A 131,235-nucleotide genomic window follows, 5' to 3' on the forward strand; every position below is an offset into this window, starting at 1 on the left:
TTTTTTAAAATGTGCTATAAGATGAACACATATCACGTAGCTCTGCTTGGAGTCAGTTGTTTCATGTGTGATAATGAAATGATATTTCAAATTATTTCAAATAATTTTTGGCCAGGCTGTCATGCAAAGAAATTATGAACACATGCAAAAACAAGTGGAACACTGAAATATTAAAAAGTTATAGTCAATGTGTGCTTTTTTCTGAGCTTTTTTGTTTTTCTGAAACCTGTAGCTATAGTCCCCCCCCCCCTTTTTTTTTTTTTGCCAAAAATGTTGTCAGATAAATACCTTTGCTTAGTTTAGTGTTTTATTCTTCCCTCATATTTTAAAACATTTAAATAATATAAATATAAACATAAAAATAAAAATATTTGGAAATAGTTGGTGTGGTAAGTTTATCAATAGTACTATTTAAGAGCCAGCTTACTGTAGACTGATGGGTCCAAGTCATCACTGGTGCACTGCTGCATTTTTCCAGTTACCAAAAAATGTCATTACTATTTCATTTCTACAGTCAGAGTGTTGATTTTTAGAGTGGGAGATTACATTTAAAGTTATAAAATGTTTATTCAGAGTCATTAAAATACACTAAACATATTAATTATTGTTTAAGTAATATTTTATTAAATTTATTATGTTTATTTAAAGTTATTACATTTCTTATTAGGTCAGTTACAAAAGAATTGTCAATGAAGTTTATATCGTTTTATCAACTCCATGTCATCAAGTGTGTGTCTCTTCTTCTTTGCTGCCATCTTGTTACTCCTAAATAGGTTATGAGACCTCTCCAGCTCTCCTAAATAATTTAGGAGCTAAGACCTAGTCTTATGACACTTATTCATAAGTCTAGGAATAAGAGTAAAATTATGTCATTCTTAGAATTTTTACACACTTTTTACAAAATTTCACTCTGAGTGCCTTTATACATACGGCCTCTGAAGACAAATGCAAAGTAAAAATTAAATCAAACAAATAAATAATATTAATAATAAAAATAAAGCTACTACTTAAAAATACACTCTTAAAAATAAAGGCTCAGAAAAATAATTTTCAGAGTGATTCCATAGAAGAACAAGTTTGGGTTCCCCAAAGAACCTTTCAGTGATGTTTTCTTAGTGTAAATAAAATTTTTATAATCCAAAGAACCTATTCCACCATAAAGAACCTTTTTGTGGAATGGAAAGTTTCCATGGATGTTAAAGGTACCTCGTGGAATCATCAATACAAATGCAAATATATATATTTTTAAGAGTGTAGTTATTATTGTCAGAGATCCTTTAATGCATACATATTTACTTTTGCCACCTTTGATAAATTTACAAAAAAATGGGCTCATTAAACAGAATTTTATAGCTTAGATTATATATACAATTTTAGAATGTGTGCTTCAAGGTTACACTTCAACATGTGCTCCTATCAATTACTGAGCACCTCCAAAATATGGCTACAATAAAAACTGGACCAGAAACAAATTACCCCACTGTCCTTTTCTTTCCATTATCTTTTCAAGATTTGACAGACCCCACTCAGGAAATAAAGTGTCACAAATATTCTACCATTTTGCCATCTCAAAAAGATAGAAAATTAAACATTGTAAAAAGCACTTTATGTTCAAATTAGTGAAGTTATTATTACTGTGCCAACAGCTAAAAATGTTTTTCACATTTCCGCTTGATTTCACAATTAGCCAGACAGTTTTTTCCTCCTCCACTTCACATTTCATAAAACATACGTTAAGAAGATGAGAGATAATTATAGTTATGACATGAAATTACAAAAGCAACAGTGTTCCCTGAGGGAGAAAATAATGTAATGAGGCTTTGTGCTTTTGACAGTGAATCTTGTGTGGTCTTCTCCATCATACATAGACTAACACTCCATCATACATACACAAAGTTTGGGGACGGTATGATTTTTTAAAAACTTTTTTTTTAAGGGCTCCATTGTATTTGATCCAAAATACAGAAATATTTTGAAATATTATTCCAATTTAAAATAACTCTTTTCTATATTAATATATTTAACTAAGTCATTTATTCCTGTGATGGCAAAGCTATATTTTAAGCAGTCATTACTCCAGTCTTCAGTGTCACATGATCCTTCAGAAATTATTCTAATATGATTAGGTGCTCAGGAAACATTTCTTCTTATTATTAATGTTAAAAACAGATGTGCTGTTTTTTTCTGGAAATCATGATATATTTTTTTCAGGATATTTTTGATGAATAGAAAGTATAAAAGTATTAATTTCTTTAAAAAAAATTTACTGTCCCCACACTTTTGAACTGTACTGTACAGCCCTTTGAAATGTAAACACTTAAAACATTTAATAATAAAAAAAACAATAATAATAAAAACATTCATTCATATTTTGTTGGATTAATAGATCTTTCCAACACTTCATTTGCTCTAATAATTTGATGAATGACAGGTTGGGGGTGAATTTAAACAGTATGTTTTTCTTATGGCTAGACATTCTCTTGTAAGTGTCTGTGCCTTGACAGAACTGGAAGCATGAATAATTATTTTAAATAAATAGGCCATTTATTGATCCTACAATGTCAGTATTGAGGGCTACTGCATCAGTAGATACACCAGATCATGCCACTTTGGTCTTGAACATGTTGGCTTGACTGAGCAGAACATCTTCTATGGAGCATAAAATTACTTTCCAAGATCAATGAAATCCAAGACATCGAACAATATGTTGTTAAGCTTGTTATCTGCCTCCCTCAGACCATCAGTCCATCTACATTGGTGTACCAGTCCCCCGCGGTTACCGTCGCAAACGCAGGAGGAGACGGTCGTCTGCGTCGAGTCGTGATGCAGATGTAGATCGAAGACTTCGGCACGACCATCACAGACACGAACACTATGATTGTGATGACAGAGACCGGTACGATCTTGAGGCGGGAGGCCTGGATCAACCAGAACTCAACCTGCCACCAGACATCAACAGAACCAGTGAGTCCTCAATCAGTTCTAAAACTGAGCTTGAAGTCCTTCACATTAGCGATTTGTAAAATATGTCCAGTATTACATATGATGATACTTGTGTCTTGTGACTGAGCAGGGTAAAAACTATTTTTAAATCTTTCAGATCTTTCTACTTTTTTATTGCCAATATGTTGACCCCCAATAAGACTGATGATCCCCAAAAACAGGTAGTAGAATGTAGAATCACAATGCACAAATGCAAAAGATGGGAAGTGGTTAAATTCAAATGCAGTGTGAGGCAGAAGTGAGAGTGCAAATTCAAGAGGTCTATAGGGAGCAATACTGCTGTACGTTTCTGTGCTTGTGTGTGTTTGTGTGTGTGAAATAGAGTTGTGCTCAGTTTATCGGATATACCCCGCACCCTCACTCTCAATATCATGCTGTGCCGAGGGCAGGATAGAGTCGTCACTGCAGAAGACCACGAAAAACAATTATGGTGATGCATCTCTAAACGCTTGAGAATAAACAACTAATGGGGCATCAAAGTTTGCAGCCAGCACAGAACAATAAAAAGGAGCAAACATTTAGAGAAAATGCACCAGTGGCAAGGCTATGTAAGGGCCAGGGAGGCACTGGCCCACTCAGATTGACAGCTGGTCCACTCAATCAAATGAGACACATTTTTTTTTTCTTTGTGTGTGAAAGGAGAAAATAGCACTCATACATAACAATAAAAATAAATTAAAAAGAGTGAGCAAGGGCGCTTTGTGCTTAGTTTGTGCTTGCCATTTAATACTCATTTGAAACTGGCAGCTCCAGTAGTAATGAAAAGATTTATCTTGAACTCTGTCATGGAAACTAGCATGTATAAACTTTAATTAAACAATTTAATAATCAATTAAAAAGGAATTTATACCTGTGTGATATTATGCTGTACCCACATTGGACCGGCAGTTTGGAAAATGGATGATTCAGCTGCAGGTGCCATCTTCTGGCGAGACACAAGAATTAATTCGGCACGACCCTCACATTGCATTATCGGTATTCTAGCCAATGAGTGCATAGGGTACTTCTAATTTCTTATTTGTGCATCCGAATTTCCTTCCCTCGCATCTTAGCTCCACCCCCTTAAAGGGTTAGTTCACCCAAAAATGAAAATTCTGTCATTTATTAACCCTCATGCCGTTCCACACTCGTAAGACCTTCGTTAATCTTCGGAACACAAATTAAGATATTTTAGTTAAAATCCAATGGCTCCATGAGGCCTTCATAGGGAGCAATGACACTTCCTCTCTCATTAATATTATAAAGCGACGAGAATATTTTTGGAGCGCCAAAAAAAACCCAAAATAACGACTTATTTAGTGATGGCCGATTTCAAAACACTGCTTCATGAAGATTTGGAGCACAAATGAATCAGTGTGTCGAATCTGCTGTTCATGATTCGATACACTGATTCATTTGTGCTCCGAAGCTTCCTGAAGCACTGTTTTGAAATCGGCCATTACTAAATAAGTCGTTATTGGGTTTTTTTTGGCACTCCAAAAATATTCTCGTTGCTTTATAATATTAATATTGAACCACTGTACTCACATAAACCGATTTAAATATGTTTTTAGTACCTTTATGAATCTTGAGAGAGGAAATGTCATTGCTCCCTATGAAGGCCTCACAGAGCCATCGGATTTCAACTGAAATATCTTAATTTGTGTTCCAAAGATGAACAAAGGTCTTATGGGTGTGGAACGGCATGAGGGTAAGTAAAAAATGACAGAATTTTCATTTTTGGTTGAACTAACCCTTTAAAGCGGAACTCAGTAAGATTTGCAAAGCTCCCCCTACAGGTTCCTTCAGTGAATCACACTGTCGTAAATACTCCAAGTGCAGCTCTGGACTACAACGACTACAACGCTTACCAGCGCAGTAGTTTTGCAAATACAGTACAAGAACGAGGAGGTGGGTAATTTGCAAATACAGTACACTCGATGGAGGTGGGTAATTTTCGGAATTGTCTTATAAAGTCATAATATATATATTGTTTTTGAATTACCGTAAAGCATTTTGTCACTCTCACGTGAACGTGAACATGAGGCGAGATTGTGTCGGGTCGATGCAGCTCAACTTGCAAGTGCTGTATTCTGGCGTAGACGTGCCAGAGGGGGTTAGTGCACATCTCAAACACACCACTACAAGTCAATTAACCATCCTAAGGACTTAGAAAACTATTTATGAAGGTAAAAAAAGTTACTTAGTTCTGCTTTAAGATGCGAGGGAAGGATACACCTGTGTATCCTCGCTCATGACTCCTCAGGAAGCTTCCTCACTTCTCGTTCCTCGCCTCCTCGTGGTGAAATTAGAGAATTGAGATGTCTTTCAAAATGGCTGAATTCAATCAGTTAACAGGTCACGGGCTGGAGGACGTAGATGCGAGGAAACGAGGAAGCATCAATTTGAGTACTGAGAAGAACCAATAGATATATGATTGAGTGTACAGTACATCGGTTGAATACTCGTTATTGCGTCACATTATGGGATTGAATGCACTCAATAACATCCACTATGGTTTCGGACTCCACTATGAATGTCTGTCCCCTCAAATAGCAGCCTATTTAAGGATATAGGGGGCGATTTCGGACACAGCCAATGTTATTGATCTTTTCTGGCCTATGAGTAATTACACATCACCTCAGTGCAGCTTCAGACCGCTTCAGCTTAGACATACCACCATTTGCAACAGTAAATATTTAAAGTTGTGTTGAAACCGAAGTATTGACCTTTTCTTGTGTATTGTGACGTACATCTGAGTATAACGGATTATCTAAAATGAGACTTTGAGGTGTGGGCATTGCACTTTATACAGGAAGATCCAGTTATGACATTTTGATTAAACATGAGGTCAGAACATAAAAAAAGATCTATAAAATGCATTTTGAAAATAAATAATATATAAATTTTTTTCATAATGACTTTAAAATGAGATCTTTTATTACTGACATTAATGCTGGATTTATTTAAATCACTTGTTCATGTTTCATTATTGCTGAATTATGATAATTGAAGTGTCCACGACAGCAGCACAATTTGCATTTTTGCCTCTTGCCTTTTTAATAAAACTCACCTTTCTCTGTCAGCTGTGTTCTCAGTGTTTAGTCTAACAAGCTTCTCTTCACATATAATAAACTGGAGAGTTTTAAAGACCCTTATTCTCTCACTTGCACATTTACATTAAAAGAGGCACATTCTAGGCTCTTTATTATGCTGGCAACTCATTCACATCTTGACATCTATGGGCTTCTGTTCTCCTTCTTGATGTCTTTAGTCCTCAGGAAGCCTGTGTGTGGATGAAACAGGCAGCGATGATCAAACCATAGTGAAAAATAAAGATGTACCTAACAGGTGTTAGAGCTGAGAAATGCTGAGCAAAGAAATTAAACCTAAAAAAGGACAGAAAGACCTGGACGTTGCCACATGCTCCCTGGCATCACCTCAAATAAGCCCAGAAAAACATGCACAGTGTGGATTCTCAGCATCAGTAACAACTTTAAACCTCACCCAGAAAATTAATGAACAATGGCTTACACTGTGCTGGTGTTCATCCACGCACAGGCAGCCAACACAGCACTGTATCAAACACACAGTTGGGGTCCTTGTTTTTTCTTCTCAGCTTTTGGGCAAATACTTTCACTGTGTGTGGTGCTGCATGCCACTGAACTTTTTATTTATGAAGACTACCTCATTCTGATCTCTGACTGAGTGAGATCCAAGCAAGAAAGTTTTCAATCACTTCTCTTCTTATTCATCTCACAGTGTCCCCTGCAGCAGAGCGACTGCGCTACATTTTAGGGGATGAGGAGGAGACCATGCCCACACCCACTCTCTTCACTGAGATGGACACGCTGCAACATGAGGGAGACGAGCTGGAGTGGAAAGAATCCGCAAGGTATAAAAACATACCCATCATTATATTCGGAGCCGTTCACATCCTCTGACTGGGAATTATGCGTTTCTATGGCACCACTATCAACGTGTTTATTGCTAGCCCTGCAAAAATGCACATAGCTCAAGTCATTTGCATGCGATGTACTGTATCTGGTTGCCATGACTTCCTCTTACTTGCTGCAGCTCTATGTAATCAGAAAAACCACTTGAATGGTATTGAATTTGTAAGTTTACTATAGAAAAGCTAAAAATTTATCTGTTGTTCATAAATACCAGTAGTGATGCTGTACAATGAGGATGTTTTCATATCACTGGAAATAGAGTCATCAGTGCGCCAATGTGTAGTGAGCCAGGGTCCTTACTGTCCTTACCAGTGCCCAAATTTGTGTACACGATATACTGATTCATAACCTCAGAAGCTAGGGAGCTGATTGAGACAGGTGTTGTGGAGCTGTTTGGAGCTAAACCCTGCAGGACAATGGCACTCCAGGAGCAGAGTTGTGTGCAAGTGTGATTGAAATGAAAGTCTGTATTTTTGTAATATCAAAATACTCCTATCCCATTTGGAAGAGACAACTATTAGTAAGCCATTTGTATGTTGATTCTGTGGCTCTGTGGCGAGAAACTAAAACAATTAAAAACATTTTTGTTAATTGAAACAGAAGAAAATGACTAAAAAAAAAAGAAAAAAAAAGCCATTTTTAAACAAAGACATTGCACGGCAGAAGGAGAGTTTGGGACATCTGTTTAGAAATGGACCTTTTTCACATTTCCGGGGTTTTCCAGAAGCGGAAGTCATCATAGTTGGGTAAACTTCTATAGAGGTGAATGGGAGATGACAACAAATATCTGTAATCCAAAAACCATTGTCAAGAACAAACAGAGAAACATACATGGGGCAAACAAACAAGGAAAGAGAAATGCTCTGTAAAAACAGGATAAACTGGCAATACTTTGCAACATGGTGAACAAACAACATGGCTTTTAATAGATAGGAACAGGAAGTGATGCATGAAGAACAAGCAGTAGTCAGTAGTCTCAGGAGATGGCTCCCTCTGGCAGTTGGAGGAATGGATGGCGGATGCATATGTTACAAAATCCATTTCCCTATGAACACCTCCAGGTGTTCTTCATGGCCATACCCTTGGTCTGGATACAGGTCGATCGGGATTTGCCTGGTGGAAGGATGGGTCTAAGATGTCTTAGGCAGCCACCCAGCCAGATGGGACCAAGGACGCTGAGGAATTGGCAAGGGTTCTAGGAGACCAGCTGGGAGTTCCCGGGGTGTTTTGGATTGAGCACACACACTGCAAGACTTAACATAAATAGTCACATCATAATTAGATTAGGCCACAAAAAAGAGTTAAGCAGCAGTTCAGTTGTCTTTTGAATGCTAGGATGCCCAGAGCTAAGAGATCTGTGAACCCATTGCATGATTTGTTGGCGTAGAGACCTAGGGACATAATGCAGGTCAGGGGGACACTCTAGGGGAGCTGGCTCCGTCTGCCGTCTCCCTTTGCAATTTTTCCATTATATCCCAACGAATAGGTGCTACAGTGAACGAGGGGGTTAGAATTGGTCCTTGGCTGCAAGAGGTTTCATTCGAGTCGTGTCCATGATCATTTCTTTGGTTTCCCCTTGAGTAGTGAGATTAGCAATGCTGCGATGGTACTCAGGCTCTATATCTCCTTTGCTCCATCTGGGTCTCAACCGTGGCCAGCTTCATCTCAGGACATCGCACCCTCTGTCCTCAGTTGGACCTTGTATGGCGCGAAGATGCGCCTTTCCAGTGGAGGGTGTACTGTACTTTGTTTCACTGTGTTCCTGTCTCGACCAAGTTACATTACAGTTGTTAACCTACCTTCACAATAACACAAAGTATAGCATTAGAAATGTGTATTACATTAAAAAATAAATAAAAAAAATTACTAGATAATGTTGATAACAATGGAATCCGTGAAAAGGATCCATAACCATTATAATTTTTTCATTACCATTTGCTGCCTGTATTGCAGAGATCCCCAAACCAGGTGACACTGGCCAAAGTTGGCCTGTGATGACCTTTGATTTGGCCTTTTATGTCATATGTCATATAAGAGATTTGAAAAAACACGCCATTGAAGCATATCTTCATTTCACATCTTTCTATTAAAAAGTTACATTTAGCATTAAAGTGTTAAGAATACAAGTGAATTTGATTTTTTTGAAAACGATAAATTTGAATTTAATATGATTAAATATAATGCAACATTTATTTTCGGCCTATGCCAGAAAATCTAACTCAAATTAAGTTTGATTTATGCCCCTTCATACTAAATGGTTTGGGCACCTCTGCTCTAGTGAGACAGAAATGACACATTTCACCTTAAAACAAACAGCTTCCACATCTGAACAACATCAGTAACATTTTCTTTTTTTCTCTGCTTGACTTCAACTTTGTGTGTGTAACTGTGCGTATCTGCAGGTGGGTGAAGTTTGAGGAAAAGGTTGAGGAGGGTGGGGAGAGATGGAGCAAACCCCACGTTTCCACGCTCTCACTGCACAGCCTGTTTGAACTGCGGACATGCTTACAGACAGGCACAGTGCTGTTGGACCTGGAGGGATACTCACTCCCACAGATAGTCGGTGAGCAATGAGATCTAATCCTTTGTACAACAGATATTGTCTTGCATACTGAAGTGTAATTCAGAAAAGGGTGTCTTTTTTTCTTAAAGGATTAGTTCACTTTCAAATAAAACTTTCCTGATAATTTACTCACCCCCATGTCATCCAAGATGTCCATGTCTTTCTTTCTTCAGTTGAAAAGAAATGAAGGTTTTTGATAAAAAAACATTACAGGATTATTCTCCTTATAATGGACTTCAATGACCTACAAACCGCACTTTTGTATTCTTCAAAAAGCTTACACTGTATTTCCTTCAGCTTCCCTCTTCTACTTACGGAACGAACGCAGTGCCAGTTCCATTTTTTCCGTAAGTAGACCAGGGAAGGAGTAGGACATGTGTAAGCTTTTTGAAGGATACGAAAGTGCAGTTTTGGCGGAAGCACTCGGCATTTGTTTATATAAAGCATATACATTAGGGGTGTGACGAGACAGGTATCTCACGAGACGAGACTCAAGATTGAGTTCACGATACGAGACAAGATTTTTACACACTATTTTTAAGAAATCCTCAATGGCGAAATACATGACTAGAAAAAATATTCTGCAGGTGTATTTGAAATGTTTTAACTAATCATCTTAATGAATGTCATTACAGTTCTTCTTTCTGAGTATGAATGATCATATGCAGTAAAAGACAACAATACTCAAGCACTGTAAAAGGTTTTGCCACAAACTCAACTGACTGACTTCTCTTCTGTATGATTTCAGTCTCTTTAGACCTTACTGTACATGATTTATAAACTTTTGACCTCCTGAACTCCTTTCCACAAACTGATCATAGAAATAAAAACAGTATACATAAAAATGGTAACACTTTACAATAAGGTCTCATTTATTAACATTAATGTATTAACCAACATCTACTAACAATGAACAATATATTTGCTACAGTATTTATTAATCTTTGTTTATGTTAGTTAATAAAAATAGTCATTCATTGTTAGTTCATGATAGTTCACAGTGCATTAACTAATGTTAACAAATGAAATATTGTTTGTGCTTAATAAGATTAAGAGAAAACTCTTATTCATTTTTATGGTAACACTTTACAATAAGTGCAACCATAATCGCACTCTCTCAATATTCAAAGTGCAAATAATACCAAATTATTCTTTGATACAGAAGAGATGGTTACAGCTACACTGCCCAGCCTAAAATAGCTTTCATATTGAGAGATATCTGTATTCATCAGGGAGCCGCTTTCAAATGCGGGGTATTGAAATCGCGTTTGAATGCGCACTCGCGTTTACTTTCACTTTTACGATCGCACGTAACTCTGTAAATATGGAGCAGCGGCAACCATTATCCCAATGAATTAAATTATTTTTATTTAAACACAAAGCAAAACGACAGTGGAGGCGTAATGTAAACGGAGCGGTGGCATATTCTTTCCTAAACATCCTAACACTCTGTCATGGCAACATCACAAGACTACTTTTCGCCTCGATGAGAAATCTCGTCACATATTAGTCTCGCGAGATCTCGTGCCACGAGATCTCGTCACACCCCTAATATACATTTAAATTTTTTTCTAAATTGACTGATCGTTTCGCCAGATAAGACCTTTATTCCTTGTCTGGTATCGTTTAAAGCCCTTTGAAGCTGCACTGAATCTGTAGTTTTGAACTTCAACTGTCTGGAGGCCATTGAAGTCCTCTATAAATAGAATAATCCTAGAATGTTTTCATCAAAAACCTTAATTTCTTTTCGACTGAAGAAAGAAAGACATGAACATCTTGGATGACATGGGGGTGAGTAAATTATCAGGACAATTTTATGTGAAAGTGATCTAATCCTTTAAGTTTTGTTGCATTATAATGTTTTTCTACAGTTTTGATGCATTATGTTTTGCTACCAATATACTTTAAAAGAAAACTACTTTAACTTTTGTCTCATGTAGATGACATCATCGAACGTCAGATAGAGGAAGGGTTGATCAGTCCTGAGCTGAGAGATAAAATCAGCTTTGTTTTGTTGAGAAAGCACAGACACCAGACAAAGAAGCCAATCCATCGCTCCCTTGCAGATCTGGGAAAGTCTGGCTCTGGAGGCGGCAGTGAGTGTTCATTCAATCTTTAAATGTTTTCTCTTTCTATCCCTACACATATTCTGCACAATAGGTTGAAAAATGCAGGAGTAAATGAACAAGAACTAAATTATAGTGCTGCAGTGATTCAGTTGTCAATTTGAAGATGTTTTTTTGTGCATATTCAAGTATAATGCAGCCTAATTGCTTAATTGTCTTAAAATGACAGTTCATCCAAAAATGATCATTAAACCTGTATTGAATCATCAAACTTGTATTGTGTAAACTCTCGCAAAAAAAAAAAAAAAAAAAGAGTTTATCAGCAGAACATTCAGGCCGCTCTCTTCCATATAATGAGAGCCAAGTGGCTGTCAAGCTCTGAAAAGAACAAAAAGCAAAGGTAGCACAAAACACGAAGCTTCAGAAGATTACTTTTATGTTTCTTTTTTTTTTTCTTTTTGAAACTTGACAGCCATTGGACACCATCCACTTACATTGTTTAGAAACATTGTTAAATTCAGCCTGAGCATAAAAAAGATCATATGGGTTTCAAGGGACATGACGGTGAGTATAGACATTTTGGTGAACAATCCCAATCCCATTTTAATTCTTTCATTGCTCTTTTTACATAGATCATTAACATCAGCTTATTAGAAAAACTGTCTGCTTGATAGGTAATTTAAATGGTTGTAATGTTGTTTGTCTTTCATAGCTCGGAGCCCAGCCCGAACTCCTGCCACTGGAGCAAATTTTAATCGCTCTACAGAAGATCTGCGTAGCAAACAAGCAAACTATGGCCGACTACGTGAGTCTGTGTCTTTTTTTCAACCTTTTTTTTTAATATTTCATATTCTGGTAATGTCACAGCTGGTTGAAGACCTGGGAAGAAAATAAAGCTGGATCTAAGTGCATCAGTGCATCAAACTCTCACCACTCAGGATTCTCTGGATCAAAACACGAATGGAATAACTTCATGCAACGAATACCAATCAAAGACAGACAGAAAGCTAGCTAATTAAATACAACATCAAACCAATCAAAGCAACAAGTAACAAGTGTTCAACTAAATCGGTAACCTAGGCAACCAAGGTCCATGGAATAATATTAACAGATATTTGTTGAAATTAGCATTAACTAAGATAACTGTTTTTCATTGTTAGTTTATGTTAACTAATGTTGACGAATAAAACTTTATTGTAAAGTTTTACCCATAGAAAGTGTCAGTGATCTTTAGGTTTGGTTAAAACTGATTAACGAGTTAATTCTGCTTAGGGTAATGTGATTGTGAATGTAATGTGTTTTGTGTTTTTAATTAGCTTTTTTATAGAAATGTTTTTCATTAAAGCTGTCCAAAAAGAGTATTTAGATTTTTAATTAGTTAGTGAGTGATGCTAGATTAGTTGTCAAATAGCTAGTCAGCTTTGTATCTTGTTGGAGTAGAGTAAGACTTATTTATCATTTTGATGAAAAATTTGTAATTACATTTCTGTGCATATTTGTGCCTGTGTGTGCGTAGGCCATGCTCAAAGCAGGAGTATGAATGACATTGCAGACACACCAAGCACAGACCAGGTGAGTCCCCTCCTTTATCTGTTATAGAAAGCCACAATTTGACAAGGCACAACAGCCATTGTATTGTTCACAATAGCGTCTGCACAGATTTTTTGTATTTGCTTTAAAGATATTTTTAGCTGCTTTTTTTCAGCTTTCCAGACTGACAAATTCAGACAGATTCTTTAAATCAATGCCTCTTCTGCTTTCTTTATAATCAAACTATTGGAATATGATTGATAACTTAAATCAACACAATTTATGTTTTTTCTTAATATAAATTAAAAAGATATTTTTTTAGATTTGACCATGTTTTGAGGTCACAGAAAGAAAGTCCTGTAGTCCTTCAGAATCATCACCAAAATGAGAAATTCCGGCCATAATAAACTTTCCATATTTTCAAATTTGTGTGTATGTGGTTCTGAGGATCTGGTGTGCTCTGCATTGCTGTAGTCTGGTGTCTAGGTCATTATTGATCTGCCAATGGTAAAACGTGCCATCTGACTATGTGGTCCTCGTGCTAAGCTCTCACATGCAGAGAGATAACCGGGAGCTGCGGCCCGCTCCCTCCGGAAAATGGTGTCACTGTTTTTTTCCATAAGCACTCAATGTACAAGGCTGTAGCCACCAGTCATACCACGCATTTATTACTGTCCTGCTTTTGTGCTTTGCTATTGTATCAGGAATGTATTTATTATTTTTACCTTTAAAATGTAATTTATATCTTTGCTTGTTAGTCCTGTCTTAACAAAAAGCTCCCATTAGCTGGACTAAAACAAAATAATTTTCACAATAAGACTATATATAAAGACAAGCAGAAAACAATGATCTTCCTTATGGCATATTGAAACTAAACTTTAAATTTATAAACACAGAATCTGTAGTCAAGTATAATAAACATCTTACATATTTCAATACAACACAAATTCTTGATTAATACCTGTACGCTTGTCACTCAAAGGTTTGGGGTCAGTAAGATTTTTAAGAAATAACTATTCTCATTCAGCAAGGATGCACTAAATTGATCAAAAGTGACAGTAAAGACATTATGTTACAAAATATTTCTAATAAATTATATTCTATTGTGTCTCTTGAATAAATTAACAGCACAATTTTTTAATTTTACACAATACGTTAATAATAAGAAACGTTTCTTGAGCACCAAATCGGCATATTGGAATGATTTCTGAAGGATCATGTTTCACTGAAAACTGGAGTAATGGATGCTGACAATTCAGATTGCCATCACAAGAATTACATTTTAAAATACATTAAAATAGAAAACAGTTATTTTAAATATTTAAAAATAATAATTAAAAGTAATATTTAACTATATTTCTGTATTTTTTGATACCTTGGTGAGCATAAGAGACTTTTGATCGGTAGTGTAAATCATTGAAAAAATGATTGAAAATTTTTTCTTGACTTCCTTGTTTAAAATCAAGCTTGTTATAGAAATGGGACAACCTTATTTCACTCTCTCAAAAGGCTGTTGTATAAATTTTGTAAAACTCATTTCAAATTTTTTTATGGAGATATGAAAAATATAAAACATTGTTTGGAGGAACTCTGCTGTTATCCAAAGAAGTTAGATATTTTGGTTTTTGGAAAATATGCCTCAACACATTGAGCTCTGTCTGCCAGATAACCCAATAGCTTTTCTAAACTCCATTAATATGCATCCCTCATGTACAATGTGCTGTTGATTATATAATCCTTCCATGTGAATGGCATAACACCGGGGGATGAATGCTTGGTTTATGATTTGTTAAAAAAAAAAGACAGAAGGAAAGCAGAAAGGCTAATCTAAATCCACCCTCATTTTACTCAAGGGCTACAGAAGGAATTGTGCTGATAATTGTGGTGATAAAGCCTGAAGACGTTTTTGTTGCACTTTATTTTACAGTCTTGTTTTGCCTGTACATACTATATACTTATTGTAGTAATTACAGTAACTGGTTAACTAGGTACTTAAACCTACCCCTATACCTAATCTTAACCCATGTAACCTTATATTATTCAGTTCTTTCTTGGTAAATACACTGAAAGTTCATTTAAAGTGCACATACTGTAAAGTAAAGCGCAACCGATGTTTTTTTTGTTTTCAGCGAGTTTAGAATAGTACAAGTGAGTGTGTGAACAGTAGTGAACAGCAGTAAATCAACTATTGTGTTTAAACTTTTGTGTTTAAACAGATAAACTTGCTTCACAAAGAGCCCAGCGTTAAGTTGAGCTGAGAGTTTTGTTTACGTATTACATTGATGCGCTCTCGATATTTGTTATGAAAATATATAACCATAGAAACTGATAGTCATAGTTGACTTTTCACAGTGAAGTAACTCACCAATACCAGCAGCTAAAAAGGGAGAAGCTATATTTCTCTCCAGATTTTTGAAGACACCCCTCTGGAACATCATCATGCAACTCGTGTTTCATTGTGATTCATCACTCCTTCATCACATTGCTTTTCAAGTAGTGCATTTGCTTAAATTTAGCACATTTCCTGACCAATAATACAATTAAAAGCTTTTGAATAAGACAACATGAGGGTCCTCTGATGGAATAGAAGGGTTAAAGACAACTTAAGGGTCTTGTAACAGAAGGGTTACATGACAACAGTAGGGTCCTGTTATGGAATAGAAAAGTTAAAGGGCTGTAACTTTCTAAGACCTTGATGACATTATGATGGAACAGAAGGGTTAAATGACAACAAGGGTCCTGTGATGGAACAACATATGGGTCCTTTTGTACCCATCAAATCCTTTTATATTACTTTTTCTTTGCTCACTTTGATTTCAGCTGAAGAACAAGTTCATGAAGAAAATCCCCAGAGATGCAGAGGCATCCAATGTTCTGGTGGGAGAAGTGGATTTCTTAGAAAAACCCTTTGTTGCCTTCGTTCGGCTGTCTCAGGCCACCACTCTTGGGGGTCTGACGGAAGTTCCAGTGCCCACCAGGTAACAGTTTTGCACATTAAAAATTCACAGTATTTCTGAAAAAGATCATGGAAAAAGTTCAATGAACTAAAGATTTGAATATGTATCTCTTAATGGACAGATTCTTGTTTGTGCTACTTGGGCCTCCTGGTAAAGCCAAATCTTACAATGAGATTGGACGTGCCATTGCCACTCTTATGGTGGATGATGTAAGTTTGATTCATTTGTTTGTTTGCAATTAGTATTTTTCATACAGTCTACAGTACATTCTTATCATCTTTAATGTTCAGTTCTTCCAGATGAACTTGGATAAACATTGCCATTTAAAGTGATCCAAGATTGATTTCCTCCGCAGCTCTTCAGTGATGTAGCATATAAAGCCAGGGACCGGGAGGATCTGATTGCTGGCATTGATGAGTTCCTGGATGAGGTGATTGTTCTTCCACCTGGAGAATGGGACCCCAAAATTCGCATAGAACCCCCCAAAAAAACTCCCTCAGCAGACAAAAGGTAAAGCTCATTCTTCTTCTGTGGCTTTTTTTATGGCCCATATGCTTCACATCTTTACTTTCCTCTTTGTTTCTCTGAAAAGGAAGTCTGTGTTTTCCCTCAATGAGCTGGGTCAGATGAACGGGACAGCAGGAGGTGGAGGGCCTGTTGGCGAGGATGAGGAGATGCCTGTTCCACATGAACTTGGTGAAGAATTGGCATTTACGGGGAGGTGGGTGTGTGAATACACTGAATGACATGATTAGACATTATCCATCCATCAATCCATTCATCCATCCCATTTTAATTCTGCCTTATTTTTGCCACCTCAATTCAAATTCAGCTTAAATTCAGGAATTTAATTGAAATTTTAAATGATGGCCACACGGAGTGTATGGCCATTTGCCTGTAGATCTTTAGGACCCAATGTTCTTGTACTTTTACCTTGCAGAGTCTCTAAAACGCTTCAGCTGAAAGTTTGAAAAACTCTTGAGTATAACTTTTGGGTATATATATTTGCTTTATCTGACTTTACAAATAATTGGAAGGTACTTTAGAGCTCCAAGGCTTAGTAGAGTTCATATCTTGATCAGTATGTCCAAAAAGGAAAATGTAATGCGCTTTTTGGAACTGCGCTAAAGGGTATGCTAGGACTTAGAGATAGAAAATGGCTGCCAGTACTCTGTGCTAATATTCAAGATAGATCTTGCCTCTGTTTGTCTGTCTAAAACAAGCTAAAGAGGACAGGTCCCTGATGAATAATGGATTAAACATCTATGTTTACGGGGCAGGTTCTGTGGTGGCCTTTTCCTTGACATCAAGAGGAAGCTCCCCTGGTACCCGAGCGACTTTTATGAAGGCTTCCACATTCAGTCCATCTCTGCGGTGCTCTTCATCTACCTGGGCTGCATAACCAACGCAATCACCTTTGGGGGCCTTCTAGGGGATGCCACAGACAATTACCAGGTACACCTCACGGTTTTCTACTTGACACTGAACATGACAGTTTGCTTAAAGTTGCATGTCATCATCTTTTATGGAGCATTTAACAAGCAGGTTTGTGACCTAGCTTCATCTATAGCCCTTCTCTTTTTTGTCCTCCTCTTTCTCACCTTGTTTCCTTGTCAGGGTGTGATGGAGAGTTTTTTGGGCACCGCTCTAGCAGGAACGGTATTCTGCATGTTTGGCGGTCAACCTCTCATTATTCTTAGCTCAACAGGCCCCATCCTCATCTTTGAGAAGCTGCTTTATGAATTCAGCAAGTGAGAGAGCCATCCGCACCAATCCATCATAATTTCACAGTCTGTTATTGAGGACAATAAAGTACAGCCTTGATTGCTCACTTTCATAAACCCAGTAAAAGACCCTCATAAATCATCTCTCTTCACTGATGCAAATAAGCTTTTGCTCTCTTGTGTTCGCTGCTCTAGTATTTATCTCTCTTTATTTTTTCTTTAAACTTTCTTTTCCTCAGAAATAATGGGATTGATTACATGGAGCTTAGGCTGTGGATCGGAATACACGCCTGCTTGCAGTGCTTACTGTTGGTCGCTACGGATGCCAGTTACATCATAAAGTACATGACGCGCTTCACGGAGGAAGGCTTCTCTAGCCTCATCTCCTTCATCTTCATCTCTGATGCCATCAAGAAGATGGTGGGATCCTTTAAATACTATCCCATCAACACCGACTTCAAACCGGACTACGTTACGGCCTACAAGTGCGAGTGTGTGGCTCCAGATCCGAGTAAGTCCATTCTTGGCATAGAGCACATCAGTTCTGAAATGAAGAATTAATTGTGAAATAAATTAGATGTAGAGCAATATTACCTTAATTTAGTGTGTCAGGATTTACACCTGAAGAACAAATGGTGCAATAATGTGCAATTAGTTAACAGTGCAGTACTCTAACATACTTTTGTTCATAGTTAAATCATATTTGTTCAAAATACCTTAATTTGTTAATAAAAGTTATTAGATTAGATTTTTAAAATTTAGGTAAATTATTTATTTTCAATTTATCTTTTTAATTTTTTAGGTTTTGTTAGTTTTAACTGTATCAAAAAAAAACTTTAAAACTGTGATTTAGTTTAGTTTTTATCTTTTTAGTATCTTAGGGCTGCTAAAGTTATTTTAGAGTTGGTTTTTTTTACCTCTGTAATTTTTAATCAAAATATAACTCAATCTGGAAATTCAACTTTGCCATCACATGAATTACAAGAAATTAAATTTTAAAATATACTAAAATAGAAAACAGTTATTTTAAAGTGTATTAATATTTCACAATATTACTGTTTTACTGTATTTTTGATCAAGATCAAATAATGCAGCCTTGGTGAGCATAAATAGACCTCTTTCAGAAACAAAAAAATCTTACTGACCCCAAACTTTTGAACGGTAGTGTATGTTTTTCACTGTAAAAGTATTTTTACGTTTTAGTGCTATACATAAGTCAATATTGTACGTTTCAGCACCTTTCTAAACGTTCAAAAATGTACATTTTGTGTCTTTGAAAGTTACGTATTAATACCTACGTATTAACAATGAGACCAGGCTGGATTAAAGAGAACTGGTTGAGTGCATGTGATTATTGTAACTTATTTGTGTTATGTTTGTTTTTGCTGCAAACCCCAAACGTGGCTGCTGATTGATGTGAGTACATTTCAATATGCATGAGTTTCACCTGGACAAATAGCATGTTTATTTTCTATGAGTTTGTACTTAGTCTAATGGCCTGCAGAAGTGAATGAAAAGTAGCAGTGAGGTCTTTTGAAAGTAGTTTAGGCATGCTGGATTATTTCAAAAACCAAATGAAAATTTTATTTGGGCTACACCTGCAGTCATTTACATTTGCCAAAGCTGGCTTTGATCCTGGATAAATCCTTCTAACAAAGTGTTATTCATATTTCCATTCGTTCTGCTCATTTTCCTCTCTGATTCTCCCTTTCTCTGTTTGTTCAGTGGCACCAATGATCTTCGATGTTGTAGTCCCAGTGCCAGATAATTCCTCTGCTCTCTTTGGTGTAAGTGCCTATTGTCTTCACCTCACTCACATCTGAATTAACATTTGTGTTAGCATGACCTCAATTAGATTACAGCCTTTGAATCCACTGTATTTGCACTATCACTGATTTTATAGCCCACAATGATATTTTGTGTTTTTGTATTATGTCAGATGAGTGGCATCCAATATAATTTAATTAAAATTGACACTTTTTTACTGATCTTGCCTGCTGTATTGCACTGTGTTTTTGGTCCTGTCCTGTTTTATTCTCTATTTTTCTCTCTTTTTTTTGCCATTTATCCACCATGAAACCCTTCTATCCTTTACTTTGTCTACATTCCTCTCTCCTATCCCTGATTTGTACCTTTTGTCTCTGCATTTCTCCCATCTTCTCAGTTAAACGTAACAGCTCTGGACTGGACTCAGTTGAGTAAGAAGGAATGTGTGAAATATGGGGGCTCACTGGTTGGAAAGTCCTGCAAGTATGTTCCAGATCTTGCTCTCATGTCCTTCATTTTGTTCTTCGGCACCTACACTATGACTGTCACTCTGAAGAAGTTCAAATTCAGTCGCTACTTTCCCACAAAGGTAAAAAAAAAAAAAAATTCCGGATTTTTACACTTGCACTTTTCTAACTTTCACTTCATCCTTGTTAGCATCTTAGACATTTCTTTTCCACTTATGTCAAAACCTTGAGTCTGACTATATCTTAAGAAAAGTTGTCAGTCTCTAACTTTTATTCTGCATTCTGCAACTACTGATGGGATTTAGTAAAATCAGTAGGATCTTATATAGTGTTAGAGCAATCAAGAGCTTTATACCTGCAAAATCATGAAAGGTGAGCAAGGTGATGTGAGTTTAATCCTGCATGTGGCACACAAAACTTATATTAAAGTTTATTTAAAGCCTGTATTTATGCTGTGCACTTCTTGACATGTATGATGACACATTTTGAGAAAAATAGGACTTTTTTTAAGAGTATAACAAAGAATAATTTTATATATATTATTAGTATTGTTGTTTATTATTATATACCTTGAGTACAAGAGTCACGTCACTACAACATCCTTTATGCATTCTGTTACAAGACCCTTGACATATTTGGTTGGATTTCCCAAACGTAATTTCTAGTAATTATTATAGTAAAAACAAAATCGGTGTCCATCAAACGCGCACTTCAGTATATCTGCGGAAGTAGCACGTCATCTGGGAACATTCCGCTTACTGTTTTTTGAGTACTATGAATTCGGACATACTACACTTTTGGTGTACTGTTTTTCGCATACTATATAGTAGGGAAGTATTCAATTTTGGATGCAGTGTATGTGTTTGGAAGCATGCATCTGTCTCTGAGTGCAAGCATTAAATAAAAACTCTTCAGTGATCTTGTGTTGACATTCATTTTTGTATTTAAAACTGCACAATTCATAGAAACATAGAGTCAGCTAAGTTTAATGGTGCAACACAAATATATTTAGTAGTGCGTAAGTTGTAACTTAATGCCCATTTACGTGAAAACTAGTCTACATTGTAACTTGCGCACAGCTGGTGCAACCGGCCCCAGTATATTATTATGTATCTTTTCAACAACATTGTGCTATATTTCTGCAGCTGCAGCTACATGTTTTATTCATTCCTTTAATATATTTTGTTTCTGTCAAGCTGAGGAAGTTAATTAGTGACTTCTCCATCTTCATGTCCATCATGACGTTTGTGGGGCTGGACATGCTTATAGGTTTGAAAACCCCCAAACTCATTGTGCCCACGGAGTTCAAGGTGAGAGTATATGATACTTAACTCGTATGTTCTGGAGAATGAAACTGATCTTGATTTTCTTTTTTTTTTGTGACTTTTCAATAAAGCTTCCTCTTTAGTTTTTCTCAAAGTTGTATTGGTTATTTTGTTTTCAAATCATGTAGCCCACGCGCCCTGACCGGGGTTGGCTTGTGATGCCATTCGGAAAGAATCCATGGTGGGTTTACCTGGCAAGCTCCGTCCCTGCTCTCCTTGTTACTATCCTCATCTTCATGGATCAGCAGATCAGTGCTGTCATCGTCAACCGCAAGGAAAATAAGTTAAAGGTATCCATGCAATGAACAGATCCTTAATCACCCCTGTTCTTTTAATTTACATTGACTTCCACACATTCCCATTCCCACATTCCCTCACAATCTGTTTGTTACAGAAAGGTTGTGGGTATCACCTGGATCTACTGTGGGTGGGCATTCTGATGGCAGTCTGCTCTTTTATGGGTCTGCCTTGGTATGTAGCAGCCACTGTTATTTCCATCGCTCACATTGACTCATTGAAGATGGAGAGCGAGTCTAGTGCTCCAGGGGAACAGCCACAGTTCCTGGGTGTGAGGTGAGAAAGACATAGACAACTTGTTTAGCAACCATAGCAGGTACGCACTGTGGTCTCACACTGATAGCGTTTCTGATTAGACCTATACAGAAAAAACAAGTGATTTTTAAAAGCCATAAATTATAAAATGGTTATTGAGGGTGGGCTATCAAAGCTTGATTGGCATGACATCTAATTTACATGAGCAGGTAGACCACATTTATATTCAAATAGTAATGGAACATATGCCAAACCTCAAAATCTAGCTGTAAAGTGCTTAAATCATTTGGATACAGTCGGAAACACTGAAATACTTATGTACTGTTTAAGTGTCTGGTGTAATCAAGGCACTTACTATCAGTGACAAATGTTATGTTTAAGCATTTACATTAAGTAGAAAATGCCTACTTAACACTAAAAGTGTTTGCTTAAGAGGCAGCCAAACATAACATAACAAGTAGCTACTTTGTTATTGTGCATGATATAGAATAAAAATTGTGGCTGTTCAGTACATATATCACAGTTCTCCACTCACAGAATGTCTCTTTCATTTTTGTTCTGCTTCTCTTCCAATTACAGAGAACAAAGACTGACAGGAATCCTGGTGTTTGTGATGACAGGAGTGTCTATCTTCTTGGCCCCCATCCTACAAGTGAGCTTGTTGAAATGACAGAGATAATTAATACTGACTGGCCTATCATTTAGGGTAGATTAGCAATTATTATTATAAAAATGCTCAATGAGGATGTCTGTATAATCTACTCTGCTTTAGCTGTACTATCTCAAATAGGTAAAGAGCAAACTAATGTTATGTACACTACCGTTCAAAATGTTTTTAAATGTATTTGAAAGGAGTCTCTTATGCTCAACAAGGCTGCAATTATTTGATCAAAAATACAATAGAAACTGTAATATTTTTAAATATTATTGCACAATTAAAATAACTGCTTTCAATTTTAATATATTACAAAATGTAATTTATTTCTTGTGATGGCAAAGCTGAATTTTCAGCAGTCATTACTGCAGTCTTTAGTCTCACATGGTCCTATATAAATCATTCTAATATGCTAATTTGCTGCTCAAGAAAAAATTATTTTTATTATCACAGTTGAAAACATATTTTTTGTGGAAACTGATTAAAAAAAAATTCCTTTTAGGATTGTTCAAATTATTTTTTATATATATTTTTTTTCTTTTTTTTACTGTCACTTGTGATCAGTTTAATGCATTCTTGCAATAGGAGTTTTAATCTTACTGACTACTAACTTTTGAACATTTAAATTTTATGTATTTACTTAAAATACTCTGAATTTCTAAAACAGTTAAAGTGAACATAGAATATCAGCCTGAAAGTCATTTTTTTATTATATTCATGTGACTTTAAATGCACATGAAATGTTTTTAAAGGTCGAACATTCTAAGAAAACCTTAATAAAACCAACCTTTTAAAAAAACGAAGGAAGCATTTGCCTTAAGAGCCACTGCAGGAAGTGCACTATTTTGTTAAAATGAAGTGCAAAAGCAAGCTACATCTGTTTCTCTGACATTCGTTTTACTTCCATAATCTGATGAACCTGGAAGAAAGTGTAGGTTTAATACATCAGTAAATTGATTGCATGGTGTAAAGTGGCCTTTACATACTGTACCAGAATGGAGCCAGACTGAGAATGTGAGTTCTTTAAAACAATGATTAAATAGCTATTTGGCTACTGGTTAACGTTATCCAATAGCATTCATCACCTGACAAGTAACATCAACAGAAAGGAAGTCTGTTTCAGAGGAAGAACAAGATTTGCATTTTTATATAAGGAATGCTTATTGTAAATGTTATATGACTTTTTATTTTTTTTATAGTTCATTCCTATGCCGGTCTTGTATGGGGTGTTCCTTTACATGGGTGTTGCTTCTCTCAGTGGTATCCAAGTAAGTGCATTTAGGGATATAACCTTTTCCAACCCCTCCTCCTTCCCATCACAGCCATTACTGAACTATTTGGAACCGCTCTGAAAGCCAGTGTACTTTTATGGTTTTTGACATTGCTAAGTTATAATATCATACCAAATTTTCAAACCATACAGGGAAAAACATCACAACCTGCACTGTTAATGTGAGTGTAACACTCATTTGTATGCACACTACAATTGTGTTTAGTGATTAGAAATGAGTGATTTCTCCACACTGTGACATTGCAGGGATAGAAGAGTGTGGTGTTGTGGGAATGGATATTTGCATGCTGGCTGGGTTTACTGAGGCAATTTTGAGCTGCATTTTGATGAGGCTGTCAGACTGCAGTGAGAACCCACCCTCTTCTGTAGCTTGGCAGTGGCCAGGTGCTTCTTTGCTCTGCTCTAGTAGTCTAGTTTAATGTCAGCTAGAGAACAAGAGGAGGACAATTTCAAAATGATGAACCTGCAGCGGAGACTGTATACTGAATGAATACAAAACTTCATGTTACCTTGAGGCTAAATACTATAAAGTTGATGTTGTCTTTAAACATTAAAGTGTTCTTTTCTATGTGACAAGCTTTGGCATGTGAATGAACAACTGTCTTATAAAAAGAATAGACTAAAAAGGAGGGCAGAAAAATCAGTTTATTTACTCATCATGACATTTCAAAACTGAATGACTTTGTTTCTGACTTTCTTGATTTCACAAAAGACACAAACACATTAAAAAAATCATCTATATGACTCTTGCGCTACATTTAAAGCCTTCTAAAGCCATTCGATAGTTTTGTGTGAGGAAAAGTTAAAATTTTAATATTCTACAACCAGATCATTAAGTCAGTCAACAACCAGATCCATCCAATTTGTGAACAAATCATTCAGATCGAATCATTTTATAAAGTGAATGAAATTTTAAAATTTAAAAAAGGTTTGACTCATCCTGTTTGAGCTGAACAAGCCTGGTTCTCATTCACTTTCATTAGATGGAAAAGAGTCATTTGGGTTTGGAATGACATGAGGGTGAGTAAGTAATGACAGATTTTTATTTTATTTTTGTCCACTGTGTATCTAATCCAACATTGTCTTTTATAGTTCTGGGACAGGATCAAACTGATCATGATGCCAGCAAAACACCAGCCAGACTTTTCATACCTGCGTCACGTCCCGTTGAGGAGAGTCCACCTGTTCACACTGGTTCAGATTGTGTGCTTAACTGTTCTCTGGGTCCTCAAATCTACATTCCTCGCCATCATCTTCCCAGTCATGGTATGGTAACATATATTGCCACACATTATCCCGTAAGCACTCACATATATCATGACTCATAAAACAATATTTGTTTCAATAAAGCTTTCTGAATGTAATCTATTTAGTAAGGGATTATTCTACTTTGTATGTTTGTACTTTGTAGTTCAATCACGCTGTGAACAGGCCTTTCTGTTCATCAGCTGAATTTCCAGCGGTCTGCGATTTAGTATATAATTAACTTCTCAAGGTTTTTAAAATGAAAATTCAGTCATTTATTACTCACCCTCATGCCGTTCCACACCTGTAAGACCTTCGTTCATCTTCGGAACACAAATTAAGATATTTTAGTTGAAATCCGATGGCCTTCATAGGGTGAGGCCTTTCTAATATTAATATTGAACCACTGTACTCACATGAACTGATTTAAATGTTTTTAGTACTTTTATGGATCTTGAGAGAGGAAATGTCATTGCTCCCTATGAAGGCCTCATGGAGCCATCGGAAATATCTTAATTTGTGCTCCGAAGATTAATAAAGGTCTATCGGGTGTGGAACGGCATGAGGGTGAGTAATAAATGACAGAATTTTCATTTTTGGGTGAACTAACCCTTTAAGATATTTTTTTATAAAATCTGATGACTCAGGAGGCCTCCATTACTAGCAAGACAATTAACACTTTTCAGTGCCCATAAATCTACTAAAGACGTATTTAAAACAGTTCATGTGGTTCAACCTTAATGTTATGAAGCGACAAGAATACTTTTTGTTCACCAAAAAAACAAAATAATGACTTTTATCTAGTGATGGGCGATTTCAAAACACTGCTTCATGAAGCTTGATGATGACGAATGATTTCGGTAAACAAGGCTTCGCTACGTGATAAGTGTTTTGAAATTTTATTGGTTCACCACTGGGGTTGTGACTTTGGCAGTTTGACTCACGCTTCGAACCACTGAATCGAAAAAAAAAAAAACATTCATAAAGCTTCGAAGCTTCATGAAGCAGTGTTTTGGAAATCGCCCATCACTAGATATTGTCAAAGGCATTTTGTTTTTTTGGTGCACAAAAAGTATCCTCGTCACTTCATACATTAAGTTTGAACCACTGTAATCACATGAACTGTTTTAAATGTCTTTAGTAGCTTTCTGGGCATCTGAAAGTGTTAATTGTCTTGCTGGCAATGCAGGCACTGAGCCGTCGGATTTTATGAAAAATATCTTAATTTGTGTTCCGAAGATGAATGAAGGTTTTATGTGTGTGAAACAACATGAGGGTGAGTAATTAATGACAGAATTTTCATTTTTGGGTTTCAAGATAAAAACGAACAATTTCTGTCTCTCGATCCCTCAGATTCTTGGTCTCATGGTGGTACGAAAGATGTTGGACATGGTCTTTTCTCAACACGATCTGGCATGGCTGGACGATATCCTGCCTGAGAAGGAAAAGAAGAAAAAGGGGGATGAAAAGAAGAACACCAATAAGGACAAAAAGAAAGGCAAAGCAGCAGATGATGGTGAAGAAGATGTAAGTGTTTAAGTACTCAAAGACAGATACCCAGGCTGCTGGGATTTAAATGAGAGGTTGCTGACTTGACTAATGTCATCTTTCGTCTTGACCCAAAATGGTCTATATTTCAATGATGGTCAAGATCCACTATTGCATTGTGTTTCACTAGTGCCACCTTCTGGTGAAGAAGAGCCTCATGAGTGTACCGTTCAAATTTGACACATTCTGCACATGCATATATACTTATCTTCCTCCGTTCTTTGGCCCACAGGACAAGTACCAACCTTATACAAACTGCTCCCCCGGTGATTCAGACTTGGATCGCAGGTACTGTGTGCTCAAACTACACGTTCCCTACCGTGACCTCCTACAGGCGCCAGACTCCAACTCAGAGTGGGCGGCACGATGCCAACCAGGCAGTTACTACCACTGATACTGACTTTATTAGATTTTAAAAAAGAGCATTTCCTCTTAAATACACTAACACTCATTACCACTCTATATTTAATATTACTAAATAATGCATTTATATTCATGTAGAAGTAGATGACATAGTTGAGAGGCAGCTAAGGATATTAAATGTATAACTGCTAAGACCAATAAAATGGCCATGCAAGCCCCCTGTATTTGCCGTATATTATCTGAGTATCTACCTATGGATTTTTGCCTTGCCATGCGCTTTGAAGCAATGCAGATAGAATTGTTTTCATGCATCCACCAGTATTTTACTCTGCATGCTATTTTTAAAAAAAATGTATAATTTATTGTGTCATGCGTAGGTGTTTTTACATTGCTTACATTTTCACATCCAAAGAAACGGCACACATAAATAATTATTAAACCCGCATAATAAGATGTGGGTACAGATTCCGTTTATTTATCTGAAATACTGGGAAAGATGGCAGTGAGAAAAGTTATATGAATAAATATAATGTACCCTACTTGGTTAACTTTTTTTTAAGTAGATATAAAGATACAAATTTTGGTTGTTTCTTTCTCCTGTGTGATTGTGGTCCCAATAAGAGTGCTTATACAGAATAACTTTGTGCTTGTACCAGATTTTCTAAGTTGTTGTTTTTTTTTGTTTTTGTTTTTGCGCTTTATGAAGGTTTCCCAGCATGGTTTCTCTCACACTATATCCATAACCCATTTACTTACCCAAATGCATTCTTCTGTATCACTCTGATGTAAAAATGTAAAATCTGCTGGGTTTCATGTCTGCATTGCTGTTCAGGGGGCATGGTTTGGATGAGGTTGAATTTGTTAACATTAGTTATTGCATTAGGTATTATGGTCAGTATTATAACTTATATATAAAATATATTATTGTTCATAATAGTCTTTATAAAAATACTTTTGTATATTCTATATGCAATAGCTTTGTACTACTGTTCAAAGGTTTGGGGTCAGTAAGGTTTTTTTTAATTAATACTGTTTTCAGCAAAGACACATTTAAAGACTTTTACATTGTTACAAAAATTTGTATTTTGATCAAATAAATGCTGCCTTGGTGAAAATAAGAGACTGTTTTTAACATTCTCATCAAAAAAAGTAATATATTACTTTATATATTCTATATTTAAATGTTAAAAATATATTAGAAATGTAGAAATGAACATTAACCAATAACCAAAATTATATTATGATTCCTAATGCATTAACTAATGTTAATGTAGAACCTTATTGTTAATTTCTCTAGTAATTATCACATTAAAACTCTTCAGTTATCTCCTTAGCACATTATATGAAACACATAGGACATCATACTGAGCCTTCTTTCTGATTTGGGTGTGCCCTGATCCAAAGTCTTTCCCCTGAAACATTTGTGCAGTCACACCATCTCTGTCACCTGCATCTATAAACTTAATAAATGCACTCTATTTTACAGTACAGTATGTGCACTTGTGTGTACTTACCTAAGAAAGTACTGGCTAATATAAGGTAACTACATGGGTTAGGGTTAGGGGTAGGTTCAGGGTTAGTACCCTAGTTATTACCCAGTTATTGTAATTACTAAAATAAGTACAAAGTATGTACATAAGGGAACGGGACTGTAAAATAAAGTGCTACCATCTTAATACAGACTCATTGGTCCCCATCCTGATTCTCAGCTGTACCTCCTCCCTGTCATGACCCTCTCCTCTTACTCCTCCTCACTCATGTAACTGGAAGTTGCCATTCCACAGCATCACTCTGCACCTGAAGATCTCCTGTCCGTCATCCCCGGCGATGCCACTGGCCAGAGGGATGTCTTGCCCCGTGCCCCAGGTGAAGATTGAGATGGATTCGGACTATGACGAAACAGACATTAACCCTAGAGGCAGACACAGGGATCACAGGGACATGAGCAGCGAAACAACGCTATAATGTTGGTTCTCCAGTTGTGGAACTGTGAACAGTGTGGAACATTAGACACTCTGTCTCCGCTTGTTTGAAACTCCTGTGTTGCTAATACAGATGTTCATGTTTAACTTATGATACAGAGTGGATCAGACAGCACTTTATAGCACAACTGTGACGTGGCATAAGAAGTCAGTAGTAAACATAAGGGTAAACATTGAGCCAGTGTATAATCTTTGCTATGTATGCATCAAACACGGATTTCTGTTTCTTATTTTAAAAGCCAAAGAAATGAAAACTTAGTGCAAATTCAGTCAATTTTACTGACAATGGAATCAATATAACACCACAAATAATGTAAAAACTAGATCAACTTTATATTCAAGATTCCAGTATCTTTGATATGATGATTATAGGGATTAATTATGATTTTGTTTTCCCCTGTAACTGCTTATACCTTTGGGTCTATTAGTGTGGTCTTTCTCCGAAGTCATGCTTTTCCTTGCTTTCCCTTTCTTTTCCTGCTTATAACACACAAAAAAGTTGGGGAAAAGAAACAACCAAAAAAAGAAAAAAGCTTTGAAATAACAAATGAAACAGATTTTGGCCTTTCATTTTTTTTTTTTTTTTTTTTTTTTGCTTGAACGTTTCAAAATGCTTGTGTGAGCTGTGTAAGGTATTAATACAGATGTTTTCCCTGTATTTTTATATTCTGTGCATGAATATGTGTAACTGGGCAGGTTGCAAATGATGGATGTTGGCTGACATGAGATTTAACCTCTTAAGGAAAAAGAACTGTTTTAAGATGCAATAATTGTCTCCTGATAACTTGAATTCTGGTAAAGGGTTAAAAATTAAGATTAAAAATATTTATTGAAATTAATGTTTTTGTACATATAAGCCATATACAGCTCTGGAAAAAATTAAGAGACCACTCCAAGTTCAGAAATCAATGTTAAGTGGTCTCTTAATTATTTCCAGAGCTGTACATTAGAATGTGTTTTTTGTTGTTGTTTATCATATTTTATTGTACATCTCAAATCCCTTGTGTGTGTGTGTGTATATATATATATATATATAAACAATTCATCCTAAGATAAGACATTGACTAAAATAGCCACTACATTCACAATCAGTTGAATATTTAATCAAGTCATTTGCAGTCAAAATGACTCAAGAACAAAAACACATTTGGTACTGATTTAGAAGAAGGCACAATGGACCAAATCAAATTTTAATCCTTATTGCCAACCTCTGAGCAAAGGACCATAAATTAGACAAAAACAGCACCCATATGCACTGAATAACATCATGTTAAAGAACATGACACATTCCTACTAGTGTCATCATCAGGGTCCATGGTAAAGCCATCACTGAAACCGTTACTCTCCACTAGCGTGGGTCTCTTACCACACATAGGGCAGAGTTTGTTTCTCTCGCGTGAAGCTCGCATCCATATGATCAGGTTCCAGCGTGTACCTGAAGAGATAGGCAGAGCGCCGTGCATGTGCTGGCCCCTGTGAAGCAGACCTTCAGTTACGTGATGCTCCACTTCCACACACTCCGTCTCACTCAGAGGCACCTGAGACAAACGCACACAATCAGAACACTGTAAATACAGCATGCTTGTGCTGCCCACTGTTTCTTCCAAAACTGTCAGTGTCTTTGTAAAGTGAACTAATGTGTTCTATAATCATGAAATAAAACTCTTGAAGAAATTGTTTGCTTGTTCTTTTAGGGTAGATGAATGGTGAATGTTAAGCTACTTAAGTTATCAAAATACCAGTAACACTTTACAATAAGGTTTCATTAGTTAACATTAGTTAACATTTTTATTTAACATGAACTAAGAATGAACAATACTTCTACAACAGTTATTAATGTTAATTTCAACATTTACATTATTAAAATCAAAATTTGTATTTGTTAACATTCGTTAATGCACTGTGAACCAACATGAACAAACAATGAACAGCTGGATTTTATTAACAAATATTAATAAATACTGTAACAAATGTATTGCTCATTGATAGTTAATACATTAACTAATGTGAACAAATTAGACCTTATTGTAAAGTGTTACCAAAACAGCTATTATAAAATCTATAATTCTATAATTAAATCTAAAATTAAAACTAAATCTAAAAATCAGAAATAAAACATTTATTTTAGTTTTTATTGACATATTAAGAGAATTTAAAATTAACATGCCTGGGAATGGACCCCTATATACACTTAAACCAAAAATTCTAATTTGTCTGAATACATTTTGGTTTGACACACATATATATATATATATATATTTAATGGCCAGTTGTGGCCTAATGGTTAGAGAGTTGGACTTGTAACCCGAAGGGTTTGAGTCTCAGTACCGGCAGGAAATGTAGGTGGGGGGAGTGAATGAACAGGGCTCTCTTCCACTCTCATTACCCACAACAACTGAGGTGCCCTTGAGCAAGGCACCTAAACCCCAATCACTCCCCAGGCACCACAGCAAAAATGGCTGTGTGTGTGCACTTGGATGGGTGAAATGAAGAGCACAAATTCCAAGTATGGGACACCATACTTGGCTACACATCACGTCACCCTGCTCTAGGTATCTTTACAAGCAGAATTTAAACAGATTTTCAATTTCTAAGACCACTGTCTGGGAATTCTCAAAAAGCGGTCTTTTAAGCACCTGTCTCATGTCTCCAAAGAACAGGTTCCCCTCTGTGAATTCTTTCCCCAGTGATACATTTAGAGTGACTTCAGCGTTGTCATAATGATAGCAAAGTTCCAAGTCTTCACGCATAGCATACTTGACCACGAACGCCTTGTGACTGTCCAGACAACTTCCTCCACAGTCGCTGTAGAGCAGAGCCGTGAGTGGACGCAGATAGACCTCCCTTAGTGGGGTGATGAAGCTCTCATCAAAGCCCAGTTCATTAAGAAGAATCTGAATTTGTTTAGATATGTTGTTTTATTATTATGACAGGCATAAAACAAAGAACAATATTATTCTGCATTTTGATTGTGATGTCAATCACATGAGAACTGGATTAAGTGTATATTGATAAAAGAAAAAAACTGTACCCCATAATTGTTCATGGTGTTCGGCCTGCCCTTTGGGGCATCAGACTGTTCAAAATGCTCCAGCTCTTCTATAAGTTCCTTGCAGAATTCCTCTCGGAACACTGGGAATCTGTAGACTCTTGGTGCTGCAAAATATACAATAAACAGAATTTGTTGACGTGATTTATCTCCCATAATTTGATGGTTAAAAGATTTAAATTGGAGCAGGAGTAAATTAGAAGTTCACCTGCTTCTGTCTGGATTAGTTTCAATAGTCCTTCCACAGTTGCATCACTTGAAGCACAGTATTTTACCATCTGTAAAAGCTCTGGGGCCAGGAATGATTCCTTGCACAGGATACATGATATTACAGTATATCAATGAACGATTTTGTATCATATACTGCCCGTTCTGCTGATTGTATGTACCTGTAGATGATAAACATGTTGATGTAGAGGTGTATAAATCTCCTTAATGGTAGCTGCTCTCTCTGCTGATTCCAATTTATGATTCTGGCGTCTCTCGATTTCTGCATGAATCTATAAATAAACGACGGAGTAAATAACCACACTTTGACAGCCCTGATCTTCATCGTAACCGCAAGAATGATTTCTGCTCTCGAGAGCTCACTCACCTTTCCGATCACGTCTCTCAACTGAGATTCAGACACACAACCCATGGATCTGAGGATCTTAAGCAAATGTCAATGGTGTTCAGAGAGAAATGGCAAAGTGTTTGACATTAAGACATTAGGCAGTGTTGCCGTAGATCACTTACATTTTGATAGTCCTTCCTAAACTGGCTTTCTGAGACGAATCGAACATGAAGCTTGTATTCTTCAAGAAAAATATTATCTCTGAGAAAGCAACTGCATGTGTAAAATCTCTCCATTGTGTATTCAGATTTGCATTTGACTAATCTAAATCTACATACTCTTGTATATTTATACAGACGTAAAATTTACGACCTTTGAAACATTTTAAGCGAACAAGAACACATTGCAGACCTGTTTTGAGCAGTCTGAAGTTGAACTGTCAATCTATTCAGAGCTCCGCCTATTCAATGTTTGTTTTGGAACAACCAGAAATATGTCGGTAATGAAACAAACGGCTTCGCTGAAATCAATACATCACATTTGATAACGTTTTAAGTTGTTTTCCATGTATAAATATTCTAATAAAATTTTGCATGAGGTCGTATCTAAAAAGAGCAAGAAAATGCCAAGAGTGATAAAAGATGTTAAGTTGACTTCCGTGTACGTCCCTCAATTCCTTCCGTCCGACTGTTATTGTATGTATGTGTGTGCACGCGCAAGTTCAAAGCAAATCACGCCTGTTGTTTTGAATTTAAAATTGGACGAATATTTAGCTGTACCTTCTGTTATGTATTTAAAGCCTGTGACCGTATATTCGCAGCAGAATGTTGAGTGTGGACTCGTTGCCAGTTGCCGAAGAAGAGGTGGTGGAGTCCAGCTCAAACAGACTGGGGGACATTTACACTTTTGTTGCCGAGGGCTGTTATCCTCAAACCATGAACCCTATTCGCAAGAAAAATCTCAAAAGATATGCTCAGAAATTTATGATTGAAGGTGAGAGCAAAGCTTGCAAATGTTACATTCGGAATATCAGTAATCTGTTATTAGTCTTTTAGTGTTTTACAGTATTTTCTAGAAACAGTGTTGCAATTTTTAAAGTTAAGATGTTAACTTTATAATAGATTTAAAATTATCAGTATGTTGCTGGATATAATTAACGTTACATACTTTTTAACCTTTTGTAAACTACAATACAAGCTTTTCTCTTTTTTTAATGGCTCTTGGTTTAAAAAAATTAGCTACTAATGGGGGTTTCTGAAACTGTATTTACTAGTGTCATATTGTGTATTTGTTTATTAACTCAAACATCAGGAGGAGATTTGCATGTTTGAGTTGACAATTTTATCCACTCCTGTCTATTCTAGTATATAAATCTTTAAAAAGCATCATAAGCAATGTTCCACACATTTTTAGTGGTCTAGCTCATCTTATGGAGTGATTACTGGTTTATTTCTTTTACTTTCTGTCATAAATTCTATAGATGGCCGGTTATATTATGTTGGACCGAAGAAAGAAGAAAAGCGAGAAGTAGTGATTGAGGCAGAGCGAAAGAGACAGATATTCCTGGAGTGTCACTTCAATGACATTGGACATCACCTGGGACAGAAAAAGACCGTTCACAGGATTCAGAGTAAATACTACTGGCTTGGCATTGTCAAGGATGTTGTGGATTGGGTATGCTGTGGATGTCACTATCCTGACCTTTCAGGAATGGATGTGCTTGTCATTGTCCTATTATTCATTCATACCTTTATCTACATATCAATGAATCATCTATTTCAGATTAAAGTATGTGAAACTTGTCAACACACCGAGCGGAATAAAAACCTGGCCAGAACGGTACGACCCATCAAGGTGGATGGTCCGTGGGACATTTTGGCCATTGAAATAATCGGTAAAAGTTTGTAAGAGACTTTTAAGAAGCCTGATCTGTTAGCGGAACATATTTCTAGATTGTAACCAAATGTCTTTATTTGAAAACAGGTCCATTCCCAGGCACTATACATGGAGGGAATACACACATTGTTATTATTACAGATTACTACAGTAAATGGGTAGAGGCCTTTCCTGTACAAAAGAAAGATGGTCTCTGTATTGCACGATGCATTTCATCATCTATTTGCAGGTGAGGTTACATTGCACCTCTAATAAAGAATTAATATGCTGAAATGCTAAAAAAAAAATATTTTTCTCCAGATTTGGCCCTGCAAAGACAATATTTTGCTCTCAAAGTGCTGACTTCTGTGAGGAGGTGAAAACATTTGTCAATATACCAAACTTTTATTCAAAACAGGGGATTAACTCTATTTTCACAGCATTATTATTGATTATTTTAGGTTACAAAGCACCTGTGTGACCGGTGGAACATAGCATTAAGAGTGTTGCCAGTAGACCAGCCGCAGAGGAACGCACTGTATGATCGCAGCAGTAATCTGCTGAGAGATGCCATAAAACAGATGGTGGTGGAGAAACAGGTAGAATGGGATGATTTTCTTGATCCAGTTTTGGCCATCTTCAGGACGTCAGTCAACCCTACGACAAAATTTACACCACACTTTTTAATGTTTAACAGAAAAGCCAGCATATCTAATGAGGTAAGAGAATTAACTTTTCTTCGTGATTCACTGACTAATACAGTAAGCAATAAATTACACTGACTGAATTGCTGTTTCTGTTCTTTCTTTTTTTTAAGACAAAATTTGATCCTCTTAGTTGCTGTCCAGACCAGGAGGAGGATACCCTTAATGAAGAGGACACAAACTCTTTTCTTTCCTCCATGCAGGAGCAACAGAACAACATCAAACAGCTGGTAAAGTCTTAGCATTTGTTTGTGTAGCTAAAATCTTGTTCAGTCCCATTATTTAATAATAGATCATCAGTTAGACTAGTGTCCAGTTCTTCATGGTGCATGTGTAACTACTAGCGTTTATTCAAAAAGCATGTCTAAAAACACTGATTTTAGTGATCAGTTTCCTGATAATGTTCTTTTTGTCTATACACAGGTAGTTACAAATATGAATGTCGCCTACAGACAAGAAAAGAAAAATGCAAAACGCAAGGCTAGAAACATGCCCTCCATCACTCTCACTGTGACCGACCCTTTGTTCAGCACAGAGGAATCGCCCTCAGCAAAAAAGCTTAAGGAAAGCCTCTACTTGACTTTTCCAGTAGAGACTGTCCTAACCACAATACAGAATGTACCTGAAGCCAAGAAGAATGGCTTAGAATATCCTCTAACAGACACTGATGTGCACTGAAAATCACTTTTGATGGGACTGATCACTATCTGCGAAGTGTGTTTGCATAGACTACAGCTTGAAGACCAGTGCTGTCCATAGAGCATATCAAGTAGATGAACTCATGCTCACTTTCTGTTTCAGCGCATAATGTAGCACGAATAAAATCTTGTATTTCAGCTCAAGGCGTTCATTGACACTAATGATGGTCCCAGATTGTGCTTATTATTTTACAGAATAGTATTTTCTACAAAGTGAGGTCATTCTGTTAGTCTTTCACTGAACTACACACCCAAAAATGTTTCTTTTGCTTAGGTGACTCATGTCCCAGAACAGATTTTTATCTGTATTTCCTTTGGATGAGTCATCTGAAGTACAGAGATTTCAGTATTATCTGTAAAAATGTTGTGTAAACATTAACTGTGAACGTTATAATATTCAGTGCTCATTATCACAGAAAATAGTTGTTAGTTGTTGTTTTGCCTAACATGTTTTTTTGTTTTTTTTGTCTCAAATGGTTTCAAACTTTACCTCATAAACGATTTTTGCGCCATTCTGTTGTCCAACAATTTGCTGTTCATTTGTAATAAATGGATTTGTTAATCAGTTATTCAATCGGCTTTGTGGCCAGTGTGAGGCAGTACGTGCAACTTTCTGTTTGCCTTTGAAATAACGGTTGAATCAAAGGTGCAAGAATGCAGCCGCAGATTGCAGCAGATTTCACCATAGAGCTGACCTCATCTTGTTACTTGTGTCATTTGGACAGCCTACAAAGTGGCGACATGTCTTTAAAGTGAAGCCGTTTAGTGTTGAAACACTGTGTTCTCATTTAAAATGTGTGTATTCGCGCATCCATTGTAAAACATTTTTGTTAATTTTATGCTAAAACAGACAGCTGTGGTTGCTAGAACTTTTAAAAAATGCACTGACAATTTTATATAAGCATTATAGGAGACATTATTATGGTGATATTTTAGTTTTTAATTGCATATGTCGTTAAATTATATGTTATAACAACCTATTTGAGCTGATACAACCTGTTTTACTGTGCTGATGACGGCAGTGATGATAATAGAAATCCATGTGGTGACTAAAGCACAGTTACTTTTTTAATTACATTTTCATTCTGGGAATGCACCTTTCTCCATAAAATGTTTTTCATATGTTAAAAAACTATATTTATTAATATTTTAGAATAAAATAATAACCTTTGTGAAAAAGTAGCCTACACTTTAGTATACTTAAAAAGAGAGAGAGAGAGAGCGTATATTATGGAAAAATATATTTGAGAAGAATATACTTAAATGCAAACTTAATGTAATGTTTTGGACACTTAAATGTTACTTAAAATGAAATTTAGTTTGAATTTATATTAGATGCAATTTGTTGAACTCTAGTGTTTTTTTTCTTTTACCCAATTAAGTAGGACTTAAGTACTTTGTATATACTTTCATATTTACTTATGGTCTTTGAAATATTGTTAAAAGTGCCAAATGTACTGTACTAACTAGCATTTATTGCTAACTAAAATATAACAATGTAATTTTTAAACTTATTTTATGTATTATATATTTATGTATATCTGTAACTATACATTTGTAATGATGAAGTTGCAATTTAGTACATTTAAAATATTAACTTTAAATAACAATTCTAACATCAAAATAAGAGTACTTCATTTTTCATTTAAACAACGATTTAAAAAAGTAAAACTTTTAATATGAATCTATTACAAAGTGCACTTTTCTAAATGTTTACTAAAGTGTTTTGAAGAACATTCATGAAAGTGTAATCTCTTCAAGCCATATATTTCATTTATAACAAATCTGATAGTAGTTTTTTTTTTTTTTTTTTTTAAATATTATTCAGATTCACATACAATATTTTTTCTCAAGGGTATTTTATTGTCTTTTATATTTTAATTCCATTTTTACACTGCATTGTAACTTACAGTTAGTTGTAGCTTTTCACTGGAACACTTATTTACTTTCCTTTTAAAATGCAACTTTTGGAGATACAATACACACAATGATATCCATGTTAAAAGTGACCTGTATTGTTGATGTAAATCTCTTCACGCGCATTCCCTCAAAATATGTAAATACTTGTGTGTTTCGCTAGTGTGACCAGAGCCCTCTCTGATTGGCCGGTTTTCACGGAGGCGGGGCTTCAGTACAGTATCCTTTTCCCCCTTCCTGTCATTGCACCGCACTGGTAAGGAGAGACGATTGATGTTGACTTGAAATTATGGGACTAATATGAGTTTTATTATCGTGCCGGGAATGTTGATTTACAAAGGAAACAATGAGCTGATTTTTAGACGGAAAATCTTAGGATTTACATATACATGTTCTTTAATTCCCTTAATGAGTGAGTCTGTGTTAGTACCGGGTGTCAAGCTGCGCAGGCCAGCGGATCAGATTAACAGGCGCAGTATATTGACATAGACTTTGTTTCACGCGCGCTCCTTTTATCAAACCAGACCTGTCAATCTGGTTTCACGCTGCTGTGTCATTTACCTACTCTATACAAATCACCTCCATATAGAATTTTGCTGCTAAATTTTACCTAGGAAGCAAGTCTGTGTGGTGCACTCTTCAACAGGTGTAGGAAAATGAGGGTTGCTGTGATTCTTAGTGGCAACCTGGTTTTCATTCTAGTGGATATTGTGGTCACTACAATCTTGTATGTTCATGGATCAAGTCTTGATATATTTTCAGATGAATTAGAAGACTTTGACATACACTGCTCAACACTGGACTTGTGGGGAACCGTTCTCATACGGATCAGTCTTCTTTTCGGGGCCTCTATTGGGGTGTTCTTTAACAGGAGCGATGGTCCACGGAGGGTGTCAAACCTGGGGACTCTGGTTGCCCTCATTTGCCTTACCAACATGACTTATGCTCTGGCCAAGTTGTTGATGCTTTCTGAAGAAGGAGCTCTGATGTATGATCCCTGGTTCCTCAGTTTGTTCTGCTGGACTTGTGCATCAGCAATAGGCATCATGATCTCATGGAATCTGCTGTCACAGACTTCCAATGCTGTGTCTGACAGAGAGGATAGCGAGGAGACAGAGAGGTTGGTGGATGGCATTGAAACAGAAGATGAATCCAGTGAGAAAGGCAGGAAATCAAGCAAAGAGCCTCCCCATTCAGGCGCCACAATCGGTCGTCTGTTGTCATACTGTAAGAAGGACTCTGGCTTGCTGGCCATTGCTTTCTTCTTTCTTCTCCTCTCTGCTGTGTGTAAGTTCACTCTCAACAGTTTCTCACAGCTATGACTTAAATAATCTAAGAAATATAATAAATTAATTCCATGGATATTTCATGAGGTTGACTTGTGTTAAACAATATAGGTCTTGCTAATGTTGGCCCAGCAGTCATTCTCTATAAACAATCTGATTAAATGTATAGTAACTGTACAATTAGGTTGTATACGTTAGCATTAGTTAACACAATATTTAATACGAATGAACAATGCTTTTAAGACTAAAAGTGAACACTTTAAGTATCATTAATAAATGCTGTAAAAAATATTGATTGATATCGATTCATGAGGTATGATGAATTAAACATTTATTTGATGAAAAATACAGTAAAATAGTAATATTGTGAAATATTAAAATAATTATTTTTATTTTGATATTAAAATGTAATTTTTTCCTGTGATGGGATTTTCAGCAGCCATTCTTCAGTGTCACGTGATCCTTCAGAAATCATTCTGATATGATGATTTTGGTGCTTAAGAATCAGTTGTTATTATTATTATCATTGTTAAAAACAGTTGTTTTTTTTTTCAGTTGTTTTTTTTGATGAATAGTTCAAAAGAACAGCTTTTATTTAAAATGCTAAAAATATACTTTTGATCAATTTAATGCATCCATAAAAGTATTAATTTCTTAAAAAAAAAAAAAAATCTTACTGACCCCAAACATTTGAACAGTAGTGTGTATACAAGTTTTTATGTACCTTTTTCACTCATACAGACGCTTTCATCATATTCACCCCAGCAGTTGTGGATTTCTAAACTTAACGGTCTGAGTACAGTTAGATTGCACATCATTGCAGTGTTATGTTATGATTGCTCTAACATTTACTCTAGTCATTACATGCTTGCGAATGCCTTGATGTGTCACACTTTGAGGGTTGCACATCTAGCACCTTATATTGTTTAACAGATTTTCCTCACTTCTAGTGCTTTTCAGCACAAAGTTAATGTTTTATTTCCCTCTCCATAGGTGAATCTTTTATACCTTTTTACACGGGTCAAGCAATAGATAGTATAGTTATCCAGAAAAGCATGAATCAATTTGCCAAACCAATGATTACTCTCAGTGTGTTGGCTTTGGTCAGGTGAGCAATTCTTGATTTGACTCTTTTTTTATAGACAGCACTATAGAGATTTCATGAAACAAATCCCTTTCTTTTTTACATTTTAATCCATGATGTCCTTTGAAAAGGTATCACTTTTTTTGTTTTGCTTTCATAGCTCCATAGCCATTGGGTTTCGTGGAGGAGTCTTTTCCGTTACATTTGCCAGGTTGAACATTCGACTTCGGAACCTTCTCTTTAGATCACTAATGCATCAAGACATTGGGTTTTTTGATGCCAACCATACAGGTAACATTATAGCACCAATCATAGCTTTCATCAAACATAGTTCCTTATATTTGACCCAAAACATGTATACTTTTCTAAGAAATGGAAAAAGAGAGGCAAGGCCAGCACTTTATTGATATTACACAAACATCCAGCCTAAACCACTTTGACACTGATACTGTAATTTTACATACTGAACTTCAGTTAGTCTTCTTTCTCACATCTATTTGCATACTGAATTGTGATTGGCCTTGTCTTCTTTGCTTCTTGTGTGCAGCTGCCAAAAAATCCTATATAGGTTTTTATTTACAAAGAAACCAAAACCTAAATCATAAGCTTACCTATAATTTAATACTATTATTTTGCTGCCTTCAAGAAATTCAAATTTAGCGTTGTTTTTAACATTACTGTATCAAAAGACCATTTGGACCAGTGAAAGACATTCAGTACAAAAGACATAAATGATTCAGCTCTCAATGGTTTGTCTTACAGGTGACATTACCTCTAGACTTACCTCAGACACTACTCAAGTGAGTGACCTTATCTCACAAAATGTAAACCTGTTCCTGCGTAGCTTTGTGAAAGCTGTGGGCATCTTCATATTCATGTTTGGGATGTCCTGGAAGCTGTCTGTAGTCACCATCATGGGTTTCCCATATATAGCTGTGGTCTCCAAACTGTATGGAGAGTATTACAAGGCAAGTTATGCATTTGCAAATACTTTGTTTGAATGGAAAATAATAGAAAGTGGTGCATTGTAGTATAAAGGTGCTGGTCATATAATTAGAATATAATCAAAAAGTTGATTTATTTCACTAATTCCATTCAAAAAGTGAAACTTGTATATTATATTCATTTATTACACACAGACTGATATATTTAAAATGTTTATTTCTTTTAATTTTGATTATTATAACTGACAACTAAGGAAAATCCCAAATTCAGTATCTCAGAAAATTAGAATATTGTGAAAAGGTTCAATATTGAAGACACCTGGTGCCACACTCTAATCAACTAATTAACTCAAAACACCTGCAAAGGCCTGCAAATGGTCTCTCAGTCTAGTTCTGTAGGCTACACAATCATGGGGATGACTGCTGACTTGACAGTTGTCCAAAAGACGACCATTGACACCTTGCACAAGGAGGGCAAGACACAAAAGGCAAAGGCTGGCACAGAGCTCTGTGTCCAAGCACATTAATAGAGAGGCGAAGGGAAGGAAAAGATGTGGTAGAAAAAAAGTGTACAAGCAATAGGGATAACCGCACCCTGGAGAGGATTGTGAAACAAAACCCATTCAAAAATGTGGGGGAGATTCACAAAGAGTGGACTGCAGCTGGAGTCAGTGCTTCAAGAACCACTACGCACAGACATATGCAAGACATGGGTTTCTGCTGTCGCATTCCTTGTGTCAAGCCACTCTTGAACAACAGACAGCGTCAGAAGCGTCTCGCCTGGGCTAAAGACAAAAAGGACTGGACTGCTGCTGAGTGGTCCAAAGTTATGTTCTCTGATGAAAGTAAATTTTGCATTTCCTTTGGAAATCAGGGTCCCAGAGTCTGGAGGAAGAGAGGAGAGGCACACAATCCACATTGCTTGAGGTCCAGTGTAAAGTTTCCACAGTCAGTGATGGTTTGGGGTGCCATGTCATCTGCTGGTGTTGTTCCACTGTGTTTTCTGAGGTCCAAGGTCAACGCAGCCATATACCAGCAAGTTTTAGAGCACTTCAATCTTCCTGCTGCTGACCAACTTTATGGAGATGCAGATTTCATTTTCCAACAGGACTTGGCACCTGCACACAGTGCCAAAACTACCAGTACCTGGTTTAAGGACCATGGTATCCCTGTTCTGAATTGGCCAGCAAACTCGCCTGACCTTAACCCCATAGAAAATCTATGGGGTATTGTGAAGAGGAAGATGCGATATGCCAGACCCAACAATGCAGAAGAGCTGAAGGCCACTATCAGAGCAACCTGGGCTCTCATAACACCTGAGCAGTGCCAAAGACTGATCGACTCCATGCCACGCCGCATTGCTGCAGTAATTCAGGCAAAAGGAGCCCCAACTAAGTATTGAGTGCTGTACATGCTCATACTTTTCATGTTCATACTTTTCAGTTGGCCAAGATTTCTAAAAATCCTTTCTTTGTATTGGTCTTAAGTAATATTATAATTTTCTGAGATTCTGATTTTGGGATTTTCCTTTGTTGTCAGTTATAATCATCAAAATTAAAAGAAATAAACATTTGAAATATATCAGTCTGTGTGTAATGAATATACAAGTTTCACTTTTTGAATGGAATTAGTGAAATAAATCAACTTTTTGATGATATTCTAATTATATGACCAGCACCTGTATAGTAGCATATACTCAATTTTATATTGTTTCATTACTCACAAATGCACAATATACTGTGTATATAATAGCATTTTTTCATGCACTGATACAAAATGTGTACTCTTACAAAAGGATTAACATTACACATTGTTGATGTTCAACAGAAATTAACCAAAGATGTTCAGACAGCATTGGCTCAGGCCAATAAAGTGGCTGAGGAAACAATATCAGCCATGAGAACAGTGCGAAGTTTTGCTAATGAGGATCAGGAGGCAGACTCGTACTACAGCAAACTGCAAGAGATGTTCATTCTTAATAAGAAGCAAGCGGTTGCCTATGCCTGCTTCATGTGGTCAAGCTATGTATGTACTGAATCTTGAAGGTTTAACAAAGCCTTCAGTCTTTGTTCTCATAAAATCCTTCGTTATACAGTCACCTTTGTTTCTTGTATTCACAGTATCTCTCAATTAATGCCACATTTAAAGTATTTTAGATGTTCAAGTCCATGTTTACACTGGTTCTTTTTTTTTTATTTCCATTTTTTTAGATCTCTGAGCTAGCCTTACAAGTCGCAATCCTGTTCTATGGAGGACACCTAGTGGTGACAAATCAGATGAGCGGAGGGACCCTTATTTCCTTTGTCATCTATGAGCTGGAGCTTGGAGAGGCCCTGGAGGTATGTTGTTTTTCTTTCAGTATGTCCACACCTGACACTCATAAGATGAACTTAAAACATTTTGGTCTTTTTGCAGAGTATATCATCAGTATACACAGGTCTGATGCAAGGCGTTGGCGCTGCAGAGAAAGTGTTTGAATATATTGACCGGAAACCTAAACATGCCCTTGATGGTCAAGAAGCTCCAGAGACACTTCAAGGCCAGGTGGAATTCAAAAATGTGACATTTGCATATCCAACACGACCAGAGATGGATATATTAAAGGTATTCTTTATTGAAGATATAGATTGTTTTTTTATTAAATATCTTGCCTTTAATTTAATTTACCAACAGGCAAGTCTAACACCATATCTTAACAAGCCATAACACATGAACGCTAAAATTCTAAGCTTTTCTATGTAAATCTAAATTTTTGTTGTTTTTTGGCCAAATAAAATATGTTCTGATTCATTGGCTGTGACTGTGTCCGTTGAGCCATTCAGTGTGAACAGATAAATAGCTTTTAGCTGGAATCCTATCGCATTTGCACCTTTTGAGAAAACTGTGTAAGGGTTGATTAATGTTAATGATTTTGGCTGAAAACATAAAGGCTAAACACCTGATTCACATCAAGTAGAGATAATATTTTATCACCATTGTGCCCCTGAGCATATCGCGTAACTTAAACTCAGGTTGCTATGGATGACTTGAGTTGGGTGTAGCGATGACTGTCCTCGTAAGTAGCGTATTGCAAGAAACTTTATGCTTTTTTAATTTGTTTTACTTTTAAACTGATATGCTAGTGAATCAGTCACAGATTTCCAGGACATGAGTAGTAAACTAAACCCACATTTTTTTGTTTCTCAGAATGTATCCTTCAGTCTTCGCCCAGGGCAAGTAACTGCACTAGTAGGGCCCTCTGGTGGTGGAAAAAGCTCATGTGTGTGTTTGCTGGAGAACTTTTATGCCCCTCAGCAAGGCCAAGTGCTTGTGGATGGCCGACCTGTGAACACCTACCAGCACAAATATTATCACTCTAAGGTGGGATATATGCTGAGGTTGATCTGTCATATTGATTTTTGAATGGATACATTATTTTGTAAATACCATTTTAGAATTTTAATTGTTTTTTTATCTGTAATGGTGGTATTTTCAATGCAGCCTGTAGTACACTCTATGACCTTAAGAGGGCAGTAGCTGCTGATAATGCAAATTGTGGTGAAATGCTACTAACCAAAAGCAAATTTTTTTTTTTTAAAGGTGGCACTGGTGAGTCAAGAGCCTGTTCTGTTTGCCCGCACTGTTCAGAGGAATATTTCCTATGGTTTACCTGAAGTTCCTATGGAGGCGGTCATCAGAGCTGCCATTAATGCCAATGCACATGACTTCATAACCGGCCTCTCCACAGGCTATGACACTGGTTAGTTACTTAGTTATTATTATATTATATGAATTTTACATTATATGTGTCCTAAAACATATTCCGATTTAACACATAAACTTCCATATCTGATTGAATGCCTTAGATATTCAAACACTTTGAGTTTGACTCATAATTCATCATGCTGCTCTGTCCTTTGTTATAGGGGTCGGAGAGAAGGGCACTCAGCTGTCCGGTGGGCAAAAACAGAGAGTTGCAATTGCTCGTGCTCTCATCAGAAACCCTCGCATTCTCATTTTGGATGAAGCCACAAGCGCACTGGATTCAGAAAGTGAATACATAGTAAGAGATGACTATATTGAAAGGCTTTGGCTCAAGTGAACTTACTTATTTTTAGTCTTGCATTAAACTTCATTCATTCTACTACTTTGTTTTAGGTTCAGCAGGCTCTGAACAACTTGATGCAATCGCACACGGTTTTAGTGATTGCGCACAGACTGAGCACAGTTGAGAGAGCAGACAACATCCTAGTGATCGACAAAGGCTCTGTGGTGGAGCAGGGCCCTCATGCTGAACTCATGGCCAGGGGAGGCCTCTACTGTAAGCTGGTGCAGAGGCAGATCCTGGGGACTGAAATAGATGCAGATGGTCACAACCCATCGCCAGCCACACCTTTGGTGCTGAAGGAAGGAGATAAGGAGAGTGGAGAAGACTGTAGTGACAATGAATATGAAGCACGCTACTAAGAGACAGTAGACATGTGCTTCATCTGATTGTTGGTATGAAGGCCTTAATCATAGATGTTTTTTTGTTTTGTTTTGTTTTTTTATGTAATAGTATCTTGGGATATAGCACATATTTTGCATGTCAAAGAGTGTTTACTAGACTGGGATACTGCCTTGAATAAAGCTTTAAGCAATAAATACTTGATATACTTGATGTACTGTACATTTGTTTAAAATGTAAATATCTTAGATAATTTAATCATATTATAAAACATAATTATGGAAATAAAATGATTGATGGACAGATCATCGTTTTTATTTATTTATTTATTTTAAATAAAAGTCCTATATACTACGAATACAGTTAATAGTGCATAGTTTATAGTAGTTTATATTATGTAATAATATTTTTTAATTAGCTTTTATTTTTTTCAGCTTTCATTTTAATTTTACTTTAAGTTTTAGTAATGTTGTTTGCTTTTGTCATGGTCAAACTATTTAGCTTTCTTTTTTAAGTTTTAGTTTTTGTTCACTTCAACTTATTTTATTTCAGTTAGTGCGCAATGCAACATTTCTAATTTGTTTTTTTTTCTAATTTAAAATTTTTTTTTTATATAGAATCAGTTTTATTTCAGTTAATTACAATAATTATAAATAGTTTTAATAGCTTTAGTTAACAGTAGCACTGCTGAAACATGCAATCTTTTGCAATCAAAAGATTACTTAAAAATAATTGTTATCATTTTTATAAATCAAATGATAGATAGATAGATAGATAGATAGATAGATAGATAGATAGATAGATAGATAGATAGATAGATAGATAGATAGATAGATAGAACTCTTGCATAGATGTAAAGACATGTCAGAAACGTTATTGTGATTTTGTTAAAAGTTTGTGAGCATTAAATTGAAGAGACCTTGCGGTGATGTGCCTGTTGACGTCACGCATCTCCTCCTGTCGTCTTCCGGCTGAAAATAACAGCTTTGCCCAGTCCGACCGAAAGCAGAGTGTTTCTAAGTGTGAAAGAGACCGCTGTGCCAGACATGGCTGGCTTTGGGAACAAGTTGAGTGCTTACACTTTAACTCAGTTAAACGAACTGCTCGAAGATGACGAGAAGCTCAACACATTTATCGACGAGTCGGAGGAGGTAAGTTTCTTTTTCTCGTGAAGACCGTCGCGAAGTTACCGCGGCGGGTTGATTTGTATCTGGAACAGCACCATTTTATACAGAGGTTCTGCATCTTAGGCCGTGTTTGTTTCTATTCTTTTAAATAGTTTCTGTTTTAGAATTACGACGTCATTATGTTTTTGTGGGAACTATTTATATTCGAACGTTTCTGCGTGTGACTTAAATTTGGTTTGTATTTGACGTCGCGGACTATGACAAAGAGTTATGATGTCATACGTTAAACAAAATGTTTTCGATAAGACAAAGTGACCTTGTTACAGAAGCAGAAACTTGTCAACCTACAGTATATAATACTCCCATGAGTTAGGAGCATGCATTTCCTCCTATAGAGGCTCGGTTGTTTTGTCTGTATATCACCTCATCAGTGATGAAAGTCATTTTCTCGTGATCCTCTTTTGTAATTTATTACTGGCCTTGGTTTTTATTAGTAATTGATGCAAAAAACTTGTGAAAATGAGATCCAGGCAGTAGATAAAGTTGATGGAAAATTATTTATTCATTACAATTAAATTTAGCCTCACGCAAACTTTAATCGATAATGAAAATACTTAATAAACCCAAAAGGTAAAATAACAACCTTAAAGAAGTAGTCCATAAATTTAGAGTATTGTAAAATCCAGAGTATTGTATCTAATACATGAAGACCAAAAAGAGCAATAATTAAGACATTTGCAGAGAAGAGAGAAGAAGCAGAAGCCAAGGAGAGCAAAGGAGGGAAAAAGCTGAATTATCAATGACCCGGTCAGCTTTATACCATGAGCATTTAGGGAAATTTACATGTTTTTGTTAAAAGAAAAGTTTAAATGGTTTTACCCAGTGTCAAAAATAGATATAAGAGTTGTTTTGACCCCCTTTGGGAATTTTGCAAATCTTACCCTTTTAAATGTCATCAGGAATAATAACAGACATATTTTGATCAATCTCAAATTCAAATGGTTAATTCTGAAAAACATCACTTCTACAGTACTTGGCAGGCGTCCAATGTCTAACCACAAACGTGTCAGCGTGACCTGTCACACTGGAACACTTGAAGAACAATTGAACATAACGAGCATACTCCCTTAAATATAAAATAAGAATAACCATAAAGGTACAATCACAAGTGAATACTTGAAAATATGATGTGAATTAATATGTAAAGTAGAAGTACATAAATATAGGAAATCAAAAGTGAAACTGATAAATCATAAGCCACAAATGATTAAAATAAATTTAGAAATGCATGAATATGAATATTGACAATTTCGGATCCATCAGTAGTGCATTTCTTTTTTCTTTTTTTTTTTTGGAAGCATTTCACTTTTTGTTATTTTTATGGAAACATGTCATCGCCTGTCATGTCATGGAAGGAACCCTGTCATTAACTGAACACCTCAAGAATCATAGCTTGAGCTACCAGTTTTTTTTATGCCAATCCCTGGTTTGCCGTAATGTTTATTAATAAGAATAATATGAACATTAGAATTTTGGTGTCATAATTTCCTCCCCCTTTTTAAATGTTTTTAAAATACCATTCAGTTCGATACAGTTGAGTGAGTGAGTGCGTGTTTTGCTGTAGCAGCTCAAGAAATACCGATATGTGTTCCCTTATAGGCAAGATGTATGATGGGCTTGTTCCTTTTTTAAAGCCAACAATTCACAAGTGATTTTATGTATAAATTGAAATTCCATGAAAATGATAGTGCAACATGTACATGCTACAATCTTAACTATTTGCCATAATTATTGGATTTTTAATGAAAGTTTCATTTCAGTTATAATTGCTGATGCATAACCATAATCATACTAAGCACTGCCAGTGTACACACTATCAGTACCAGGTCTCTGACTTGCTGTGTAAGTTCAAAGTTTGTGTTTGCATTTTCTCTCAATTAGATAATATCCTAGGCATGTTCACAGCTTTGAGTTGATTTGACCTTCCGGTTCATGGAAAGATGTCAACCTTGACTCAGTATGTGTCATAAGAGCATGTTTGATCTGGCAACACTGTAACATGGTACTATAAAAGGTGCTTTTTATATTTACAAGGCCAAAGACGTTTTTATAAAGGACTCTCTTAACCATTTATCTATTGTTTTTTTGTTTGTTTGCTTGTTTTTTTGTTTTTTAAACATCTTTCTTAAAACTAATCATTCTTTAACAAATCTTGGCTTTCAATTAGGTAACTGAGTGAAATGGGTTAGTACTGTAATGGTGCTCCAGAAGCCAAATATAGTAACATTCCATATCATGTAGAATTTTATTATCTGCCACATGAATACTATAGTTGCGGGTTCGTATACGGGTCTACATGTCTTTTAGAAGTGTAATGTGATGAATGCCTATCCTAAGTCAAATTTGGAAAGGACTAGCATTATGTAATCAGTGAAGAGCAATAATTTGCATTTCCCAAGCAAGGGCTGGTGTATTAACAGGAGACTTGGTTTCAGTATTATCTGTCACAATCTACTTAATGTTATATAACAGATGACTTCAGCTTTCTTTGATGTGTTAGACACCAACTTGTATATTTTGGGTATTTTATTTTTTCCTCAATGTAATCTGTAGGACATCCTGGCACAGGCTGTGTAAAAGCTCAGAAGAACATATGCTTTCTAACCTGCCAGCTGACATAGGCAGGTGTTTGAGAAACATGTGAAATCTGTCACTTCTTCCTGTTATGCACTCTGACACATGATATCTAAACTGAAACTGCAGAAGTGTACCTGTTGAAAAGGGAGGAGTCATGACCGTTAAATACTGTTAAATGTTCCTCATCGCAGTCATAGTTTCTTGAGTCACTAGAGGCGGCATGTTGCAATAATTTTATTGTTTTTTATGTGTGTTGCTTGGAAATGGAATGTGGTTTTTGTAGATGTTTTTTTTAAAACAGTGCTGGGGGCGGGGCTTGATGTTGTGGAGCAGAGACATGGTTGGGGATTTTAAGCAAAATCCTAATAGTAAACAGCCTATAGATTTACAGATGAACATACAAAAGAATGAGGACAGAGAGTTATATGAGAACGCTCAGAACTCATGATTAAATAAATGTTAAAAACTCTGTATATTTCGCTTCACGGCGGCAGCACAAAAACCTGTGTCTCACCATCTGATACTCAAATGTAGCTTGTCACTCAGGAGTGATGAGACTCTTTAATCAGCATAGTCACATCACTCACACTGTGTGAGATAGGCTTTTGAAATATTATTTTCTCAAAGTCACTAACTACATTTGACAACGTATAAAAACAAAATAACCTTTAGAGTAATTTTATGAATAAATATGGAAAATTTAAAATTGGCAGGGGATGCTGCAGCACCCCTGGTTCCCGCAGCCATGTACTGACTGACCCCTCTGTTTATTCCTTCTTTTGGGCATTCCTTTGCAGTAGTAAGTACATTGTGATCATCTGGTATTCAAGGAGAGGCTTAATGCGGACTTACCTAAATATCAAAGGCCGGATGAATCTATTCAATTTCTGCATAAATAATAAGTCTCACTCAAAAAAATTTTTGTTCATTGAACGTAATTGAATTAAGGAAAACTTTTCCACACAATTTTAAGTTAGGTTCATACAACAAGACTACAACAAGTCCATTTTAAAAAAAATTTAAAGATTGTTGAACAAAATCAATTTAGGTTCTTTTGTCAGAAAAAGAAGTGAACGAATGACCCGCAGGTACCAATTAGAGAGGTTCCCAAATCTCAATTGATTTTTTTTTAATTTTTATTATTGGTTAAAGTTGATGGAGAATTTCTCATGTTTTTTTTTCCGTGGGTATTTGGCTTGGTATGTGTGCTTGTGCGTGTATCAGTTAGGGGTGTGATGAGACGGGTATCTCACGAGACGGGACTCAAGATTGAGTTCATGAGACGAGACAAGATTTTTACAAACTATTTTTAAGAAATCCTCAATGGCGAAATACATGGCTAGAAAAAATATTCTACAGGTGTATTTGAAATGTTTTAACTAATCATCTTAATGAATGTCATTTCAGTTCTACTTTCTGAGTATGAATGATCATATGCAGTAAAAGACAACAATACTCAAGCACTGTAAAAGGTTTTGCCGCAAACTCAACTGACTGACTTCTCTTCTGTATGATTTCAGTCTCTTTAGACCTTACTGTACATGATTTATGAGCTTCTACAACTTTTGACCTCCTAACTGAACTCCTTTCCACAAACTGATCATAGAAAAAAACAGTATAAATAAAAATGGTAACACTTTACAATAAGGTCTCATTTATTAACATTAACCAACATCAACTAACAATGAGCAATATATTTGCTACAGTATTTATTAATCTTTGTTTATGTTAGTTAATAAAAATAGTCATTCATTGTTAGTTCATGATAGTTCACAGTGCATTAACTAATGTTAACAAATGAAACCTTACTGTTTGTGCTTAATAAGATTAAGATATAACTGTTATTCATTTTTATGGTAACGCTTTACAATAAGTGCAACCATAATCGCACTCTCTCAATATTCAAAGTGCAAATAAGACCACATTTTACTTTGATACAGAGCTAAGAGATGGTTACAACTACACTGCCCAGCCAAAAAGCTTTCATATTGAGAGATATTTGCATTCATCAGAGAGCCGCTTTCAAATGCGGGGTATTGAAATCGCGTTTGAATCTGAATGCGCGCTCGCATTTACTTTCACTTTCGCACGTACTCTGTGAATATGGAGTGGCGGCGACCGTTATACAACTGAATTAAATGTTTTTTATTTAAATACAAAGCAAAAAGATAGTGGAGGCGTAAAGTAAACGTAGCGGTGGCATATTCTTTCCTAATCATTCTAACCACTCTGTCATGGCAATGTCACGAGACTACTTTTCGCCTCGACGAGAAATCTCGTCTCATTTTAGTCTCGTGAGATTTCGTGACACAAGATCTCTTCACACCCCTAGTATCAGTATATTAGATCAGTACATTCAGTCTTAAATTGACAGCAGCCAATAAACCTGCTGCCATCTGTGTCATTAATGTTAATCAAACAATCTCATTGCACTTGACTGAATCCCTTTTGTAACTTTAATAAAAATAAATTTACTCAGTGAAGTTTATGCAGTGTTTTTTGTACAATTATTTTTTTACAATCCAAAGAAATACTACATGAAGTCTATTTAATTTGTGCCTTTGTTCCATTTCAGTTCTAGTAGTTTTCACCTATTGCTTGTAATTCGTTTCTTTGTTCTTAGTTGATCACGGATTGTTTAGTGATACTTGTGTTCAGTAAGCTTGTTTTTTTTTTTTTTCCTTGCTAGTTTTTTTTTGTGATACTGAAACTGTTGATGAGAATTATGAAATTTCAGTAGCATCACAAATCATAACCTGATTTAAAGCAAAAATATATCTCCTTAGTTGGGAAAATGTTTTTTTTTATCCTATCGTGATATAAGCTTTTGGTCATATCACCCACTCGTAGATCCCATTGCCCATCATAAGTGCTGGACTTTATTGATGCTCTTGTGTATGAGTGGGAGAAAATCCCTGAATCCATTTTTCAACATCTATTGGGAAACATGGAGACTAGAAGCTTTAATAGCAGCAAAGGCAGGACCAACTTTCTATTAATTAGGGGTTGAAATCTCTTGGTGCCTCATGATTCGATGCGATTCCAATGCAGAGTGCTGACATGTGGTGATAAAACGATTATTGTTGCATCTTTTTTTTTCTGTACAGGATTCTCACTGTGTGACTATTACTAATGCCCATAGTTTTGAATTTAAAAGGTCAACAATCACATATGGATGTGGTGTTTACGTTTCTGCATTTTTTCGGCCTTGTGATGTTTTTTGATCAAATACTTCTATTTACGTTTGTACTAATGTGAGGGACAAAACCAATGGCAGCAATTGTTGGTGATCATTTAATCTTTGATTTCGGAGGGTTTACAAAAAACCCCTAAAAAAAGTTATGTTGACATTTAAAAAGTTTATATATGGGCCCCACAAACATATGTGCTGTTTTATCATAGTTTTGAAAGTAATATAATGTATGGGTCATAGATTTAACCTTCAATTTACACTGCCCACATACCATGTTATTTATGCTTGAAATGTATCCTGACAGTTCACTCTGTCACTTGAAGCTGCAACATGATGCTTGCGAGAGATTTTTGAACTGTCGAGTGAAAATATTTACTCTTGTTACAGACTACAGTGACATCGAAACTGCTCTTTTTCGACCTAAAAAAGGCATTACACAATACATTCTCTTTCTGTCTTCTTCTGACTGTCTGTTTACGCTACTGTTCAAAAGATTTATGATTTATTTGAACAAAAATACAGTAGTTATATTGTGATAAATGATGACAGTATAAAACAACTTATCTATTTAAATATATTTTAAAGTGTAATTTATTTATTTATGGCATGGCAAAGCTGAATTTTCAGCATCATTACTCCAGTCTTCAGTGTCACATCAGAAATCATTCTAATATGCTGATTTGGTGGTTAAGAAACATTTATTCTTCTTTTTTCTTCTTTTTTCTTCGTCTTCTTCTTCTTAATAATAATAATAATAATAATAATAATAATAATAATATTATCATCATCAATGTTGAAAACCGTTGTGCTGCATAATAATTTTGTGGAAAAATAACATTTTCAGGATTCTTTGATTTAAAAGAACAGCATTTATTTAAAATATCTCTTTTTGTAACAATGTAAAAGTCTTTACTGTCACTTTTGATCAATGTAATGCATCCCTTCAAAATTAAATTATTACGTTAAACTGAAAAAACTTATTGACACCAAACTTTTGAATGGTAGTAGTGTTTATTTAAATTTATATATACTTGCCTTTTATTGAATTAATTTGTTCTTTGTGTGCTCTCAGATTAAAGGTCTACAACAGAACAAGGAGATGACCCTTGCTAGTAACCGTCTTCTGGCTGAACAGAACCTTGAACTCCAACCCAGGCTTGACCACCAAAAGAATGAGCTTACCAGACGTTACCGGAGCCTACAGGAGCTGTTTGAGGCCTATCAACTGCGCAAGTCCACTCTAGGTAAAATACTCGGATTAAAACATAACTTCCTTTGTCTCACTTTCTTTCTGTGTATTGTATCCCTCAAAGTTACATAGCTCGACTCTTAAAGTTCGGACACACACTTGCTCTGACGGTTTTATCAGTACAATAGTTTAACAACTTAAAGCAACATGACATTTCTTACTAGCGAGGTAATAACGGCACTGTTCTTGGAGCAGATAAACGTACGGTTTTGCTATTAGAGAGATGCTGCTGCCAAACACTGTTGAGAGATGCACACCCTTAGGAAATTCACATATGCTAATCTCTCTCTCTGCATTATTCTGCTATCAGTGGCTGAAGCCTCCGTTACTAGCTCTAAAATGATGTTTTGCAATTAGCAACAGAGGCTTGGGATAAGATGCATAAGAAATTTGTCCTACACACAAGTTTTAAGGACAAAAACCTGACAAATGTCTTGAAATACATCATCTGAACAATGTTTTGAGGTGTGGTAATAAGCGGAATAATTGACTCTGGCTTGCTTAGTGTTGTGGCTGCATTACCACCTGCATTACCACTTTGTGCATTATTTTTCTAATAATTCAGCGGCCTGCCATCAATTATACCTTACTTATGTGCCTGGGACTATTTTTGCCATATGTTAATTTGAAAAGTGGCAATGGAGACAATGTAAATGTTTGAGCTCATATTGTTGTTGTGTCATGTGAACAAATTAACTTAGTCATCTTTTCCAGCTATAAGAGAACTCCTTGAAGGGCCTGTTATTCAGGTTTTACATGTAATTTTCAGAAACTCTTAGTCTGTGTCCATCACTCTGTCCCCCCTATATGTCTCTTCCTTGTGGAAAAGAAAGGCAGAACTAAGCAGTAGCAGATGACTGTCACAGCTGAGAAGGATCTGTGACTTTAAAGAGAACAGGGAATGGTATTCAGCGTCCCTCTACACCCCTCTGCACTGTGTGTGTGCTGGTATCATGAATAAAATGCTGTCACTGATTACCCTTTGTGACGCAGTTGTTGCCTGGATCCTGATTCCAAACAGCATACTAACACTCATTTCATTTTACCATCTGTACACTCAATGTCAGCTGGCTTGGGTTTTGACTTATGGTGTATACTGGAACTGAAGTATTGAAGTATGTTGGAAGCCTTGCAGTCTCCCTCTCCCTCTATGCTGGATGTAGTATTTGATCTATGGTGTAGCATAGGGCTGGGTGATAAATTGAATATTCATATTGTGTGTATAAAATTTTGGTGTCTTTTTCTTGTAAATACATTATTGTTCAAAAGTGTGGCATTGGTGTGAATTGTTTTTAATATAAAATCAGAAAAAATGCATTCAATTGATCAGAAGTTATAGTGAAGACATTTAGAATGTTAATAATGTTGATAATAATAAGAAAGTTTACTTGAGTGCCAAATCAGCACATTAAAACAGTGTTTCTCAACTCCAGTCCTGGGACCCACCTACCACATTGTTTCAGATGTCTCAGTAATTAAAACATCTAATTCAGCTCATAAGCTTCTTAGTGTGTTGAATAGGGAGACATCTAAAACATTCTGGGAGGTGGACCCCGAAGGCTGTATTTGAGAAACACTGGATTAGAATGATTTATGAAATATATGAATAAAGTGAACAACCGAAGTAACAACTGCTGAAAATTCAGCTTTTTAAAATATATTAAAATAAAGGTTAATAATAATAATTTCATAATTTAAAATTGTTATAATATTTTACAATATTACTGTTTTCTAGGGATGTACCAATGTATCGGACAGTTATTGGTATAAATATATTTTATATGCATATCACGGAATGTAAATATATGTTTGCACAGTGCAGGGCCGCTTAAAGTTATTGACATGTTAAAGCAATAAACATGCATGAATGAGAAAATGAAACGTGGGATGGGCGATTTCACAATCCCAAATTGAGATCTTCAACTTAACGCAAGTTATAGCATATAAAAACATGCATGAACATCAAAAGGTATGTTGAAAGATGCAGTACATTTCAGGGGCTGAAATGTTTCATGTGTCATGTAATTGCTCAATCAGTGTAGTTGAATATAATACTTCAGGCTCTGTTGTTAATTTTAACATATAATGTTATAGAAATGTTCCAAATTAGAGGGTTCCCTGTATAGTTTGCAGCATTAGTTGGGAGAGATTTATTATTATTTTTTTTTTATCTGCATATATCATTCTGATTAATTGGTATCGGGGTGTAGCGGTATGCAACGGTATTTTTTTTTTTTTTTTTTTTTTTTTTCTTAAACAATGATATACTGAACAAACAATGTCAAATAAAAAAAGTCTCAGTTTATGGTGCTGTTGTAATTGTGGGAAGAGAGTTGAAGTGCTTACACTTTTGGACGCAAAATATGTTATCAAAATATTTTAAAATAAGGTTAGGTTTATTGCGCTCCCATTCTAATCCGCTCTATCGATTTGACGCATATGTGCGCACTGGGACTCGTTGAAGCATGTGAAGTTAAATGTAGATTAGCTTGCTGTCAGGATAATCTTCAATGCGAAATAGTAATACTTGCGTGAATTTGTAAAAGGTAAGTATAACCGTAATATTTAAGTTGCGCTCCGAGGAAAAGGTTTCTCAAACACATTGAACAACACATGCATCTGACAGTAGGGCAAGCCATGAAGGTTTATGATTTAGTTTGAAGCGCTTAATATAAAGCAGATGTGTTTGCAACATCAAAGTATATCAGTATAAATTGTCCCATCCTAGAAGGGAAACTTGGAGTTTGAAAATGTATTCTGCAAATATAGAAGTTTGCATGTGCAGTGTTAAAACAACTCTGTATTCATTCAGTATACATGCATACCGAACCAAGAATACCCATACCAAAAATAAACAATATATGTGTACCGTTACACCCTTAATAGATACAAACTTGTATATTAAATATCAAAAGGTTAATTTATTTATTTAAATAATAAAAAAATGCATATTTATTTGTATGTAATTGTATTTATTTGTTTAGAAGATGTGGCTGAGCTTATGGTGTAACAGTATTCAATTTCAGATTGAGATGAGTTTTCCACTGTGAATCCCCACTTTTCACTTCCAGCCCCTCACATTAGTTGTGATAAACATGGTGTACTCATTGTACTGTCATCTGTATACAGATGAAGAGAAAGATAATGGCTTTGGTGAAATGTAGGTTACCCACTTTCCCAGGCTGGGGTGGTGTGTTATGTCCCAGATAAGGATTTACTGGCTCAGCAGCAGCAGCAGCAGCCAGTGCATCTGGACAAGGTTGCCAGCAGGCTAGCCAGTCAGCCGTTCACTTGACCCAGATAAACAAAAGCCCTAGTTATCAGGCTAAAATGTGTTGCGAGGTTCCTGTGTGTACATTAACTCACTGCCACCTCATTCCGAAAGCCAGGCCATGACAACAGAGCAGCTCTGGGGGGTGTTTCAGCATGACGGCCTATTCTGCTGCTGCAGTGGCGCTGATCTCTGGAGTAACAGTGTGGCTTTGTGCCCTGAGCAATGTCAGAAATGGGGGGTGGAGAGGGGGGAAGTCGTACGCCTCGCACACAAACAGGAACACACACAGACAGCATTTTCCCTCTTTCTCTCTTTGTTCTCTCACACACTTGCTTAGAGCACAAAGTAAGATGCATGGGCTGGCTTTAGACTGATAGCAGTCTCATGAGCTGCAGGATGTTTGCAATGAAGTAAAGCATTGCATTGTGGGATACAGTATTTCACAGAGAATGCTTTGTTGTATAATGTTTATTTAGGCAAATGCAGTAGGTCATTTAGGTATTTTAAGCATACCGAAACATTTGCATATTGTGCCCATGCTGTCTATTGTAGTATGGTAGTATGCTTCTCATAGCATGTGCATGTCACAAGTCTGACTGAGAAGTGGAAGAGAACAGCTAAACTGATGAGTCATTCTGCATAAGAACTGTTTTCTTTTGGGCAGAGGTTTTATTTGCTCTGCAATTTGTTTAAATTGGCAAGTAAGGCAAAAATAATGAAGTGGGTTTTTCGTTCATGTCTCTAAATCAGCCAAAATGTCAAGGCCTGTTTCATCCGGTTCTTAATGTGATGAAATAATATCCCACATTAATAGCACATTAGTGTCTGTGTTAGTGTATTAAAAGGCTCTACCCTCCCTTGCTTTCCTGCTCCATTTTCATCTCTCTCATACAAGGAACAATTTTAGGTTGTCAGGTTGGTTGTTGTTGAAACATGTACACTGAATCAGACGGCTGATAAGTCTATGCCTGACTCTATTTTTGAGCTGATCTGAGGTTAGTTTTGATTAACAGTCTATAGGTCTATCATCAGTATCAGCCGATCCAAAGCATTGAGTTATTATAGAGTGTCATTCAAAAGGGGACAGAAAAAGGCCTTTGCCTTATTGAATATAATGGGAGAATTATTTTGTTACATCACTCAATGAAATAATCATTGTTTAGTGGCAGGAAAGCAAAAAGCACCAATCTTTTGGTGTCTGCAACCATGAGTTTTTTTGATAAACAGTAAATGACAGTCTAAAGTGTTTCATTTTATATAATTTGTGAAGAAACGCAGCATTACTGGTGCAGTCAGTAGTGCACCTGCCAGGAAAATAAATGTAAATAGATGTAAATAGATGTAAATTGGTGAAGGGAGCTGGATTGATAGTCATACGTGGCCAAGAGTAATAAATCACAAGCTATCAAAGTGTTGCTTGTGATGTCTATCAGCTTTGATTTATGGTTGAATCAAAGTTTATACTGATGTGTTTGTTCTTAATTTAAAGGTACAATTTGTGATATTTTTTTCCGCTAGAGGTCGCTAGAAGCCTATTCAAAACAAAGGCGTAGTTTGATGACGCCAAGTTTTAGAGCGGAAACTTGGGACATGTGGTCTCCATATCAACGGACGGTGCAAAAGAATAGGGATTGGCGTCTGGAAGAACTCATGTTCGTGGATGCGATTATTAACGTTACTGTAGTATGAAGCAGAGCAGGACCGAGTGTTGCGGGAGCTGAACGAGGAGCTGGAGCGATTGATCAACACACGCCTCACGGGCAGCGGGACTTTTATTATGACACAGTCGCCGGCGCCGCTTCCGCTTTTCCGGTCATGAGTTTACGGGAGCTGTCCTTGTCGACAGAACAAGCGGCAGATGGTAAACAGTAATTATGTTCCATAAATAAGTAACACCATCCACCATAAAACGTGCAAGAAGTAAATAAGGAACTGCATGAAGCAAGCTAGTGGTTTGCTGGACGCTAGACACTACTTCCGCATTTGTCCACGGCACTGTTTTCATGTGGTTTCTACGTCAGTAAAGGCGGTAACAAAGGTAACTGACGTCATTGACAGGCGACTGCACTGCCCCGTGTCACTGTTTAGAATGGGAATTTTCTCATGATTTACAAGTAGATGAAAACATTAGAGATATTGTTTGTAATCAGCTGGACAAAATATATAACACTAGGCTAGTGGTTTTTTGGATATTTTACTGCAAAAATTTTACATATTGTACCTTTAAGTGGTATTATATCATGTTTTGTGTTTTAAATGGTATAAAATTTATTTTCCTCCTTTTGAGCTATGTCAACTGTTAAGTATAGATCATTACACATTTCTCTCTTGATAATGAATGGCTGTTATGTAAAAAGTTATGTCATTTAAGCAAATAATACTTTAAATTAGTTTCTGATGCAAGCAACTGTTGACCTCCTGAGAATTTCTGATAGACGCATCCAGTTGTACTGTGAAATTTGAAGCCACAGCTCCTGAACTAAAAGGTGAACCCTGTTGATGCCTTGGCTAATTTACTTAAGGCATGCACACAAAGTCCTCAGATTTATCTTGCTGCCTTTGATGTTACACAACGCCTAAAGCCAAAAGGTGCCACTTCCCTCAAAACAGAAGTCCCTAACATGTTTAATATATTTTCAGATTAAAACCATTTTCCTCAATTCCTGCATAATCACTTTAATATCATATAATATCTTGTTTACATTTACAAAAATACATTTGGCGGATGCTTTTATCCAAAGCATTTTACATTGCATTTTTGGATTTTGGGGAATTGAACCCATGACCATGTCCTTGCCAGCACACTGCTCTACTGCTTGAGCTACAGGAAGGCAGTTTTTAATTGTTAAAAATTTTTTCAGACTTCTTAATTATAACCCATTCTTCTTTTCTATTTGTCTCCTCACAGACCACAGATCTGGAAACATGCCCTTGGACACATTGCTTGCACTCCTACAAGCAGAAGGGGCCAAAATCGAGGAAGAAACCGAGGTAACTTACTCACTCACCTTACTGTACTCATTACCACTAAGCCTCAACACTCTTTAATGTTGCACTTGATATCTGTTAGAGATTGTTCAACCTCTGATGGACTCATTAGACAATAATCATGCTATTATATCTCCCCTCACTTTTCAAATCAGAACATGGCCGATTCGTTCCTCGATGGTGCAGCCCCCCTCGACGTATTCATTGATGAGTATCAGAGTAAGAGGAAGCTGGCACACCTGCGGAGAGTCAAGATAGAGAAGCTCCAAGAAATTGTGCTGAAAGGACATCACATGGCCCATGCTGCACCTCCGCCCTCTCGCTCTCAGGACCTTCCCTCCAGGCCAGCTGCTCTCCATAGAGAGGTCAATGGTTCCCCAATGCCGATGCCCCGTCGGGCTCCTCCTCTTCCCCCTGTTAAAGTCACCCAAACTCCTACTGTCCAGCCCACCACAGCTGTCTCCTACCCTCCTACCTCTCCATTCTCTCCCACTACTCCATACCCCCCTATTCCCCCCAGAGTAGGAAACACACCACCCGTTCTTAACCAGGGATACCCCAGCATGTACATGCAGCAATACCCCCCACCCGTGCCCCAGAGACCCCCTCCACGCATGGCCCCCCAGCCAGGCTTCATCATGCAGTGAGCGTCGGACATTACTGTCTGTGGATGAGAAAAGAAGTGCACACTGGACATTCATTCAAGCCTTTTGTAGGTCCTTCAAGCTGCATGTTATTAAATATTGTGCGCCAAGATGAAGTCTTGTCATGTGTAAAATTAACAAGACTTTTCTGCAATCAAAGGGGCATCTGCAACAGGATATTCAATTTGCACTTTAGACTACTTTTGTATTTGATCAGTCATGGCTGGTTATGGAGTCGTACTGTTCCCGTTCCTCCCTCTTCAGTAGCGTTAGATCAAGTAAAGATGTTTTTCGTGAGCCTCTGGGGTATGATAAAGACCTCAAAGTTCAAGAACAGGGCTTCAGTTAGGCCAGCTAGACAGATATGAAGAGCCAAGTTTTATTTGAGTTGTCAAGATCATGCTAATATGTCAGTTCAACCACTCTTCAGATGTTTCTTACCTTAAAAAAGCTGCTTTCTCAAAAAGGTAATGCCTATGCAAACAGACTGAGACCGAACTGTGCAGAATTTATTGGGAGGAAGAAACAAAAAAATTTTTTTGCACTCCAGGTTTTCTCAGACCAGTGGCCCAAGATGTTATTTGTTTGTCAGTGGATCTAGTTTCAGCTGGTAGCAGTAAAACAGTGTGATTTTAATAGAGATTTGGGTGAAAAATTTGATACTAATGTGGTGGATGAGATTGGGCGATCAGAGCTACTGCTACAATAGAGAGAGGACCAAAATGCCTTATGTGTCTCCGATGCGAGCAAATTCGTGCTGATGGAGGGAGCTTATTGGCTAGAATTTGGAAAATGTCAGAGTGAATGGTAGTGTGCATGAAAAAAAGGCTCAAATGAGTTATTTTTAATCATGTAAGTGTGAACATTTCTGGAGCATATTTGCTTGTACTGTCATTACCGTGCATACTTAAACTGATGCTTTATGCATAATTTACCATTTTAATGTTTATATCAAACACCATAATCCTTCTTGTGTTTATTTTTGCCATCTGGTGTGAAAATGTTCATTAGAGATGTGCTTCCTTTTCCATAAACCCTGCATATTAATTTGCATTTAATATATTTATCTAATATAGCCACACTGTTTTTATCTGTTTTCAGTATGTATGTTGTTTTTCTGGTATGTTCATGTGTCTGAAGTAGCCACTTTGTGCCTATGCTGGGTAAGATGAGGACTTGTTCACTGTGGTGAGGAGTGTGTTTTGTGCTACATATTCCTCTTTGCCTTTCCGTTCTGTAGCAAATTACTTAATGCCCAGAATACACTTCTTCTTTCTTTCTTTTTTTTTTTCAAAATATATGCTGTTTACACAGGTACATCCTTACAAGTGTCCTTTACCTAAATATCTAGGCTAATTTATAAGTTTTACGTATAGAGCCATAATTAGTTTGTCTCAAATTCAGGAAGTTGAAATGATAGAAACAGGAAAAGGAAAACATTGTTTGGATGAAGTCCTCTCTTTAATCACTGGTGCTGCTACATTAATTTAATGAGCTGAACCCAGATGATGTTAGTATGCAGGCTATGTTTGAATTAAATCACTTTGTGTTTGTCAGGCTTGGGTTGGGTATCTGCTTTATTATCTTGATGCTGATGAGTACCAGATCGAGAGGTGGAATTAATTGGGTTCCTCATGAATCAGGCTGTGTCATGTCTAGACATTGACTAAATATCTGTGAAAACCAATTATGTACAATGACAGGTTTGCCAAGCATCTGGAAAAACTGCTTCCACCCTTGCACCCACCTTTTTTGTTTGTTTGTTTGTTTGTATGTATAAACATGGTCTTTCTTTATCATAGAAATAATGATAATGATTGCTAGGATTGTAAAAGTTAACTCGGCAATATGCTTTTGCTGGCTGTATAAAATAGTGTTTTGTACTTTCCTAATGTAAAATATGCAGACTATTATGTGCTAGGTATTGTCTATTGAAAGTGGTAGACATGGCAAATGGAACTGACATCTCTATTTTAAAGATAATAAATGATATCCCACTTTTCTGTGAGTTCAGCCTTTTTATGCATTTTATTCTGGAACGAAGGTTATATTTTTAATTGTTGCAGACACAATATAGCTCTATGTATAAATCTTATGGGCCCTAACAAAGGATTTGACTCCCTCTAGTGGATACAAGTACACAATGTAGTGTCATGTTCTCAACCTTTGGCCCAATATCTCTGCTATAATTAGGACAAAGCTGCTTGTCTCTGTTTTTTTTTTTTTTTTTTTGGGAGGGGGGTCTTACAAAATAAGATTAAATTATTATTAATATGTTCATATAATAATTTAATCTTGCAGCCTACTTCAAAGTTTGCTGAGGAGGCCTGTTGATTTTACACAGTAAATGTAGTTTTTTTTTTTTTTTTTTTTTTTACTATATTTAGTAACCACTATGCATATAGGTAAACTGATGGTTTACACCAAATTGAATATGAAAGAACGGTGAGAAGCATTCCATGTTTGCTGATTTTAGAATTCACAGTTTTAGCCAACACTGAAACGTTCTGATTCTGTACTGAGTTTATTTGATGAAGATATATTTGAGCAAATGGCATTTCATCCAGTCTGATCTGTTGCACCTAATTGGGTGGTTGGATTACTACAGAAACCATTTTAAATGACCTTTGACACAAAGTGAAATTCAAAACCATGCAAATGTTAGTTTGACAATTTGTAACCTATTCATGGCCTGAATTGTGCAGCACAAGGAATGACACAAAATAGAAAGGAACAGTTTATATGATGTTATGATTATGGTGACCAGTAAGAACATCCTTGACAAAAATGAATAATTGTACCCCCTCAAAATTTATACTTCGTGGCCACAGGCCTACAATATGGGTTTAAAACATATACATAACATTAACTTTAATGGACTGCTTTCTCTTTGTAGTTTTTGTTCTTTCCTCTCCGGAGCATCGCCTCAGTAACATCTAAACCACAGTGATCCTTGAGGGACCACCAGCACGACCCATTTAACCATCTGCTTCGCACGTGTCAAGTTTTACGTGCTACGTCACGCCTACGTCAGCGCGTCGAGAGCCACAGCTCCGCCATATTGCAGGAAATCCGTCTGAGGTTTAGAGATTAGCGTTTAATCTGAGGAGCTGGGAACGAGAGTGTGATTGGAAGTTACTGCTAGCCATATGGTTAGCTCCAGTGGGCGGGTAGATCGCGCAATCTCTGTTGTCACACGACAGGACATATGTTTATTAAGACAAATCGGGGCAGTTCGGCACGTTATTATTATGCCGAACTCTCTTATGAGTGTGTAGCTAAACTGACGAGTTGACATTCTGACTCTGAAAAGTGGAAAATCGGATTAACGTTCAAGATTGCGCACCAAACCCTAATCATCTTGTTTCGCTGGCTCCCGTTGCTACGAGCCCAAGAAATCTGATAGAGAAAGGCTGATAGCTAGTTAGGTCAATGTCAGCAGGAAAACAGCTAGACCGGGCTCGCGACGATCGGTGATTGTATTTCTGTCAGCGAGGAGAAGCGATCGAGTCGGTGTCTGCTGGCGATGTTATTATGCTGCCCCGTCACCCATGCAACCAACTGTTGTTCAGTGTTGACTAAATTAGCTGTGTTAAAGCGTTAAAACCGCCCGCTTGTCTGAATTTGAACCGTTCTCGGACAGTTTGCTATCTCTTCTTGCTCGGACTGGCACCAGCAAACACGGAGAATATCTTTGTTCATTTACTGGCTGATAAATCCTGACTCAACTGTGAGAAGATGTCTACTAAAGAGCCGAAAGAAAAGCTGTCCACCACTGAGCGAATCATTAAAAGTAAGTTCATTTCAGTTTGTGTTTCATGAAGTGTCTAGACGGGGAGTTACAGTTGATTCGAATGGATTTACCGCTGTGGTATTTTGGTGAATCACTTGATTCACCAATCATTTGATTCATCTGAATCATTTCTTGACAGCTGTCCCAGGTTTAGTTGAGGGGGGAAATGATTGAAAGAACTCTCAGCCTTTAGATTGCCCATTTCAACTTTGCAAGCAGCTTTATTTTGACATTCAGTTACTGCAAATATGCCACTAAATTGAATTAAGAATCTTTTGTAATCTTGGCACGAGTACCTCTGAATTGATAATAGATTGTCCTATTGCACTTTGTCCATGTGCATCCATTTCAACTCAAAGTTTTGCGTCATTTGTGTCTACTTGCACACCAAAAGTGTGTGTGTGTATATATATATATATATTATATAACACATACAGAGAGAGAGAGAGAATAAGATGTGTGCAATACAAATAAAATCAATCCAATAAAATCAAATTGCTCATTAAAGTATTTAGTAGTCACAGTAGCTTAAAACTATGTCTGGATAAAGCTTTGATTGTTTTGGATATGAACCATGAATGTAACCTGTGGAGGTGGGAGACCATACATGTAAAATATGAGTATTTCTGTCTTCACACCTGGTGGATGAAGTCAGAATCATTGCATTGTAGTTATATTTTTTCTTGCATTTCTGTTATCTTTTTTTCTCCTGTCAGCCTGTCTTAGCAGGGGCTTATCATTATTTGTGGTATAAATAATGTGGAGCAAATTGAAACACACATGCTTCACATTACCTACTTGGATCAGCTTTGAGAACTTTCCTAGTGAACACCATGTGAATTAGCATGAAATAGTGGGTTTTAAATAGGGATTTAAGACACAAACCTCCTCAAGGTTTATGAGCTAATGTTTTACAAGCAATAGACCCTAGCCAGGTTTTTATATATATATATATATATATATATATATATATATATATATATATATATATATATATATATATATATATATATATATATATATAAATATAAATATGAATATATATAAATATAAATATGAATATATATATATATATATAAATATATAAATATGAATATATATATATATATATATATATATATATATATATATATATATATAAATATAAATATGAATATATATAAATATAAATATGAATATATATAAATATATAAATATGAATATATATATATATATATATATATATATATATAAATATGAATATATATATATATATATATATATAAATATGAATATTTAATAGTTATTAAATATATATTTTTTGTCATATTTTATTTTAATATCATATTTTGTGAATAAAAATGAGGCAGTGAGGGACAGAAATATAGCCTGTGCAACACAGTGTAATTTTCACAACACATGTTTCCAGAGGTTTGTTACCAGGATTTTTTTTTTTTTACAAAAACATATTTCTAGTGTTGCGTCAACTGAACAGTCAAGCTAAGTTAAAAAAACTTTACATCCTGCTGAACAGACTTTACACCTATCACTCACAATTTTGTATTCATTTACTGAAAAATTAAATCCTGTTACATCTGTCTAATGGGGTTTATGGCATTAGTTATACTGAAACTCCATTGAAAACTTTTTTTTAATTTGAAACAGATTTTAAACAGTGTTTTTGGTTAGATCCATCTGTGATTAGAGAAATTTCTGGATTTCTGGAAAATAGTGTGAAGGAAAACTAAATAACTTTTTTTTTTTTTTTTTTTTTTTTTAACAATAATGATCTAAATAAAACTCACTGTATTCATTCTTCACTTAGGTAACCAGTTTACCCAATAAAGTCAAACTAGGAGGTAAACTGGCCAAAAGACATTTGATAAGACTGTGCTCAGAACTGTGTACTTTCTATGTGCATTTGATTATAGTGTCACAGAAGCTGAAATGTTGTGTCTTTAGTTTCTATTCTCCATCTTCTATTGGTCTGTTGAATGTGTGTCTTTGCTTACATATGGGTTTGAAAAGATTATTTTGTTTGGTTGAGAAGCAAGAACTTTTAAGACCCACTAATAGCACATTAGCAGGTCAGCACAGGAGCCAATTTGCCTTTCAAATGTCCAGGTTTTGAGTGATCTTTTGTAGCCTGCCTAGTGTCTAGATGTATGTATAGCTGGAAAAGCCGTGAATCTGCAGGCAGAGCCTGTCCTTGGTAACACTGAAATGCAAAGTTTTTGGTTCAGAGCTGTCATATGCAAATGATTAAACTTAGATTGAGGATCTGTGTGTGAGACCCTTCTCTCCACATATGCATGTGGATGCATTTGTCTCTTTAGATACTGTGAAAAGATGTTAAAATGATTTGTGCACTCGCTGTATTTGCGTTCAATAAAGATTTAAAGCATTTTACAGATTGTTGCATAAACGTGTTGACGTCTTGCCACTTCAGCTTTAACCCTCCATCCTCTCTTTTGAACTTGAGTTAAGATCTTGTTTGCAGTACACTCTTAAAAAAAAAAAGCTTCCAAAAGGGGATTTTTGCATTGATGATGCCATAGAAGAACCATTTTGGGTACAGAACCTGTACCGACATGGTTCCTGTACGGGTTCCCGGGCTTTGTCTGTTCTTGAATCGTTCAGTGCAATATACACTGCAGAAATGGGGGTTCTGGGCCAGAAAAATCGGTTCAACTCCGGCCCTAAAAACTTTCTGGTCTCGAAGGGGGGCGGAGAAATGCTGCTGCTGTCTATGGCGGTCTCGATGAATAATGTAATAATGTTGCACTTAGGGCTGGGCGATATATCGCATGCGATTGTCACGCGCATTTCGTCAGTAAAGCTGGTTTCCTGATTATCACGAAATCTGCTTTCAAAAGAACGCCATTTAATAGACACAGCCGTAGTTCACTGACAAGCTACGCAATATCGTGTTCATTATCGAAGGCGATTCATCTGCGATAATGAACGTGATATTGCGTAGCTTGTCAGTGAACTACGGCTCTATTAAGTGCCACTCCATTTGAAAGCAGGTGATGGAGATTTAGCTGGCTGATGACAAAATGCGCGTGACAATCGCATGCGATATATCGCCCAGCCCTTGTTGCACTACATTGCTTTTTATATATAAATATCTAAAACTGTGAGTGCGAGAGAGTTCCAGCATGTGAGAGAGCAAGTGAATTAATGGTTTTAATGTTAATATATTTCCAAAAAGAACAGAAACTGGGACAGTACTGGGAGTTTATGCGAGCGGCCGATACACGCTAACATCACACTCAGTATTGTGAACAGAAGTGCAGCGCTGCCTGCACAAACACTGTTTGACTTTCAACTGTTTATAGTCAGGTAAGCAACAACTATCCACTCTATGTCACCGTTCATTCCTAAAGTCTGTGGAAAAACAGGGCCAGTTCGCGACAGGCTCTAGTTCGAGAACAGGATCTGGCTCCAGAACGCGAACTGTTCTAGTGGTAGTAAAAAGCGTTTTTCTTAGTGTGAAAACATATAATATATCTAGATAATAATCTAAATGACCCTTTTCCACTATTATGAACCTTTTGTGCTGTGGAACGGTTTCATGGATGTTAAAGGTTCTTCATAGAACCATTGATGCCAGTAAAGAACCTTTATTTTAAAGAGTGTAGGAGGAGTCCCTAAATAAACAGACTCTGAACCTGGAATCCCTGGCTAATAAAGGCTTTGCCTAATCTGTTCTTAGTGCTCGTACCCAGCTTACCGTCCCTATTCCCAGCCTGTGTTGTGGACCCAGGGCTGCTTACGGTTTATTTATACTTCTCAGCAATCGGAGAATAGATAATGTTCGTTTATGTCCTTATGACAATGAGCTCAAATTGTTCAAATCCTTTACTCAGGTGATGTGGAATCGTTTGCTTTCGCCCCTCTTTACATATTATCTCCTTACTGCGTTTTTTATTTATTGGGGCCAACTGATCTGCTGTGTTGTGCAAAGAACAACCCTGTTCAGCCATGCGCTCATGACTTTTTTTCTTTTTTTTTTTAAGCTGTCTGAGCCATCATTCTCACTCCTGAGGATATCATATTGATTGAAATGTTTGGGTTATGTCTTCATTCCCAAAGCGTGAGTGTTAGATTGTCTTTTACCATAGTCTTCAATCATAATTTCTTCTCAAATAACATGTTTTGAGTTCTCAATTTACAATTTATGCCCTTGGTAGACCATTCTATCCAAAGCAAAGCAACAATACATTAAAATTAAATGAGATCCCATTATATTTTGGCTCTAAGCTTTCACTTCATATTTTCATAGAAGGCTTTTCTAACTTTTGGGATCGAATATGTTTATATAAGCTATTAATGAAACACAATATTGTCCATGTATTATTATTATTACATGTTAAATCTGATTTTGGAAATAATGATATTAATCAATTTTTGTTTTATTTCACTGACAGCCCTAGTTTTTAAATACAATTCAAAAGTTTAGGGTCAATAAAGTTTTTATTTATTTAATTTTTTTTTAAAGAAATTAATACTTTTATTCAGCAAGAACATTAAATAGGTCATGATGACAGTAAAACATTTATAATGTTACAAAAGAAATTTCAAGTAATTGCTATTCTTTTGAACCTTCTATTCATCAAATAATACTGAAAAATGTATCTATGTAAATATTTTAGGCAGCACATTTGATAGATAATAATAAATCTTTCTTGAGCACCAAAATAAGCATATTAGAATGATTTCTAAAGGATAATGTGCCATTGCAGGAATAAATTACATTTATTTAAAGTATAATAAAATACAAAAATGTTATTTAATATTGTAATAAAAATTCAGTTGCACTATTTTACTGTATTTTTGATCAAAAAAATGCAGCCTTGTTGAGCACTTTAATAAACCATTAAAAATTCATACAGACCTCAAACTTTTGAACAATGTTTATAATTATATACATTACTCTAAAAGTGGGTAGAAATATGTTCTCTTTATAATGTAGTTCTTCATTCATTGCCACACTCAATCAGTCTTTGTAAATGAATGTATAAATCTGTCTTTATATTTTAGTAAATTGGTCCCTCACAAGACCATTGAGGGTCCTGCGTGGGCATCAAAAAGTTTGAAAACCTTTGCTCTAGTAGTAGCTATTTTGTTTCAGGTGTCAGAAATCAGGCATAATCTGTTGTGCAACTTGCATTGGTTCTATTGTTAGTCACTGAAATAAAAACAGTAGCTGCTCAGAATTTGATTTAACAAAAGGCAAAAAACCCTAATCAGAATGTCTTGTTTGTAATTGTTAGAGGTGTTGTCTTGTGAGGATGAGGCCTCACAATAGGGATTAAAATCAAAGAGGCTGAACTTTGGCCATATGAAGAGATCAGCAGGGCAAAGCATTGGCAGCTGCAATTTTTTTATCTGTTAACAGGAAAAGTTTGAAACCTTGACATCTTTTTAATGAGACTATTGCCTCGCAATTTTAGACTCTTTGTACAGATATGCTGCTGAATTGTTGTGGGATCCAGTGGCTTGATTTGGATCCCTAATGGTTAAACGCTCAGACATCATTTGCTCTTGCATTTGGGGCACATTTAATAGAACCACCAGATTAACGGGAGCGTTGTCAAAGTCTGACTCGGTGCACTTTGAGACGCAGCTAGACAGCTGCTTGTTCCTTCTGAACGCTTTACAGATGTCTTTAGTTACATGTCCCTCACTAATCACACTGTCGATTTTAGCCATCTTTCAATAAAATTACAATCAACTGCGACTTCCTCCCAAACATATGGGCTCTTACTGGCCATCGATCAAGCAGACATTCAGAGCCGGAGGCTGAGCAGCAAAAACACACTATGGTGGATGCATGCAAATGAAGTCGCAGTGGAAGCAGCAGCGTCAGCCCTGGCTTTTGTTCTAGACTGAGAGGAAAAGACTGTGCCAGGGGGCCCTGGCAGTTCGCAAAGCTTCCTGTTTTCTTCATGGTGTTTGAGAACCTCAGACACGCTCATCACTTCATTCATAATGAACTCTTCAGAAGGTATAAAGACAGAAAAGACAGATATTGTATGATGCTTTTGATAAATTGATGCATATTTTCTTCTAAAACATCTGTTTAGAATCTCTTGAGCTTCGAAGGTACCTTGAATCCTCTAAAATTCCCATCTCATTATTGAACAGGTCTTGAGCCACAGTCCTCTCTATGGCAACTTCTGCACTTTCGCAGAGGGATTTGGTGGAGTTAGATTACCCAGCAGTTCAGTGCAGGTGAGGGATTATTGCGTGACATCTCGGGATCCTTTCACGTCTGTGAAGGTTAAACCTGAGAGCTGAATCAATAGAATCCTCATGATACCATAACTTTTCTTATTAGCCCCGGCAGCAGCAAATGTCATGATGTTCCAGAGAGCAGCACAACTAATAAAGAGCAGATCTGAAAATACACTGTCTACAACCTTTTTTTTTAAATTATTTATTTATTTAAAGATGCATCCTTGGGGCCGAGTCACTCAACGATGTAAACTTTTTTTTTTTGTTTTGTTTTTTTGTCAACAAACGTGCAATGCTGGATGAACCATTAAGTTAATTATTATTACTATAATTGATTAATAGCTAATAATATTTTGTCTAAAAAAAAAAAAACTGAAATCAGTCATCAGTCATTATAAATGCTAAAAAATTAATTTAGCATCATAATGTTAATAAATATTTACTTTCAACTGTAAGATTACATTCAACAGTGTTATTTGTTTATTTGTATTGGGTGTCGAGTAAAAAAAATGTCGGAAAAATATCAATTGAATAATTAAAACAATTTAAATGTTTTTTTTTAATTAATAATACACTTAAAATGTTCATTAAACTTTTTTTTTTAAATGTGCTTAAAGTTGTGATGAAATGAAAGTAGCATCTGATGTGTTCTTCAGTGTTGTGACGTAAATCTGATTGTAACAGGAAAAAGAAAAAAATTTGTGCAGAAACTTGGTTGTATACATCGGTTGTTGTTTGGATTTATGTTTTTTTGAGCACCAAATCAGTGTATCAGAATGATTAGCATATTATAAGGATCATGTGACATGGAAGACTGGAGTAATGGCTGCTGAAAATTCTGCAATTTTTAAATTGATGATTCATTCCTTAAAAGTAGGGTAGGCAATTTGTTTTATAAACACTTTTTTTTATACTGGTTGAAACTCTTTTCACGTCCTGATAGCAATCAATAATAGAAGTGGTCTAAATATTAAAGGGGACCTATTATGACACTTTTACAAGATGTAATATAAGTCTCTGATGTTCCCAAAATGTGTCTCTGACGTTTCAGCTTAAAATACCCCACAGATAATTTATTATAGCTTGTCAAATTTACCCCTATTTGGGTATAAGCAAAAACATGCAGTTTTTGTGTTTCCCTTTAAATGCAAATGAGCTGCTGCTCCCTGTCTGCTTTCCAAAAGAGGGCGGAGCTTTAACAGCTTGTGCTTCGGTTGCTCGACAACAACAAAGCTGGAGAATCTGTTACCATGAATCAGTTACCATGCTTTAGAATAGCATTATGTTTTCTGGCTTGGTAGATGCACCGGAGACCCGATTATAGCACTTAAACACAGAAAAAATCAGATTTTCATGATATGTCCCCTTTAAAACATGTACATATATCTTTCGTTGGAAATCTTAGGACCAAAAAATGTTCGTCCAGTCATTCGGTTCATCTTCAGACTGGGATTTATGTGTTTCTATGTCAACACTATCAATGCTGAAAAGAATCTGCAGCAGTTGTTTACATTCATTATTATTGTAAATGTCATGTGCTTTTGAGGCATGAGGTCATTTAACACCGTCTCTCATCTCGTGACGCTTTGCAGACTTTGCTGTGCGCGTTCATGTCTTTCGAAGGAGGCGTGGCTTTGAAGAGTGCTCTGAAGGGAGGGTGGGATCTCATGATTTCAAAGCTAGCTTGCTATTGCTAGCCTGTCTGAAAATGCCTACCTTACCTTTTAATTTTGTTTTTAACTGCCATTTTAACACTCCTAGTGGGCATGAACCACTTGGTACCTCCTCTTTTACAATATAACTGAAACTTGTTTCCATACTTGCAGCTACCTTGTTAATGTTGAAAAAATGTCCACACTGTCAACTGATATTTTGCTCTTGTGCCTACAGCAGTGCCACTGCCCCCTCACCAGCGGCTGACAATGAAGGACCTATTTGTGGATGGCAAGCCCAATGCCGAGGTACTGAAGAACCATTTGGTCAAAGAGGGACGTGTGGAGGAGGAAGTTGCGCTGCGCATCATAAACGACGGTGCCAACATCCTAAGGCAGGAGAAGTGCATGCTAGAAGTGGAGGCACCAATTACTGGTAAGAAAGCAAGAGCACATCTTTAGTAGGGCTCGAGGGAGATAACCATCTGTCTTGATTGGAATGAACTTTGTTCTGGCTTCTTTCTTTTTTTCTGTGCTGAACCTTGTTCCTAAGAAAAATGTTCTAAAAAAGGTGTTTTTTTTCCTCATGGAAACTTCATGCAATGTTTCAAATATTCATTATTGCACTTCACTGGCATTAGTGTGTGTACCTTTTGCCAACAATAAAATAATACATCATAAAACTATTGGTCTGGTTGATAAGTAACTTTTCAAGTAGGTCTGTGAAAACAGCATTCATCAGGCACATCATATCGGCATTGCTTTTGAGTTAGTTGCAGAGATTACCTGACTGAGTGTTACAAACTGTCACTGTGGAGAATCAGCTGTGGCAAACTGACTCATATGTAGATCAGTGTCGGCGGTTCTTTGGTTCTTACTGACAGATACTGTCTGCAGATCAGTGGAGCGCAACACAGGAAGCAGTCACAGATTCTGCAGTGGAATGTGGTCCGTTTTGCTTCAGTGAACACTAGGAGGGATGTACAAAAACTAATCAACTAAATGGAGGGTTACCTGAATGAAAAGTCGACTAATCAACCTTAAGAAAGATCTGTAAATTCAGTCTGGTTTTGAGTGCACCTGACCCTGATTGGACATCTAGGATCTATATTTCACTTTACAATTAAATAAAGTAGGGATGCATGATATATATATATATATATTTGTTTTAGGCTGATACTACTTTTTTTTTTTAACAGAAATTTGTCGGTACAGCCAGTATTTGATTTTCAATTATACATGTTCGTTTCCGCTATTTTTGCATACAAGTTACCTTTGTTGTCATCTAACGCTCGCTTAAAGTTAATTAATCTTTAAAAACACTAATAATTTAATAACAGTTAAAAGTAATCTCAAAATGAATATCAATTTTCATACTGTACATTATACTGTTCTAATGCCTAATGTATAGCATTTAAAGGGTTAGTTCACCCAAAAATGAAAATTATGTCATTAATGACTCATGTCGTTCCAAACCTGTCAGACCTCCGTTCATCTTCGGAACGCAGTTTAAGATATTTTAGATTTAGTACGAGAGCTTTCTGTCCATCCATTGAAAATGTATGTACGGTATACTGTCCATGTCCAGAAAGGTAATAAAAACATCATCAAAGTAGTCCATGTGACATCAGTGGGTTAGATAGAAGTTTTTGAAGCATCTAAAATACATTTTGGTCCAAAAATAATAAAAAATGCTTTATTCAGCATTGTATTCTCTTCCGGAATCCTTTCCATTGAATTGATTCCATTGAATCCTTTCATCTGTCGGCATTGGTAATGCACTTTTACGTCGTTGTTTTTGGCGATTAGGACATCTGCGACATCCACACTTACGCACCATTTAAAAAAATTGCTTGAATACAGCGTGCGTCTCCCTCAGACTGTAAACGAAACTCTGGCGCACCAGATAACACGTCAGCAGCGTCTTACGTCAGCAGTGTGCTGCGGTTCACTGAACCCGAGTCGTGAACCCGGATGAACAACAGACCTGGAAGAGAATACAATGCTGAATAAAGCTGTAGTTTTTGGACCAAAATGTATTTTAGATGGTTCAAAAACATCTAACTAACCCACTAATGTCACATGGACTACTTTGATGATGTTTTTATTACCTTTATGGACATGGACAGTCTGCTACATACATTTTCAATGGATGGACAGAAAGCTCTCGGACTAAATCTAAAATATCTTAAACTGTGTTCCGAAGATGAACAGAGGTCTGACGGGTTTGGAACGACATGAGTCATTAATGACATAATTTTCATTTTTGGGTGAACTAACCCTTTACATTTTTTGACCTTAGTTTTATTTTTCAGTTATTTAGGAACAAACATTATTTGTAATTTATCAGTGGCCATAACATAAAAATAATTATCATTGTTTCCCATAATTTTAGTATTGATGCATCCTTAAAATAAATGTGAATGACTGTAACATAATTGGGTTAAAGAGGATGAATTTAAACTGTGCACAGTGATTTTACAAGTCTGCTAATCAAAGCCAATAATGTGTCAAAAAAAGGGGGGAGTCTATGCTATACAAACTAGTCAACCTCACTAATTGGCTAGTCAGTTGTTGGATGACAAGTCAACCACTTTGATCATCCCTAGAGACTCTGATCTATGAAAAAATGCATAATAGGGAATTAGTTATGGGTTTTGCTTCTTTTATTTAACAGATAGATGAAAAAGAGTGACAGGAAATTGTATAATGGAAATGTACAAATTATACAGTATAATCACAATCTGTATCACATCTGGGTAATCTTAAATTCAGATGAACCTTATCAGTGACATACAGAGCCTGTTATTTGATGAAGATGTTGTGCTTCAAGGTTTAATTCTTGGAAACATTGTGCACATCATGCCACGGTATTTTATAATGCAGATGAATTAGAGCTCATCTTTCCTCTATAGATATTGCCGCCTTTGAGCACGAATTAATAGATGTCACAAACCCCTCTGGCTGTAGATACATTCAGTTATATAAATGGATGCAGCCTCTGTATTTTCAGATATAGTGTCGTTGTTGCTAAGTGACCGAGCAGTCTTGTACATGTGGCCGTTGCTGGCTAGATGATTCAGGTAGGATGGATTTAAGTGAAGTGTTTTGTCTGTGTCAAGTCCAACACTTCCCTTAGGCATTTGTTTTGATGTGATGTGATACAGAAAAAGGTTTCATTTTGCTAACCGTTGCCGTCTCAAAATGGGGCAAGTATTATGTATCACTCACTGAACATGTACCATGTTAAGCATTTGTTTTGCTTCCCTTTCGCCTGTAGTATGTGGTGATGTTCATGGACAGTTCTTCGACCTCATGAAGCTCTTCGAAGTTGGTGGTTCCCCTGACAACACGCGATATCTGTTCCTGGGCGATTATGTAGATAGAGGATACTTCAGTATCGAGGTGAGTGCATGATTTTGGGCTGAAATAATCTAAAACAAAAATTTGAAACAGAATCTGCACCTGCAGAAATCGGATTCACTGGAACGCCTGTTACTCGCAGAGTTCTACACGTCCACCACCTTTAGTGTGTTTGTTTTTTTCAATATTTAGACTAATTTGATTATTCTTTTTTAGCTACCAATAGAAGTGTAGTAGTCTCGGCTTCACTTAAAGGTGCAGTAAGCCATTTCTCAGAATCACTGTTTATATTTGATATCAACCCAAGCAAACATACCCCTCCCTTCATCGCATCCACCCCCAAAATGCACAAACATGCAATGCAAGAGTGGATGTCTCTTTTATCATAGCTGAAGAAAAGCAAAATAATGCTTCATGGAAAAAAAAGCGAGGATGATGAATGAACGACAAGCAAGAATAAAAACAAGAGCATATGTAACAAGCAAGAGTTTGTTGTTAGTTGCCAGCAGCACACAAGCTCCAGACAAATAATTACTCTCAAAGTTCCTGTTACTATAGCTAACTTTGTAACAACAGGTTGGTTCTGGGAAAATTGAGAGCAAAGCCACCAAACCTCTCAAGATCCATAAAGGTACTAAAAACAGTTCATGCGAGTTCAGTGTTCTACCTTTAATATTATAAAGTGACGAGAATATGATACATATTTTTCAGGATTCTTTGATTAATAACAACTTTAGAAAAACAGCATTTATTTAAAGTAAAAATGTTTTGTAACATTATAAATGTCTTTACTTGTGCTTTTTGATAAATTTAATGGTAACACTTTACAATAAGGATCATTAGTTAACTACATTAGTTAACATGAACTAATAATGAACTGCACTTCTACAGCATATTTAAATCTTTGTTAATGTTAATTTCAACGTTTACTAAATACATTATTAAGTATTTAGGTATCTGTGCATATACCAGTGGGGACAGTATTTGCGTGCATAGCCGGGTCCATTTTTACTTTGCTGAGAATCTGACATCTTCTCTGAACCATCTGTTAAGGCATGATCATTGACTACACTGCCACATTACCAACATTGCATTAAAGGTGCCCTAGAATCAAAAATTGAATTTACCTTGGCATAGTTGAATAACAAGAGTTCAGTACATGGAAATGACATACATTGAGTTTCAAACTCCATTGCTTCCTCCTTCTTATGGAAATCTCATTTGTTTAAAAGACCTCCGAAAAACAGGTGAATCTCAACATAACACCGACTGTTATTTAACAGTCGGGATCATTAATATGCACGCCCCCAATATTTGCATATGCCAGCCCATGTTCAAGGCATTACACAAGGGCAGGACATCTGGATGTGCACAGCTGAATCAACAGACTAGGTAAGCAAGCAAGGACAATAGCGAAAAATGGCAGCTGGAGCAATAATAACTGACATGATCCATAATATCATGATATTTTTAGTGATATTTGTAAATTGACTTTATAAATGTTTCGTTAACATGTTGCTAATGTACTGTTAAATGTGGTTAAAGTTACCATCGTTTCTTACTGTATTCACGGAGACGAGAGCTGTCGCTATTTTCATTTTTAAACACTTGCAGTCTGTATAATTCATAAACACAACTTCATTCTTTATAAATCTCTTCAACAGTGTGTAATGTTAGCTTTAGCCACGAAGCACAGCCTCAAACTCATTCAGAATCAAATGTAAACATCCAAATAAATACTATACTCACTTGATCCGACGCATGCATGCAGTATGTATGACGAACATCTTGTAAAGATCCATTTGAGGGTTATATTAGCTGTGTGAACTTTGTAAATGCACTGTTTTATAGTCGAGAGCTCGGGGGACAGGGAACGCGTGATTTAAAGGGGCCGCACACTGAATCGGTGCATAGTTAATGATGCTTCAAAATAGGCAGTTACAAAAAATTAAAAAAAAAAATCTATGGGGTATTTTGAGCTGAAACTTCACAGACACATTCAGGGGACACCTTAGACTTATATTACATTTTGTAAAAACTGGTTCTTGGGCACCTTTAACTACCACACATAAGCACAAAAGAGAAACAAAGCAAATTATGCCATAATATCTCCAATAGAAGATTTGTCAGACAACAATTGTTTTTAGTAGTTTCCTGACTTTGAATAATCTGTCATCCTTGGTGTAACCCGTGCGGCTCGCTTATGCCCAGCGTGATGTGCGGCCAGCGACACCGGGTATTAAAACTTGGTCTGCGTTGTGTTACGTTGTGTGGATGCAGAAACAGACACGGGACGGCAGGCAGCAGATTCACTGGATCGTTTTACTGTATAACAGAGATATAAGCAGCCTCAGATTGAGTGGCCCTTATAACACTCTCTTCCATTGAATCACAGTTCAAAAGGGCAAACATGAACATAAGAAAATATACAGAAAACATACCTCAAAGAATGTAAAATGATGAAAATAATCCCAAGGATAGATAAAATAGTACTTTACACATAAGTTTGGGTGGAAATAAAGATATAAAAGATATAATTAACATAAGGATTAAATTAAATTAACAGGATGACAAAAGAAACCTACCTCTTCCATTGAATCACATTTCAAAAGGGAAGAGGAGGAGACAAATTAGGTCATACTGTGACCTCGCATCACTTAAAGGAGAAGCGCACCTTTAGATCAGGTATATTAAAACATATAAGAGAACAATTTTGTGTGAATTATAACAATATTTAGTAGTATACTTTGTATACCTGTTACACTGGCTGCTTTGATATGTCAATGTATTAAGATTTCCTAGGCTTTAATGTTGACTTACAACTGAGCATGCCTATAAAACACTGATGAGATCAAGTAAAAAAGAGCTGAGTTTAAGTGAATGAGCAAGTCAGCTTGGGGGTTTATCTTTAAATGTGCTTATTTGTATTTTTAAAATGCTGCTACTACTACTACTACTAATATAATAATTATTATTTATAAACAATATAATATACTAGTTAGCTAACCAAAGACCATTGCGTAATGTAAAACGGTCCACTTTGAATCTTCCAGTTGACTCAAGCCTCTACTTTTCATGTCATTGATTGGTTTTGGTGAGTGCAGGAGCTGTGGATACTTTAGAATAGAGAACAAACGTATCAGAGACCTTGTTAAGCTGTGTGGTTAAATGGCCTCTCTTTCTCAGTCTGTCTCATTTGGATGTGTCGCTGTCTGAGCGGAGCTATTTGATAACCTGTCAGACACTCTACCCTTTCATAAGAGATGAGTCACGGAGCGTTAAAGCTTGGACCGCTCTGCTTGTCCTGATTCTCTGCTGAATGACTGATGTCACTGACGACTCACACTTTGATCCTGTGAGGAGTTCATTAGCTGAACATTCCTAAGGGTCACTCACACAGTGACGTGCAGGCAGTTGTTCATTTTCAGTGAGAGTTGGTGATTTCTGGTGACATGAGCGATAGCTACCGCTAGTGAATAGCAGAGTTTAACTTTATTCAAATGAGTCAGGACTTTTAAGTATTCAAGTCTTGGCTCATTTTATTAAAATTGAGCTCTTCTCAACAAAAAATAATAAAATAATTTATTATAATATTTATTATATGTGTAAATAGGTGTATGTGTTACTCTTCTGTTCTGGGCCAGAAAAATGTTTTGAAGTCTCTTATGCTCACCAAAGCTGCTTTTATTTGAAAAATACAGTAAAACATATTGTGAAATATTATTACAATGTATAATAACTATTGTTTTGTTTGAATATATTTCAAAATGAAATTCCTGTAATGCAAATAGCATTTATTTGAAATGAAAATCTTTTGCAACTTTATAAATGTATTTACTGTCACTTCAATCAATTTAATGCTTCCTTTTTAAATAATAGGATTTCTTTCAAAAATGTTTTACTGATCTAAAACTTTTGAACGCTAGTGTATATACATATTCTTTGCCTCTCATTTTCTCATAATTTCTGATGTGTGTTTATTTGTTGTGTTAATGATATAAAGCCTTTACATTTATCTGGATGCTCAGGATGTGTTCTCTTTGGTTATATATCTGTGCTAAAATGGGCAAGTATGAGCAATTCTGTTCATTTAGCCTGTCATCATCTTTCTCTTCCATTATGGTGGGCTATTTCCCTTTGATCCGAGATCCGTCTATTATTAATGCATCCCCAGCCTCCCACCACCATGACCAGCCACTACACACACCCACACTACGTTCACACAAAAGTGGAAGTTCTTAGTGTGAGCAGCCTCACCATCACACTGTTCAGTCTCCACTTGTCTGGCACAAAGCTCTCTGCCCTTTTGTCTTGTCTCTGAGAGGAAAAAACCCACTTATTAAAAAGGGATGTGAAAATCTCCATATTTTCATATTTGACATGTCAGTGAGTTTTCTAAACCACTAGATATGCTTTCTCTAGTTGTCTCAGTCATTGATGCCATTCTTTAGGAAACTCCTGTTTATGTTGTTCTTGACAACATCCAACCATCTTTTTTTCATCCTTCCATTATCATTCCATCATTCCAAGCATTCTTTTCTCCTCATTATGTGGCCAAAATATGTAAGCTTCAGTTTGAGTATAATAGTTATTTGTATAATTCTCAATATTCACATTATTAATGTTAATTCTAATATGTTAATGTATCAGTGTTAATATCAATATTCATATTGATATATCAGTATATTAACATCATTATTATTATTATTGTTTGTGCACATTGAAATTAATATTTATTAATCTAATATTTATGATATTTAACATTTATTAATCTTTTTAATACAGTAAAAACTTATTATAGTCCTCATGTCTCTCACAGCAGACCGTTTGAACTCTGACAGTCTTGGAGTCTGGCTAAATGTTTTGTTAAAGGTGTTGAATTTAAGCAATTTATTAAAGAATTCCTAATGCTCTCCAAGGTTGCATTTATTTGATTAGAAATGCAGTAAAAACTTTGTGAATTCCTCCTTTTTAAAACTCCACAACACAAAACATTAAAGCTAAATAATAATAATAATAATAATAATAATAATAATAATAATAATAATAATAATAATAATAATAATAATAATAATAATAATTAAGTAAACTAATCAACCTCAGTAATTGGTTGATCGACGATTAGCTAACATTCTGATCCATCCCTGTTATTAAACCAGGCGATAACCTGAAGCACCATGTAAACTTTAGGAAAAAAGCAGGCTCCTCTCTGTGTCGTTCTCTCTGTGTCGTGTGCCATTCAGCAATAATAGCCTTCGTTCAGGTCCTCATCTCATGGCCACTATTACCTGCAATTTTCAGCTCATTATTCCTCTTGCGTAGGCTCCAGTCCCGGCTCTCGGTGCTGCCGCATGCCACCCCCCTCACACCCTCCTCCGTGTCTATTATTTCACATGTCATTTAAATGCACACCTGTCGTCCTTGGTTACCTTGGTGTCCTGTTCTCCCCACATTGAGTGGTGTCTGGGATTTTGCATGCAAATGAAAGGGGGTGTGTGGGGGGGTTGTAGATTAGGATAAATGGATTTTAATGAAGCTAAAACAAGTGTGTATATGTACTCTGTAATGTACAGAATATCAGCACATTGCATTGCCAAGGTTTTGTGTTGTCTGCTGCCAAACATGGTCTATACTTCAGTGTGAATTTTAGATGTGTAAATGAACCAAACAAATCTGTTGTTTAGAATATTGTATCATTGGGAATAATTACCATATGACCACTCACTCCCACCTTTTGTAGTCCCTCATGCACCCAGTTGGCCATCTGTTGAGCACCAAACAGTGAAAGGACACTGATTGTGCCATAATCTTGCCATTGGGCATTGAAAACAATGTCAGATTGCCTTTAAAGGGTTAGTTCACCCAAAAATTAAATTTACTCCCTCATGTTGTCCCAAACCCTTAAGACTTTCGTTCATCTTTGGAACATGGAATTGAAATATTTTTGATGAAATCCAAGGGTTTCTAAACCACACATAGGCAGCAACGTCATTGCACTTTTGAGGTCCAGAAAGGTTTTTAAGACATTGTTAAAATAGTCCATGTGACTACAGTGATTCAACCTTAATGTTATGAAGCAATGAGAATACTTTTTGTGTGCAAAAACAAAACATAAAAAATTAGGTTATTCAACAATTTCTTCTTTTCCCTGTCGGTCTCCTACACTGTTAATGCTGTGTAGAGCTTCTGTGTTAACATCCGAACACCGGCTCAGTATTGGCTGACTTATCATTTTTGTTTTGTTTTGCGCACAAAGTATTCTCATCACTTCATAACATTAAGGTTGAACCACTGTAGTCACATGGACTATTTTAACGATGTCGTTACTTTCTGGACCTCAAAAAGTGCAATGATGTTGCTGCTTATGTGTGGTTCAGAAATCCTCAGATTTCATCAAAAATATCTTAATTTGTGTTCTGAAGATAAACGAAGGTCTTATGAATTTGGGACGACATGAGGGTGAGTACTTAATGACAGAAATTTTCTTTTTGGGTGAACTAACCCTTTAAATGCAATGATAATGATAAAAAAAAATAATTTTGCACCCTTATTTGAATCAATAAAAGCATTAAAATGGGATGTTTTCCTCAGTTTATTAATGTAAAATACATAGAGGTCTTCACCTCTGCCATTTTCCTCACATAGCTATTCTGGCTGACATTAATAGTCAAGTATCTTCTGGATTATAAGTGTCTCCCTCTCTCTCTCTCTCTCTCACTCTCTTTAGTGTGTGCTGTTCCTGTGGACACTGAAGATCAACCACCCCAACACCCTCTTTCTCCTCAGAGGCAACCACGAGTGTCGGCACCTCACAGAATACTTCACCTTCAAACAGGAATGTGAGTGCTGTGGGAATGTACTGTCTAGAAGTGCTGAGAGCTAAGTGATGTGTTGGCTCGAACCGTTCGCCAGCCTCTTCCTACTTTCACTGATGTTCCCTCTTTGATGTCTGAAAAGCTGCATTTTCAGTCAGCTGTCACCAGCTAGCACTTTCATTTAAACTGTGAACAGTATAACATTACTCTTGCAGTTAAAGGGAGGACCCAAAAATGAAAATTCTGTCATCATTTGCTCACCCTCAAGTATGGGGAAAAAAACAGTTGATGGTAATCCATGGCTACCATCAACTCTTTGGTTACAGACATTCTTCAAAATATCTTCTTTTGTGTTTAACAGATGAAAGAAACTCATACAGGTTTGGAGGGTGAGTAAATGATTACAGATTTTTCATTTTTGGGTCCTCCCTTTAACTGCAAGAGTAATGTTATACTGTTCACAGTTTAAACTATCCCTTTAAGGTTTTTAAATTTGATATTATTAGAGGGGACCCCATACTTTAGCATTTTAAAAAGCGTATAGGGGTCGTCTGCTAGTGGTGACTATAACTTCCTTTTTACTGCTTTGCCTATGGCTAACCAGTGTTGTTTTTTTGAAATTGGGGGGCCAATATGGTCTCATTTATCAAGTTGCCTCAAAGAACCACTTTAGCAAATCAGCAATTCATATTTGAATGAATTGAACATTTTATTAGTTAACTAAATTTCACTTAATATGTGTTGAAACTACACAAGGCAGCTTCTCGCACTGTTTTAACATCAAGTTTGGCTGGAACATATTTACTGTTTCAATCTCCCAGCATGCCAGAGTCACACAATATGGTCACTGCCTGCTGACACCATTGCTGACTGTTTTGGATTAAATTTAGCAATCTTTCTAGTAGATAAAATTGTTCTGATGAAAATTTTAATTCAAATTTAAAATGCATGTTTTGATTTTTTTTTTTTTTTTTTTTTTTATAAAGCAGGTTTGCTGTGATTTTTGTAGACTGAAAAAAAAGTTAGTTGCCAAGGCAACATTTTTAATATTCATTTAAGTTTATTAAAATATTTTTTTTAATCTAATATATATGTTTTATTTTATTTCAGTTTTATTTCAATTAATGGAAAAGATTTTTAATAGTTTTAGTTTTTGTTAACAATAACAACACTGGCTTGCATAACTGACTTACAGTACAGGCCAAATTATTATTTTTTTTTAATATGAAGGAAAATCAAAAGCCTAAATGTAGATAAGGTGTTTGTCTGACCAAATGATTTGGCAAAAAAGGCAAACTACAGCTACAGGTTTTATTTCACTATACAAAAAAAAAAAAAAAAAAAAAAAGCTCAGGAAAAATCATTGACTACAACATAATTAATTCGTTATTAATATTTGTTGGTTCTCTCCTTTTCGCATGTGTTCATAATTTCTTTGTATGACAGCCTGTCCAAAAATTATGTCCACACAATTTGGCATGTTTCATCAATTGACTCCTATGTAATATAATTACAAATTAATTAAATAAATCATTAATAATAATTAAATGAAGGCTGAAGATGTCAATTTGTCAAGACCGGACATCACTTTTGGCCACTGCTGTATAATTACCTAAACGCATATCATACATAACTCCCATAGACCTTAATAAGAGTAGATGTCATATTTAATTTGTTGCCATTGAGGCTAGGGGTCAGCTTGTCATAATGCAATGTGAGTTTCGATTGCTTAGCCAACAAATCGTTGTAAATATGCCTGTCCACATATTTCCAGTGGATGTGAAAAAGTGGAAAGGGTTGTGAAAATAAGAAAAGTTTTAGGACCTTAAGACAGCAAACAAATTACTGTCTCAAATTGGTCTTTAGCAACCTTTTTAAGACTGAATGAATATTCCCACTGCTGTGAGAGGCGGTTCATAAAGAAGTGCTGTCTTTGTTTTACAGGCTTTACGTGCTCTGTTTTCTGCAAACAGCACTTTGTCCCTTTGAGAAAATAAGCTAGCAAACAGCTCTATTAGAGTAAGGTTTGCAGAGCTCAATGTCTGCTGCCAGAAAGTGTCCAGGTGTGAGTTATTAGTATGCTGGATAGTGAAGTGGCTGGAGCTCATCTGGCTCACAAAGAGACAAACCCGATGAGCCGTTGTGCACTATATGCAGCATTACCTCTCCTGATTTATGAGAGAGTAATGTCTTTTCATTGTGAAGCCTCTCATTAGCATTCTTTTACAATAATTTATTTAAAACCTTAATTCAATGCAGCATGACCAGCCAAGATCTCAAATAGAGACGCAAGGAGCTGTTTAGCTTCTTTTCAGGCTTGGATTTATTCACGCTCCAGTTGCTTACAAATACAGAGACATATTTGTTATCCGAATGGATATTTCTACACAGGGATTTCTTCTCTTTCCGTCTGATGTGGTCGACCCTGGTTTGCATCTACTGAGCCAGGGACCCATCTGCTAGAAGGTTATTACAGGTCTCCTAAAGCCAGTGTTAGATCACATGACCAACATGGACTTATTTTCAGCTGTTGACACCTGAAGTGTTTATGCCCTTCTTCCCTTCATGTCATAGCAGGAGCTACATTTTTTTTTAAATTTAATTTTGAAACGCTTGTCTCTTGTAATATATTAGCTAAAGTGCTAGCATTAGGTAATGTGACGTCTTTTTTAGGTTATACTGTAGGTTTGTAATTTGTAAAATACAGACTGTTTCACAGAAATAGCTACAAATTGAGTTGTTAACATGAGTGTGCTTGAAAGAAGTTGCTTGCTTATTTATAAATGTATTATATTATGTAAGTTATATTCAATCTTTTAGCTAATACCATGACTACCCTTGTAAAAAAAGAACACCTTAGCATACTTTTTAAATTATTATTTATTACAGAAATACTTTTTAAAAGAATATACTTAAGTGCAAACAGAATGTGATGTTTATAGACACTTAATTGCATGTTAATTGCAATTAAATTAAAATATATTATAGTCTGAATTTTATATTAAATGCATTTTGATTAACTTTAGAGTGCTTTTTGACCTACTTAAGACTTTATATGTAATTTCATAATTACGTCTTCTATTGTGTTTTTGAAATTTTTGAGTATATTGCTTAATGTACTGAGAAGCATTTTTGGTGAACCAAAATATACTTTAATGTCTGTTCTAATGACATTTGTATGTCATGTATTTAAATATTTGTAATAACTTATATTGCAATTAATTATTAAGTTGCTATTTTTTACATTTAATATATATTAAATAAAATTTTTACATTTTAAAATATATCATTGAATAACACACTACAAGGGAAATCACAATCAAGTACTGTGTGCTTTAGTATGTTAGTCAACACATTAACATAAGTATGTCAAAAGACGATTAAAACAATCATTTAGAATGTACTTTAAAGTATAACTTTTAGTGTGATATTACAAAGTACACTGAAGTGGCCTTGCAAGTAAAGGTTTTTTTTTTTTTTTTTTTTTTTTTTTTTTAATACAGTTTTAAGAGTACACTACAAGAAACGCATTCATTACTTTTTTCACAAGTGAATGCTGGCCATGTATATAATCTTTTCTAGTATACTAGCACTTGCTACTACAATATATTATATTATACTGTATTATATTTTTGCTTTTTTTAATCCAAATTGAATTTAAATTAAGTTTCGTTTGAACATCTGATTAAAACCCTGGTTTTGTTTTTCTATGGGTCAGTGGTAGTCTATTATGCTCGAAATGAACACTGTTTGCTGTTTAGCTCATATAATAGCGTTGAGGCTATTGTGCTCTGCATAACAAAGATGGAGGTGGTCTCATGGTAGAATGTTTAGTGGAAGCCCAAGTGCTCTTCATGAGACCTCATTCGCAGAGCGAATGTGTAATTCGGTTTGGTGAATAACCCAGCTGCATTTAGTGGAAACTAAGACAAGACTAATGAGACTACTTCAGTCCAGATACTGAAGTATTAATAAGCTTAATCAGCAGCTGAATTAAGTATTCGCATTGCACTAATTAGGCTCATTTGAATTTAATTGAATAGTCCCTGCTACTTTTGTGTCTGCTTGGTGTCAGGTTTTGTTGCTTTAGGTGTAGTTATTACTGCGTACAGATGTGCTGGTTGTCATCACAAAGTATTATGCACAAAAAATGTAACATGATCTTCTTGATGATGATGATGATGATGATGATGACTTTTACAGTTTTGAAAAAAATAGTGTATGTATTGATATAAAGATCAAAGATCTGTAAGGTCTGTGTCGACACCTCCGTTATTTGCTCATTTCCAAGTCAAAACTGAATTGATGTCCAAAAATCATTTAAACAGCAATTTCAGCAGCACATGTAGTTGTTGTTTTTGATTTTAGGGAGCAGTCATTCTTGCTGGCAATAAGTCAAATCAACTAGTATTTAAATTGATAAATTCATTAATAACATACATTTTAGCGAGTAATATACTGGAATTCATTTTAAATTACCCCTGCCATCTCATGGTGTTTAGGGTCAGTAAGATTTTTTTTTTTTTTTTTTTTTAAAGAAATTAATACTTTTATTCAGCAAGAATGCAATAAATTGAACAAAAGTCACAATAAAGGCAGTTATAATCTTACGAAACATTTCTATTTTAAATAAATGCTTTTCATAAATTTATAGACTTCTTTCAAAAACAAAACAAAAAAATCATATTAACCTCAAGTAGCAAATGTATTTCCTTTCAAGTTATTTTTGGTGCAATAAACAAATATTTTTTCCTGCCTAAGATATATTTAGGGATGTTTTTAAAGAATTCTATAAATGTACATTTATTTGAATTAAGCTGTGTATAAAAATCTAATTGAATAATTTTTCTTTTGAACTGAATCAAAAACCAGTGAAGTCTGTCATCTTAAAATATTCACACTACTAATTAGTTGGATTTCAATACATTTTGTCGAAAGTTTTTAGATAAATTGTTTTGGACAAAATCGGCCATGGTGATGGCAACATATCCTACCCATCATAAACGACTGCTCTTTCTGTATAGTAGTTCAAATACCAAGGTCAGCTTTTGATAAAAATGTTATTGAATTTCTTGACTTCAGTGCACCAAAGTTTAATTCAGTCATACTTTTCTGTCTCTGTCCCCTTGCAGGTAAAATAAAGTATTCAGAGAGGGTTTATGACTCATGTATGGAGGCCTTTGACTGCTTGCCTCTTGCAGCTCTTCTAAACCAGCAGTTTCTCTGCGTACACGGTGGCCTCTCACCAGAAATCAACTGCTTAGATGACATTAGAAAAGTAAGCATCTGTTTATGTCCTTTTCCTTGCAGCCTTTTTATTGAAACCAAGATGTGTTCATGCCTCCTCCTTTGTCTTTGCGCTGTGTTATGCAGTTAGACAGGTTTAAGGAGCCCCCGGCATTTGGGCCTATGTGTGATTTGATCTGGGCCGACCCAGGAGAGGACTACGGCAGTGAGAAGACGGCAGAGCACTTTAACCACAACTCAGTCAGAGGCTGTTCCTATTTTTTCAGGTACTGGAGCAAAGCTGTTCATTAGGGTAGATTTCCCAGATTTATAGAAATATAAATTACAGCTTTACTGAACAAGACTCGTAATAAAAATATTCTTCTCACAAGTGATATTTACCTTAATTTTTCTTTTTTTTCACATCACAAATTAAATTAATTGTTATAAATTATGATTTCATTTATATTATAAATATATAAATTATATAAATATTAAAATGGTCCATGTTTATTTTATTCTTTGTTAGATTATAATAGTTTTAAACATAAATGTTTGTTTAAAAATGAATGTCATTTGTTTTATGATCTATTTTTATAGTTTTAAGTCAAAGGCAATTGAAAAGTAGCATATGAAACCATAATAATAATAAAAAAGCCATTTCCAAGTCACCCCCTAGGACATAAAAGTGCCTAAAGTTGGCTTTGTAGGAGTCATTAAATCTTGATATTTTTTATTAATACATATTACATTAATACATATGCTGTAATTTACTTAATAGAAAATCGTAGGTTGTTGAATGTAGCTTATTTTGACATATGGAACATTTGGATGCGTAACCAGTTTTTTTAAATTAATATATATATTAAACCCACCTATAAAATAACTCAAGCACTCATCTTGCATGTTGAGGGAAAAAAGCTGTTTCATTTACTTTTTTCTTTGACCAGGTTCTTTATACTTTCTTTTGAATGTGCAACTGAGTCATACAGGCATCTGTGAAATGGTGCGGAAATCCTGTCTGATTTATGCTGAAATAACCTGACTGGTGTCACCCAGCTGGTTTCATTCTGGGTGTATATATAAGTGTGTTTATTCACTGTTTGCTTGTCCAGCTGGCATTTGTTTGTACCACGCCAACTAAATGCTAACAAAGCGCAGGTGGTGGTCATATAGCTGGAGAGTTCACTGTACTGAGATTGAATGGACTAGTTCGGTATATTGAGTTTGTGTGACATATTTTTGTATGTATACAATATAGGATTATATAGGATGTGGCAATACCCTTTGATATACAGTACTCGGTGTAAATGAGTACACCCCCTTTGAAAAGTAACAGTTTAAACAATATCTCAATGAACACAAACAACTTCCAAAATGTTGAAAAGACTAAGTTTTATATAACATATGTTTAACTTATAACATGAAAGTAAGGTTAATTATATAAGAACAAAATTTTCATTTTTACTCAAATTAGGGTGATACAAAAATGAGTACACCCCACTGAAAGTCTCTGGAGCAAAGCTAAATATTAGACTACAAATGTCTAATTTAACAAGAATTCAACCACAGGTGAGTCTAATTATTCATTACACAGGTGTCCAGCAGACAGTTGACTATAAAAGGGTGTTAAAACCCCTTCCCATTTCATGCTGTCAGCAATGGCACCACATGGAAGAGAAATGTCACAAGACCTGAGAAAGAAAATAATTTCTTTACACCAGAAAGGTCGTTGTGCACTTTTCCAACATGACAATGATCCTAAACACACATCTAAGGCCACTGTTGGATTTCTGAAGAAGAACAGGGTGAAAGTGAGTCAGTGGCTCCTGATCTGAACCCAGTCGAACACCTATGGGGAATTCTGAAGAGACAAGTTGAGCATCACTCTCCATCCAGCATCCAGTCTCTAAAAGAGGTCATTCTTGAAGAATGGAAAAAGATAGATGTTGCAGATATTTTATATCTCCATTCAGCCCAAAAATACAGAGATAAGATTTTTGGCCCATATCGCCCAGCTCAAAGGAGAACCCCTCCAAAAACGTATTAAGAATTGCGCAGTTCATTGGCTCGTGTTATGTTCAATATGTTGAGAAAAAAACTTAATCACTATGACACCCTCAAGAGTTTGTCTTTCTCTTGTTTTACAGTTATGCAGCAGTCTGTGACTTTTTGACAAACAATAACCTGTTGTCAGTAATTAGAGCTCATGAAGCACAAGATGCAGGGTAAGTATTGAGTCTGCTGTTTCATGATAGTAAGACTGAAATAGCTTGTGATTTATTTATTTATTTTTTTGTAATTTGAACTTTTGCTAGTTTAATCTTGTGATGCCAGTGTAGTCCCTCAGTGTCTGCAAATTAAGAAAAAACAACATCTGAAACCGTGTATCATTAGATCATTACTTACTGACTTTAAAAATAACACATTATCTGACAATAGCAAAGAACGCTTCCTGTATTGATCCATGCCAGATGCCTTTTTTGACATGCTGAGCTAGTCTACAATTAAAGAGATTTGTGTGCGTTTCTGTTTCAGGTACAGGATGTACAGAAAAAGTCAGACAACAGGCTTCCCTTCATTAATTACCATATTCTCTGCACCAAACTACCTAGACGTCTATAACAACAAAGGTATGTTAGTTTGTTATAGTACACCTTCTTGTTTACTGCAGGTTTTCTCAAACTTTTTTTAAACCAATTGCACCTTTCATAATCTCAAACGTTTCGCAGACCCTTTCCCAACATCATTATTTCCAATGAAATGGAAATCACAGCCCATTTGATAAAGCATTGCGAGTTGAAACCTATTCAATTATGTCACTCGCAATCAAATTTGCAGTCCCGCATTCTCAGCTAACAAGAAATAGTTTTTCTTTGTAATTTAAATAATTTGGACTGTGAGGCTTTAATTTGAACCTCTGGATAATGTAACAATTGCCCTCCATACAAAGAAAAAATGTACCCTGCAACTCAGCCATAATTATTGCCATATTGGCCTTAAAGTGTCTAGACATCTAGAGCGTCAAAGTATCAGATGACAGGTCGTGAACCTGCATGGCAGCCTATCAGGTTGCTTTTCTTTTGTTTTTTATTGGTTGAACACTTTCATGAATGTACATGACATGTACATGTTTTTATTCCACAGCGGCTGTATTGAAATATGAAAACAACGTCATGAACATTAGACAGTTCAACTGCTCTCCTCACCCGTACTGGTTACCCAACTTTATGGATGTGTTTACGTGGTCGCTGCCCTTTGTGGGTGAGAAAGGTAAGTGTCCAAACCAGGGGTAGGCAAGTTCGGTCTTAGAGAGCCGCTGTCCTGCAGAGTTTAGCTCCAACCCTGAAAAAAAGGTTGGAGCTAAACTCAGCAGGACAGCGGCTCTCTAGGACCGAACTTGCATACCCCTGGTCCAAAATGAGACCTGACGTGGGAGTTGTGATTTTCAGGGACTGACGGACTGATACGGTTGGTAGTATTTGGCTGGCCATGTGAAGCAAAGGCAACAATGCCCTTGTTGTTGATGCGTCTTTGGTGGCTGACTGTTTCCTCTCTGTTTGAAGAATACAGAGAAACTCAAATCTTAAACATCATCTAAAAAAACATAATTTTAAAGGATGCTAGTTTTGTTTTTGAGGTCTCCTACAATAGACATACATCCAAGGACAAAAACACTTTAATTTTCTCCAAATATTCATTGCGGTATAACCTCTTTTCTCTCAGTGTCTGAAATGGGTCGATCAAAGATCCAACCTCTCTAAACCCCTCCTTTCCGTGAGCGTACTCTGCTATGATTGGTCAGATGAAACAGTTGATTGCTCTACCGCTTACAGTGTGTGTCGGAAACAAAACGGTCATTACCATATCTGAATTTCAGCTCTGGAGGCTTCCTCAGCACTTGTTTGTTGTTTAAGGGCAGGTCAAAAGTAGACAATGTTCACAGGAAGCCAATGAAGACCATAGGCTGGCATTATGCAAATCAGTGACAAACCAATGTAGGTTCTAGCAGGAAGTAAGGCTGAAATTCCGACTTGTTTCAGGCAATTAAGAATCAGTTCTTTTTTTTGGGAGACAGTTTGTTGTGCAATTTGATATTTGAAACTTTGCAGACATTTTACATTCACAAACACCTATATTACATAATATGTGAAAGGTGATATTAGAAAACTTTAACATCATATTATTTGTGCCAGCGTGTTCAAGAAAACAGTCTTTTTTAAGTGTACATGGCTATAAACACCATGAAATCACAGATATTTGGTCATAGAATTTAAAATAGTATTTTAAAGAGAAGCTCTAGGAACAATGGACCACTGGATAAAGAACTGCATGGACACAAATGTTATGTAAAATGCCTAATGAGGAGGTTCTCTATTTACAGTGACTGAGATGTTGGTGAATGTCCTAAATATCTGCTCAGATGATGAACTCATGTCTGAGGGAGATGACTTATGTGAAGGTAAGGGTGTTCACTTACAAACACATAGTATACAATTGATTAATTAAAGTTTGGTAAGCCGACAACTGCCTTATGGGCTGATTTCCTTTTGCTTCACGTTCAGTGACATAATTTAATGCAAAACAGCTTGAATGTGCTTCCAGCAGATTGATTGTGTGTGTGTGTGTGTGTGTGTGTGTGTGTGTGTGTGTGTGTGTGTGTGTGTGTGTGTGTGTGTGTGTGTGTGTGTGTGTGTGTGTGTGTGTGTGTGTGTGTGTGTGTGTGTGTGTGTGTGTGTGTGTGTGCTGTGTGTGTGTGTGTGTGTGTGTGTCTGTGCTGTGTGTCTGTGCTGTGTATGTGTGAGCGTCTGTCTGTCTGGTCATCATCAGCGTAGACAGCAGGTCCTCAGAAGTGTCCAACTGTCATTCCGGCTGTCTAAGATGCTCTCCCTGGAGGTCTGATGGCTGCTTATGTCATCCCATGATACTTCCTTCTTAGACAGCTTGTTCTGAAGGGTAGAATTCACATGATGCATACTCTTATGTAAAAAACAGGAATATTGTGAAATATATTACAATTTAAAGTAACTGTTTTCTATTTTAATATATTTTAAAATATAATATATAGACTATGTAGGATTGTGGTTTTGCCTTGTGTAATTATTAAACCGGAAACTGATCTACTTAAATAATTAGAGCGAAGATGTGACACTCTTCTGTAAATACTCTCAAGCCCACGCAAGGCTAATGGCGCGTTTGGCTTACCATGTGCACTTTGAAAGCACTCCAGGCTCACTTAATTTTTTTATTTTTTTCATTAGAGTAATTCCAAACAATTTAAAAAGAATTCCAAACAATTTCAAAGTCTTTTAAAAAAGGTGGAGATGACAGCATGTCCCCATATTTGGAGTGAGAAACACAATTTAGCACTAAGGACTTCCTTCAGTTTTCTGCCATAGAATATTTAAAATAATAGTAATAGTAAATATTAAGTGATTAAATAATAATTAATAATAGTGAAAATAATAAATAAACTAGTAATAAAACTATAATAATGATAATAATTATTATTTTTATTTTACTATATTATTATTATTATTATTATTATTATTATTATTGTCATCATACAAAATTATTATATTGTTTTATACAAAATGCTGTGCAAAAATAAATATACTGTGCTAGACGTATATTACTTGTCTTGTAAATTTTGAATGATAATAATTATCTTTATTATTATTATTATTATTATTTAAAAATTTACAAGACAACTAATATATATCTGGCACAATATTGTTATTTTTGCACAGCATTCTCTGGCATTCTGGTTAAAACCAAGCTTTATTTTGGCAGAAAACTGAAGACATTGCAAAAGAAATATACTACTTGTACAGTATAGTAAAATTCAAATAATAATTTTTAAACTTCATTAAATATTATCATTATTATTTTTTTATTGTTTAATATTTATTATTTTAGCTTTATCAAGAATAACGTTAATAAAGAGTAACTGTTTCAAACGCAGTTCAAAGTGCAATCACAATAATATTCAAAAATGCAAATATTGCTCAGGATGTCAATATGATTTCAGTGTGCATCTTCAACTTTTTTAGCCCCCCCCCTTCCTTAACTGTTTTGTGGGTCAAAGGTCCTATAGGGTAATGGCTTTGGCCCTGTTTTTTTTTTTTTATTTTTTTTTTTTTATTTGGCCACAGGTGGAACTCCAGCTGTCCGTAAGGAGGTGATCAGAAATAAGATCCGTGCCATTGGGAAAATGGCCAGAGTCTTTTCTGTGCTCAGGTCAGTCTGAATGCAGTTATATGTGTTTATATTTTATATATGTTATTATATATAACACACATATATGTTCACTTTGCTGCTTGGTAGATAATTACAGTTATCAAAAAAGTGTTTGTATAAACTGCAGGAAAAACTACCTCGTACAATGAAGTTTTGTTTTAACGCCACACACAAACTTTCCTCCATTAGGATTAATGAGCTGGCGTCAGTGAGTCATCATGCGGAATAACGGTCTAATTATATTAGACATTATTCCAGATGAACAATGCCATAGATAATGGAGGAACAGAGGACATCTTGAAGTCTTTGTCTCTGGTTTTATGAGCAATATTCAGATTAGGTTGGCGCTGCTGCAAAGTTTCAAATTGCCATATATTTCCTCTTTCTCCCTGCACCCCGTTCTAATTGATTTATATGCCTTTTAGTTCTTTGAACACAACTCTTAATACGGTGTGTGTGTTTGTGTTTGGCCTCAGGGAAGAGAGCGAGAGTGTACTGACCCTCAAAGGGCTCACCCCAACCGGAACGCTACCTCTCGGAGTGTTGTCTGGAGGCAAGCAGACCTTACAGAATGGTAAGTGTGCATGTTTGTGGTTTTGTAATGGTAGATTAGTGAAGTTCCAACCCGGAAGTCATACTGGATCATCATCACCACATGTGACCCAGCACTGGCCCTCATACTAAAGCAGAAAGTACCAGCACACCTCAGCTAGAATGAGCTTTGGCATGCCGTATACTAAAGATGATGATCTGGCTCTTTCCCTCATGCTGAACTACATCAGAGCTCATAGCGGCAAATAATGTGCTCTCCATCTCCATTGTGTGAGCTTTTCTGGGCTGCACCCAGCTTTGTAATTCACTTCTTAGCAACTTTCCGGTACTAGCTGCAAAATCACTGCCCACACCCCCAGCTGCTCAGATCTTTATTTCTGATCTGTTAAAGGGGTAAATCTCGTGAAAACCATCCATGATAAAAATCAGAAAAGATGTTTTTATAAAGAAAAATGAAATTATTTTAGGACCATTGAATTTGCCTTTTTTGGACATTATTTTCAGCCCAAAATTATAATTCTGTCATTTATTGTTTATTTGCTTTTTTTTTGACGGAATTGTAAAGCTTTTAAACTTTTTAAAAAGGATGCAAAAGGACCATGAAAGTGATATTCAGTGGTTATACCAATATATACCATGTGTTTATATATTATATTATATTATATTATATTATATTATATTATATTATATTATATTATATTATATTATATTATATTATATTATATTATATTATATTATATTATATTATATTATATTATATTATATTTTACTGTTCAAAGTCTGTGCTGCATTTATTTGATCAAAAAACAAAACTAATAATTTAGTAATTTTGTAATATTTTTACAAACTCTTTTCTATTTTAATATAAATTAGAATATTTCATGCAGCCATTATTCCAGTCTTCAGTGTCACATGATCCTTCAGAAATCATGCTAATATGCTGATTTGATACTCAAGAAACAGTTGTAAACAGTTGTGCTTCTTAATATTGTTGTGGAATTTTTTTCCCCAGAATGTTTTGATGAAGAGAATGTTCAAAAGAACATTTACTGTATTTGAAATAGATTTTTTTCTTAAACAATTTAGTCTTTACTGTCAATTTAATGCATCCTTGCTAAATAAAAGTGCTCATAAAAAAAATTACTGACCCCAATTTTATTTAATTTTTTTCCTTTTAAATATTTCAGTAAGGAGAATGAGTTTGTTTGTATCAAAGTCATGAGAATTGATAAAATGGGGTTTATTGTCATGAAAATAATGTCTCAATTCAAGAAATCTTAATGTTCTTAAATAGGCTTCAATTTCTTTAATTAAAATATAATGTTGTATAATCACAATTATACAAAATGCCTAGCTTATTCTGGACACTATGAACACCTGTTACATCCTGCACCTATGACTAATGTAATGTTTACACTGATTATTTGCCTATGTGTTGTATAAAGCCCTTCCCTTGTAGGCTCACATTAAGCCTTGTGATTTAGCCACCTGCACTACAGCACTTCTGAGAACTCAGAGAGCCAATCAAAGGGTGATTGTCATAAGAGCTGCATCATGACTCTCAGGATTGACCTGTCCAGTCTGAGCAGACAATTCTGTTGACAAGGTGTCCAGGACTAAAGGTCATTAAAGGCCAATAACGTAGGGAACTTTGCTCACTCGCACAGTGAAGGAGTGAGAGAGGGAGATCAGAGAGAGACCGTGGGTGGATGTCACTATTTGAAGTACATATAGAAAATTCAGTGACCTTTAAGAGGCCTGCTTCATTGTCTGTCTGTGTCAGACATCAAGCCAGCTAGACCTGCAGAAAAGAGAGGAATATTAAGAAACTAAGAAGCTGTTGGCCTGATCTTAAGACAAGACCTTAGGACAGTAGGACATTTCCAGCTGTAACTATCCAGTAAGCCCTTCATGTACTCTGAAAAGGATATAGGAGTTGGTTTGGTTGTCTGACTACAATTCTCTCCTGTCTGCTGATACAGCGTAAAATAGTTGTGAATGCCTGAATTTTTTAAAACTGTGGAAATCTCCAAATCATAGATCAGTTCAAAATACATATTTAAATATAATTTATTATTCACTGATTCTTGAGGTGTGGGACAAAACATCTTGAAGATAATCCATGAAATCCATTTTATCATAAAAATATTTGTAAAGAATGAAGACATTCATCATTTTATATACAGTACTGTGCAAAAGTCTTAGATGTTGTTTTAGCAATGGTATAATGACCATATATAATTGTTTCTCAGTCTCTTCATTAGAATATAACCAGAAAATACAGGAAATTTGTATGCAGTATTAAAAAAAAAAGGTTGGAAAAGGACTGGAAGGCCTCAGATTTTCTTCTTTGAGAAAATGGTATAAGTCCAGAAGGTCACACACTAAATACTGATTTTTGCTTAAATAAGCCATTTTGTTTTGATTTTTTTTTTTTTTGCGCATTTTTCCTGTATTTTCTGTTTGTATCATAATAAAGACCAAAAAATGAATATGGATGGTCATTAAAAGATTGCTAAAACATTAAAGCTGGTGGTCTAAGACTTATGCACAGTACTGTATACAGTATATATACACTTTGATGAATATTTGACACATTATTTGTGTATTTGATGGTGTTAACCTATATTGATTGGTTAGGCAAGTTGGAGTGCTTTGAGTTTCTCTGAAAAACAGCGCTACAACCAGTTATCCTACTTTGAAATGTGCGTTATGGGTTAGAATGTTTGTTTTTGTTTTGGTCTGTGTGATCCCGCCCACTGCCAATTTACTCAATAGGATTTCCGTTAGGATGCCAGTTAGGATGGTGGAAAACACTGCAGTCATGGAAGCCAGCAAACAAACTGGGTCAGAGAACGCAGATTCTACCCAACCTAAAAATCCTCAGCATCCATCTAAAAAAGCTCCATGAACAGAAAAAATGTATACATTAGCTAATCATCTTACAATGTAAGGCTTTCCATTGTCAGTTGCTCTCAGCGTCGAGTCTGAGGAGGAGGGGGCGAGGGAAACGACTCTCTCCATTGTTTTGAATTTGTACTGCAGTACCTATTTCAACTGTTAGCTGTCAATATTACATACTACATCTTTAAAGCCCGTTTTGCCCCAGTACCGTAGAATCCTAAAAGAAAATGGCCAAACAATCAATCTGATTGTAAAAAAACTAACTGCTTTTTCTCTCACTGACTCTCTGTGCTCTTTTTATATTACTGTCTGATTCTTTAACTACTAATATTACTGCATTGCTGTGGTGTGTGGGTTAATATGCTTGGGGTTGAATGTAATCACACTGATATAACCTCTCTCTCCATTCATTTTGGGCTACTTCCTGCTGCGCTTGCTAATACAGCCGCCATAGAAGCAAAGGAGGGTCGAGGTACGCTCGCAGTACTGTGTCATATCCTGCCCCTATAATTTGTGCTGTCTTCCCCTCTGTGTCTGTTCATGCCTTGCCGTTCACCTCTGCGTCTGTGTGTGTCTCGGACTAATCATGGAAAATCTGTATTCTTGCACCACCATATTTTTGTGAATTTAATTGAAACCAGCCTAACAAAGTGATTCTCATTTCATAAGGCATTTATTTCCCTGATGAGATTCAGATTTTACAAAAGAGCCTGAAATTACTCCAGGCCAGTATTTTTAATGATAAATGATGGATGCGGACATATGAAACCATCCATGCAGCCATGGAATGAGGCTTCCAGCTCCAGCTCTGCTCCACCTCATTAATTAGCTGTTGCCTGTTGACCGGAGGGGTTTGCTGGTTAGTCCCGGGTCCTGGCTAGAGCGTGCTAATTCTCATGCTGCCATATGATTGGCAGAGAGGCCAAGACCTCCCTCCGCCGAGTATTTTCAGATTCTAATCTCGTTACGACTCTGCACACCTAAGACTGTCTGTTCCCGTTCACGCGTAACACTCTAGCCCGAGGCCTCTCGCCCGCTGCTGTAATGTACCGAGGCTCTAAGCTATTGTGCAAACAAACACAAACACACACACACGCTGGCAGGAAATGTGTGCCAGAGTAAGACACTTTTGCTGTGGAGTCGCTGACCTGATTTCTAAGTTCAGCTGCATCTCCGTTTTTCTCCATTTGAATGGGCATCTTGTGTTTGCTCTGTCAACTGGAACCGGTCATGATTCACCTTGGCAATTGCCTGGTGTTTTCAAAAATGTCACAGGACATAATAAGCCTGTTTAGTTGTGCAAGAATCAGCTTTCCTGTTTATGTTGTTCGGTTGAATATGTGTTCAGTTCAAGCTCTTTTAGAGGTTTGAAATATGAGTGATATGTGTGATATGAAGCAAATTTTATTCCATGCTGTAAATAATACACTCAGTCTCTATTTTTCTTTTTTTTTTTAAATCTAAAAATGTTTGTTCTGATATTTATATACATTTAATATATTTTACTGCATCACATAAAATTGTTGTCTGTAGTTTACGTTGAAAAATTGCAAGTTACAGTTGACTATTGATTGTTTTTACTGTCATGATTTGTTAATTATGTTCTCTTTTTTTTGTGGCAAAAAAACAAACAAACAAAAAACTATTTAGTAGACATGCACTACCATTCAAAAGTTTAGTGCTGAATGTTTGGTTTGGTTCTATTTGGTTCTATTAAAGGATTAGTTCACTTCAGAATTAAAATTTCCCGATAATTCACTCACTCCCATGTCATCCAAGATGTTTGTCTTTCTTTCTTCAGTCAAAAAGAAAAGTAAGGTTTTTGAGGAAAACATTCCAGGATTTTTATCCATATAGTGGACTTCAACAATTACCAACAGGTTGAAGGTCCAAATTGCAGTTTAAATGCAGCTTCAAAGGGATCTACACGATACCAGACGAGGAATAAGGGTCTTATCTAGAGAAACGCTCAGTCATTTTCTAAAAAAAATAAAAATTGATATACTTTTTAACTACAAATGCTCGTCTTGGACTGCTCTGCCATGCGCCACTCATTACACAATCACGTTAAGTCACGCGTGACGTAGGTGTAATTACCGTGGTAGGGTGAAAAACTCGTCCGACATTGTTGTTTTACCTTTTTTTGTAAAGGCCATTTGACTTGCTTGGTACTTTCGCCTACATCACGTGTGACCTTTCCAACATGAGTGTGTAATATGTGGCGCATTGCAGAGCTAAAAAGTGTATATATATATATCCTTGGCTGGGATCGTATTTGACTCATTGGTAACTGTTGAAGTCCACTATATGAAGAAAAATCATGGAATTTTTTCCTCAAAAACGTCACTTTTTTTTTCTGAAGAAAAAAAGACATAAAAATCTTGGATGACATTGGGGTAAGTAAATTATCAGGAAATTTTAATTCTGAAGTGAACTAATCCTTTTAATTTAGTCCATTTTTTTCATGGTTAATTAATTGGATGAATAGGCTTTTTGATCACTGTAAATGACCAAAGGTGTTGTGTATACTTGCACAGTTTAATTGTCTCATGAAACAACGTTTTAACTAAACACTTAAAGTTATCAGTAATCCTCATGCACATTTTCCTTACTACCTCGTTTTCCTTGATTTCTTTTTTCCCCCCGTTAGCCATCCAAGGCTTCTCTCCTACACGGAAAATCCGCAACTTTGAAGAAGCTCGTGGCCTGGACCGAATAAACGAACGGATGCCTCCTCGGAAGGATGGCCAGCAACCTGACGGTACCACAGTTAACGCTGCCAATGAGAAAAACGGCACTGACGGGAATGTGTAAGGGGAGATTTTGCACTTTTCCTCTCCTCCATAGCATTTTCTCTTTCTCTGCCACGTTTTCCACGAGACAGACCCCTCAACTGCCTGGGATGTGGAGAGGAATCATTCCACAAACAGAGAGAGAAATCACTTACAACTAAGTACAACCATGAGATTTTATTTATTAAATGAAATGTATTAGATGTAATTGATAGCAACATTTTAAAGATGAGTGAACATTTGAAAGTTTGCAAAATACAGGTAAACAGTCACATACATGTGTCAACCTTTAATCTGCAACTGCAGTTTTGTAACTCGAAGACAGATGTGGGTTTAAGATGCTGTACAGATCAGGAGATCTAGTTAATCCTGTTTTATAATATTGTATGTCACAATGTATTTGGCAAGGGATGGTTTGACTGAATATACTGATGTATGTTATTAAGAAATATGTCTGTAAGGGATATGTTAAGACAAAACAAACCTAAGGGAAATAAGTTATAAGTTCATTGAAAAATATTTTATAGCTACTTAAATGTTATTCAGTTTCAAGTAATATTCAGACTAAATGAAAATAGTAGCTGCTTTGGGATCCACGTGTCTGTTTCTACATGGAAAAACTAGCATTTATATTGTTTTTTTCCTAATACAGCACTTGAATCTTGCCAGATGACACACCACATGTAAGTAGGCATAACCTCGATCTTAAATAGAAGTTGTTTGATTCTATCTGTGCGAGTGAAAAAAGAAATAACAAAGCATGTCTTATGAAAGCACTGTCACAATCACATAACGTAACTTTTGCATCTGTACTGGAAGTTATTTTGGTCTTTTAAGAGCTATCGTTTAACACAGACTTCAAGACGAGGCTCTCTTTCCCCCATTTCTTTTCTAAAATGATGATAAATGAGATCGCAACCAGCTTTATTGTTACTATATACAGTGGAATCTGTTAGTATGCCTATAAGCTCATGTACACATGTAACAGCCAATGTGGGACGTGTGAAGTTGCTTTGATTGACTCAAAAGCCAAAGTCTTTTTTTGTGCTGTGATGAGTTAGCTGCCAGAGCTCTTATCTACCCCATTTTAGGGTATAATGGGGAGGTAATTTTGCACTAAAAATGCAAGCCCTTGTAAATAGAGAACATCTATACGTAACTCTGAAGCAGGAAGTCTTATTCTCTCTTTAAAGAATGTCCTCCAGGCCATCATTTACTGCGAAGTATTCATTCTCTGCTGAGAAACTGCTCGTACAGACTATCGATTTCATCCGGTTTGTGCTCGAGACATTAACAAAGCATGCTGAGCTTGATAAATGTGTCACAAAGTGATTTGGTGATTTCAGCTGTAACACTATGTGAGATATTGTGGGAAGGATTTTTTCTTTTTAAGGTGGCTGCCTGTTTCAACAGGTTTTGAAAAAATTGTGGTATGTCTCCGCCTACTGTTGGGATACAGAACTTCAAGAGACTGTAGAGGAACAGCATTAAGCCTTTTAATGCAAGTTTGTTTGTTTTTTCTTTGTTTTTTAATCGTTTTAAAAAGAGCAGCACGTTTATCTGGTGTTAAAGCAGGTTTAATCATGATTTGCAATGTTGAATGTCTGATGCTATGCATATGAGCAACCCACCCTATTACAGCGGGTCATTTCTGGAAGCATTTGTAATGTATGTAACATTTTAGATAAGTTAATTTTGTAATATGTTTTTGTTTTATTTAGACCAAGTTTTTCAAGTTTTTTTTTTTTTTTTTTAAATGCAGAACCGGTTCTTCACATGAGTCTGATTTTAAAAGTTACCTTTTTCATTCCAAAAGCATTTAAACTAATAATATGACAAATAATATGTTGTGCTCATCTTTAGGTGTATGAACTCGCAGCTTTTAACAGAAATAAATGTGATTCCAGTGTAACCTTCTGACATACTGCACTGATTTGATCCTGCAGAACACACACACACACACTCTTCAGGAAACGCTGCATGTCTGTGGACTCTAAAGGGAAAATGTGCTACATTTATTTGCATGCATTTCAACTGATACCAATGAAATTACTGAGATTAGGCAGCTGATCTGGGATCAGTTATGCTGTTTTCCTGTAATGGTTTAACAGGGTGTGGGCTAGTCTGAAGTCTGAAGTCCTAGAGAAAGGAAGAGGAAGTTGTTGAGCTTTGTTTGCATACAGCTTGAGTGTTAAAGAGCTGAAATGTTGAGTATTAGGCCTTCACTGGCTTAAGTCTTTGAAACACATCTGTGGGAATGTGTAGAAATGTTTATGCACAATTATAGCATAATGATAAATACAATATGGGGATTTAAATTGAACAGTCCTTTTGTCAAGTACATGTAATGTGAGGCCACCTTCAATTCTTGATATTATATAGATGTATCAGTTGAGAAGATGAATAAAAACTGAGATACTGTGGACCCCAAGTTTGGTCTTTTTTTTTTAATCACCTGAATGTTTTTCAATGTACATTACATTAGTATTGCATTTTAAAGTACAATCAGATTTAATAAATACAAAACTATACTATAAAGTAAACTTTAGAATTTAAGCATTTAGATTTGCTAATATTTGTTGAAAGTGCATTGTAACAATGTATGTATGAAGTACAGTATTGTTTTCAAGACATTGCTATGGAAAACTAGAAAAGAATCGCATCTATGAGAGTTTTGACTTTAGAGAAGCGGCTTTCTATTTCTTGAACATTCAGTGGAAATGAGTCAGCTATTATTGCTGACAAATCATAAAAATCATTACTATACACAAGGCATGCTCATTTACACAGAAACGAGCTGTACAAATAAATAAATGTAAAATTATAAAAAAAGTTCCAGTTCCAGGTAAAAACAACTTAAAATTCATTATGTGACTCAAAGACAGTCTTTTACACACTGTAAAATTCATTTTGTGTTACTCTGCTAAGTATGTGGCTTATTTTCACAGATATTGTCTTCTCCTGAAGAGTTTATTAAGCCTCTTTCAAACACTTGCAATCCCTTCTGCAGGTACTGGAGTGATTGAATATCCCACAGTGTGGTTTCAGCTTCTTGAGGTTTGACAGGTGCTAGACATCACACCCTTTGAGGTGGTTTAAGAGCCTATGAGGGGGAGAATTAACATTGAAGAAAATGAGAAAAATCTCATGTTTCTGGAGACATTGTAATCATCAGACCACATTTTTCAAATGAACATGTCTGCTAAATTTATAAATGAAAACTTGCCAATCTTTAATGCTTTATTTTTTTTTTATCTGAGTGATTAGTATGTGTAAAGATACATAATAGTTCAAAAGTTATTCATTTCTTCCTTGTTTTTATAGCAGAATATCCAAGCTTGAAGTAAATGGTGACCAAAGCAAAGTTCAGTTTCATCTCAGTGACTGGATAGAGGTACAGTATAGTTCACCCAAAATGCTGTCAAGATTTATTCAATTCTTCCTTGTTTTTTATAGCAGAATATCTAAGCTTACATTAAATGATAAAAATTTTCAGTGAATAATATTTATTTCAAGCCTGTTTCATCTACTTATGTACAATATTCAACATCTTCAAGAGTCTCATGGACTCTTGGTACTTCTCTGATGCTTTTTTTGACATTTCAGAGCTTGACAGCTCCTCCCATCTACTTACACACTATGTAAAAAGAGCAGCACAAGTGCTGAACACTTGTGTTCCAAGAAATAAAGTCATGATAGAAACAACATGAGAATGAGTAATGGTGACAAAGTTTTCATTTCAGTGTGAACTATCCATACTGATAGTCATTAAACATGTTGTGTTACCTGACGTGCAGATATGAAGTCGTTATGTAGAGCTCTGGCCTGGACTGAAATGGGTGGAGGTGGAGGAGGTGCTGAAGGTTTTATTACCTAAGAATATTGAGATCACACTTTCATCATTCATTGGGTATCGATTTTGTAAAAGATTTGTTTGTTTAAGCGAGATGTTTAAATTAAGTCATATTTGACTGCGAATTACCGGAAATGGCATCTGCAATCCCTGGTGGCTCAAGTCAGGGATGTCGACAACATGAACTTTCTGCTGCCTTGGATGGCTTTTGAGAAAACAGCAACATTAAATACAGTCGATTTATTGACATCCCTAAATGTGTAAGAATCTGTTTACTATGCTCTTACATAGATGAATGTGGTGTGCTCTTTCTGCGTTTGTAAAAAAAGACTCCCAGTCCAATTAGAAGTATCCCAATCAGAATAACCACAACAATGGCTACAATCACACCTAGAAGTGCAAAGAGGCAAAAAATCACATTCATGGTCATCAAAACTAAAAGAAAATGAGGCTATTTTGAATGCAGCATCTACAGTACTACCTTTAGACAAACCATCACTTTCGGTTATTGTTTCGCAATCTGGCGGCAGCCATCCAGGTTCACATCTGCACCGCAGTCTGTGGTCACAAACCTGTAACACATACACTTAAATGTCAAACCTGTAACACATACTAATTCTTAGTTCTAAATCAACTTCGGATGTGAAGGAAAGTCACGTTAATAGATAGATAAACCAACAAACTCTTAAAATAAAGCACAGAAGACAGTGTTGATGTAGGTCTATTTATTTAATTTTTTGAGGAAAATGAGAAGTTAATGTTCGAGAAAGTAATATTTCACCTACCGCATGGCCTTTGCACTTGGCTGAGCAGTTTGTTGCTTTGTAAGCCGTCTCTATGTCAACGCACTCATTCTGGTTACAAACCTGAGTAAATAATAAAGAAAGAAAGAATGACAAGAAATAAATAATATGCTTCTCTTTGCTTAAAATGTCACAATTGTGGCAATCCTACTAAGTTTACAGTGTTCTTTTATTAGAGGTCTTTGGAGGAATTCATTGTTATTGAACTACAAGGAAATTAGTGTGTTTGTAGTATAACTGGTATGCATATGGAGATCATCCTTACCAACCCTTCCCCACATTTGGTGCCAGTGTCGACTTGGCCGTAATCCTCTTCAGGATTGCCGTAGAATGTGGCTTTACAGTTCTTGAATGTTACCAGTCGTCCATAATTGGGACTGCTGTTGCCTTTTGCACAGAACAGTTTTCCACACATCACATCTCTGTAGATAGATAAATAAAATTGGTGGTTGATCAGATGGGGCAAAATAGTAATTGGACAGTATGATATGTGAAAGGATTATTAATAGATGTACAGATGGATGTAAAATCTTACTGTTTTTGGCATCCGATATATTTATCGCCATTACGTTTGCAGTAGGCGTAGTACTCTGCTCTTGTGTTTTGGTTGTAGCAATAGTCTTCAGCCACCTCAGCAGCTTTATTTATTTATTTTTGTAATAAAAAGTAATAAAAGCACAGTCATATGGGGTTCAGCACTGATTATTTTTCAGTATTATAGTTTTGAATCAATATATTGCTGTACTCACTTGAACCCCACATTTTAATGCACTGCTCCTCTCTCTGAGGGCACTGGCCATTGTAGCAATAACCTTTCCCATTTTTGCAAGGGAGTCCATTGACTGTAAAGACATCTTCAGGACACACGGCTGATTTTCCAGTGCAGGACTCGGGCAAATCGCAGTCATCATTTTTTGGACGACACACATGTGAGGTTGGCATGATCTGATGGGGAGGAATAAAAAAAAAACATATGTAGGTTTCTACTCCGCCTTTGTTGCGTGTTATAGGAGGCAGGGTTTATGTAAATTTTAGGGTTAGTGATGTCAGGAAGAAGCTCGTTGTAGTCCTTAAACAGACAATTCTTTAAAAGAAAATATCTCCCTTTGCATTGAACTTTGAGCGTTGTAACTTTGCAGAGTAACATTACACACTAACTAAAGTTACAAAAGTGAAATCATAGTAATCAACCACCCCTTTAAAGGGTTAGTTCACCCAAAAATGTCATTAATTACTCACCCTCATGTGGAACACACACCCGTAAGACCTTCGCTCATCTTCGGATATTTTTCATAAAATCCGATGCCTCAGTGAGTCCTACTAAAGACGTATTTAAAACAGTTCATGTGACTACAGTGGTTCAACCTTGAAGTTATGAAGCAACGAGAATTCATTTTGTGCACCAAAAAAACAAAATAATGACTATGACAATATATAGTGATGGGCGATTTCAAAACACTGCTACATGAAGCTTCAAAGCTTTACGAATCTTTTGTTTTGAATCTGTGATTCGGAGCGCGTATCTAACTGACAAGGGCTGCGTCCGAAAACCGGTAGCTGTCTTGCTGCCTCGCTATCTTATAAGAGAACGACTTGTACTGCAGCGTTTGTGCATGAAGGTACCTCACGAAATTGATTTCGGACAGACTTCTGAGGCAGTGTAACAGTTTAATGATACAGCAATATAGCGCGAGCTTTGGTGAGAACTAAACAAATATTTAATTACTATAGTAATTTCTCGATAGAAATTATATCAAAACTGAAATATGTTGATCAAAAACGTACATTCATACACAAACTGAGCAGCGAACGCAACTTTCGGACGCCATCTTTATTTTTCTAGCTCAACTGTCACAGAATGGAAAGCACAGGATTGTGGGATATCAAAGGCAGCTAAGGATACATCTATGCTTCCTTCAAAAATCGATCAGATGAAGGTATCTCATGAGAGAGGAAGTGAAGCTAACATTGGATTCGGACGTGCCTTGATGTGTGTCCTCGTAAGGCAGCATTTTCCAGTTTTCGGACGCAGCCAAAGTCACACCCCCAGTGGCGAACCATTAAAATTTCGAAACACTATCACGTAATGAAGCCTCGTTTAATAAAATCATGTGACTTTGGCACTCCAAACCAGTGATTCGAAACAAAAGATCCGTGAAGCTTCATGAAGCAGTGTTTTGAAATCGTCCATCATATTGTCATAAAGTCGTTATTTTAATTTTTTGGCGCACTAAAGTATTCTCCTTGCTTCATAACATTAAGATTGAACCATTGTAGTCACATGAACTGTTTTGAATACATCTTTAGTAGCTTTCTGGGCATTAAAAGTGTTAATTGTCTTGCTGACAATACTCACTGAGCCATTGGATTTCATGAAAAATATCTTAATTTGTGTTCCAAAGATGAATGAAGGTCTTACGGGTATGAAACAACATGAAGGTGAGTAATTAATGACAGAATTTTCATTTTGGGGTGAACTAACCCTTTAAGCTAATTTGGTTTGTTCATGAAAATTGTTATATCTCTTTTGATACAGAAGGCACTTGGGAGTTTGTTGTCTTTTTTTTTTTTTTTTTTTAAACACAGAAGCTTAAACACAATCAGTTGTGAATACATGTTCCCAAAGCAGTCCTGGTGATTTGATATCTTCATGAATCGATAAATGATACCGCAAAATGCCTCCAACTCTTTGAATCTTACCTTGCAATTCTCACAACATTCTCCTGTTGCACACTGTGAGCCCTCTGTCAGTTTGCAGGTGGTTGCATTGCAGCATGGGTTTGTACACTCCTATGCAAAAACATAAAGAGTTAATCTTGTTTGTGAAATAATGCCACTGAGAATGTCTTAAGATATCTTAGCATAGTGGGTGTGTTTAAGTTGTCATCAGCATAATAAATGTTTTTTTTAAAGTTCTAATTCTGAGAATTTAGAAAAGCTCTTGGTAAGTAATTTACTTGTCAAAGTAGACAATGAATAAATGACTGAACATAAGGATCCAGTGACAGTATACAGTGCACCCTACTCAAATTCTGTCCAAATGCGATGACTAATGTGCATGTATAAAGAAACCTTCAGTAATTCATGTATTCCATCTACAGAGAGCATACTTATAAAATTGAAATATTGAAAATGAGAGATTGTCCCATAAGCACACCAAACACAATACCACTTTAGCAACTTGTTTTCAAATGTATGCTGAAAAACATTCCTGAGAACTGTCTGTGCATGTCGATCCCTGACAGTGTCTGGCTTTACATTCATTTCACCCAAATCATGTATATTCTCAGGAATCACACCAGGAAAAATGACTCCGTGTGTTTTTAATAAAAAACAAAAAATTAACAAATAAATTTATACTTGGTATACTGAGTAATTTAATATAAATTAGTTGCAAAAACATTTCAACATTGAATTCAGATTTAGGAAACCCTAGTCTGCTTACTTGCACCGTTCCACAGTCACATTCTTCTCCTATCTCCACAAATCTATTTCCACACACAGCCGGCTGAATCAATTCTTTTGGTTCAGGCTTATTTAGAAGACATTCCGGGTTTCTGTTGTTCAGGTAGTCCGCATAGGTACCGGTACTGCAGCTGCTAAAGTGTTTAGGGATGAAATAGCTGCGGAGACATGGAAGGGTTATATTTGATCTGAATTTTTTTATTTTAGGCTCTCCGTAAACTCCTAGACTAAATAAAGCGCCGAGACGATCAAAGTTATACTTAGAAAACTTTTTTAATATTAACAACTGTGGAATATAACTGTCTGTTAGAGTGATATATTTTAGTTCAAATAACCTGTGAATATTCAAAATAGATTTTTATTATAATAGTTTGTTTTTTTTATTTGAGAATGCATTATATATGCGCTATATTTCAATTAAGCATGCTTAGGTGTATGGAAATAGAGGCAGATTTGTTGGGAAAGAAAATATAGGCGGTACTGTACCTGAGAGCAGCTGTCATAATACAATCTCTATCAGAACAAACGCAGGAGCTGCTGTCATGACTCATCCCGAGATTGTGCCCCATCTCATGGGCCAGAGTAGCCCCCACTGCTATAGCATTAGAGTTGTGATCCTTTGAAGAGGAAAGATCAGTTAGCACTCATAGATCGAGGTTAACATTGAGGAAAACATGGATATTTCATTCAAATGTTTATTTAGTCCATATTATAATCAAGTATTATGAAACATTTGTGAGGAAGTAAAAAATATAACACTGCAACAATAAGCAATACACCGCAGACGAGACAATGGGCAAAATGTTCTATCAGTTCCTCCATAAATGTGAAGTAACCATTCTCTCTTGAAAGATTTTACACGCAGCAAAACAGGACCCGATAAGAAAACACCGATGTATTTAAACACTTTCACTTTCTTGATCAAATCTGATGGCTCAGTGAGGCCTCCATTGACAGCAAGATAATTAACACTTTCAAATGCAAGCTATTTAAAACAGTTCATGTGACTACAGTGGTTCAACCTTAATGTTATGAAGCGATGAGTGATACACACTCTGAACCACTGATTCAAAACAAAAGATTGGTAAAGCTTTGAAGCTTCACGGAGCAGCGTTTTGAAATCGCCCATCATTACATATTGTTGCGTAAAGTCGTTATTTTGTTTTTTTGGTGCACTAAAAGTATTCTTGTCGCTTCATAACATTAGACTGAACCACTGTAGTCACATTAACTGTTTTAAATATGTTTTTAGTAGCTTTCTGGGCATTGGAAAGTGTTAATAATCTTGCTGGCAATGCAAGCCTCACTGAGCCATCTGATTTTATGAAAAATATCAATATTAATTTGTGTTACAAAGATGAACGAAGGTCTTACGGGTGTGGAACGACATGGAGATGAGTAATTAATGACAGAATTTTCATGTTTGACCTATCAGTCTGCGCCATTTAGTTTCATGACAGAACTTTGTGTGTGTGTATATGTTTATTAATAATACTTTTTTTAAAGAAAATATTAATACCTGCACAATCCCTGTTGAAAGACCTCCACACAGGGTTCCAATGTAAGCTAGACCAACAGTTGCTCCATCAAGGTTAATTGCACTGGAAGAAGGGCAAAAATCAATGTTCAATCTTTGAACCAATCCTGCTGGATTACGTTCAGTTAGTTAATAGTCTTTTTTCTGGTTCAGCTCATAAACCAATATCAAAGTAGAACACAATGACGCAGATTGGAGCAGAGTAAGTATTGGAGCAGTTCTGAGCTGAATATTTGTATTTTCACACAGTTAATGGAGCTGACCTGAGAAGTTGGGCATTGTCGTGCTTCTTTCTTTTGATGAGCTCACTGTTCCTCCACTTAGAAAAGCTGTCTAAGGTTGCTCCAGCAGCAGAGGAGACTGTTATCTTATCGCTGTCTGTCCACACTTCAAATCCAGTCAGAGCAACAAAGGTGTTGATTTCTTTATAGACCTGCACACCCAGAAAAGAGTGACAGAAAGAGAATTGTTATTGTATATTATGTATATATTATGTGGTCCAAAAGTCAAAGAATACTAGTGATTTTTCTCTGATCCAATACCTGTGCAAAGTTTAATTGAAAATTCAGTCCAACCAAAAATTATTCAGACATTTTTGATAGTTTTGATATATTTTTATTAGTGGGCGCAGGACACTATAGTTCATTTATGTAAGTGAGGATAGCTAAATAAAAGTGAACTGTGACATATTATACCCAAAAATTCTTCATACATTGGACTAACATTAAAACTGATAAAACAGACACTTTGACCTGACCATGTTTTGCTTAAGTGTTATCTGACAATTTTCTGACACAGTTTAACTCTGAGATCTTGTCATGTTTTATTACCATTTTGTAATAAATATATATATAGTGAATAAACTGCATTAATGAATGAAATGTTCAAATACAGAATTAGTACATGTATCTAGTACTATTGTATTTAGTAGAAACTTTATTTTACAGTGTCATTGTCACATATGTACGTGTAGTTACTATAGTAAAAATTGTGTATAATTACATGCAACTAACCCTAAACTCTGTACTTAAATGTATAATTACAGTGTAACACAGACACCTTAAAATAAAGTGTACGCCACTTTTATTTAAAGTGACTTACAATACAGCAACGTAAGCATTTCATCAGTTATTTTGTTATGAGTTGTTGCATTTAGTGTTTTGTATGTCCCCCTTTTGGATGAAATTGACTCACAAGCTTGTGGAAAACCTGATTTTCACAATACCATGTTATTCAGCAAGATTTGCATCTTGTGTGCTTTAGTGGAAGCAAGGAAGTCATATGACACAAATTTGATAAGTCTAGAACTATTAAGAATGCACTATTTCTTACTCATTTTATACCATAATGTTCCTTTGTTTTACATCACTTTTGAATGAAGTTTGAATCACAGATTTTCAGAGTTTTGGACTCCACCAAATGTATGTTTTGTACTTATTTGGACACCATAAATGGTTTTTAACTAAAATACTAAACCAGTACTCATAAGAAAATATATACACTCTAAAAAATGCTGGGTTGAAAATGGACAAACCCAGCGATTGGGTTGTTTTAACCCAGCAGTTGGGTTAAATGTTTGCCCAACCTGCTGGGTAGTTTTACTTAACTCAACTATTGTTTAAAAATTACAGTATTGCTTACTTAAAATGAACCCAAAATATCTTGAAAATTAACATTTATTAATATGTTTAATAAATGAACATTTTAATTTCATTTTAGATTCATTTTAAGTCAGCCATATATTCATTTTCAAACAATAATTGGGTTAAATAAAACTACCCAGCAGGTTGGGCAAACATTTAACCCAACAGTTGGGTTAAAACAACCCAATCGCTGGGTTTGTCCATTTTCAACCCAACTTGGGTTGTTTTTAACCCAGCATTTTTTAGAGTACATGGCAAAAATCTGTATCTATAGTCATGTGATCCTAGATCAATGATCACACTCAAGAATCCTTATTATCACAACTTCTAGCTGTAAGTTCCTGTGGCTGCATCATAAATATTGTCATGCTGTACTTTTTAATAGCATATATATGTCATCAGTGACTCACACTATTGATGAAATTGATGATCTCAAATATCCTCTTTCTCAGTTGCTCAAGATCGCTGCCGATATTCTTGTACTGATAGGGGAAATAAATTGAATTATGAATCAAAGCATTGTGTCTCACATTAGTCACACTGGTATAAGGACACTGTCTTGGAAATCTGTTAGCATCAGTGTTCTTGTATTTACATTTAGTTTGATTCCAGAAAAATGACAATGCTGAACAAACACAAAATCCCACACAAATTCCTCTAACCTAGTGATTTTTTCTTTTTTGTTTTTTTGCTGATAATGACTGAGACCTTAAAATTGATTAAAAAACCTTTATCTATTAATTATTATAATCCTTGAAACATTAGGTGCATTGCTTGCGGCTCTTACTTCACTGTTGTCTGCCACAAGGAAGAACTCGATGTATTTTTGTTGCTGTAACAATGTTGGCCCCTGACCAAGAGGAAAGAAATAGGTGGAAAATAGAGAACACAAAACAAAATAATTAGTAAAATCAGCTTAGAAACAATTCGAACTACCTTACTTCAGTGCATAGCATATGAATTAGGGTCATTTTGGACATTTCTTGAATATTCAACTTCAGCAATTTATTATGATTTTGACCTCAACTTTGCAGAACAACAATTGAGACTATCACATGACATCCCTGTTAGAATGTGGTTAATCCCTGTGAAACTTTAACCTTCTTGTGCTTTGCTGCTTTTTGTAATGCTAACGTAAATGAATAGGCAGTCTTACTGAGGAACGAGAACGGGTTTTGAGGATGCGTGGAGGAGCGCCATCCTCACTCTCATCCCAACTATTGTTGGTGACTCCACACAACCTCGGTGTGTCTCCATGTGCATCTTCATACTTAAAGACAGCATGGTCACCGTCACTATTCTCGGACAACGGCTCAATCAGAAACCTCTGCTCTGCTGTTTGGAAATAGCCTCTGTAAAAATAATTCACATAATGGGCACAATGTCATTTGAGGGTCTTTAGGTCTTGTTTGACAGAGAATAAGCCTGGAAAATACAGCTGGCCTAAGATGTGACTTAATCAAGAGTGCTTGGGAAAATGTGTAATTTATGTGTTTTATTCATGGAAGTACAAAATGCAAGTCACTCTGTAACTTCCTTCAATCGCAAAAAAGTAAAAAAAAAAAAAAACATGTTTGAGGCAACAAACAGTAGTGATTGAATATATTTCTGGCTAAAAACAGCTTTCTTATAAGCTTTAAATATTTTAAACAAACTTTTTTGAAGGTTTACGTATACTATATAATTATTTAACTAAAACTATATAACTAAATATAGCTGCATAAATAAAAATTAATGTTATTATTTGTTAAAGCAACGTAAGTCGTCATGAAACAGAAGGTGCGATAGCCTTTTCCCCCCTATTGTGACGAATACACTAGTGAAACGGGAAGAAAAATGTAGGGTGGAACTTGATTTTGTCCAGTGGAAATTGGATTGTTAGATTTTTATCAATTGCTATTGCTGTGTTCTCATGTGAGCTACAGGTTATCTTGCCCTCGCACCGAAAAATCAGAGAAGAGATGTCATTGTAAGAGGGAGGGGAAGTTGATTAAAGGTTATGTCATAAGATTAAAGGTTATGAAGGTGCAGGAAGATAAAAAATGATATGCATGCATAGGTAATACCATTTATAATAAATACAGCAGTGTATTTATAATAAATACAGCAGTGTCCAAAAACAAAACAAGAACTGCCCATTTTGATTTCATCATGACTAATGTGTGATGATAAAAATTGAAAAGAAATATCTTTTGAAATTGTGTTTCCCCTACCGTAGTCCATCGCAGGTGCTCATGCTAACCAATGACTCGCTGTCATTTACTATTTTCCCATGATAATAGCATAAATCCTGTGGATGAAAAAGGGATTCAAATCAATCTCTCACACTCTGGATTATATCAGAGTATTTATAGCAGATTAATTTTGCTGTATGTTAAAGGGTTAGTTCACCCAAAAATGAAAATTCTGGCATTAATTACTCACCCTCATTTCGTTCCACACCTGTAAGACCTTCATTCATCTTCAGAACACAAATTAATATAGTTTTGATGAAATCCGAGAGGTATATGACTCAGCAATTTAACCACCACTTTCAAGGTCCAGAAAGGTTACATTGTTAAAATAGTCACATGGCTACAGTTGTTCAAAATTAATATTATGAAGCGACGAGAATACTTTTTAAAATATTTTTTTATATTCTTTAAAATATCTTAATTTGTGTTCTGAAGATGAATGAAGGTCTTACGAGTATGGAACGACATGAGGGTGAGTAATTAATGACATTATTTTAATTTTTGGATGAACTAACCCTTTAAATATCATATGTTCTATTACTGCATAAAGGGAATAACATACCAGATCTTCAGGTGTGGTTGTAACAAGCATCCCGTCTTTAGTGTAGTGGGTCTCACTGTAGTCTTTAGTCAGCATGCCACTGTTGACCAACACATATACTGTATCTCAAATCAGTCACAAAAAGCTCACTAAAACCCGATGAGTTCAGAATACTACATTTTTTTGACTACCTCTAAGTAAAGCAACTCAAATCTTTTAAGTCAAGAATAATTATAAGTAACAATCAAGTCAAACTTGATAAGTTGAATCAAGTCGAAACCTGATAAGTTCAAAATACTCAAAACATTTAAGTACAACTCAATTATTTTAGTAGAACTTGAGAAATGTATTTTGTACGACACAAACTTGCTAACTACAATTTAATTGAAATATTGGATAAACTAGCACCTAATCTTTATGTTAGTTAGCAAATGCACTATCACTGTAAAACCCGATAAGTTCAGAATACTCAAAATGATTGTACACACCAATTATTTCAAAAAATTTAAGCAACTCAAATTTTTAAAGTAAACAATAATTATAAATAACAATTAAGTCAAACTAAAAAAAATAAATAATTGTATTTAATGTTTAAGTCCACTATACTTAAAACTATTGTTTACCATATGTAATGTTTCTTATTTTTCAATTATTTTGATGCAGCAGTTATGCAACCCAATAAGTTCAGAATACTCAAAACATTTTAGTAAACAACTCAAGGATTATTTTATATTACACAAATTTGGTCATTACAAATTAAATCAAATATTGAATAAACTAACACCTAATCTTGAGTGTTAGTTAGTGACAACACACTCTAATGTAATCTTCAAAGAGACTATCACTAATGAGCATGAACTGTTAATCGTCATGCAGTATGTATAGCCTTGAAGTTTCACAGCCTATTCTCGACCAAACCACAAGCACTACTCTTCACCGCGATGGTAACCCTAGAAAACATTGAGTTTCATAGAAACACCTCTTCTCCTGTAATGCAAACTTTTTTTACTAGTTACTTTTTTTTTACTTGTGCAAAAACACAAGACTGATGTTAAATGGACTCTTCTGATAGCATCGGTTAGAGCAACGACATGATGTGGATGACGTCACTTTATGTCACTCAGTAAACTTAAAAATAATCATTTAAGTATAAGGGTTTAAATAAAACTAAACTCCTCATTCAGAAAATGTAATAGTTTTAAGTTGCATCAATGATTTAACAGACTTTAATTGCAGTGTACTCAATCTTTGTAAGTTAGTAGTACTGTTTGGGTTTACAGTGTAGCAAATATTGAAATGTTTGAACTGTAGTTTCAATGGACATATTTTTGTCTGTGACAATGAGGAACTTTTTTTTTAGTTGCAACATGTGCGGATTTTCGATATCACAAGATATGCAAAAAATGATGACAAAGGAGACAGACTCACTCATTTTTCTGGAGATGCATTTCAATGTCTCTACCACCCAGCGTCATAGCATATTTCACTGTATCAGATCTTGACTGCAGGGAAAGAAATGATTTAGTTTGATTAAAATATTTAATTATATGATATATAGCGGTGTTTCCCAACCCTGTTCCTTGAGGCACACCAACAGTACACATTTTGAATGTCTCCCTTATCTGAACTATATATTTCTGGTCTTGGAGTTATTAACTAACTGATGAGTTGAATCAGGTGTGTTTGATTAGGAAGATTTGGAAAATGTGCACTGTTAGTGTGCCTCCAGGAACTGGGTTTGGAAACACTGGGATATAGTAGTGGGTAGATGAGAACTCACCTTTAAATCTCTTTTTTGTAGCTCATGTAATTTGACTGGTCGAACAATCTCATAGACCTTTTTTCCATCAAGTTCAGGAATGTGACCAACTATAGCAGATTGACAAACAGAGGTAATTATAGACACTGAATCACAGATCAGTCATAAATACAAACAGACAGTAATTATGATTTATTAGTAGGCTATATATGGCTGTAGGATTTAGATGTCAGAGCTGTTCCAACTGATCCAAATATTTTAGTGAAAGCACAAGTGTAAACTTGAACATTGTCTGTCTCAGATCTGAAAAAGATTGCATTAATCAAAAGGGTGTTTTTTTTGTTTTTGTTTTTGTTTTGGGGGAGGGGGGGGGGGGATTAAAATTATGCCAATATACACAATGCTATTGACCCAAAGTGAATAATAATAATGAAGTACATGTATTAATATGGATTTTTATGCGGATCTGTTTGTTAACACATTTTAGTATACCGATTACTATTTAATACCCTTTTATTTTGGTACGAGTTCAAAATGTATTTCATATTTACATGTAATACAAAGACACAGCAATCTGATGTGTTACCAATTATTTCATATGAATATGCAATAATAATAATATTGTTTAAAATATAAAAATATATATTACAATATTATTTAAATATTTCTATATTTATAATTTCATAAAATGTAGCACACTTTCTTTCTGTTCTTTGTAAAAATTCTAACAAACGTGGTTCTCAAAACAACATTGCCTTTCTTTGCATGAACTCTTAGACTGTGTCAGTGCAGCGCATTATTACCGCTGAAGAGCCCACGGCAGTGCATAAATAAGTTAATCGGTCATTGTGGAGCAGAGGTACTGGTGTATCCAGTATCTTACCTGAGGGATTGAGTAAAACACACAGAGTGAAGATCCACAACATCAGATGTCTTCTGGCCATTGTCAGTGTACAGAACAACTGAAACAGGATAGTTTGTTAAGCAAAGTTTTATAGTTCACCTGAAGTGTAGTTTATGGCACACCTAATGCAGAGCTGTCTAAGCTCTACACATGTACTTTCAGGAAATGACACAGGGGTATAAAAGATTTGTGACCTGTTTGGGCACGCCCCTGAGAGTGTCAAAAGAATGCAGGAAAAATACAGGCAGGCTGTGACGTAATGATACTTGCTTAATGTTTAAAAAGTGCTGTGTGTTGAGTCTTCAGTGCCCTTGTTTGACTTCTCCGAAAATGTGACCTAATGAAGGATATCTGTCTGTCTGTCTATCTGTTTGCTGTCTGTCTGACTGACTGTCTGTCACTTTAAATCTTGTATTGTTGAATAGAATTGTCAGAGCAAAGATTTTTGAGGAAATGCCCTTACTTTGTTCTTTCAAGAGAAAACACACAATAAACTTTCATTTAAATTCATTCATTTTTACTTTGTTTATTCATTCTCTGAATAAACATCATAAACATCTCTGAAACAGTTGCACATTTTTACTCTGCTGCCAAGGGGAAATTACGTGTAAAAAAAAAATTTGTGCTGGTGGTTGAGGTGGTAAATCCGGTCTGTTCTACATTTCCTTTTTCCACATTGTTGTTAAATGATATGTAAATGTAAAATGCAAATAGTTTGGGACACATTATTAGTCACAATTTTTAGACCATAGACCAGTGTTAAGACTTTTTCTCTTAACAAATAGTGCCATAAAGCTAACACAAGATGTTCATTCTAAAACAGGAAACTGTGCTCACCTCAAAACACACAGAGAATTGAATACACTAATAACAGCCACGGTATCTGCACCTTCTCTCATGTAAATAAAATGTTCAATGCATTTGACATTTTTGACACTTTATTCCAGTATACACTGTTTTTTACATAATGTTTTCAAGGACACCTTAAACTGACAAACAAAGAATAATTTGGATAGATAAATATACTGCTTGCATTGTAATGATTATTTAGCAAAATGTTACCAGATGAATATAATAAGCAAATTCCCTGCATTTGTAAATACATAGAAGCATAGAAACAAACCTCCATAGTCCTCCATAGAATGAGCATAAATATTGTGCCTTACCTTCACTTTGTTGCTCCTCTTTCCTTTTTTTGTTTGTTTGATTTTTAATTTTGTTTAAGATGGATATCATATTTTCTAATACTGGGTGTTTTCATGGACATTGTTGGGTCATCTAGTGAATTTCAAAACATAGTTCCTTCCCTTTTTTCAGTCCTTGGGTTTTCATAAAGATGTCAGAACATGAAAATGTCTAATGTGAACCAAAAATAGGACGCTCCTGCCCTGTAGTCTGTGATTTCCTCTCCCACTGAAATGCATTCTCTTCTTCTAATACACAAGGTCAAGTCAAGGACAATAATGCAGTTATTGTGCTTTCTCCCGATGCCTCAAACAAAGCTATTGTTCGCTTGTTGGAGTGGAGAAAGCATGCAGTGTCCATTATGGCTGTATGTGTTGCAAACTAGCACTTTTTCTCTCTTCCCTTGCCTCCTCCTGCATGCTCTCTGTCCTTATGTGACCTATTGCTTAATTGTCTGTTCTGTCACGGATCTAAACTTGTGTGTGCGAGAGAATAACTTGTAGATTGAGATCTGGTAGATAAAGCTGTATCATATGTAAACCTTGTTGCTTTAGGTAAGATATTCATTATTCCCCAAAGAACCTGAAAGGATTTGTAAACAATATTGACACTGTCAATGTTCATATCCTTAGTATGAAAGTGTACAAACCCTACTGTTCAAATGTTTGGAGTCAGTGAGATTTTCAATGTTTTTGAAATAAGTCTCTTATGTACAAAGCCCCTAAAGGGACATGATGAAGGGAAAAAAATATGAGATGCGTTTTTCCCCAAAAACTTTGTATTCGCTTGCAAAACTTTTGAGTTCTTTTCAGTTTCTTGGGTGAATGCGAAAAAACATTGAAATATGTATTTGCTCCCATCTCATATTATGTCCCTTTAGGGGCTCCGTACTTATGATAACTAAGGCTGCATTTATTTGATCAAAAATACAGAAAAAATTGTGAAATATTGTTACAATTTAAAAAATTATTTCTAATTAAATATTTTAAAATGTAACTCATTTCTGTGATGGCAAAGCTGAATTTTCAGCATCATTACTCCAGTCTTCAGAGTCACATGATCCTTCAGAAATCATTCTAATATTGGTGTTCACAAAACATTTCTTATTATTATGAACATTTAAAACGGTTGTGCTGCGTAATATTTTTGTGTAAACACTTTTTTTCTGGATTCTTTGATGAAAAAAAAAAAAAACAGAATTTATTACAAACGACTATCCCTTGCATCATTGCCAAATAAAAATATTGATTTCTTTGAAAAAAAAATCTTACTGACCCCAGATTTTCAAATGATAGTATGTTTGGAGGTTTGGTTGTGTTGCAGCAGATTATTTTCAACAAAGATATTGAGATCGGTTTTTGTTTTTTGGACGTGTTGCCCCCATTGAATTAAGAAACAAATTTGGACATATTCGAATAGGACATGATGTAAAAGCATGAGAAGATTTAAAGCATTGCATGAACTATTGCCACACTGTACTTAAATGTTTTTACAGCTCCTCACAGGCTTACAAGGCCTCATTATGAAATTGTGTGGATTCCAACAGAAAACTATATTGCAATATCTTTAGTAGTTGTATTTTGAAGTAATATATGGAATAATTAACTGGTAGTAATTAACTGTTATCATAAAGCTATAACAACCTTTGGTAATTCTAAGCACTGTGCAGGATGATACTGTGTTCATCAAAGATTTTGAGTTATAGCTAAACCACGTACAGATAATTATGAATTGGAGAAGGCATGCAAAAACCTGCTTGAGACCTCTGAAAATCATGTTTCCACATTCTTTCCCTGAGTAACAGCAGTATTTGACCTGCCAAATGCTTTCACAAACTCATATGCAGCTCTAGACTGTGGACCATTTTGTTCCTCTGTCTAATAATTGTATTGTTTATTAAAATTATAAACAAAGAATAACTTGGCAAAGCAGAATGTATAACACTTTTTTTTTTACAAGTTGAGCATTTTACAGATATCAGTATCTGCAGGACTGTTCAGTTTCCCCTCAGACCTGAATTTTTTCCACTGAGCGATAAAGATATTGGCTCGTCTCCAATGTATAAAAGAGTCTAAATACAACATTTGAACAAACTCATTTTCCGTGTCAACCACAATGGACACCAGGACTGAAGCAACAAAAATTCAGTATATTTTAACCATACTTTTTTTATGCTAGAGTTTAAACACAGTATGACACGATTTTGAAAAGAACACTGTAACGAAACAAAACAAAACAAAAAAACTAATTTGATTCTTTTTGTGAATCTGAGTTTGTGTGTGTGTGTTGATGTGTATCGACTCATTTCATATTCACTATTGGTGTTTTTCACTAAAACTAAAAACAGAAAGACAGTTTATGTTCACAACATTGAAGACATAAAAACATATTAATAATATTAATAATTAATTTTATTAAACACTAATGTCCATTGCGAAACTTAAAAAAAAAAAAAAAAAAAAACGTGTTCTACAGCTCTGAAGATCTTCAAATCAACTTTGAATATTATCACTTGTTACTATTAAGAATAATAAAAGTTGATGATGCTTCCGTGAACATAAGTCTGCATATCAAAGTTAAAAAAGGAGCTCTTCCACCTCCTATAGTTAGTTAGCCATGCATGTCTTAAGTGATTCCATGAATTTCAATCATTTAAGTTATGGCTCATGCTTTCATTGTGATTGGTTGATCAGGGACCAATCAGTAACCAGGCAATAGGCTACTTAGTATAAAAACAAAATCTTATTGGTTTAAACCAAAAACCATGTGATGTCCATTGTGCTGGCCGCAGGGTCTGAAGGTGTAAACTGGTTTTGCAACACCTTTTGTCTCCTTGTGTGAACATTTTTTATGGAAGTAAATCAGTAGCAAAACACGAGAGGTTGCTGATTTGAATGTGAGAACTTGTCGTATTAATATTTGTATTTGTAAACTGAAATTTACACTCACAGTCCTGATGTGAAAAGCTGAATGTTTCGATTTGCACACGCAGACAACAATCAAAACACCCGTGTTACGAAGTTGTAGTTGCAGATTAATAGTTACAAATGTGTAAAATGGCATTCACATAAACAAAATGACAGACACAAATGCGTGAGACATATTTACTTTTACACTTTACTTCAGTTTCGCTGTACAGCTTCAAGTCGGCGCTTACAACCTCTCAGATCTGGCAGTACAAGTTCAATTCCCGGCGCTTTGACTTTTGCTACTCTTTTTGCGATATTCCTGTAGCAAAACTGACTTGAGCACTTGAAAGCAGAAGTGAGAGAGCAGAACGGGGATGGGGGGGTGAAGGCGTTTTATTGGTCGATGCCTGACCAATGAACAACGCCATCCAGTGCGACTTGGCATGCGGAAAGAAATAATTGCATATGTATGAGACAATATTTTCATTAAAATATCGTTAGTTTTAACAGGTTTTTAATATTACAGTGAAAGAGTAATAAAGTTTTGGACCACCAAAACAGCGCAATCTGCTCTATGTAGTGACGTCATTGCGTACAAAAACGTCCTATTTCATTGGCTGACTCCAACCAATAAACAACTTTTCTACTCTTTTACTGTAATATAAAACTCAGTTAAAACTAATGATATTTTAATTTTAATGAAAACAGGGATTTTATCCCCCCCAAGAAACATGTGATTAATGAAAAACAAACCCTCACATTGTTTCCAGTCGTGTAAATGCTTCACTTTGCCTGTTAGAATGTTTGAACCCAGACCACTACTATATGAAAGTTCAAGTCCATTTACTAAACATTTTAAATAAAGCCTGTAGCCTATATTACATCATAATATGTTCTGTCATATAGGCTACAATAAACACACAACAGCACAATTTACTTGCATCAAACTACTCAGTAGGCTATGTATTATTAGTAATTATTATAATTATTCTTTTTGTTGATCCATTTCATTTATTGCCAAGCTTTAAGATGTGAATTACATTATTGAAATAAACACATTTAGTGTCGTCAGGCTTTCATTTGTGTTTAATGGATAAAACAACGGAGCTGCGATCTCAGGTTTATGGCTGCTGTAAATTTTACCTGCCACAAGATGGCACTGTTTTCGACACTTTTAATGCTTTGAAACCTTTTGATGCTTTGAAACCTTTCTCTTGCTCTCTTAATATGTAATGAGTTTACGCAAAAAATAAAAAAAATTAATTAAATTAAAATAGCGCCCTCTCATATTATCTTGAGTAGTAAAGTCGTTTATTGGTTGGAGTCAGCCAATGAAATAGGACGTTTTTGTACGCAATGACGTCACTACATAGAGCAGATTGCGCTGTTTTGGTGGTCCAAAACTTTATTACTCTTTCACTGTAATATTAAAAACCTGTTAAAACTAACGATATTTTAATGAAAATATTGTCTCATACATATGCAATTATTTCTTTCCGCATGCCAAGTCGCACTGGATGGCGTTGTTCATTGGTCAGGCATCGACCAATAAAACGCCTTCACCCCCCCATCCCCGTTCTGCTCTCTCACTTCTGCTTTCAAGTGCTCAAGTCAGTTTTGCTACAGGAATATCGCAAAAAGAGTAGCAAAAGTCAAAGCGCCGGGAATTGAACTTGTACTGCCAGATCTGAGAGGTTGTAAGCGCCGACTTGAAGCTGTACAGCGAAACTGAAGTAAAGTGTAAAAGTAAATATGTCTCACGCATTTGTGTCTGTCATTTTGTTTATGTGAATGCCATTTTACACATTTGTAACTATTAATCTGCAACTACAACTTCGTAACACGGGTGTTTTGATTGTTGTCTGCGTGTGCAAATCGAAACATTCAGCTTTTCACATCAGGACTGTGAGTGTAAATTTCAGTTTACAAATACAAATATTAATACGACAAGTTCTCACATTCAAATCAGCAACCTCTCGTGTTTTGCTACTGACTTACTTCCATAATTTTTAGAGAGAGATCTTTTGAGTGTAATTGTAATTTATGACCACTTGGTGGCACTGTCCGCAAACTGCTCAATGCCAAGATATAAACAGTCATTTTTACATTTCTTGTGACTAAAAGAAATCAGATAAACAACGTCTCGGTTACGTATGTAACCCTCGTTCCCTGAAGGAGGGAACGGAGACGTATGTCAGTAGTGACCGACGAATTGGGATATCAATTCTTCGGTCACTAGGCCTACTGACGTACGTCGAACGTGACCTACTGAAAGGGAACAGATGTTACATCCCTTTTAATAACTAGCCTATGTGCTCTTTCTGAGTGTTTACATAATTGTTTTTCTGGGCACAATAATGCGTTCTGTGCTAAATCCTAAAAACAGAAACAGTTGTGGCCACAAGAGGGCTTTCCATGACCACTATTTGCACTTACCTTGCAGATTCTTAACTCTTTATTGTTAGTAGCAATTAATACTGTGTTTGTGTGTGTGTGTGTGTGTGTGTGTGTGTGTGTGTGTGTGTGTGTGAAAGAAAAATTGGATGCATAAGTTTATGCAAAAACAGTAGGTTGTTTTTCCATGTATATAAAATAATTATCTCATGCCATGAGAAATCTATGAAATTCACCTCTCAATTCTCCAGTGGAAACAGCCATGTTTAATTTCTTAGTCTGTTTTTGTCTTTCAGCATCTTCCTCCAGTCAATGATGAAGGAAAACTTCTATAAAAAGGAAAAGAGAAGAGCAGACATTTTATGTGATTTGTTTAGTCTTCTCTCTTTTAAGTTTTATAGAGATTAAGTGATGGATCTCATCTCTCAGATGTCAGCTTTTAGATGATGTAATTGCTTTTAAACTTATTAATATGATGTCTGCGGCTTGTTTTATTATTATTTATTATACTGTCCAAACGTCTCATTCACTGTCTATGTTTGTATCTGGTAAAAGTGACTTATTGTTTGCTTGATCTTTTTTATACTTAGCATGTATTTCTCTTTTTGGAACAATGCTGTTACATATAATAATACTATGAAGTCCATGATAATGTATACTGTGCTTGTCTGTGAGGAAAATGAGTTGGCATTCAAATTTTTGCATACCGTGCACATGCAAGAAAGTTTGCATATATGAAATGGAACAGCAAGCTGAAATAGTGCCTTTTGATGGTTGTGATATGGATAAATGAAAAGCTCCAACCACAACAAATGGCACAAATGATGTGTGACACTTTTATAAATATAATTTCTATACAGTAGGTCGTCCTTTGTTTTTGGATTTGTGTTTAATTAAGTTTGCAGTCTCTAACTGCGTTACCACTTGGATGAACATTTACTGTGTGTATTTCTACTGATATTACCTCAATGACCTGCTTCCCCCATTGTCTGTGCTTCTGATGAGTATCCAAGGCTCTTCTGGTTAGTTAAATCATCTGCAAGACTGATTCCTATTTTAGTGACTGGTTCAAAGCTGCTGACATACCAGGCTTTGTTTTCCACTCACTGCACAGTGCCCGCTCAAGGCACCCATATTAAACCCAATTAAACTATTCTTTCTCAAGCTAATTTGAGTAGGGCACTCAGCAGAAAGGAGCACTGGGTGCTGCAATAGTACAGTCGAGAGACATAGGGGTTAATTACAGTTAAATGTTATATCCCCCTTTTTTGGTTGAGTTAAAAAGGGCTACTGAACTTTGATAGATCAAAGTTCAGTAGATGTTTCAAATTAATAAATATATAATAAACATTAATTTTATTTGAGGAAAATCTGATCCTTTAAGAAAAAAACTAATATACTTCAAATATACTTCAGTGGCTCGAGGCTTATTTCCTAAAGCTTGTCAGTCTGTCTCACTCTCTGTCTGTCTCTCTCCAATGACCTGACCATGACGGTAGAGATCTCTTTGGTAGACAGCCAAAAGAGAAAGAGAAAGAAGAGCCTGGAGCCCGCATGCCGGTATGTTATTGTTCATCCTGGCCAGGGAACAAGGTCGAGGAAGGCTGCAATCCCCTGCCTGCCAAAAGGCTTTGACCAACAACCCACACCCCGTCAGCCGTTTCCTATGTTACTTAATAATAACAGGCCTATGCCAAAACACTAGTTTGGACAAAGAGAAAGGGGCTCTGTCAAATGTTTGTTCATAACCTAAACACCTTTGTTTGACATTCATCAAATATTACAGGTCAAAAGCTGGCAGAGGTGATTTAGATGTATACCAGTTAAACATATAAAAGAAAATATATAAAAGAGAAAAAAATGTTCAGGAAAAAGCATAGGGAACATATTAATTTAGTGTAAAATGCAATATCCGTCGTGTTGTTTTATCATGTTTTCTCCCTTTCTTTCCAAACCGCGACAAACGCCAGTCTCCTTTCTCTGCAGAACGCGATATATCCGCTCAACCTATCACAGCGCACCATTCCACCCATTGTAAACAGTTATGGCGGCGTTCTGAATACACCCGGCATTCTAGTTCTATTTCCTTTCGCTCCAGACCACCAGAGGCAGTGCTGAAAGCACTAGTGGACAACTCCTCACGCTCACGCTTGATCGAGAATCGAATGACAAAGTTGTCACCTCGTGACTCGTGACGTGCATTGAACTATAATAACCCCTTAGCACGTCACCTCGATCTCTTTCTCATTCTCGCTTGTTGAAGATAACTTGACGATATTTTGTGCAGCTTGCTGCTGAAGAGATCTTCAAGATATATCGCGAGCTGTTTCGTCTTGATTACATTGTTTGTAAGTTGGATTTACACGCATCTCACGGCGCACCGAGATTGTGATATACGGATTGCATCACGCAAGAGGCTTCAATCTGCTGGATGCCGGCAAGTTTGAATGCTTCTGTGACGATATACTTACAGTCGGAAGCCCTGGTTGCTTCGGCTGAGAGCGTATACGAGCCTGATCGCGGCGTGAACTACTAACGGATTTATCAACTTTTACGGTGAGTATTGATTTAACATGGATGCACTTCAGTGTTCTACATGCCCCAATGTAATGGATATAATGGATGGACATCGCAAATGTCCTGCGTGTCTGGGTATGGATCATCTTAGAGAGGCACTGACTGACCCGTGTCCGGAATGCTCCATTATGCCGCTCGCCGTGCGTCATGCTCGTTTAGCGGGTCTAGAATCTGCTTTGGATAGTTTGTTACCTTCTTCCAGTATCACCACAGCTGATCGTAAGTGTAAGCAAGCATCTCAGGGTGTGAAGAAGACTAAGAAAACTAGATCTTCGGATTTAGAACGTAAAGTTGATCAGCTGTCTTCTGCAGTGGAGCTGTTATTGCCACTTCTGTCTAAAGCTCAGTCTAAAACGGATGTGCGAGAGACAGTTCAGCCTAGGACACGATTTAGATGTGATGTCAGTGGCTGCCACTGACTCACTTTTTGAAACCATTCCAGATGTTACTGAAGGTCCATCACAGCACTCTGGCAGTGAGACCGTATCTGTGCAATCAGGTGGATCATCTTCAGTTGTTGCATCCCTGGAAGGAACATTAAAAGCTATGCTTGCCCGCATCAATCTAGATCCCCCTCAACCAGCAGTGGGGTCTAAGAATATTTTTCTCCGTCGTGCGCAGAGAACATCATTTACAATGCCTCAGTGCAATGACTTTACATCTGTATTGGTGTCTGCATTGCAAAATTCAACAAAAGCAACATGTCCAGATCAGTTAGCCTGCACACTGGCAGTAATGCATGACCCAGAGACAGTAGGACTTGGTAACATGCCACCTATGGAAGCTAGTGTGGCGGCGCATATTGTATCTCCTGATGAGGCACTTCGTGAGAATGTACCCTGCCCTAATGTTAAGTGTAGGCGCACTGATGAGTTACTGTCTCGTGCGTACAATGCTACAGCGAGCCTTGGCCATGTTTCTAATTCCTTGGCCCACATGCTTGTGACTCTACACTCCTCTCTGAGAGAAACTTCGTCTGACCCATTAGTGACAGACTTGACTGAACTTACATTGCAGACCATGGGTGTTATTGCCAATCACTTAGGTTCTCTTGTACAGGCTGGACGGCAGGTTTGGTTGGCCCAGTCCTCTTTGCTGGAGGTATGTAGGAACAATTTGCAAAGATTGCTGTTGGTACCTGGTCAAATTTTTGGACCAGCTGCACAGGAAGCTTTGGATCGGCGTGTGTCAGTGTCTGAAACTTGCTCTCGTCATTTGGGGACGGTCCCAGGCCTCCTCTAGCAGCCTCTAGTGCTCGTTTTCACAATGCTGGTGTAAGACCCAACTATAGATCATCTCAACATTTCCGTTATCGTAATTCTCAGACTACTACACCACCTCCTCCACCTCCCCGTCGTGGCGGGACTCAACCACGTGGTAATCAGTCTCACATCCGCCTCCCAGGGCCCCAACGTCGCCACCACCACTACAGGAAATCGTTTGCGGGAGCGTTGACGCACACATGTCGACAGTGGGCTGTTTCACGGAAAGTCAATTGAATCATTGGAGATCCATAACAACAAATCAATGGCTCTTTACAACCCTTTCAAGAGGGTACCGTATACAGTTTCGCTGTCGACCCCCTGTTCATACCGGCGTGAGACAAACAATAGTTCACAATCCACGTCAGGCACAGGCACTCGCGCACAAAGTTCAAGTGTTGTTGCGCAAAGGTGCCATAGAACATGTCGATCCCCAAGTTCATCCCGGGGGATTTTTTCCATTTATTTTATGGTCACAAAGAAAGACGGCGGGTTACGCCCCATTTTGGATTTAAGAAACTTAAATCGTTTTCTCAAGTTTCTGCCATTCAGAATGTTGCACACAACAGATGTGTTTCAGGCCATCATGCCGCAAGATTTGTTCTTGACGATAGATTTGAAGGACGCCTATTTTCATGTTCCGATTGCACCAGAGCACAGACAGTTCCTTCGATTTGCCATAGGGGGTCAAATATTTCAGTTCAGGGTTCTTCCGTTTGGCCTGGCTTTGGCACCAAGAGTTTTTTCAAAGTTCATTCAGGCAGCACTGGAACCACTCCAGAGGACTGGCATGAGGGTGTTACCATACCTAGACGACTGGCTTGTCTGTGCAGCATCATCCTAGCAAGCAATAGATCAAGCTCGTCACCTGCTGGAACACGTCACGGCTTTGGGGATCACTGTGAACTGGGACAAATGCAAGCTTGTTCCGACACAGTCAACCAGTTATATAGGGCTTACCCTAAACTCTCTTACAATTTCAGCTTGCCTGACTCCAGCGAGAATAGGGTCGATTCTGAGAAATATAAGGAGGCTTCGGGTGGGTCACACTCGACGCTATGTGGTTCTCTTGAGACTCTTGGGGAAGCTCACAGCAGCAACAGCAGTAGTACCACTCGGGTTATTGTGGCTCAGACCATTCCAGCGCTGGCTCATCCAAAAACGACTGTGTCCGAAACAAGACTGATACAAAAACATCAAAGTCACACATCGCTCTATGCAAGCTCTAGCACTGTGGTCACAGCAGCAGTTTCTCCTCAAAGGAGTTCTATTAGGACCTCCACCTGCTCGCTGGGAAGTCATAAGGACAGATGCCAGTCTTCTCGGCTGGGGGGGAGTTTGGCGCAGGAGGGGAGTGAATGGCACCTGGAGAGGGGCTGTGCGTACAGCACACATAAATGTATTGGAACTGACAGCAGTGTTCCTTACCCTTTTGCATTTTCAGACTGTTCTCAGGGGAAAGCATGTCTTGGTGCACACGGACAACAAAGTGGCCGTTTTTTATATCAGTCATCAGGGAGGCACGAGGTCACAGAGTGCGCTTCGGGTAGCTCACAATCTACTCATTTGGGCGCAGACCAATCTGCTTTCCATCCGGGCAGCATACCTACCAGGTCGACTCAATCATGTTGCAGATGCTCTCTCTCTCATGGTAGGGTGTTGCAGGGAGATTGGAGTCTACATTCAGATGTCGTGCAGATGATAAGGAGAAAAAATGGGACCGCTGTGGTGGATGTGTTTGCAGACAGTCTCAAGTCTCATTGTCCTCGTTGGTTTTCCCTGATGGACGAACCAGGGTCTCTGGGTCTGGATGCGTTAGCCCACGACGAGCCAGACGTGATGCTCTATGCTTTCCCCCCGTTACCACTAATTTGGAAGACTCTGTGTCGGGTGCGCGACTGCGGGCACCGTCTACTGTTAGTGGCTCCTTATTGGCCTGTAAGGCCGTGGTTTCAGACACTTCTTTCATTACTGATAGGGCCTCCTTGTCATCTGCCGAACAGACCGGATCTGTTGAGTCAGTTAGGGGGGGGGAGTTTGGCACCCACATCCGGAACGGTTGAAACTGTGGGTGTGGCCTCTGGGCCCTCCAGGCCTCTCTTGGAGTGTTCACAGAGGGCCAGGGACACTGTTTTGAATGCGCGTGCTGCATCTACGCGCAAGTTGTATGCTTCTAAATGGAAGGTATTCTGTGATTGGTGTTCTAGCCATGACATGAACCCATTGCATCAACCCATTGCTCGGTGGGATGCATTTTAGATGTCTTGCAACATCTTTTGAAGCTTGGATGTTCTGCATCTACACTTAAGGTGTATGTGGCAGCCTTGTCAGCTCACCGGTCCGAGTTTGCTGCTTCTTCACTTGGGTATGATCGGCTGATTGTTGCCTTCTCGAAAGGGGCTAATCGTCTTTGTCCTCCACGGGCAGTCCGGAGTCCGACATGGGATTGGAGTATGGTGCTTAGTTCCCTGTGTCAGCACCCATTCAAGCCAATTTTGACATTAAGTCAGACATTAAGTGGCTATCATTCAAGACTGCATTTCTCTTGGCAATTACAACAGCAAAGCATGTGAGCGAACTTCATGCATTATCTGTTAGTGTCCCCTGTTTGCGCTGGAGTGCTGACTTTAGTAGTGTCTCATTGTGGCCTAATCTGGCATTTTTTACCCAAGATCTTGTCTCCACATTTTATGAACGCACCTATCGTGTTGGCTGCACTGCCATCAGATCGAGATGACATACGGTTGGAGCTATGTCCAGTTTGGTCCTTGAGGACTTATATTGATAGGACAGCAGCCTGGCGTAAAACTGACCAATTGTTTGTTTGTTTTAGTGAAATGCGCAGAGGTGCTGCACTTTCTAAACAGTAATTGGCACACTGGGTGACGCAGGTCATTCTACATGCGTATGAATCTGCAGGAAGGTCTGTTCCCTCATCTATTCATTGTCACTCTACACATGCCTTGGCAACATCTTGGGCAGTGTTCAAAGGGGTGTCGCTCTCTGAAATTTGTGCAGCAGCAACTTGGGCTTCATCATGTACATTTTCACATTTTTACAGATTGAATGTGACTCCCTTGCCAGCGGTATGTGCTGCAGTGCTTTCTGCCTGCCCGGATGCTTCTCAGGGGGATCCCTCATGACTGCGTAGGTATTCGTCTTCCGCCTCTGGCGGTCTGGAGCGAAAGGAAATAGAACGTTGGTTACAGGTGTAACTGTGGTTCTATGACTAAGTGGAAGACCGCCAGAGTCTCTGGTCACTCGGTATTGCGAGAATGATCTAAGAGATCGAGGTGACGTGCTAAGGGGTTTTTATAGTTCAATGCACGTCACGAGTCACGAGGTGACAACTTTGTCATTCGATTCTCGATCAAGTGTGAGCGTGAGGAGTTTTCCACTAGTGCTTTCAGCACTGCCTCTGGCGGTCTTCCACTTAGTCATAGAACCACAGTTACACCTGTAACCAACGTTTTCCTATCTGCTTTGTACTTTGTGATCAACAAAAACAGTAAAATTTATAATTTTGACGGCCTTGATGAACCTGTGGTGGGGGAAGAAACGTAAGTCATCGAAATGTAATCATTAACGTAAAGCTTTTGCTTGTTCCACAACAGCATCAAACTTCTGTCGCGGTCCACAAAACTGAATCATGGACAGTTTTTAAAAGCTGTTTTTAATACCAATGTAACGTTACTCGGCAAATGTGCGGTGGCGCCAGATACTCTTTAATCGGTAATGACAATCGGAGACATAATTAATTTATAACATTAACAAGATAACCCGTTGAATGCATTTTGGGAGCGACGACTTAATGTATTTTTAGTCAAATGCCTGTATATATGATTAGTATTGCCAAGGTTCAGAGGCTCTCATATATGTGAATCAACTTACTTTGTTGTGTATTTTCAATTTGAAAAATAACTTTTATATTGGTGGATTAATTTCATTTTGAAGAAAAAAAAAATGTGTCATGGATTTATTGCATT

At 36.3% G+C, this 131,235-nt stretch overlaps 5 protein-coding genes and 1 pseudogene across 9 annotated transcripts; 4 read left to right on the forward strand and 2 right to left on the reverse strand.

The window, feature by feature from the left end:
* The first annotated feature begins 6,809 nt into the window (after positions 1-6,809).
* LOC137033895 (electrogenic sodium bicarbonate cotransporter 4-like) lies at positions 6,810-37,339 on the forward strand (annotated as a pseudogene).
* On the reverse strand, positions 30,055-33,306 carry ogfod2 (2-oxoglutarate and iron-dependent oxygenase domain containing 2). 2 transcript variants are annotated; one of them, XM_067406356.1, is made up of 7 exons: positions 32,761-33,306; positions 32,618-32,666; positions 32,412-32,522; positions 32,231-32,330; positions 32,005-32,129; positions 31,610-31,867; positions 30,055-30,511 (listed from the first exon to the last, which is right to left on the reverse strand). In XM_067406356.1, exons 1-7 carry the CDS (start codon positions 32,805-32,807, stop codon positions 30,239-30,241), a joined length of 963 nt encoding a protein of 320 aa, XP_067262457.1. In that variant the 5' UTR covers positions 32,808-33,306; the 3' UTR covers positions 30,055-30,238. The 2 variants fall into 2 exon arrangements, with proteins under 2 accessions (XP_067262457.1, XP_067262456.1); XM_067406355.1 differs by having other exon boundaries at positions 32,618-32,674; positions 32,761-33,300.
* Positions 37,340-38,012: 673 nt separating the features above from the next.
* abcb9 (ATP-binding cassette, sub-family B (MDR/TAP), member 9) lies at positions 38,013-45,812 on the forward strand. Its single transcript, XM_067406354.1, has 11 exons — positions 38,013-39,059; positions 40,052-40,166; positions 40,303-40,433; positions 40,905-41,110; positions 42,914-43,111; positions 43,297-43,425; positions 43,502-43,690; positions 44,273-44,446; positions 44,666-44,825; positions 44,992-45,128; positions 45,224-45,812. The coding sequence occupies exons 1-11, from the start codon at positions 38,429-38,431 to the stop codon at positions 45,530-45,532; spliced, it is 2,379 nt and encodes a 792-aa protein (XP_067262455.1). The 5' UTR covers positions 38,013-38,428; the 3' UTR covers positions 45,533-45,812.
* A 677-nt stretch (positions 45,813-46,489) lies between these two features.
* On the forward strand, positions 46,490-62,619 carry vps37ba (VPS37B subunit of ESCRT-I a). The gene is made up of 4 exons (XM_067406358.1): positions 46,490-46,663; positions 53,542-53,713; positions 59,901-59,983; positions 60,136-62,619. The coding sequence occupies exons 1-4, from the start codon at positions 46,559-46,561 to the stop codon at positions 60,625-60,627; spliced, it is 852 nt and encodes a 283-aa protein (XP_067262459.1). The 5' UTR covers positions 46,490-46,558; the 3' UTR covers positions 60,628-62,619.
* A 1,100-nt stretch (positions 62,620-63,719) lies between these two features.
* ppp3cca (protein phosphatase 3, catalytic subunit, gamma isozyme, a) lies at positions 63,720-102,211 on the forward strand. Of its 3 annotated transcripts, none has more exons than XM_067408110.1 (14): positions 63,720-64,417; positions 72,530-72,727; positions 75,572-75,696; positions 82,382-82,493; positions 87,602-87,747; positions 87,843-87,982; positions 89,846-89,923; positions 90,234-90,328; positions 90,843-90,968; positions 92,080-92,157; positions 93,851-93,935; positions 94,412-94,509; positions 97,837-97,863; positions 100,042-102,211. In XM_067408110.1, the coding sequence occupies exons 1-14, from the start codon at positions 64,363-64,365 to the stop codon at positions 100,203-100,205; spliced, it is 1,527 nt and encodes a 508-aa protein (XP_067264211.1). In that variant the 5' UTR covers positions 63,720-64,362; the 3' UTR covers positions 100,206-102,211. The 3 variants fall into 3 exon arrangements, with proteins under 3 accessions (XP_067264211.1, XP_067264212.1, XP_067264214.1); XM_067408111.1 differs by having other exon boundaries at positions 93,863-93,935; XM_067408113.1 differs by lacking the exon at positions 97,837-97,863.
* A 404-nt stretch (positions 102,212-102,615) lies between these two features.
* Positions 102,616-118,510, reverse strand: adam28 (ADAM metallopeptidase domain 28). Of its 2 annotated transcripts, XM_067408109.1 has the most exons (23): positions 118,089-118,510; positions 116,902-116,980; positions 116,040-116,128; positions 115,688-115,761; positions 114,281-114,359; positions 113,698-113,774; positions 112,641-112,836; positions 112,272-112,334; positions 111,895-111,966; positions 110,105-110,274; positions 109,824-109,905; positions 108,791-108,921; positions 108,285-108,462; positions 107,540-107,629; positions 105,589-105,784; positions 105,375-105,477; positions 105,105-105,261; positions 104,822-104,902; positions 104,518-104,608; positions 104,324-104,426; positions 104,166-104,241; positions 103,970-104,056; positions 102,616-103,286 (listed from the first exon to the last, which is right to left on the reverse strand). In XM_067408109.1, the coding sequence occupies exons 2-23, from the start codon at positions 116,960-116,962 to the stop codon at positions 103,260-103,262; spliced, it is 2,283 nt and encodes a 760-aa protein (XP_067264210.1). In that variant the 5' UTR covers positions 116,963-116,980; positions 118,089-118,510; the 3' UTR covers positions 102,616-103,259. The 2 variants fall into 2 exon arrangements, with proteins under 2 accessions (XP_067264210.1, XP_067264209.1); XM_067408108.1 differs by lacking the exon at positions 118,089-118,510 and having other exon boundaries at positions 116,902-117,714.
* Between the last annotated feature and the right edge of the window lie 12,725 nt (positions 118,511-131,235).

This window comes from Chanodichthys erythropterus, chromosome 13 (assembly GCF_024489055.1).
Source record: "Chanodichthys erythropterus isolate Z2021 chromosome 13, ASM2448905v1, whole genome shotgun sequence".
Classification (NCBI taxonomy): Eukaryota; Metazoa; Chordata; class Actinopteri; order Cypriniformes; family Xenocyprididae; genus Chanodichthys; species Chanodichthys erythropterus.

Bases quoted from the DNA above. Each gene is read 5' to 3' on its own strand.
- ogfod2 (XM_067406355.1), bottom strand. From the start codon at position 32,874: ATGGAGAGATTTTACACATGCAGTTGCTTTCTCAGAGATAATATTTTT. The intron at 32,331-32,411 runs GTACATACAATC...ATCCTGTGCAAG, and splicing joins AACATGTTTATCATCTACAG to GAATCATTCCTGGCCCCAGA. The intron at 31,868-32,004 runs GTACAGTTTTTT...AAACAAATTCAG, and splicing joins ACACCATGAACAATTATGGG to ATTCTTCTTAATGAACTGGG.
- abcb9 (XM_067406354.1), top strand. From the start codon at position 38,429: ATGAGGGTTGCTGTGATTCTTAGTGGCAACCTGGTTTTCATTCTAGTG. The intron at 44,826-44,991 runs GTTAGTTACTTA...CCTTTGTTATAG, and splicing joins CTCCACAGGCTATGACACTG to GGGTCGGAGAGAAGGGCACT. The intron at 45,129-45,223 runs GTAAGAGATGAC...ACTTTGTTTTAG, and splicing joins ATTCAGAAAGTGAATACATA to GTTCAGCAGGCTCTGAACAA.
- vps37ba (XM_067406358.1), top strand. From the start codon at position 46,559: ATGGCTGGCTTTGGGAACAAGTTGAGTGCTTACACTTTAACTCAGTTA. The intron at 53,714-59,900 runs GTAAAATACTCG...GTCTCCTCACAG, and splicing joins ACTGCGCAAGTCCACTCTAG to ACCACAGATCTGGAAACATG. The intron at 59,984-60,135 runs GTAACTTACTCA...TTTTCAAATCAG, and splicing joins AAATCGAGGAAGAAACCGAG to AACATGGCCGATTCGTTCCT.
- ppp3cca (XM_067408110.1), top strand. From the start codon at position 64,363: ATGTCTACTAAAGAGCCGAAAGAAAAGCTGTCCACCACTGAGCGAATC. The intron at 89,924-90,233 runs GTAAGTATTGAG...TTTCTGTTTCAG, and splicing joins CATGAAGCACAAGATGCAGG to GTACAGGATGTACAGAAAAA. The intron at 92,158-93,850 runs GTAAGGGTGTTC...ATTTGGCCACAG, and splicing joins GGGAGATGACTTATGTGAAG to GTGGAACTCCAGCTGTCCGT.
- adam28 (XM_067408109.1), bottom strand. From the start codon at position 116,962: ATGGCCAGAAGACATCTGATGTTGTGGATCTTCACTCTGTGTGTTTTA. The intron at 116,129-116,901 runs GTAAGATACTGG...AATCTGCTATAG, and splicing joins TGTTTTACTCAATCCCTCAG to TTGGTCACATTCCTGAACTT. The intron at 112,837-113,697 runs GTAGGGGAAACA...TTATTTTTACAG, and splicing joins AGCACCTGCGATGGACTACG to AGGCTATTTCCAAACAGCAG.